Genomic DNA, 124672 nt, shown 5'->3' with positions numbered 1-124672 from the left:
GTGTGTTTGGGGGAAGGGGCGGTGCTTAAAAATGAAATTAGGAGGGAAACAAGGGACCACAAAATATCTTTGGCATTTGGGATAAAGGAAAACCCCAGGATTTTTATAAGTACATTAAGAGTAAGAGAATTACCAGGGAAAGAGTGGGATCTATTAGAGACCAATGGGGCAACCTCTGCATGGAGTCAGAGGACATCAATGAGATCTTAAATACTTCTGATCTATAGTCACAAAGGAGAAAGACATTATAGCAGGGATTTCAGTTTGGATGGTGAGGTTCTCAAACACATTAACATTAATAAGCAGGAGTATTAGAAATTTTGGTGGACATAAAGTTGCATATATCCTCAGGGCTTGATGTGATGTATGCCAGGCTATTATGGGAGGCAAGGGTGGAGAGCTGGTGCCCTGGCAAGAGATATTTAATATCTCACTGATCACAGGTGAAGTGCCAGATAACTGGAGGATAGTTGGTGTGATTCCTTTATTCAAGAAGGGAGCAGGGATAGGCCAGAGCACATAATCTGATGTCAGTGGGAGGGAAATTATTGTAAGATATTTTGAAGGACAGGATTAATCAATACTTGAAAAGCAGCATTGATTTGTTAGAGGGAGATCCTGTCTGGCTAATTGAGTTCTTTGAAAAGGTGACTAAATATATTGATGATCGTTTTGCAGTCAATGTGGTGTACATGGAATTCAATAAGGCTTTTGACAAGGTCCCACATGGAAGCTGGTCCAAAAGGTAAGGGCCCATGGAATCCAAGGCAAGTTTGCAAACTGGATCCAAAACTGCTTTACAAATAGGAGACAGAGTGATGTTGGGGAGTTGTTTTTGTAATTGGAAGCCTGTGACCAGTGGTGTTCCACAGGGATTGGTGCTGGGCCCTTTGCTGTTTTTCATATGTATTAACTACTTCAGTGTGCATGTAGAAGATATTAGTAAGCTTGCAGATGACATGAAAATTGGGGGCATTGTTGATCATGAAAAAAATGTTCTCAGGCTATAGTCTAATATTGACCACCTGGTAAATTGGGCAGAGCAATGGCAGTTGGAATTGAATCCTGCAAAGTGGGAGGTGATGCATTTTGGGAGATGTAATAAGGGAATGATGTACATATGAATGGTAGGTCCCTAGACAGTACTGAGGCAAAAAATGGGCCTTGTTGTACAAATCTGGAGATCCTTGAAGGTGTCAGCACAGGTAGACAGGGTGGTGAAGAAGACATACAGGATGCTTGCCTTCATTAGCCGGGACGTAGAATATAGAAGCAAGCAAGTGTTGATCAATACAACATTGACTAGGCCACACCTGGAGTACTGTATGCAGTTCTGGTCACCACGCTATCGGGAGGACATGACTGCACTGGAGAGAATGCAGAGGTCATTCACCAGGACGTTGACTGGGATGGAATGTCTCAGTGATGAGGAGAGACTGGATAGGCTGGTTTTGGTTTTCCCTGGAGCAGAAGAGGCGAAGGGGGTTCTGATTGAGGGATACAAAATTATGAGAGGCATAGGCAAAGTAAATCATGAGAACCTCCTCCCTGTGGCAGATGCATCTAAGACCAAATACCATGTCTCTAAGGTGAGAAGCAAATGGTTTAGCAAAGATCTGAGAAAAACATTTTTCACCCAGAGGTGGTAGAAACATGAGACACATTGCCTGAGAGGATGGTGGAAACATGGGACACACTGCCCGAGAGGATGTTGGAAGTGCTTCCTTTCACAATATGGCTGTGAATGCCATGACACAGTGGGCTATGGATCAAGTGTAGGTAAATGTGTTTAGTGTAGTTTGGTGTTTGTTGGTTGGCATAGACATGTTGGCTGAAGGACCTGCTTCAATGCTGTATGACTCTATAACATAGGCTCTCAGCAGACAGTGGATAGATAGAACTCAGTTCCAGATTGCTCAACTAATACATTGAGGAAAGCGAGCCCATTTGATTGCTCCATCTCAGTTGGAAATTTGAGCACATGGAGTTTGTAAAGGTAAAAAAATTATTTGATGCAGCTACAGATTCTTCAAGTATTGCCAATGATTAAATCAGAAATATGTAAGCGTTAAGGGATCATTCACCACAGCTTTGCTTGATTTGGTAACCAATAAAATTGTTAGCAAGTGCTGGGCCCAAAGGGCCCAGCTACTTAGGTGCATGGTATTATTGAAACTAATACAGTTGCATTCAGTTTTGAAGTTCATGATTTTGATGAACACAGAATTGCACACCAGTCCACATGTTTGTTGTATAGTGTCATAGTTCAAATGTCAATGGCTTCTATGAGGAATATATTGGAAAAAGATAGTGATTTTGAAAGAGCTCGTGGCCATGCTGTGGGTTTGCGTGTCTGGATGTTGTATGTAGGTCTTGATGAATGTATAGAATATGATAAAAGCTTCAACATTTTGTCTCCTTTTAGCAATTTTTAAGTATTCCTTTTTTATTTAGTGATGTATTTTATCTTGTAAGTTATTTCAGTTGAGAATGCACAGCACTGTACACGTATAGTATTTCAAGTTTTACATTCTTATCTCCAGGTGAGAAATATCTGAAGGAACCCAACGCTGGCTTTAACACAGATGTCATTGGGAACCTCTGATTTTTTTTTCATGTTAAGGTCTCAGTTTCACAAACACAACCAAAACTTTGTGAGGATTTACTATATACCAAAGGAAGGATTGGTAGATACTATCTGAACACTCTGCGTTAGTCTCCTCAAATGGTTTTGCTTGAAGGAGAACAATTTCAGCTTTTCTGGTCTTTCCACGTAACTGAAGTCTCAATTCCTGCTATTGAGGGCCTGAACATCCTGCCTGAAGTGCAGTGCCAGAAGTGGACATAATACTCCAGCTAGGGCCTAATACTGTTTGAAAAAGATTTAGCATATTCTCCTTGCTTTTTGTACTCCAGTATTCATTTAATAAAGTCAAGGAACCAGTCTACTTTTTCAAACAGCCTTCTCAACTTTTGTTATCATCTTTAACAATTTGAGTACATACACTCTTTAAAATTGTACCATTGAGTTCTTATTGCCTGTCCTTATTCTGCATGGTTTGTTTGTATACATTGTGGAGAGCCTGCAGTCAGTCTGTTTTCATATCAGTAAAAATGTAAATCCTGAAACAGAGTGAACCAGTACTGACTTTAATCTCCTTAATCCAAGCACTTTCAGAGCAAGTAACAGTTTGCCAGGCTCAAAGTGAAAGAAAGAACTCAGTTTGACACTGAAAACTGCATCTCGCCAAACAACATTTACAGAGAAAATGAAAGGATATTGAGACCAGAAACTGGAGGAGCCGATCCTTACACCAAAATGGAAAAGGGAATTTCATTTCATTTTTAAACTTGTTCAGATAATGGCATGAATATGGTTATTACCTCTGAATATGGTTATGTCCTATTATACAAGTTCTGCCACAGGTTTATTAGTGGGTTCTAGGAATGTAACAGCTTTTGAATCAAGCTGAGCCACTATCCACAGTCTCTGTGTTCCATTCGACCCTGAGCTGATCTTCTAACTCCATATCTCCTACATTCGGACCGTACGCTTTATTTTCCCTTCTGTCAAGGCATCTATCTTCCCCCTGCCATCTCCCTCTGTTGCTGAAATCCTCATGCTTTGTGAACTACAATTTTAAAATTCCCCTCAATTGTTTGCAGTCCCTTCCAGGTCCCACACTCTTCTGCAATCTAAATAGTTCTCCAGTTTTATTCTCTGGAGTAATCCTAATCTGTAAAACTCCAAATAGTGGCCATACCTTCAGTTACCCACAACCCTAAATTCAAGCATTTCTCCCATAAATCTCTCTCCTTTACCCAAGTCGTTAGTTGACTGTACGTTTTTCTCTGCTATGTCTTTGAAATGCCATGAGGAGGTGGTTTCCTATATTAGAAGGTGCTACATAAATGAAGTCATTAATGTTTCTGTGGCAGCTATTAGAAAGTGCTATTCAATGAATCGCACTCAGCGCTGTTTTTTCCCAGTGTGTCTGAAATGTTTCCTAATCCAGTATGTATCCAATTTCCCTTTTGAAAGTTCTGATTGAATCTGTTACCATTATCCTTTCCGGCATTATATTCCAGATCACAGCATCTAGCCTCGTAAAGTAAGTTATCCTTTTGTCTCCTCTGGTGTTTCTCAATCAATGTCAATCTTTGTTCCTCTGGTTACCTATTCTCCTGATTTATTATCTCAAAACCATTTGAACAAAAAATAAAGTCAATCATTCTTAAATTATCTTTATTCTGTGGAGATCAGTTCCAGCCTCTCTAGTCTCATCTCATTAACTGAAGTTCCTCATTCAAATGTCCAAGACCTTTTCACCTTCCCAAAAGTGTAGTGTCTACAATTAGAATTATATCTAATTTTCCAACTGGGGCCTAACTAGAGGTTTATAAAAGTTTAGTATAACTCCCTTGCTTTTGTACTGTATTAATAAATAAATGCAAGGATTTAATTTGATTTAACAACCTCTCAACTGGTCCTGTTACTGAGACAAAGTTCTTAAAAGGTGTTGCTTTTGGAGTAGTAGGTTCCTGAGTTTTATTTGACAGTGTGGGGAGTGGATTTAGCCAGGACTCTTGTTGGGTACAAACAAGAGGTCTTGGGCTCAGCTGAGATTCTCCTCCATTGAGTAATTTCTTTTGCCAAATAACACAATAAATAAACCCCAAAATATCAAGTTTTTCATTTCCTCTCAAAGGAAACTTTGCATAACTATTTAACATTCTCCTTACATGATAATAACAACTGGAAAGTTGAGGGAATAAAAACCTGACAATCTTAAGTGAAACTTTCCATGATTTTTGTTAAACTTTGCAAAGAATTCCTACATCATCTTTTACATCTGTGTAAGCCTCAGGCTCAGCTCAATGTTTCCACTGGAGCACAAAACATTAGATTGCATTGAACATTAATTACCGATTAATCAGATTCTTTCAATACAAAACAAACTTTAGGCCAACCACCATATTGATTGATCAGCAGCTTTGGCAGCCATGTTGAGTGTGAAAGTGGCTGCTACAGAGAGTGGAATGTTTAAAACAGAAACTGTACCACAAATGAACATGAATGGATTTAACAAATAAGCACTTAAAAATTGAACAATCTGAAACTTAAAATTCAGTTACAGCTGATAACCAGCTGGATATATTGTGTAACACCTGAAGGCTGGTCTGTGTAAACAAACAGGGGAAGTATCTAAATCAGTGTCATTGGATCGCTCAAAACCAATACAAAAATCAGTTGATGCAAAAATAAATCTTAAATTAATTGAGAAGTTACAGAAATATTGACTTGTTCCTCTTGACCATCAGGACAGCAACAATTGAAATAGTCCTTTGTCTAGCTGCTAAAGTATTTACTGATACAGTACAGTCTCCAGAGGAAGACAAAAAGGTCGGAGAAATGGGAGAACATTTACAAAATAAATGACAATTGGTTATTATTTAAACCTTCTAAATGCTTATCGATGATTGCAGCTTCAATGCAGCAAGACTCTCTCTAATCCAGTTACTGTCAAGTATACTTGACCGCGGTACCAATATATTTGTACAATTAGATGTCATTGTAGACAATTATCTTAAACACTTTCATAAGAAGATCCATAATTTCATCCCAAAAACTTACAAAAATCAATGGATGCCTTTGATCCATGGTTTTGAATGTGTTTCTATCAGTTTTGTAGGGAGATATTTAAAAACTCAATTAAACAATCAATACAGATTTTAAAAGCATTGGACAATATTGTCAGGAGACATGAAGTGATGGTTTAATAATCTTGGCCACCTCTGACAAAATAGCTGGCACCTTTCATTCTGTAGCTCCTATAAACCCAATAAAAGACCATTGTTGCAGTTGGAGTCTGTGGGGACAGTAAATTTTAAATGGAGCCAGATAACACTGACTACTATGATTAATCAGCAATGGTTTAATGGCCAGCCATTTTACTCCATTAAGCACGTTACTATTGTTGGGTGAGAACAGTCAGTCACAATCCATTTTTATCACTTGACACTGAACCTTCCGAGTCTCAAAGAAACACTGTCTAAACTGCATGACCAAGTTCAGATGGGCCAATTGGAATTTTGGTCACAAAAACAAACTTTAAAATGTCTGATGTAAAACGTCATTTTCTTGCTTTCCCAAATATTGTTTGACTAGATAAAAAAAGCTTTCTATGAAATGGCAAACCTGTTTAGTAAAAGATTAACTGTACATCAGAACTTTTTACTATGCTTTCAATTAATGTCCTATTGCAAACCTCTTTCAAAGCATTTACATTTACCAGACTCAGTGCAATGGAGCAGCATTGTGACTGACAGTCAACAGCAACAGCAGCTCAACTACACAAACTTTTAACAACTGGCAAATCAGCTTCCTCTGAAATGCTGTTTAAAAGCTCTATCTATATTAAGTCATTAACTGACTATCAGTCACTCAGTCAATTTTCACAAAGACTAAGTGGTAACTGTATAATAATACTGTGATTTAGATCAGCCATCAAATCCTGGTCATTTCCAAGTCATTGTTCTTTCTTTCAGATAGTAACTCCTCCAGCTTCCTTCTGGGACCATCAAATGGCACTTCTGTTTGTTCAATGACTTGAGGACACTGGATATGTGGCACCATCTGGATCTGGATCTACCAGTACACAAGACAGGTATTGCTAACACTGACTGCTTTGCATGCTCGGCCTAGTCCTGAATGTAATCAGGCCTCTTGTTGCCATAGTCACAGTTTCATAATGACATACTGATGAAGGTTCACAAGGACTCGTTAATGTTGACATTCAAAGACTTGACCAAACAACTAACAAAAAGAAAATGTTTTAAGGCTGTTTAACTATTGTAGATATTTTGGCCCCCACTTATTTCAAAATACATTGAAATTTTTAAAATCCCCTGCGGATTCATGAATCCACATTTTCGCTTATTCCGATTGTTCCAGTTAATGTGTAATATAATTACACTCTTGTTTAAGACTCAAAATCTCTGTTCAAGTAACGTTATACGGTCTCTCATCATGACCAGCAAAATCCTTTCTTATTCAACATTTCTTCTTTTGATGGTATTAGTTTTCCAGGAATATTTTGTGGTGTAGCTCTATCCCAAACAAGAAAACTTTCAACTCCACTGAAGATGTTGATTTGTAGAATGAAGAATTAAAAATATGGAGTTTGTCCTCATTTCTCCTGTGCGGTTTTCCTTCTTCATGACAGAAGGTCTATCCATGTGTTAAAGCACACACACAGACTGGGCCTACACAGAATGGCACACTGAAAACATGAATGAGGCATTGTAGTAAAGACGTGATGTGTGTGTTGCAGGAGGCTCCCAGTTCCCTGTCGGTTCCCTTGTTCAGTCGGTAGAAACACCACAAATACCCCAAGGTTCAGAGATTCTAGGCTCTCAAGTCATCTTTCCCACGGTTGGAAGATTCCTGCCTCATTCACAAATAGCCCTCATTTGAACCAATGACATTTTTAAAATGCCTGTCCTGTTGTGCTCAGATCTTCAAACCCACTCTTGCACTGAGCGTTTGCAGGACACCAGGTTCTGCTGTGACCCTTTCTGCTTGAACTGGAAGATGGTGTAAACCAATACCAGGATACAGAGGGACAGGATACAAGGGATGACTACAGCGATGGCATTTACTGTGCTGGGCACATCATTGATCTGGACCATGATGTCCACATCGTCATTAGGTCGACGACGGTCTTTGCTCGTGTTGACATCTTTGTGATTGCATCCCATCCAGTCCTTGACAATAGAACGGGGATAGCCAGGCTCCACCAGCAACTTCTGATTGTCAAATTTCCAGTACTGCTTCCCTTTGTAAAAATATGTATAAGCTAATTGAAAAGGAAAGAAAGAAAAAGTTAAACCAATAGGATGATCTTTGCATCTGCAGCTTCAAATTTTTAATGGTGTTTGGAATATAGAAGTTTTGCTACTGGGACTGGTTGAGGTAAAGAGGAGATTAAGGTACAAGGCTGAATGGAATGGATAGCACAGTAGGATTAGCCCAGGATTGCTTGAGCCAGGTAGTTGCACAGGCACATTGAGCTAAAACAGCCACAGTTACTGGATATTTCTCTGGATCATTGTCATGAATGTCGCTTCTTATTACCATAGAACCGCATTATACTGCAGAAGAAAGCCATTCAGCCTGCTGAATTCACGCTGGCTCACTGACAAGCAGCTCAGACAGTGTCACCGACTCGTCAGTTCCCTATCCCCAAAGGAACTTTCCTTCCAAGAGTTCATTATTAAGTAACCTTTTGAAAGCTGTAATTGAATCTGCCTTCAGCACACTCTCAGGCAGCACAGAGAGATCCTAAAGAAAATGTTACACCTTCAGCCAATGAATCAGTGCTCTCTTGACTTCAATTCTTTCACCAATGAGAACAACTTTCCCTATCTACTCTGTCATGCCCCTAATGATTTTGAAACACTCCACTAAATCTCCTCTTAAACTTCACTAAGGGCAACATGAGACCATGGTGTAGGAGCAGTAATAGGCTATCCAGCCCATCGAGTCTGCTCCACCATTCAATGATATCATGGCCCAACATGAGGGGCATGAATAGGGTAAACAAACAAGGTCTTTTCCCCGGGGTGGAGGAGTCCAGAACTAGAGGGCATAGGTTTAGGGTGAGAGGGGAAAGATATAAAAGAGACCTAAGGGGCAACATTTTCACACAGAGGGTAATGAGTGTATGGAATGAGCTGCCAGAGGAAGTGGAGGAGTTTGGTATAATTACAACATTTAAAAGACATTTGGATGGGTATATGAATAGAAAGGGTTTAGAGGGATACGGGCCAAGTGCTGGTAAATGAGACTAGATTAATTTAGGACATCTGGTCGGCATGGACAAGTTGGACCAAAGGGTCTGTTTCCGTGTTGTACATCTCAATGACACTATGACTCTATATAATAATTCTCAACTCCAGTTTCCTGCCTTTTCCCCATAGTTCTAGATTCCCTTATTGATTAAACATCTTGTCATAGCCTTGAACATACTTAATAGCTCAGCTTCAACATCCCTCTGTGGTAAAAAAAATTATACAGATTCAGTCCCTCTGAGAATAAATTCCTATTCATCTCGGTCTTAAATGGTCAACCCTTAATCTGAAATTGTGACCTGTGCTCCTAGCCTCGCAAAAACGGGAAATAATCTTTCAGCATTAGCCCTGCCAAATCCCATAAGAATCTTTTATGTTTCAATAAGGTTGGTTTTTATTCCCCTAAGATCCAATAAGTATAAGCCCAACCTACTCAACCTCCCCTCTTAAGACACTCCCTCCGTACCCAAGAACAGCATTGGACTGCCTCCAATGCCAGTATATATTTCCTTGGATGAAGGGTCCAAAACCGTTCCCATTATTCTAGCTGTGGTCTGCCTGTGCCTTGTATAATTTTTAGCAAAACCTCCCTACTTTCATATTCTATTCCCTTTGAAATAAAGGCAACATTCCATTTATCTCTGTAATTACCTTCTGAAATTAGATGCTAACGTTTTGTGATTTATACACAAGGACTCCCAAACTCTTTCGTGCGATAGCTTTCTTCAGTCTTTTTCTATTTAAATAATATTCAGCTCTTCTTTCTATCAAAATGCATGACCTCCCATTTTTCCCATACTATATTCCATCTGTCAAGTTTTCTCCCAGTCTTGTAATCTGTTGATATCCCTCTGCACAATCTTTGTGTCATCCTCACTACTTGCCTTCTCACCGATGTGTGTCAGCTGCAAACTTGGCGATTGTACATCCACTTCATTTATCCAAGTCATTAATATCTATTCTAAATAACTGTGGCCCCAGCACTGATTCCTGTGGCAGTCCACTAGTTACAGGTTGTAATCCTGAAAATGCTCCCCTTATCCCAATTATCTGTTAGTTACCAATCATTATCCATGCTAACATACTACATCCAGCACCATGGGCTCTTATTAAGTAGCTTAATATCTGGTACCTTATTGAACATTTGAAAATCCAAATATACTACATCCACTTTTTCCCCTTTATCCATCCTGCTCGTTACATCCTCAAGCAATTCTAATAAATTTGGCAGGGCAACTGCAGCTTCTCCAATCCCTGTAATGGAAGGATCTCTTCCCTGGAATGATTCTCAAATCTTTTCTGCACACTGTCTCCAAAGACATCACATTCTACCTAACATGCGGTGCCCAGAACTAAATGCAATACTCCAGCTGAGGCCAACTGTATTATGCAAGTTTTATATAACTTCCCTGTCTTTACACTCTGTACCTTTATTGCCAGGATGCTAGGTGTTTTATTGACTATACTCTGAACCTGACCCTCAATGATTTTGTACATTTAAGCCAAATCCCTCTCTCTCCTGCTATTGCAGTTCCCTTCTGAACCTTCTGTATTTAGCCCTGGTTTCACTTGGACTACTGTCTGACATCAGTCACAAACAACTTGCTCTTCTTCAGCTTCACCTCTATAATTCTCATCATTTTTCAGACTCAGGACTTGTTTGATCTAATTTTCCCCCTGGTGTGACAATACTATGGCTTTAAGAGTTGCATTTTGTCCTGCTTATTTTTTATGAAGAGTGGAGAGATAGAGGTACTGAGGGGTCTATTCCAAGCCAATAAAGTAAACAGCTTGTGAGGCCTTGTATTTTTTTTTAAAAGTTGGAACAATAGGAGCAGCCCGAATAGGTGGAATTAGTCTCCTCCAGAACCAGGGTTTTAGTTTAGCTTTCAGTAGCCTTTGCTGGGGTTTTGAAGCTGGATGTGGAAGCCCTTATTTCTCTCTCTGTGACAGCTAAAAGCTGGGGCTGTCTTCCTGTTGCCAGAATCATATGCGAGACAATCTGTTTTACTGAATTTACCTTCGCCAAAAGTGTGCTTATAGGATATTACTACACTGGAACAGTTGCTGTTTAGTAGTTAAATAATCTATTATTCAGTTAAGTTTCCAACACAGTTTAAGTTAGGCAATTCTTCTTTCTTTTGTTTGTATTTTAATTGTAGAGTAAGAATAAAGCGTGTTTTGCTTCAAGCAAAGTTGTGTAACCAATTGAATTACATCTGGAACACAGCATCTTACACTTGCCTTTAAATAAGATAAAAGTTAAAGTTTAGGCTATCTCCTTGATATATTGAAGGGGATTTGGTCTGGTCCATGACACTGGTGATAATATATCTTAACTGTAGGGAGGTATGGGAGGTTAGGAGGTTCTGGGATACAGGGAAATATGGCTGCCTTGATATGGAATTGGCTGGCCGAAAGACGACAGCAAGTGGCAGTGGATGGAAAGTATTCCACCTGGAGCTCGGTGACCAGTGGTGACCCACAGGGATCTGTACTTGGGCCTCTACTCTTTGAAGTTTTTATAAATAACTTGGATGAAGAAGTGGAAAGGTGGGTTAGTAAGTTTGTCGGAGACACAAAGGTGTAGATATGTCGAGGGCTGTTGCAGGCTACAACAAGACATAGACAGGATGCAGAGCTGGGCTGAGAAGTAGCAGATGGTGTTCAACCTGGATAAATGTGAAGTGATTCATTTTGGAAGGTCCAATTTGAATTCTGAATACAGGGTTAAAGACAGAATTCTTGGCAGTGTGGAGGAATAGTGGATTCTTGGGATCCACGTACATAGATCCCTCAGAGTTGCTATTCAAGTTGGTAGGGTTGTTAAGAAGGCGTATGGTGTTTTGGCTTTCATTAATGGGGGGATTGAGTTTAAGAGCCACAAGGTTTTGCTGCAGCTCTATAAAATTCTGGTTAGACCACACTTGGAATATTGTGTCCAGTTCTGGTCGCCTCATTATAGGAAAGATGGGAGATGCTTTAGAGAGGGTGCAGAGGAGATTTACCAGGATGCTGCCTGGATTGGAGAGCTTGTCTTATGACAGAGGTTGAGTGAGCTCGGTCTTTTCACACTGGAGAGAAGGAGGAAGAGAGTGACTTGATAGAGGTGTACAAGGTAATGAGCGGCATAGATAGAGTAGATAGCCAGAGACCTTTCCCCAGGGCAGAAATGGCTATCACGAAGGGTCATAATTTTAAGGTGACTGGAGGAAGGTTATAGGGGAGATGTCAGAAGTAGGTTCTTTACACAGAGTAGTGGGTGCATGGAATTCCTGAAGAAGGGCTCATGCCCAAAACATCGAATCTCCTGCTCCTTGGATGCTGCCTGACCTGCTGCGCTTTTCCAGCAACACATTTTCAGCTCTGATCTCCAGCATCTGCAGTCCTCACTTTCTCCCCGCATGGAATTCACTGCCAGTGGTGGTATAGAGTCAGAGACATTAAGGGCATTTAAGTGATTGCTGGACAAGTACATGGACGGCAGTAAATTGAGGGGTGTGTGGGTTTGGTTGATCTTGGATTAAGATAAATGCTCAGCACAGCATTGTGGGCCGAAGGGCCTGTCCTGTGCTGTACTGCTCTATGCTCTATGTACTCAAACTATCTCTTCTTTAAAGGCAGTGCATTGATCAGTTATAATTTTGTTACTGACCTTTGATTCCATTTCAGAGGAAGCGTCACAGGACCTGAAACATTAACTCTGCTTTCTCTGCACAGATGCTGTCAGACCTGCTGAGATTTTCCAGCAAGATCTGCTTTTGGTTCGGATTTCCAGCATCTGCAGTTCTTTGGGTTTTTAAAATTTTAGTTTAGTTGGATCAGATCCATTCTCACTCCCAATGAAGTTAGCATTCCTCCACTTCATTATTTTTACAGCAGATTGTTCCTTGTCCTTTTCCATAACTAACCCTGAACTTTATGATACAGTGATCACTGGCCCCCATACCCCAGCACTTTGACCCTCCAACCTCCAAAAAGACACTGATGCATCCAGAAACATCCACTTTCTCATTGGACTATAAATATTTTGATCTAGCAAATTCTCCTGAACAAACTTCAAAAGCCTTCTCCCTCTCTACCCTCTGCAATATTCCTGGACCAGTTTACACAAGTCCTCATTAACTTCTGTACAGTTTTTGTATCTCTCTGTAATTTCCCTGAAAATTGGTTCCTCTCTGCCTTTCCTCCTGTTTGAGCTGTGTAGGATACACTCAGTAGTGAACTGATATCTCTGTTGTTTATTCAACAGCAGAGACCCCAGTGTAACAATTAACGACAGACAGCATCTCTCTGCACAGCTCCTTTCTGCAGACTGCCTCAAGGTCTCACTTAGACACGGACAGATGTGACTGAATCAAATCCTGCTACTTGAGAGATTGACAATTGATCCAATGTTGGCCCTCAGTGGCATACCTGCCCTCTGTGTTTTCATTGCGTTCTGTTGCTTTTCTCCTGGTGCCAGTTTCTAGAATTCAATATCCTGGTGGAATTAGACCTTTGGATAATTGCCAAACAGATTCCAGTAACCAACTCACCGAATGGTAGAACCACTTCAGTTTCCCAGCTACATACTCACTTCCTTCTTTGCTCACAAAGGCACCCTGAGGTGCCTCTGGAATTCCCTTCCAGATGGTGATGGGTTTCGGGTAGCCAGGATCTGATGCTTGCTTCTCCTCGTTATACCTCCAGTATCTATGAAACAAACATCATCATTTCACTATCCCCTCACTGAATTCCCAGCATCCATCATCAGTCACACACACACACAGCAAACCCCGATGTTGACAGATTACGTTTTTTTTTTAAAAGTTCATTTACAGGATGAGGGCGTCACTAGTTAGGCCAAGGATTTATTGCCATTAAGTGTCAACCACGTTGCTGTAGGTCTGGAGATACATGTAGTCCAGACCCAGGTAAGGGTGGTAGATTTCTTCCCTAAATAGTTTGGGTGGGATGCTCTTCAGAGGGTCAGTGTCGAATCAATGGGCCGAATGGCCTCTTTCCGCACTGTAGGGAATCTGTGATTATATGAACTAGGGATGGGCAGTGAATGCTGGCCTGGCCTTGATGCCCATGTCCACTCAGACACCTGAAACCCTATGATCAGCTTCTAATGGGTTAAAGGCAAAGCTGCATTTACATAGCACCTTCTCAGGAATTTCAACAGTTTATCCCAGGAGGAAGTTAACAATAAGTGACTGTTCCCTGCTCAGCCACACTGCTTAATAAGACAGCAATGAGATGTGCTGTTGATGGTTTGGATTGGAGGTGGAGGATTGACCTCAATACTCAGGGCACTGTCTGTCCTGCAGTAATGGGACCGGCAGAATTCAGATTTGACATGAGGCACACAATCTGTCTGTCAATGCTGCATGGGAAGGAGTGTCAGTGGAGATGAGGAGCTCAGATCTCCAGTTAAACCTTCGATTTTAACCTTCTGGTTCAGTCAAGGTCGTGAACAGCTGAGTCCAGCTCAGACCAAAAATGAAACAGACATATGTATAATGCAAGGATTATTCTCCATGAAAATTAAACTCTAACCATTTTTACATGCTTATCATACTTTGGAACAGTATAGTCACAACATTATTGTTGTTACAGAACACAAACAAAATTAGATTACTTGTTTCCTTTGAAGAAATAGGTTTTTCCCACAGGTTCCCAGCGCAGGGCCATGTCAATTCCTTCTCGAGGGAGGCCTTTTCCTAATTGCACCAACCCATGAGGATATCCAGGTTCAGCTGTAACCTCCTTGAACACCCAATACTTATCTCCTGCAAACCAGGAACACTGAATATTAGATCATTCGTTTTAATGAAAGCCTAACAGAGCTGTTTCAATAATGATTAATCTTGTTTTTTAAAAAAATCTAACAAAAAGGAAAACTGGTGCAATGCCAATGTGATGAAATGCCCTTTCTCTCTGAGCTGGCTCAGGGAGATTCCACAGCTCAGTGAAACGGGAGAGAGGGTCCATGCAGCAGCTCAGCTACTGGACAAGGAATGACCATGAGGCAGTGTTCGTGACATGCTCCTTGAACTACACCCTCACAATGGGCTGTTCCTTTGGTGAGTTTTTCCTCTTTTCTCTACACTTTGCCCATGTTCTGTCAATGACCCTGGTCAAGTCCAGCCAATCCCATCCTATTCCCAACTGGATTTAGAGAATGGAGACAATTCCATCCCCATTATGGTCATCAATGTAAACTCTCTGCTCAGCTGAAGGACCCCAGATTCATGTGAGAATGGAGGGTCCTCAGCATCATGGTTCTTCATATTCAAGACTTGAGGGGTTTGGCCCAATGATGGTACATGCACCCATTCCCCCAACCTCCTAAAACACACACACGCTTACTCACATACACACACACAGACATGTACACACGCACTCACAGACACGTGCACGAGGATCGGAGAGGCTTTAATGGAACTGATCTTTGCAGAGACATTAAAAATCAGTGTCTCTATCTGAACTAGGAGATAGTGAGGACCACAGATGCTGGGAGAGTCAATGTCGATAAAACGTGGAGCTAAAAAAAGCACAGCAGGTCAGGCAACATCAGAAAAGCAGGAGAGCCAATGTTTCAGGCAGGATCCTCGAAGGGTCCACATTTTATTGACTCTCTGAACTACAAACATTTAAATGTCCAGGGAAGATTTGGAACCAAAACAGGATAAAGTGCACAACCAAGTTCAGTGGCATGAAAAGTTATGGAATAAGTTAAAGGGGAGAAGGACTGAGCAGCAATTATTAAAATTTCCAGAACAAGTAATAGGACAGAGAGTATGGGAAGCAGCAGGAATCTAACTTTCGGCACAGCAGATAAGGGGACAACTATGACAAGGGGTGTGGCAGTGTAGTCAACATAGGACTGAGGGTATTGTAATTAAATACACACAGTAAATGAAACAAGGTAAATGAGCTTGTAGCGCAGATTGAAATTGGCAGGTACGACGTTGTGAGTATCACAGAGACAAGGCTGCAAGGGGATCAAAGCTGGGAACAAGGGCACCACGGTAGCTCAGTCGTTAGTACCACTGTCTTACAGTGCCAGGGACCCAGGTTCAATTCCAGCCTCGGGAGACTGTCTGTGTGGAGTTTGCACATTCTCCCCGTGTCTGTGTGGGTTTCCTCCGGGTGCTCCGGTTTCCTCCAACAATCAAAAGATGTGCAGGTCAGGTGAATTGGCCATGCTAAATTGCCCGTAATGTTAGGTGCATTAGTCAGAGGGAAATGGGTCTGGATGGGTTACTCTCTAGAGGGTTGGTGTGGACTTGTTGGGCCAAAGGGCCTGCTTCCACACTGTAGGGAATCTAATCTCATCTAAATATCCAAAAATACACATCCTGTTGAGAGGACAGGCAGATGTGCAGAGGGTGAGAGAGGTTGCCTGGTTAGTAAGAAATGAAATTAGGTCAACAGGGAAATAGTAATTAGAGTCAAGGCATAGAATTGGTGTGGGTAAAGGTGAGGAAACACAAAGGGAAAAGACCCTAATGGAAACGATGTACAGGCCTCCTAGCAGTAGTCAGGATTTGGGAAGAAATTAAATTAGGAGATAGAAAAGGCATGTAATAAAGGCACTACAGTCTGTTCTGCTATAATGTGCGTTTCTTCAACACGAATTGGCTTTAACTCAATCGAAGAATTTAGACTATTATTTCTTGAACACGAACTTTCCGTACCTGTATTAGCTATAACGCAATTCTGGTCCCATCAGTTTAAATGGTGTGGCTATTGCGCGATTTTCTTATAACACAGGATTGTACAAGAACTGAACTACTGTGTTATTTCAGAACCAACTGAAGTACAATAATCATTGGGATTTCAATATGCAGGTGGACTGGGAAAATCAGGCTGAATCATTACGGCTTCGTCAAGAGGAGGTTGTGCCTGACAAATCTATTGGAATTCTTTGAGGAGATATTGAGCAGGTTAGACAAAGGAAAGCCACAGAATGTCTATTTGGATTTCCAGGTCTTTGTCAATATTCTATACAGAAAACTGTTAAGTAAGATAAGAACCCATGATGTTAGGGGCAAGGTACTGGCATGGACAGAGGATTGACTGACTGACTGACAGAAGGCAGGGGGCACGAATAAAGGGACCTTTTTCAGAATGGCAGCCGGTGTCTAGTGGAATTCTGCAAGCGTCCATGATGGGAACCACAACTATTCACTTTATACATTAACAATCTGGACAAAGGAACTGAGGGCACTGATGCAAGTTTGCAGATGATACAAAGATAGGTGGAGGGACAGTTAGTGTTACGGAAATGGGGAGGTTGCAGAAGAACTTAAACAGATTAGGAGAGTGGGCAAAGAAACGTCAGCTGGAATACAATGTGGGAAAGTGAGGTTATGCAGTTTGGTAAGAAGAATAGAGATGCAGAATTTGTTCTAAATGGAGAAAGGCTTCAAAAATCTGAAACGCAAAAGGACTTAGGACTTAGAATTTTCATAAGGTTCAGTTGGTAATTAGGAAGGTAAATGCAATGTTAGCATTCATTTCAAGAGTGCTAGAATACAAGAGCAGGGATATACTGCTGAGGCTGTATAAGGCTCAGGAAGAATGTGTTGGAGTTGGAGGGGGTCTAGAGGAGGTTTACAAGAATGATCCTGAGGATGAAGGGTTTGTCATACACGCAGCGATTGAGGACTCTGGGTCTGTATGCAATGGAGTTTAGAAGGATTGGGGGGGGCGGGATCTGATTGAAACTTACAGAATACAGAGAGGCCTGGATAGTCTGGACTCAGAGAAGATGTTTCTGAGTAGGAGAGACTAGGACCCGAGAGCACAGCCTCACAGTGAAGGAATGACCTTTTAGAATGGAGATGAGGAGGAATTTCTTCAGCTGGACGCTGGGGACTCTGCGGAACTCATTGCTGCAGAGACCAAGTCACTGAGTGTCTTTAAGACTGAGATGGATAGATTCTTGACTGGTAAAGGGATCAAGGAGAGAGCATTAGAATGAGAATAAGTGGCTTAGACTTGAAGGGCCAAATGGCCTAATTCTGCTCCTATGTATCTGATTTGACTCATTTTTAATTGGGAACACCAGGTTTGGACATCATTTCTCAAGTGAGTGCATAAGTCATTCATTGTCCCACTAGCCCAGGAATTCCTTGATCATTCCCCTTTCTCAAATCAATGGCCAACTCTTCCATCAAAATGCCTGTCCGCAAATATTGGACTTGTTATTTGTCCAGGCCTCATATTGCCTCAGCATCCACCGAGTCCTAGATCACTAACTCCATTACATTTGAGCTGGTGTCAATAAAAATAGATTTTGAAGTGAAGTGTAGTCCCTCTACAGACAAAGGTGACCCAGTCTCCAAGTGGCAGGCCGTAACTTGGCAGTGACTCTTACTGTAGTAAACCTCAACCAATCTGTTCTGAGGGATGAATGAGAAAATATGCTGCTCTTCTCCATTTCCCTCTGCTCCTATTTCATATTAATCATCTTACATTCACATTAATTTTCTTCACTTCTCAGTTAATACCATAGATCTTCAGAACCTTCACTATTTCTGTTTTCAATTACAATCGCTATGATTGAAGCAGATGAGCTAGTGCAGACCGATGGGTACATTGGGCCAATGTTATCATAAATCAATCTTACCTTTAAAGAAAACAAATTTTCCATCTGATCTTTCATACGCTGCATCGATACGGGTAGGGAGTCCTTTCCAAAATTGCTCGATCTGCATCGGGTAACCCTCCTGTACTCGGTTATTGCGAAGGCGCCAGAACCAACGATCCTGTGGAAAGAAAATTACAGTTACAACCCTGTGTTCAGAAAACCCCAATGAGTTCTTTTCTCAATGACCTTCGTCTTGGTTTGGAGACACTGTCAGATGGTAAACATAAGCCAAGTCACAAGTCTCCACACTGGGAACACCTCAGCTCAATCCCATTCCTACCCCAACAACATCAATAAAGCAATCCCTTTCCAACTCCAGCTCCTGTACAAGGTCCAACACTTCCATTCTTGCCCACACCAAACTCTTTATCCACACTTCAGCTGTTCAACATTTACTTCTTCACTCAGGAACTGTTCACATTTTCAATTCCATCTGAGATTGCAGCAAACTTGAGGCAGAAGGTGTGGTACTCTTCTTAAGAGGAACAGCCAGTGTCTGATGCTTCAGTTTTGTCTCATACATCCTGAATGTCTGCAGTTGATGTTGGGAATACATCTTTAAGGATTATGTGAAAAAAGAGAGAGCGAATTTTTAACTGTTTGGACATTTGTGGGATTGAAATTGGTTTTACCATATGATTTCATAGAATGAAGCCATCCTGTGCTTCCTGCTGTTTACTGAAAATCAAGTATCTTTGGAGAAACAGCTAAGCAAAGCTTTCAAGGTGATAAGAGATGGTTTATTGTGTCAATTACTGAAAAACTTCAAGTTGACGGTCCATATACTAATAGTTGTAAGTAACTCTCATTCTGTTACAGACCGGGGGTGGGGGTGTCATCAGAGTGAGGAGGATCCTCTGAATCTGCCAGACTCTCATGAAATCCTGTTCTCACTTGAAGTTTCAGGGAATCTAATAGAGTTTTCAAACACCGTTATTCTGTCTGTCTGGCAAAACCTGAAAAGTTGGACTGCAACCACATTTTAGAAACTCAAATCCAAGCTGATCAGAATCAGAACTGGGCATTCATCTCTAATTGACAGCAATCAGCCTCATCAGCAAGAAGACAGTGATGTGGGAGGTTGTCACATTTATTTCATCCTTTTGTTTCCGGACCCTTGGCCGAGAGAGCAGTTTGTTCCCTTTCGCCTCTTTTTCTAAAGCAAAAAATTGTCTCTGTGGAAACTTGTGTCTTTATGCTGTGAGAGTGTGTCTGTGTGTGACTAAATTGATACAGTTCTAATTCCAGGTTTTCAATGTCAACCAGAGTTAGCCACTTGTTTTAAGAATAAAACAAACCGATTATTCTAGGCTCATTAAAACAGTTAACTCGAGTTAAAGTCTCTTACCCTGGACTGTGCGACAGAGGACAAACCACTGGCCATTTTGGTGACTGAAGCCTCACTAATGATGGGGAAATGGGCTGTATTGTAAGCACATTCCTCCCTCACAGCTCAAACAATGACCTGAACAAAATTCCTACCTTTTTTAAACTCATGACTATTTCAGAGCACTCACCTTGAAGACAAACATTTCCCCTCGGAACAAAGCCACCGTGTTGAAATGTCCATCGCAGATGTTGGGTTTAGAGCCGGGGTAGGAAGGTCTCTCCCCAGAGGGGGGCCGCGGGGGCCGGGATTGTCGGTCATGTTTCCTTTCAGAGGTGGAGTGGATCCTGCGAGCGGAGATGGTCGGCAAGGGTCTTGTGGGTTCCAGGACCTCAGTTGGGGGACCTGATGGTCATGAGATGGAGAATCATTGCTGCAATTAAACTACATCGCTAATCGTCTGTCTGTGTCTGTACAAACTTGGAGCAAAGTCAAATCTAATTCCTGTAACTTCAGCCCAGTGACTGATGAAACTCAACTTCAAAGCTGGAGAGTGAAGTTGGAGTAGCTGTTGGGGGGTTTGTGGCTGAAGATGGGGCGCTGAATAGAAATTGAGGAGCTCAGGCACAGATTTTGTTTTCCAACCCCTCCCTCTTCAGAGCTTCCCCCCCCCACCACACACACACACACACACACACAACCTTCTCCCCTGCCTGGCCAGCAATGCCCTCCCCCCAGTTATAGATGGTTAGTTCTTCCTTCTTCTCTGATTGTAGCTATTCAGGAAGTTTGACCACAAATTAATCTGATCTCATTAAAATACAGAACAGGCTTAAGGACTGAATGGCCTCGTTATGTTCTTGTTTTTTTTTGGGAAGTCTGACACACGGTGTCACGGTGAAGGAGGAGATTTGGACAACAGGGCGACAGTGATTTACAAAGGGAAGGCATTCTCAGGTGGAGAGAAATTGTCAGAGCATCAAGTTCAGAAATAGATTGAGTCTCTGCAAAAACATCCTCACACAATCCAAGCCACAGACTAGATGTGTCAATGTAGAAGGAGAAAGTAAGGACTGCAGATGCTGGAGATCAGAGCTGAAAAATGTGTTGCTGGAAAAGCGCAGCAGGTCAGGCAACATCCAAGGAGCAGGAGAATCGACGTTTCGGGCATAAGCCCTTCTTCAGGAATGAGGAAAGTGTGCCAAGCAGGCTAAGATAAAAGGTAGGGAAGAGGGACTTGGGGGAGGGGCATTGGGAATGTGATAGGTGGAAGGAGGTTAAGGTGAGGGTGATAGGCCGGAGAGGGGGTGGGGGCGGAGAGGTCGGGAAGAAGATTGCAGGTCAAGAAGGCGGTGCTGAGTCTGAGGGTTGGGACTGAGATAAGGTGGGGGGAGGGGAAATGAGGAAGCTGGAGAAATCCGCATTCATCCCCTGTGGTTGCAGAAGATGACCATCGCCAGACCATGGCAACATGACGCCTGGAGGAAGAGTGCCTCATCTTCTGCCTAGAAACCCTCCAACCACAAGGGATGAATGCAGATTTCTCTAGCTTCCTCATTTCCCCTCCCCCCACCTTATCTCAGTCCCAACCCTCAGACTCAGCACCGCCTTCTTGACCTGCAATCTTCTTCCCAACCTCTCTGCCCCCACCCCCTCTCCGGCCTATCACCCTCACCCCCTTCCACCTATCGCATTCCCAACACCCCTCCCCCAAGTCTCTCCTCCCTACCTTTTATCTTAGCCTGCTTGGCACACCTTCCTCATTCCTAAAGAAGGGCTTCTACCCGAAACATCGATTCTCCTACTCCTTGGATGCTGCCTGACCTGCTGCGCTTTTCCAGCAACACATTTTCCAGTGTCAATGTAGAAACCAGTCACACAGGAGTACAGTGTGATGCCTCCCACAGTCAGCGGGATAGTGCCCTACACAGTTACAGGGTGGTACATGACACTATAGGTAGGTGCTTTAATGCAGACTGATGGAGAGAGATGGAAAGGTGAATGTTTAGAATACAAACCATAAATCTTCTGGATGCCCTGTAAATCATCCTGCGGTAGTTTGAAGTTTTCGGTATCCATGTACTGATAAAAGGGAGCCATGATAGCACTGGGATCATTGGAATGTTCTAGGCCTAGGGCGTGGCCTAATTCGTGCACAGCCACCAGGAACAGGTCATTTCCTGTCAAGAAAAGACAATCAGAATTGTTTGAGAATCCATCAGTTTCTAAACGTCTCCAACCCTCCAGAAGAATGGGCTTTGACAAACCTCCTGACTGACTGAGACCACAAACTCTCCTTCTGGGCTGAAAAATGATTTACAGCTACTTTCATTTGATTGGCTGCTCACTATCTGGTCTCCTCCATGTCATGGTGTTCCTCAAATGCAGACTGTCCTGGGGAACACTCCTACCCAGTCTCTAAAGATGACCATGGTCTTCTGGTGGTACCCCAGTTTAATTGACTTCACTCACATAGTGTCCTCGACCACCTTTTCACTGCAGGATCTGAGATACAGGTTCCCAGTTTGACTCCTCACATCACAGCCCTCTGCACCAACACCAACAATTTCAGGCCTTAAACTCGGACTCCTTCATTTTTAGGACTGCTTCTTTAGTTAATGATTCACCTTCTTTTTGGTTTTGACCAGTCTCCTCATCCACTTCTTTTCCTATGTGCCAACCCCCCCCTTTCAGTAATTTAATCTTCCTGGCATCCAGCCTATTACAGACCTTCCATCTCCATCTTCCATGTTCCCAGTTCTAGGCTTCTGAAAGTCTGTTTCATCTTTTTAACTTCCCCAATTTTGTTGAAACCTGAAGCTCTCTCCATTGACAAAGGGCAGTTGGAGTTAGAGAGGAACAAGATTAAATGATCAGTAGAAAACGAGCAAAGGATGTGAAGAATATTACATACATTTGCCAGGATTGGTTCAGGAAGAAATAGTTAAAACTAAAATCTCCTTGTGGTAATGAGGGTGGATTTGGACCAATGAGGGGTTTGCCGAGAGTGTCAGGAGGATTGGGGAAAATGGATTTGGCTCCAGTCTGTGTTCTGCTGTTTTTCAGACAAGGAGGTGGAGGTAAACAAACATCACAACAGAAATAAACCCTGACCTCACCTCCTTCCAACGAGGTGGCAGCATGCCAAGTCCCCAGGTATCTCCCAGTCAGAGACACACACCTGAGACTGTGTGTGACTCACTCTGCCTGGCAACATCACACAAACAAGACTGCAGCTCACTATCTCAGCCAGCACAGCCAGGCACAATGTGTGCAAATGAGGCACAACCTACCACTTGGTTAGAGAGGGGAGATGGGGCTCAGGCAGACAGGCAGACTCAGATCAAGAACAAGGACCTTTCCAGAAGCAGCTTCTCTCCACCCCACGTTCCTCAAGCCCAAACTCGATATGGAATGACCACAGCCCCATGTACACTAAGCCCCCGCCATCCCACACACACACACACACACACACACACACACACAGAGTGTACACCCTGCCCTTCAGGCCTATTGAATACACTGATTTGCTGGATCCAGTGCCAGCCTTGATCCTGATGGAACCCACTGGTTGCAGTGACCAACCTGAGAAAAAGCCCCTTCTCCCCACTCGCCACTCACTCCCAGAGGCGGCTTCTTGATCGGGAGACAGTCTCACGTTTCGGGGGGTTTTGGTCGTGATCAGAATTTTGCCGATTATCCACAAATCAAATGCGTTTCACTGATGTGGAGCTTGTGGAGTTGAAGATTTGTTTGGCTGTGGTTAGTGCAGGTGCCCACTCAGCTGATTTGATTACATTAGATTCCCTCGATAGGGAGCTGTCCTGTCCCAGAGTTACTCAGGGCCCAGTGCAGCCCCTCGATAGGGAGCTGTCCTGTCCCAGAGTTACCCAGAGCCCAGTGCAGCCCCTCGATAGGGAGCTGTCCTGTCCCAGAATTACCCAGGGCCCAGTGCAGCCATTTGCTCCAACAAGTCCACACTGACCCTCCAAAGAATAACCCACCCAGACCCACTCCCCGGCCCACATTTACCCCTGACTAATGCAATCAACACTATGACCTATTAACCTAACCTGCACATCTTTGGATTGAGAGAGGAAACCAGATCACCCAAAGGAATCCCACACAGATACAGGGAGAATGTGCAAACTCCACACAGACAGTTGCCCATGGCTGAAATTGAACCCAGGTCCCTGGTGCTGTGAGGCAGCAGCGCTAACCCTGAGCCACCGTGCCATCCATTTTGCTAAACTCAGTGGATAAAGCAGACACACCATGCCTGGAAAGTCAGTATTTGTTTCACTGTGATTGGTGAATCAGTAGTAGTGTGGGAGCTTTGTTTGGTGTGTGTATTACATGTATTGTTGTTGGTGTTGAGCTGCTGTCCTGTCCCAGAGTTACCCAGAGCCCAGTGCAGCCCCTCAATAGGGAGCTGTCCTGTCCCAGAGTTACCCAGGGCCCAGTGCAGCCCCTCGATAGGGAGCTGTCCTGTCCCAGAGTTACCCAGGGCCCAGTGCAGCCCCTCGATAGGGAGCTGTCCTGTCTCAGAGTTACCCAGGGCCCAGTGCAGCCCCTCGATAGGGAGCTGTCCTGTCCCAGAGTTACCCAGGGCCCAGTGCAGCCTCTCGATAGGGAGCTGTGTGTTTTTGCAGATTCCCAGCTGGTGCCCAGGCCACAGCTTTATTTTTAATGATGATATCACTCAGCATTATTCTCTCCATCTCTCTAAAAACAACACTGAATTACTGCTCTGAATTCTGGTCGAATTTCAGTCCCTATTTCTCTCTGTTGTTCTGTTAATGTGTTTATGGAATATTTTTTGTTTAAGCTATTAGCAGCAATGACATCATCGGTGGAGCAGCCGAAGTCAACAATTAAAGCAGCAAGATAGGAGAAACCTCACCTCCACACCTCCCACCCCCCAACACACACACGCAGCCCCACCCACACCAGACACACACACACACACACGTGGCCCCACCCCAACATACACACGCAGCCCCACACACACGCGGCCCCACACACACCCTGCCCCCACCGCCCAACCCCACACACGCACCCTGCGCCCACCCCCCAACCCCCCACCCCACACACACACCCTGCCCCCAGCCCACACACGCACCCTGCCCCCACCTCACACACGCACCCTGCCCCCAGCCCACACACGCACCCTGCCCCCACCTCACACACGCACCCTGCCCCCAGCCCCCACCCCCACACGCACCCTGCCTCCACCCCCACACACACACACGCACCCTGCCCCCACCCCCACACACACACACGCACCCTGCCCCCACCCCCCCCACACACACACACACACACCCTGCCCCCACCCCCCCCACACACACACACGCACCCTGCCCCCACCCCCCCCACACACACACACGCACCCTGCCCCCACCCCCCCCACACACACACACGCACCCTGCCCCCACCCCCCCCACACACACACACGCACCCTGCCCCCACCCCCCCCACACACACACGCACCCTGCCCCCACCCCCCCACACACACACACGCTGCCCCCACCCCCCCCGCACACACACGCACCCTGCCCCCACTCCCCCCACACACACACACGCACCCTGCCCCCACCCCCCCCACACACGCACACGCACCCTGCCCCCACCCCCCCACACACACACACGCACCCTGCCCCCACTCCCCCCACACACACACACGCACCCTGCCCCCACCGCCCCCCCACACACACACACGCACCCTGCCCCCACCCCCCCCGCACACACACGCTGCCCCCACCCCCCCCGCACACACACGCACCCTGCCCCCACCCCCCCCACACACACACGCACCCTGCCCCCACCCCCCCCACACACACACGCACCCTGCCCCCACCCCCCCCACACACACACGCACCCTGCCCCCACCCCCCCCACACACACACGCACCCTGCCCCCACTCCCCCCACACACACACACGCACCCTGCCCCCACTCCCCCCACACACACACACGCACCCTGCCCCCACCCCCCCCACACACACACACGCACCCTGCCCCCACCCCCCCCACACACACACACGCTGCCCCCACTCCCCCCACACACACACACACACCCTGCCCCCACCCCCCCCACACACACACACACACCCTGCCCCCACCCCCCCCACACACACACCCTGCCCCCACCCCCCCCCACACACACGCACCCTGCCCCCACTCCCCCCCCACACACACACGCACCCTGCCCCCACCCCCCCACACACACACACACGCACCCTGCCCCCACCCCCCCCACACACACACACGCACCCTGCCCCCACCCCCCCCACACACACACACGCACCCTGCCCCCACCCCCCCCACACACACACACGCTGCCCCCACTCCCCCCACACACACACACGCACCCTGCCCCCACCCCCCCCACACACACACACGCACCCTGCCCCCACCCCCCCCACACACACACGCACCCTGCCCCCACCCCCCCCACACACACACACACACGCTGCCCCCACCCCCCCCACACACACACACACACCCTGCCCCCACCCCCCCCACACACACACACACACCCTGCCCCCACCCCCCCACACACACACACCCTGCCCCCACCCCCCCCACACACACGCACCCTGCCCCCACCCCCCCCACACACACACACGCTGCCCCCACTCCCCCCCCACACACACACGCACCCTGCCCCCACTCCCCCCACACACACACACGCACCCTGCCCCCACCCCCCCCACACACACACACGCACCCTGCCCCCACACACACACACGCTGCCCCCACCCCCCCCGCACACACACGCACCCTGCCCCCACCCCCCCCCACACACACACGCACCCTGCCCCCACTCCCCCCACACACACACACGCACCCTGCCCCCACCCCCCCCACACACACACGCACCCTGCCCCCACCCCCCCCCACACACACACGCACCCTGCCCCCACCGCCCCCCCCACACACACACAGAGCCAATGCAGCTCCCAGGTCCATCCCCCGACCTGCACTAACCACGGCCAAACAAATCTTCATCTCCACAAACTCCACCTCAATGAAACAGATTACATTTGGAGTTTGTTAATAATCGGCAAAATCCTGATCATGACCAAAACCCCCCACAATGTGAGACTGTCTCCCGATCAAAACGAGCGGCGAGTGGGGTGACGGGGCTCTTTCTCAGGTTGATCACTATAAGCAGTGGGTTCTATCAGGATCAAGGATGGCACTGTAACTGTTTGCAATGTGTATATATTAATGACTTAGAGGAAGGAAGTGAATGTACTGTAGCCAAATTTACAAATGTCATGAAAACACAGGTTGTGGGAGAGACACTAGCAGTTTACAAAGAAATTAATAGTTTGAGAAAGTGGACAAAAGTTAGCAAATAGAATATAATTTGGGAAAATATGAAGTTGTTCATTTTGGAAGGGAAACAAAAAAAATACTGTATTATTTAAATAGAAAGAAATTGCAGAAAGCTGTAACACAAAGGGACTTCAGGGGACTTGTGCATGACAAAGGGAAAGCCACAGGGTGCAGCTAGTAGTCAGGAAGGCTCATGGAATGTTGGTCTTTATTTGAAGGTCAGGGTGGAGTATAAGAGTAGGAAAGTCTTACTGCAAGTGTACAAGATGCTGGTGAGACCGTATCTCAAGTACTGTGAGCAGCTTTGGTCTCCTTATTTGAGGAAAGGTATTGGTTCATTGGAGACAGTTCAGAGAAGGTTCATTAGGATGCTACCCGGTGTGGACAGATTGTCTTATGAGCAAAGGTTAAACAGGTTGGGATTTTACTCATTGGAGCTTAGAAGAATGAGAGGTGATTCATGCAGGATTCATTCATTGAAACATGCAGCACCCTTAAGGGGTTTGACAGGGTTAATGCTGAGGGGGTGTTTCCCCTCATGACAGAGTCTAGGACCAGAGGGCACAGTCTCAGAATAAAGGGGCATCAATTTAAGACTGAGATGAAGGGGAATTTCTTCCCTCAGAGGTTTGGGAGACTTTGGAATTCCTTACCAAAGACAGCTGTGGGGCCAGAGACTTTGCGTACATTTAAGGCTGAGAGAAAGATTGTTGATCAGTCGGGGAATCAAGGGTTATGGGAAAAGGGCAGGAAAGTGGACGTGAGGAGTGTTGGATCAGCCAATGATCCCATTGAATGGCAAAGCTGGCACGAGGGGCTGAAAGGCCTCCTCCTATTCCTTATGGTATTATGGTAATTAAAATTACAGAGGAGTTAGATATGGAAGATGGAAAGAAAATATTACTATCTGGAGTATTAAACTAGAACACATCACTACAAGGTGGTGATATATAAACTCAGTCAGGATTGTCTTTCTCCATAGAGTGGACAGAATTGGGACTGGGTCCCACAGGAAATCATTGAGGAGAATCAGATTGGCATACTTCAGGAGAAGCTAGAGATACAGGTTGGGAAGAGGGGAGGAACAGAAGGGGTTAGGCTGACAGAGAAAGAGGCGGCTGGAAGGGGACTGCTGCACAGCAGGACCTCAGTTCAACTGGCTCATTTGCTGCTGTCAACTTGTTGTAACTCAATCATAGGCTGTCTCTGAATCTGTCTTGACATTTTTAGAATCGAAATTTGAAATAAAGATTAAAACTATTGAGTTTGCAAGCGATGGGAGGCGGGAACATTTTCCCAAGTCTCTGAGACCTGTCATTCCTTTACTCCAGCTGCCAACAACATGGTGCTGGCTGGAATTAAAAGGAAGTTTGCATTTAATGAATGAAGCACATCTCATTGTCCTCTCCCTGCTCTGAAACATAGCATCAAGTTTGAGCTTTAGCTAATGTTGGACCAGCTCTCCGGTACACAATGGATCTGAGGATGTTCCTCAATCCGTTCTCTTATACTTGACTCAATCACTCATAATGAAGGAACACAGGTTCCTGTGTTTCCTATGAATGAAGACAAAGCCCAATGAATGTTGACGTGACATACAATGGGTTTATGTGTACAGCCTTTTGCATCAGTTGGTGCCCATCTTGTGATTTGTTCATCATTTGAATACAATCGCTCAGTGTAACAAGGAGTTAAATGAACGAGTACTCACCATCGTGATTGGAATTGCCCAACGTCCAGGGTTCGTCTGAGTCAAAATGAGTATCACCTCCAATTCCTGGCCCTGGGAAGTAAGCATGTGCCAAGAATCCACCTTCTCCATCAAACGGGGAGCTGTCGCCATGGAAACCAGAGGCAAAGAAAATCATAATGTCCGCTTCCTTTCTGTTACTCTTAATCTCATGATAAGGAATTTCCTCAAAAGTCAATGGGGTGACCTTCTGCCAGACATCAAATGCTCGGCGAATGGCTCTCCGAGTTTCGTACTCTCCCACCTTCGGGGTGTAGTTGTGAATGCTGTTCGAGAAAGGAACAAACGATTCATTGGAAGCAGATTTTTTTAAAACATTAACCCTTCACAAAACTGATTCCAGCATCGCTAACACAGTCCAGCAACTATCCCCTGACCATCCCACCCCACTCCACTGACAGGGACACAAACTGAGCCCAAAGATTCAGCTAAGAAATTACAACTCTGCTGACACTTTAAAGAATATTTTTGTAATATCCAACCAATCATTGGCTGTGACCAAGATTAAGTTAATCCGCTGTACGAACAGCTGACTCAGCAAAAGCTATCATTGGCCAATAGGCAGAGGGAGTTCTGGCCCTTACAGACAAAGGTTTCAGAGAGTTTGTCACAAACTGGGCACTGTATTAATTATAATATTTAATAACAAATGATAGGAACCAATTTCTTAGTCAACAGTTTCTACAAACACCATGAAAGAGTAACTGACATAACATCAGATGACCTGACCTAAATCAACACTTGATTTAAGAACACACCAAGCCCCAGTGAACACTGGAGACAGAGGGAAATAAACCTTCCAGTTCAGCGAGCAAACCTACATCCAGAACCTCAACCTGAGCTACAAATCTTCTCAAAACTCACTGACAGACAAAGCTCCATCAAACCCACTGTTGTTACTCATTTGATAAAGACAGAGAGTGGGAGACCTCGGGGGTGGGGGGAGTGAAAAGGACACACTGCAGTTTATGAGGGGCTATCAGCTGTACCCTGTTGGAATGGTCACCGTTATGGTGTGAGTCGTGGTGAGACACAGGATACGAAGGGAACTTTGACAAAATGGTGAAGATTCTGCTCAGGTTTTTCCTCAGTAGCAGGGGAAGTCATTGCCTGGGATATGTCAATGGGTTCCAATGAAAAGTCTCTGAAAATCACTGCAAACTTTCTTTCTGTCAGCTGTGACTCCAGCCAGAGGAATGTTTCTTCAGCTTCTTTGACCTCAACCTCCCTGGGCTTCAGTCTTTGCCACAAACTCCATTCCCTTACTCGTGACTCCCTCCCTATCCCTAATGACTACACCTGGACCAGACTATTCCCAATCAGGTCAGTGAAAAACAACAATCTCTCCCTCAATATCAGCAAAACGAAGGAGCTGGTCATCGACTTCAGGAAGTGTAGTGGACATGCCCCTGTCTGGATCAACGTTGCTGAGGTGGAGGTGGTTGAGACCTTCAAGCTCCTAGGAGTAAATATCCCCAACAATCTGTCCTGGTCCATCCACATCGATGCTCTGGTCAGGAAAACACACCAACGCCTCTACCTCTTCAGAAGGCTAAGGAAATTCAGAATGTCCACAAATACTCTTACCAATTTTTATAGATACACCATAGAAAGTATCCTATCCAAGTGCATCACAGCTTGGTTCGGCAACTGTTCTGCCCAAGAGTCTAGACATTACACAGCCCAGTCCATCAAACAAACCACCCTTCCATCCACTGACTCTGTTTACACTTCCCGCTGATCATATTGGCTGCCTTCCAGAGGCAAACACATGTCCCTTCCCGGTTCTTTTCCCTTTATTCCATTGGGCAGAAGATACAAAAGTTTGAAAACACGTACCAACATATTTAAGAATAGTTTCTTCCCTGCTGTTACCAGATTTATGAATGGACCTCTTGTATCTTTCTCTGCACGTTCTTTGTAGCTGTAACACTATATTCTGCATTCTGTTCTATTACCCTGAGGTATTTATATGAGGTATGGTTTGTCTGGTAACACACAAAACAATACTTTTCACTGTATCTCTGTACATGTGATAATAATAAATCAAATCATTTCAAATGCTGTTTGACTTGGAGATGAGAGCTACACTCTGCCACTAAGATCACTTTGTGGACCATTCAGCCCCTCAAATCTGCTCCACCAGTCAGTAAATTCTTAACCAATCTGATTATGGCCTCAACTCCTCTCCTGTCAGCCCCCATACGCCATGACTCCCCTCGATAGAGATTGAATATATTCAAGGCTAGAGTAGACAAAGACCCATTCTCTGTTGCTCTCTTGAAAAAAAATGAATTCCACACGACAACAGCTCCCAGAGGAGAATTTCCCTTTATTTCTGTCACATCTGGGAGACCATTATTTTTAATTTGTACCCCCTGGATCTGGATTCTCTGAAAAGGGAAATGTCCTCTCAGTAATCACCGAACCAAGCCCTAAACTTCTATAACATTGCTCAAGTGTGCTCCTCTCTCAGCCAATCTGCTCATCACTAACCTCTCGAACCTCACTATTTCATACACTTCCATATTCTACCACCATAAACCTGGGCCATTGCCCCCAGGTCCAACCTCACATCCATCATCCCAGCACCCACTGATCTGAGCTTCCTGTTGCACAATGCCGCAAATTTTATCTTTATTTTAAAAGCCTTCATCACCTCACCGTTCCCTCTCTCTGTAACCTCCCACAGCCCTTTAACCCTCTGAGATCTCAGCACTCATCTCATCTGGGCTATTGAGGCCCCATTGAACTGCTGGACCAGGTGGAGGCTGAGCCTGAGGCCTTGGAAGCTTCTTCCTAAATCTCTCAACTTCACTCCCCTCCTTCAGGATGCTCCTGCAAATCGCTTTGTTCAAGCAGTTGGACCTCTGTCCTAATGTCTCCTGAGCAGATGTGTTATTATGGTGGTGATGGGTTCTCATTTAAATAGAGCTGTTATTCCCATATTATAGCCCTATTGGAACACCGTGTCGGAATGCTATTCATCTCCTCTATCATTGACACTCAGTAGCAGAAGTGTGTACTATCAACAAGATGCACCGCAGAAATTCACCAATGATCCTCAGACAGCACCTTCCAAACCCACGACCACTTCCATCTAGAAGGACAAGGGCAGCAAATACATGGGAACACCACCCCCTGCAAGTTCCCCTCCAAGCCACTCACTATACCTGACTTGGAAATATATCGCTGTCCCTTCACTGTCACTGGGTCAAAATCCTGAATTCGCTCCCTAAGGGCATTGTGGGTCTACCTACAGCAAATGGACTGCAGTGGTTCAAGAAGGCAGTTCACCCCCACCTTCTCAAGGGGCAACTAGGGATGGGCAATAAATCTTAGGCCCAGCCAGTGATACCCAAATCCCATAAATGAATTCAAGAAAAAGAATGTAACATTACAACTAAAGGGTGTTATAATTACAAATGACTGACCAGATTTACCAACTTTCTCACAATTAAAATTCCATAATGGCCAATGAAAATGATTGCTTAAGTTAAACTTGATTTTCCTTTAATGGTTGACTTTTCCCAGAGGCTGGGTGGCTCTGTAGACTGACTCATGTTTAATGTCTCATTTTGAAATACTTGTTCTGTGTCACAGGAAACAATTTCCTTTTGGAAATCACTGTGTGGTGGAGCTAAGCCTGTGACCCAGAGAAGGAGCAGCAAACCTCAGATTGGCAGAGGGTGGAGGGGCTTGTACCTGTAGGTGATATGCTTCTGCCTCCATTTCTGGCCAGTGAGTGCATAGCGTTTACTCCTCTGTCTGCGAGTGACCCGAGGCTGATCGGGGACACCGCACCGAGGTTTCTTCATCCACCTAACAGTGAGAAAAGGAAGTTAGTACAGGAATACTCCCCTTCCAGCCAGGATCAACTCACTCACTGCTTTCCAAACCATCATCTCAAACAAATTCCTTTCTCAATTTTCCCGTGCATCTGGCATTGACAGAGGGCCTACCTGTAACGTGCACCCCACTTGGTCAACCCCTGGTGGGGCAGCACCATACTCACAGTGACCCCCCCGCCTCACCCTAAGGGGTACAGGACCCCATCCTCCCACTCACTAATTGTTGAAATGTGTGCATCTCTGGTTTAAGGGATGAAACTGGAGTTTAATCCTATGTCAATGTGGGGAGGCAACAATGTTTGAGAAATCTCCTGTAATTTAATATCAGACAAGTGCAATTTCTCATTTGCTGTTCAGGAGGCCATTCAGTCCACTGTGTCTGTCAGCGCTCCTATCCCAGTCATCATTCTGTATCTGCTTCCACTGCAAATATTAATTAAACTTTCACTCAAACAATGCAATTGTCTCTCCCTTGGGGGAGACAATACTTTGTGGTAATGTCACTGTTCCCAGTAATCCAGAATCCCAAGCCAATGAAGGTGGGCATCAAAACCCACCAAGAAAGATGGCATTATTTAAATTTAACAAAAATCAGGAATTAAAAGCTTTGTTCATGTAATCATTAAAATAAAGACTCTGATCTGGGCCACAAGTGTTCTTTAGGGAAGGACATCCTCTGCCCTTATCTACCCACATTGATAAGATCCCAGATAGGAGATCAGTGAGCAAAATTAGGGCACATGGTATTGACTTGGATTGAAATTGGCTGGCTGACAGGAAGCAAAGAGTAGTGATAAACAGATCCCTTTCAGATTGGCAGGTGGTGACCAGTGGGGTACCACAAGGTTCGGTGCTGGGACAGCAGCTGTTTACAATGTATATTAATGATATAGATGAAGGTATTAAAAGTAATATCAGCAAATTTGCTGATCACACAAAGCTGGGTGGCAGGGTGAAATGTGAGGAAGATGTTATGAGAATACAGAGGGACTTGGACAGACTAGGTGGGTGGACAGATGCATGGCAGATGCAGTTTAATGTGGATAAATGTGTGGTTGTCCACTTTGGTGGCAAGAACAGGAAGGCTGATTACTATCTAAATGGAGTCAAGTTAGGTAAAGGAGAAGTACAATGAGATCTAGGTGTTCTTATACATTAGTCAATGAAAGCAAGCATTCAGGTACAGCAGGTAGTGAAGAAAGCTAATGGCATGCTGGCCTTCGTAACAAGAGGAATTGAGTATAGAAGCAAAGAGGTCTCACCAGGGACCTGGAGTATTGTGTGCAGTTTTGGTCTTCAAATTTGAGGAAGGATATTCTGGCTATTGAGGGAGTGCAGCGTAGATTCACGAGGTCAATTCCCAGAATGGTGGGACTATCATATGTCGAAAGATTGGAGCGACTGGGCTTGTATACCTTTGAGTTTAGAAGACTGAGAGGGGATCTGATTGAGACATACAAGATTATTAAAGGATTGGATACACTGGAGGCAGGAAACATGTTTCCGCTGATGGGTGAGTCCCGAACCAGAGGACACAGCTTAAAAATACGGGGTAGACCATTTAGGACAGAGTAAAGGAGAAACTTCTTCACCCAGAGAGTGGTGGGTGTGTGGAATGCTCTGCCCCAGAGGGCAGTGGAGGCCAAGTCTCTGGACACTTTCAAGAAAGAGATGGGTAGAGCCTCTTAAAGATAGTGGAATCAAGGGTTATAGAGATAAGGCAGGAACAGGATACTGATTGTGGATGATCAGCCATGATCATAATGAATGGTTGTGCTGGCTTGAAGGGCCGAATGGTTGTGCTGGCTCGAAGGTCTACTCCTGCACCTATTGTCCATTGTCTATTGTCTACCTGTGACTCCAGACCCACAGCAATGGTACCAACTTTTAACAGTTAGGGATAACGGCAATAATTGCTGGCCCAGCCAGTGATGTCTGTATAGCAGGAATGCATTAAAAAGATTCTAAATACCCCTCCCCTTAACCATCCTTTCATTTTTGATGTGTATCAAACCTTACTCTATGACAATGTTAATATCCAGCACTAATCCTTTCCCATTTTCTCTCTAATTTTTCTATTTCTAGAAGAACCTCAAATGCAGAATGTTGCTGCAACAGAAGGGGAATGTGGAACAGGTGTTGTGGGCAAATAGTAGATCATAAGAAGAAAGTTTTTTAATTTTTAAAGGTTCCTACATCAGTGACTGTGTTTATTGGTTGTAACAGACTGTTATACATCCTGCAATCGTGGTCAGTGCGATTAACACAGAGCTTTCTTTAGTTTTGAATTTAATTCGAATCTAATGGTCCACAGAACTTTGCTCCTTTCATGTGCCACGTGTCCATCCAATGGGAATTCTGCCACCCATTTCATATTTGATTATTTATTTGCATTTGTTCTTGTGATATATCACTGACCAGGTTTTGAAGAGGTAAATGTTAAGACTTGGTCAAGAACAATTGGATAAAGAAGGAAAGTTTTCAGAATTGGGACCCACTGACTGCTTGGAAGTTATAGGTAAAAACAATGACTGCAGATGCTGGAAACCAGGTTTTGGATTAGTGGTGCTGGAAGAGCACAGCAGTTCAGGCAGCATCCGAGGAGCAGCAAAGTCGTTATGAGGCAGTTATTGAGAGTGAAGCCGGGGAGAAGAGGCTGCTGTCCCTTTGTTGGCTTTTACAATGCTGCAAAGGGGGATGGTGAGTTTGATGATCAAAATATGTTTGACAGTAGTATCACATCAGACTTGAGAGATGGTGCAGACACCATCTGGGGAGGCTATGGCCTAGTGGTATTATTGCCAGACTGTTAATTTAAAGTCTAGATCAGAGTGATGCTGGAAAGGCACAGCAGGTCAGGCAGCATCCGAGGAGCAGGAAAATCGACATTTCAGCAGGAGCCCTTCATCAGGAATGAGGTTGGGAGCCTCCAGAGTGGAGACATAAAGAGGAGGGTTTGGGGCTGAGGAGAAGGTAGCTAAGAGTGCAGTAGGTGGATGGAGGTGGAGATAAAGGTGATAGGTCCTGATTACATTCCAGGGACCCAGGTTCAAATCTTACCACAGCTGGTGGCAAATTTTGAATTCAATAAAAATCTGAAATTAAGAATCTAATGATGACCATGTATCCTTTGCTGATTGTTGGAAAAACTCATCTGGTTCACTAATGTCTTTTAGGGAAGGAAATCTGCCATCTTTACCTGGTCTGGTCTACATGTGACACCAGAACCACAGCAATGTGGCTGTCTCTTAACTGCCCTTTGGGCAATTAGGGATAGGCAATAAATGCTGCCTGGCCAGTGACGCCCTCATCCCCGTGAATGAATAGAGGAAAAAACACAATCGGTGGAAAGGGCTCCTAACCGCTTGAAGATTGTGATTAGTCTGATGAGCAAAACTGAAGCCTACGGGTGTAAAGAGAATAGAAACCTGAATATGGAGTTGGCAAAGGGACAGAAAGCAGAGATTTACAATGAATGGCTATTTCTCAGATTGGAGGGAAGTCTCAGAGGCTGCAGTTACATTGCTGCTTGTTTTGATATCTTTGCCTGGATTTGGATATATGGGGTATCGTTTCACAGTTTGTAGTTGATATACAAGTCTGAAATGTAGTAAACAGTGAGGGGAAGAGTAACAGATTCCAGGGAACACAAACAGGCTGGTGAAATGGACACACACAGCAGGTGGAATTAACAGTGAAGTGCAGACGGATTCATTTTGGTTGCAAGACCGAGACAATATAAACCAAACGTTACACTTGTAAAGATAGAGCAGAAACAAAGAGACCAGGAGGTGAACACACCCGAATGTCTGAGGACAGGTTGGGAAGGGGGTGAAAAATGATTATGGGATCCTTCCATTTTTAAAGTCAGGTACAGAGTAAAAAAAAATAATTTTAAACTGTTACAAACCCGGGAACAAAAACTGAAATTGCCAGAAAATCTCAGCTGGTCTGACAGCATCTCTGGACATAAAACAGAATTAATGTTTCAGGTCCAGCAACCATTCTTCATAACCAGTTCTGAGGAAGGGTCATTGCACCTGAAATGTTAACTCTGATTTCCCTCTACAGATGCTGCCAGACCAGCTGAGATTGTCCAGCAATTTCTGTTTTTGTTTCAGCTTTCCAGCATCTGCAGACCTTTCAGTTTATTTGTCTTGTGCTTTACAAACCCTGGTTAGGCCAGTGTTCAATTAGTAAAGGGGTCAGGCTCTCTAACAAGCTGCAGAGGGGGTTCTATTCAAATGGAAGCAGGAATGAGCTATTTTAATTACAGACAGAGACTGAGGAGGTTGGGATTGTACTCTGTAAAGCAGAGACAGTGAGTTGTGAGTTGACAGTTGACATAGGTTAAAGAGGAAATTACATAAATACCTGAAAGAGAAATGTTTTGTAGGAAAATATTGGGGTTTATTTATTATTATTTGTTCATAGGATGAGGGCAACACTGGTTAGGCAGCATTTATTGCCCATTCTTAATTACCCAGGGGGTAGTTAAGAGTCAACCACATTGCTGTGGGTCTGGAGCCATGTGTAGGCCAGACTAGGTAAAGATGGCAGATTTCCTTCCTAAAGGACATTAGTGAACCAGATGCGTTTTTCCAACAATCAGCAAAGGATATATGGTCATCATTAAATCCCGAATTCCAGGCTTTTAAAAAATTGAGTACAAATTCCTCCATTTGCCATGGTGGGATTTGAACCCAGATCCCTGAACATCACCTAGGTCTCTGGATTGACACTCCAGCAATAATACCTCTAGGCCATTGCCTCCCCTGTAATGGAGGGGTAGTGGAACTAATCAGAAAGCTCTTCCCAAAACCCAGCGCTGACAATGGGCTGAATAGCCTTTTTGTGTATTGGACCATACAATGGCTGACAGCACCTTGCCAATCCCAGAAGGCAGTTTTCTGTTCTGTTCATTCAGAACCACATCATGTCAGTTGGTGAATTAGGCTGCTTCTAGTTTGGTCCCTTCATCTTTCACTCTTTGTCCTCGAACTGAGCAAATGGCAGTAGATGCTAGCTCAGTTGTTAATTTTAAATCTGAGATAAATTTTTGTTTAGCAAAAGCCTTAAGGGATATGGAACAAAGGTAGGTCTATGGAGTTAGGCCACAGATCAGCCATGTGCTTATTGATCGGTCGGACAGGCTGGAGGGGCTGAATGTCCTACTCCTATCATAGGATAGAATTCCTTCAGTGTGGAAGCAGGCCATTTGGCCCATCAAGTCCATACCATCCATCTCATGAGCATCCCAACCAGACCCACCTCCTACCTGTAATCCTGCATTTCCCGTGGCTAATCTACCCTAACCTCCTTGTCTTTATATTGTGGGAGGGAACCGGATTACCCAAAGGAGACCCACGCAGAACGGAGAGAATGTGCAAACTTCACACAGACAGTCGCCTGATGCTGGAATTGAACCCTGGTCCCTGGCACAGTGAGCCACCGTGCTGCCTCCATTCCTGGAATTAAAGAGCTATCCGATGGGTGAATGCAGTTCAGAATCTTTCATGCAAGCAGTACATCAGGGCCAGTTGCCATGCTCCTATCTGTCATCTTCTGCTCCCTCTGTGCCTCAAGCAGCTGTGACAGATCCCAAACTCAGTGTTGCCCTTGTACAACAACTCGGTATGTATGAGTGAACATTGTCTCGGCTGGATAGGGAGGAGATCGGTCAGACTTACTCTACAGTGGTCTCATCCAGCACTCCTGTGACGGGGAGCCTGTAGAATCGCTGCATTGCTGCAATAGCAGCTTGCATAGAATGAGCAGAACGCACAGCTGAAGTACGGATGTCGCCGGGAAGGAAATAACCATAGGTCTTCAACCAATTCTGCAAAGACAGAACAAACATTACCTCAAATTTGTCTTTATAAAACTGGAGATAAGCAGCACAATATGAACCCTTCTTTGAGGCAGCTCCTGAACTGTATAGCACCCAATCCCAAAAGCTCAAGACAGTCTGGGTTCTGTGCAGGGATTCAGTGACAAGGTCAGACGTCACATGACACCAGGTTATAGTCCAACAGATTTATTTGAAATCACAAGCTTCCGGTGCGCTACCCCTTCGTCAGGTGAAGTGAAGAAAAGCACAGGCACAGAATTTACAGGCAAAGAGATGGTGTGAATGGATTGTTGAATACTATGTTTCTGCAGGTGATCAAAAGTGTCGGATGGTGTGAGTAAAGCATCAACAGCTGAATGGTAAGTGAAGGGGATGGCCTATAATCTGATTAATTGAGGCAGAGAGATAATTACAAAAACTTAAAATAAAGTGGTGCTGGAGACAAACCAAACAACTGGAATAACATGATAGATATAAGATTCGCATGTCGAGGATCTAACCAAAGTGACAAGTAATCCAAAAAACTGTACAAACTAATTAAGGTGGAGAGATCATAACAATTTATCAAGATGATGACATCATCTTGAAACCCATTGTACAGGGAACCCCCCCGAGCTTCTGTTATGACACTACAGAGTCCTTACAAAAAAAATCAGCATCCACAGACCAGGAAGATTAGATTAGATTAGATTCCCTAACAGTGTGGAAACAGGCCCTTCGGCCCAACAAGTCCACACCGACCCTCCAAAGAGCAACCCACCCAGATCATTCCTCTACATTCACTCCTGACTAATGCACCTACGGGCAATTTAGCATGGCCACTTCACCTGACCTGCACATCTTTGGACTGTGGGAGGAAACCGGAGCACACAGAGGAAACCCACGCAGACACGGGGAGAATGTGCCTAAGGCTGGAATTGAACCCAGGTCTCTGGCGCTGTGAGGTAGCAGTGCTAACCACTGAGCCACCATGCCGCCCCAAGCATTTCACATCAACCTACACCAGCATTCCCCACGACGACAGAATCACTGCAACAGCCACAGTATTCAATACCACCAACTGCCAATCTCTGAGCACCATCCTACAGCACATCCACTTCACCATCAACCACAACACCTTCACCTTTGACAACCAGTTCTTCATGAAGACACATGGAACCGCTATGGTGACCGAATTTGCAACCAATATAACGTTTTCATGCATAAGTTCAAGCAAGACTTCTTTGCTACACAGGACCTCTGACTAACACTATACACCAGATAAGTTGATAAAATTTTCTTCATCTTGATTCATGGCAAGGACTCACTGAAATGACTACACAATGATATCACAAGAAAGTGAGGGCTGCAGATGTTGGAGATCACTACAATGGATGTCAAAAAGTGTGGTGCTGGAAAAGCACAGCAGATCAGGCAGCATCAGAGCAGCAGGAGAATCGACATTTCGGGCATTAGCCCTTCATCAAGAATGTGGGCGGGGGGGGCAAGGGGGCTGAGAGATAAATGGGAGGGGGTGGGGATGGGGTGAAGGTAGATGAGAAGGCGATAGGTAGATGCAGGGTGTGATGGTGATAGGTCTGAGCAGAGGGTGGAGCGGATAGGTGGCAAGGAAGCTGGACAAGTAGGACAGTTCAAGTATCTTACTCCACCACTAACCCATGGATAACCTCACGATACTGCACTTCTCTAACTTCTACCCTAAATATGTTAAAGCAGCCACCCCAGGGACTGTGGATACACAGGATCTCCTCAGATGAAGAAGAACATGGATGTTGAAGGTGCTGAAAGATGTCCTCATAAGAATAGGGTACGATGCTCAACTCATCGATTGCTAGTTCCGACATGCCACAGCAAAAAACCGCAATGACCTCCTCAGAAGACAGACACAGGACATGATTGATAAGGCACCCTTCATCATCCAGTACTTCCCTGGAGTGGAGAAACTACACCACGCCTTCAACATGTCATTGATGATGACAAACATCTTGCCAAGATCATCTCTGCATCTCCACTTCTCACCTTCAAACAACCGCCAAACCTTAAACAGACCATTGTTTGCATCGTTTACCCAGCCTTCAGGACAACATCAACCACAACACCACACAACCCTGCCACAGCAACCTCTGCAAGACATGTCAGATCATCAACGCGGATATCACCATGACACGTGGGGACACCACCCACCATGTACTCCGCCAGTGTTTGTCTACCTCATACGCTGCAGGCAAGGATGCCCCGAGGTATGGTACGTTGGTGAGACCAAGCAGACACTATAATGGATGAATGGACACCATGCAACTACTGCAAGACAGGAACGTTCGCTCCCAGTTGGGGAACACTTTAGGGGCAGGGACATTCGGCCTCAGATCTTCGGGTAAGCATCCTCCAAGGCAGCCTTTGTGATACAGAACAACGCAGAATCGCCAAGTAGAAACTGATAGCCAAGTTCTATATCCATGAAAACAGCCTTAACTGTGATCTTGGGTTCATATTGTGTTACATGTGACCCCACCACACTTCTGTATCTGTAAAATCTTCCTCACTGTCTTGTTTTAACACCATCACCTTGATAAATTGTTATGATCTCTCTGCCTTAATTAGTTTGTACAGTTTTGGATTACTTGTCACTTTGGTTAGACCCTCGGCATGTGACTCTTATACCTAGTATATTATTCCAGCTGTTTGGTTTGTCTCCATCACCACTGTATTTTAAATTTTTTTGTAATTATCTCGCTGCCTCAATTTACTCAGATTATAGACCATCCCCTTCACTTACTATTCAGCTGTTGACACTTCACACACACTTTTGATCACCTGTAGAGACATATTGTTCAACACTCCACTCTCACCATTTGCACGATCTTTTGATCTCTCTGCCTGTAAATTCTGTGCCTGTGCTTTTCTTCACGTCACCTGATGAAAGGGCAACGCTTCGAAAGCTTGTGATTTCAAATAAACCTGTTGGACGATAACCTGTTGTTCTGGCCTTGCTCACTCCAGTCCAACACCAGCACCCCCACATCATGAGTCAGTGAGACTGGGAGAGGACCTCCTCAGCTCAGTCTCACCCTGTAGCTCACTTGCTCTCTTTCTGCAACAATTACAACAACTTGCAGCTGAAATGAGCTGAAGGCAAACTGGGAGGGTCAGAGGTTCACGGGAACTGGGGCTTACTATTTGGACCCTGTTTATCATAAACTAGTGATGGGAAAGCTTCAGTGGACCAAGTGACCAGGAAACAGAATGACTTGAAAAGGCTGAGAAGAATATAATATCGCTCCTTAGCTCCAGGTTCTCTCTATTTTTTGGTGTCTTGTAACTGAGTGATGGGAGTGTTCAGATTAAAGGTAGAGTTGTTGTGGTCAGTACTCTCTGTTGTCCAAGGCTGCAATGTGCAGTTCACACTCCAATTCTAACAATTATTATTAAGGTGCAATTGTGACAGTTCAGTGAGATTCGAGCAGGTAACAGAGTGCTCACATCCGGCTGACTCTCTGAAAGCTCAAAGATCGATCCTGCAGCAGTTACTGCCTGAGACTAAAGTAATGCAGGAGAAACACAACAGGAAAATAGTCCTTCAGCAACACCCACCAACATCCCCACACACATCACCACCTATTCACACCTCCCCACCTATACACCCTCACACACACTCACCCAGAATAGATACTTTGCTGATGCTATTAATCTAAAAGTCTCTCTGGCACTGGCTACATTTATACAGAGAGGATGATGTCACGCTGAGAGTTGGGTTAACTCAGCTGAGGACAGGTTTCAGGTTGGAGCTTGGTGCTGCTGAATAGCTGGTGATATTGTAGGTCACTACAAGATCGAGACTGGGTAACCTTCCCACTGAATCCATGATTTCCTGCTTGTTCCCTCACAGTCCTTTGATTTTTTTTTTCCCAGGAATTGGGCATGGACACCACACAATGTTCTGTGGAAATGTGGGGCTCAAAAGGGTTGTGTCAAAAGGGTAAAAAGGATTTAACAATTGATGAATTTTAAAAAAACTAATGAAACAGCATAAATTAATAAACCAATGCAAAGCAGCAAATATGAAGCATCATTGCTCCAGGAATAATCACAGCCAATGGTTATTCAGAGTAACTCTCTGAGACTGGGGTCCCAGCAAGTCCAGGATGGTCCTGAGTAATAAGGAGGGAAAGGAAACCAATTTCTCGAAGTCTCCATCCCCTGTTGCTGTGCATTCTCATGTTTAAAATCACAACTGGGCCCAGGAGGTGAATATTCCAGACCCTGTCCTCCCCATTCCACATTCCCAGGCACGTCTGTAAACATGGGAAACTGTGTCAGTGAGTTGAGTCTCACAGCAGCTACAGTCCCACAGTAACAGATGTTTCAATGTCAATGTTGGTATGAAGTTGACAGCTCCTGGATCTTTCCTGGGAAATTAATTTCCTGTTTCAAAGAGCACCGTCTCCCTGTCCCAAGCACAAATCAGCAGATTGCTAACTTTCTACAGTGTCCAGTCATTTGAATGAGGGACAGTATGGCAGACATACAGACCTTAACTCAGTGACAAAAACGGATCCTGCCAGATATGGTCTGTCACTCAGCAGAATGATAGTCCCCTCCTCCCCTCACCCAACAACCCTGCTAAATACTGACCCCATCCAAATACTGACCTCACCCAGCCAAATACCTCAAATACTAACCACACTCTTCCAAATACTGAGAATATTAAATAATGACCCCCACCTGTCAAATTACTGAGCACATCAAATCTTCAGCCAGAAGTGCCGAGTGGACGATCCATCTCGGCCTTCTCCAGTTGTCCCCAGCGTCACAGATACCAGCCTTCAGCCAGTTCGATTCACTCCACGTGATATCAAGATACAGATAGAGACACCGGTTACTGCAAATGCTATGGACCCAGACAACATTTCAGCAAGACTTGTTCTCCCCTAGTCAAGCTGTTCCAGTACAGTTACAACACTGGCATCTCCCTGACAATGTGGAAAATTGCCTAGGTATATCCTGTACATAAAAAGAGGACAAATCCAACCCGGTCAATTACTGCCCAATCAGTCTACTCTCAATCATCAGTAAAGTGATGGAAGGTGTTATCAACAGTGCTATCAAGCAGCACCAGCTCAGTAATAACCTGCTCAGTGACGCCCAGTTTGGGTTCTGCCAGGGCCACTCAGCTCCTGACCTCATTACAGCCTTGGGTCAAACATGGACAAAAGAGTTGAACTCCAGAGGGGAGGTGAGAGGGACAGCCCTAAACATCAAGGCTGCATTTCATCAAGTGGGACATCAAGGATCACTGACAAAACTGGAATCAGAGGGCATCAGGGCAAACTCTCTGCTGGTTGGAGTCATACCTGGTACACAGGAAGATGGTTGTGGTTGTTGGAGATCAGTCATCTCAGCTCCATGAGTCTGCAGGAGTTCCTCAGGGTAGTGATCTAGACCCAACCATCTTCAGCTACTTCATCAATGATCTTCCCTCCATCATAAGGTCAGAAGTGGGGATGTTCACTGATGATTGCACAATGTTTAGTGTCATTCAGACTCCTCAGATAATGAAGCAGTCCATGTTCAAATACAACAAGATCTGAACAATATCCAGGCTTGGGCTGACATGTGGTAAGTAACATTCACAACACACAAATGCCAGGCAATGAACATCTCCAATAAGGGATAATCTAACCATTGCCCCATAATATCAAATAGTGTTACCATCACTGAATTCCCCCTAGTGTCAAAAATCTGAGGTTACCATCGACTAGAAACTGAACTGGACTTGCCACATAAATACAGTGGCTACAAGAACAGGTCAGAGGCTGGGGTGTGTAACTCACCCCCTGACTGCCCAAAATCTATCCACCAACTACAAGGTACAAGTCAGGAGTGTGATGGAATACTCCCCACTTGTCTGGATGGGTACAGCTCCAACAACACTAAGAAGCTCAACACCATCCAGGACAAGGGAGCCTTCTTGATTGGCACCACACTCACAAACATCCACTCCCTCCACCACCAACACTCAGTAGCAGCAGTGTGTACCATCTACAAAATGCACTGCAGAAATTCACCAAAGATCCTCAGGCAGCACCTTCCAAACCCACAACCACTTCCATCTAGAAGGATGAGGGCAGCAGATAAGAAGGAACCTCCCCCACCACTGCAAGTTCCGCTCCAACCTACTCACCATCCTGACTTGGAAATATATCACCGTTCCTTCACTGTCACTGGGTCAAATTCCTAAGGGCATTGTGGGGAGACCTACAACACATGGACTGCAGCGGTTCAAGAAGGCAGCTCACCCCCACTTTCTCAAGTGACCATTAGGGATGAGCAATGAAATGCTGACCAGCCAGTGACACCCACATCCCCATGAGTGATAGAAAAAAACTAACCTCGCCCTGCCAAATACTGAGCATATTAAATACTAACCCCCAAACAAAAACAGAAGTTGCTGGAAAAGCTCAGCAGGTCTGGCAGCATCTGTGGAAAAAAAAGAGTTAATGTTTCAGGCCAGGTTCTGAGGAAGGATCACTTGACCTGAAACATTAACTCTGCTTTTTTTCCCACAGCTGCTGCCAGACCTGCTGAGCTTTTCCAGCAATTTCTATTTTTGTATCTGATTTCTAGCATCTGCTGTTCTTTCAGTTTTTAAATTCTGGAACCACCCTGAAAAATAATGAGAACCTCAGATATTGACACTACCACTCTGTTGTAAATGTCAATTGTTCTGAAAGAGTTAATGTTGAAGCGACATTAAGCTCCACCCAATCTGATGACGTCAGACCGTGGGTGGAGAAGGCTCCCTAATGGAGACAGGCAGACCATTCCCGGCTCCTGTCTGTAACAATGCTGAACGAGTCAGTGTAATCTGCCTTCCAGGAGAAAGTGAGGACTGCAGATGCTGGAGATCGGAGCTGAAAATGTGTTGCTGGAAAAGCGCAGGTCAGGCAGCATCCAAGGAGCAGGAGAATCGATGTTTCAGGTTTACCTTCCAGTAAACTACATCTTGTCATTGAGACAATTGCCTCTTCTCCCTCCCCACCCCTATCAGCGTTCCGGAGAGATCACTTCCTCCGCGACTCCGTCAGGTCCACATCCCCCACCAACCCAACCTCCACTCCCGGCACCTTCCCCTGCAACCGCAAGAAGTGCAAAACTTGCGCCCATACCTCCCCCCTCACTTCCCTCCAAGGCCCCAATGGATCATTCCATATCTGTCGCAAATTCACCTGCACCTCCACACACATCATTTACTGTATCCGCTGCACGCGATGTGGTCTCCTCTATGTTGGGGAGACAGGCCGCCTACTTGCAGAACGTTTCAGGGAACACCTCTGGGACACCCACACCAACCAACCCAACCGCCCCGTGCCTGAACACTTTAACTCCCCCTCCCACTCCACCAAGGACATGCATATCCTTGGCCTCCTCCATCGTCAGACCCTGACCACATGACACCTGGAGGAAGAGCGCCTCATCTTCCGCCTCAGAACCCTCCAACCACACGGGATGAATGTAGATTTCTCCAGCTTCCTCATTTCCCCTCCCCCCACCTTATCTCAGTCCCAACCCCTGGATTCAGCACCACCCTCTTGACCTGCAATCTTCTTCCCGACCTCTCTGCCCCCACTCCCTCTCCGGCCTATCACCCTGACCCTCATCTTCTTCCACCTATCGTATTCCCAGCGTTCCTTCCCCCTACCTTATATCTCAGCCCGCTTGGCACACCAGCCTCATTCCTGAAGAAGGGCTTGTGCCCAAAATGTCGATTCTCCTGCTCCTCGGATGCTGCCTGGCCTGCTGTTTTTCCAGCACCACACTTTTCAATTCTTCTCATTAAGACTCAATTATGCTGCTTTGTCTTCCGCACGAATAAACAGATCAATATAGATCTCCTCCTCTCTCTACAAGAATCTCAGTGAGTTTCTCTCTCACTGCAACCCCCAGGGTAATCTCCTCTGCCCTGAAGCTCTTCCTCATTTCCCCTCCCCCAACCTTACCGCAGTTCCAACCTTCCAGCTCAGTACCATCTTCATGACCTGTCCTACCTGGCAATCTTCCTTCCCACTTATCTGCTTCACCTCCATTCCCACCTCCTTCCACCTATTGTACTCATTGCTACCTTCCCCCCCAACCCCACCCCCACTTATCTTTCCACCCTGGAGGCTCACTGCCTCTATTCCTGATGAAGGGCTTTTGCCCGAAGCATCGATTTTCCTGCTCCTTGGATGCTGCCTGACCTGCTGTGCTTTACCAGCACCACTCTGATCTAGTCTCAGATCAGTATCAGAGTCAGCACTGAAGCTCAGCAATGTTTTACTCTATATCACGTACAAGAGAATCTTATAAGGTGCTGTCCCTATCTCTGGCCTAGAGGCTGCAGGTTCAAGTCCTACCTGCCCCAGCATGTGTCATAACATGCTTAAACACAATGATTAAAATATTGAAGATTTTAAAACTAAACCTTAAACAGATTAGACAGCACTGTAACAAGGACAAATATCAGGAGGCAGGAGCACGCTACTGCAGAAGCTGGAATCTGGACTGAAAACAAAAAATGCTGGGGATGACAGGCAGCATCTGTGGAGAGAGAGTAAGCTAATGTTTGGAGTCTAGATGATGGTTTGATCTCTCTCCATGGATGTTGCCTGACCAGCTGTGATCTTCAACGTTTGTTGTTTTCAGCAAGGACAAAACTCACATGGTCATCAGAAACCTGTCAAAATGGTACTATCAGCTGATGATGATGCACTCTCCCACGCAGCTTGCTCTCAGGATGATGATAGAGGGGTCTCTTCAAACCTCTGCTGTTTCAGTTTTAGTTTATTAGGGTAGGAAGCAGGATTATGGCAGCACTTACCCCAAACACGAGCTGTCGCTGACATTGTAATACAGAGGATTATCTGAAGGATACGGGCAGGCAGTATTTTGTTCGATGAATCGAATACCACATAACATTGTTTAGCCAAGCATCGGAATCTTGCGATCTTGCCAGATAATCCGATAATTAGATAACTGAATGTTGGATAATCAAGATTCCTCTGTTTACGTTGCATTTACTACAGGATGTAAAATGTGCTGAAGTTGTGCCGAGGCAGTGTGCCATGGGTGGGCAGAGGGTGGGCCAAGTGGGGAATTTGTTGAATGGCAGAAAGAAGGTACTTTTCTGTTCTTGTCTTTCATTAAATTCATTAGCTGGTCAGAAACTGATATTAGGGACTGTCTTTAAATTGGTGTGAACTAGAAAAGTGTATTTTTTAATGAAGTAGTTACACTTGGATTTAATTGAGAAGCACCAGGAATAAAGGGAAGTTAATACAATAAAGTAACATAAACAATCCAAAGCAGAATAAAGTTAATTAAGGGAAGTAAAGCAAAGACATGGTAGCACAGTTCAGTCAAGAGGAATGTGAGGCCTGTAATATGTGGGAAGGTATGTGCCTCTCAGTGTTCCAGATGACCACCAGCTGCAGAAACTTCATCTCTGGTTTTCAGAGCTTGAGCAGCAGCTGGGGTTACTGTGGTACATCTGTACGGCTGAGACGGGCCTGCTCAGAGAGCTGGTCATACCACAGCTCAAGGTCCATTAGCTAATGAAAATTGTACTGGCATTCAGGGAATTAGAAGATTTAGAGGAGGCCCTTTTGAAACACACAAGGTTCTGAGGCAACTTGACACAAGGTAGTTTCCCCCCTTGTGTGGGACAGTCTCAGACCAGACAGTATCATCTCAGAACAAGGACTCGCCCATTGAAGACAGAGGTGAGGAGAAATTTCTTCTCTCAGAGGGGAGTGAATCTATGGAATTCTTTACAACAGAGAAATGTTGAGGCTGATTCATTTTGTGTATTCAAAGCTGAGATAACCTGATATTTTAATCAAGGAGGAAATCGAGAGTTGAGGAAAAGATAAGAAAATGGAGTTAAGGATGGTCAGATCAGCCGTAATCTCAACGAATGGCAGAGCAGACTTGGTTGGCTGAACAGTCTGATTCTGCTGGTGTCTCATTGTGCTGGTAGAAAATGAGAAGCAGGACCTCAAAAAGTAGCAACCTCTGGAAAACTTTACCAAAGGTCAGGGAGTATGGAAATAAGCAGATCATCCTGATGAAGGTGTGGCTGGAAAGATGGTGCAATTGGAGACTGTAGATTCCTGGAACACCAAGCGTCCTCTGGGGAAGCTGGTTTCTCTCCAAGCCAGACAACCTATACCCATTTGGAGCTGGTACCGAGGTCCTTGTGGGCATTTTACTGGTGGCATTAGGAGGGCTTTAATCTAATCTGGCAGGGGGTGGGAACCAAGACAGAGTATTTGAGAAGAATACCAGGTATACAACATGTTTAGAAAGCAGACAGCAGCAGCACAGAACAGTAAATTAATATTGAATAATGGAGTGATGTGGGAGCAAGGGAGTAAGTAAAGAAATTGAATCCTAGTTACACTGTACAGAGTGAATGCGGAGAGTATGGATAACAACATCAAGGAGTCACAGAGTGTTGTGACAATAACAGAGAGCTGGCTGAACTAAGGACTGGATGCTGTCACTTTTCACACTGAAAATCAAACCTCGCTATTCCCAGAGTTAAAAAAAGTTAAAGATTTTACAAAAATACACAAAATTCCTCAATTTACCTCATTTGCAAACAAAAAGCACAGACCAAGTTTCTGTATTTAAGAATTATTATTCATTAGAAATAATTAGAGTGTAGCCAGAGGTAAAGATTTGTAAAACGGTTAATCCCTTTAGAAATTCTGCTTTACACAGACAGACACACACAGGGGGTAAAAAACATAGGTGTTATGTATGGAGGGAAACTGGAAAAGCAGTCGAGTGGTCCACATTCCAGAGTCTGAGGAGCTGGTTCCTGTGCGGATCAGAATGCTATTTCTGATTACAGAAGCCACATGGCTGGCTCGCATTTAGGAATAGGAGGTGGCCATTCAGCGCCTCACACCTGTTCTATCATTCATTGAGATCATGGCTAACCTGTGGTTTAACTCCATATCCCTGAATATATTTGCTTAACAAAAATGCATCTATCTCAAATTTAAAGTTAACAACTGATCCAGCATTCACTGCTGTTTGTGGGAGAGAGTTCCAAACATCTACCACCCTTTGTGGGGAAAAGTGCTTACTAATTTCTCTCCTGAAATGGTCTGATCCTAATTCTTAGGTAATCCCCTCCTGGTTCTAGAATGTCCAACCAGTGAAAGTAGTTTCTCTAACTACTCTGTCTTTTCCTATTGATATTTTGAAGACTTCAGTCAGATCACCCTTTAGCCTTCCAAATTCTAGACAAAACAGGCCTAATTTGAATAATCCCATCTCATAGCTTAATACCTGAAGTCCAAGTATCATTCTTGTAAACCTATGTTGTATTTTCTCTGAGGCCAATCTACCCTGCCCAGATCTGTTCATTGTACTCCTAGTAGGGTCTAACCAGGCTTTGGTATAACTGCAGCATAACATCTGCATCTTTATACTCCTGCATTCCATTAGCTTTCTTGATTATTTTCTGCACCTGTTTGTAAAGATTTTAAAGATCTATGCACCTGAATTCTCAAGTCTCTTTGCATATCCATTGTATTTAACTTCATACCATCTAGAAACTCCCCTGATCTACCCTTTTTTCACCCAAAATGGATAACCTCCTACATAATTAAACTCCATCTGCCACAGCTTTGTTCATTCACCTAATCTGTCAATATTTCTTTATAATTTTATGCTATCATCCACACTGTATGTTTTGCTGCCTAACTTTGTGTCATCAGCAAGCTTGGATAAATGACATCACAATGCCATTATTGAAGTCAATAGTAAATCATTGAAATAATTGAAGTCCTAAGAGATCCCGGTGGGACACCACTGGTCCCAACCTGCCAATTTGAGTATAGTCATAGAGTCGTACAGCACGGAAACAGACCCTTCAGTCCAACTCGTCAATGCCGACCAGACATCCTAAATAAATCTAGTCCCATTTGCTAGCATTTGGCCCATATCCCTCCAAACCCTTCCTAATTAGATACCCATCCAGTTGCCTTTTAAATGTTGCAATCATACCAGTCTCTACCACTTTCTCTGTCAGCTCATTCCATATACGTACCACCTTCTGCATGAAAATGTTGCCCCTTAGATCCCTTTTATATCTTTCCCCTCTCTCCCTAAATCAATGCCCTCTAGCTTAGGACTTGCCCGCCCCAGAAAATACCTTATCTATTTACCCTATGCATGCCCGTCATGATTTTATAAACCTCTGTAGTTTTTTAAAACCCCTTAGCATCCAACACTCCAGAGAAAATAGTCCCAGACTACTCAGCCTCTCCCTGTAGCTCAAATCCTCCAACCCTGGCAACATCCGTGTAAATCTTTTCTGAACCCTTTCAAGTTTCACAACATCCTTCCTATAGCAGGCCAGAATTGCATGCAGTATTACAAAAGTGGCCTAACCAATATCCTGTACAGCTGTAACATGACCTCCCAATCCTATACTCAATGCACTGACCAATACAGGAAAGCATACAAACGCCTTCTTCACTATCCTATCTACTTGCGAGTCCACTTTCAAGGAGCTATAAACCTGCACTCCAAGGTCTCTTTGCTCAGCAACACTCCCTAGGACCTTACCATTAAGTATATAAGTCCTGCTAAGATTTGCTTTCCCAAAATGCAGCACCTCGCATTTATCTGAATTAAACTCCATCTGCCACTTTACATCCCATTGGCCCATCTGATCAAGATCCCGTTGTAATATGAGGTAACCTTCTTTGCTGTCAACTACACCTCCAATTTTGGTGTCATCTGCAAACTTACTAATTATACCTCTTATGTTCACATCCAAATCATTTTTATGAATGATGAAAAGTAGAGGGCCCAGCACCAATCCGTGAGGCACACCCCTGGTCACAGGCCTCCAGTCTGAAAAACAACCCTTCACCACCACCCTCTGTCTTCTATCTTAAAGCCAGTTCTGTATCCAAATGGCTAGCTCTCCCTGTATTCCACGTGATCTAACCTTGATAACCAGCCCACCATGAGGACCTTACTGAGGACCGTGGAGTTCACATCCACTGCTCTGCCCTCATCAATCCTCTTTGTAACTTCTTCAAAAAACTCAATCAAGTTAGTGAGACATAATTTCCCACACACAGAGTCATGTAGATTTGAATGAAAATCTGATGAGTAAATTTGCAGATGATATGTAAATTGGTGGAGTTGTGGATAGTTTGGAAGGTTGTCAAAAATGCAGCAGGATGAAGATCAGTTGAAAAGTTGGGCAGAGAACCTTAAGTACATTTAAGTCATCATTGGACAAGCATATGGACGTACATGGAATAGTGTAGGTTAGATGGGCTTCAGATTGGTATGATAGGTCGGCGCAACATCGAGGGCCGAAGGGCCTGTACTGCACTTTAATGTTCTATGTTCTATAGAAATAGCAGATGGAGTTTAATCCAGGCAAAACGTGAGATGATGCATTTCAGGAAGTCAAATGCAAAGAGGAAAATATACAGTAAATGGCAGGACCCTTAGGAACATTGATATACAGTGGGATCTTGGTGACCAAGTCCATAGCTCCCTGAAAAAGGCAACACAAGGGGATGAGGTGGTAAAGAAGGCAAATAGCATGCTTACCTTCATCGGTCGGAGCATTGAGTATAAAAGTTGGCAAGTCATGTTGCAGCTGTGTCAGGCCATATTTGGAGTATTGTGTGCAGTTCTGGTCACTACACTATCGGAAGGATGTGGAGGTTTTGGAGAGGCAACACAAGAGGTTTACCAGGATGTTGCTTGGATTAGAGGGTAATAGCTATAAGAAGAAGTTGGACAAACTTGGATTGTTCTCACGAGAGCATCATAGGCTGAGGGGTGAGCTGATTGAATATAAAATTGAGAGGCATGGATAGAATAGAAAGTGGGAGTCTTTTCCCCAGGGTGAAAATGTCAAACACTAGGGGTCATAGGTTTAAGGGGAGGAGAGGGCAATTTAAAAGGAAAAGTGGGAGGAAAACTTTTTTTTTAAAGCAAGGGTGACTGGTGCCTGGACCAGGTGCCAGGGGAGGTGATAGAAGCAGATACAGTAGCAGCATTTAAGAGACATTTAGACAGACAAATGTACAGGCAGGGAACAGAGGGATTTGGACCATGCATAGGCAGATGGGAATAGTTTAGAATGGCATCATGGTTAGCACAGACATGATGGGCTGAAGGGCCTGTTGCTGTGTTGTACTGATCTGGGTTCTATATTCTAAAGTCACAAGGCAGACACCAATCTGGAGTTCACAAAGAAGGTACAGTCTTGACAGAGAATTCCAAATCAAGACCAGATTCCCAAAACCATATTTAACTTTAACAAAACCCCAAAATGTGGTGTAAGTGAGAATCTTGAACTAATAGCAAAATCCAACAATGTATCAGATCCCAGTGCCACAACTGTGACTCTCCAAAAAAAAAAGAGTAATTCCACTCAATCCCAGACAACATCATGGTGGCAAACTGTGTCCTAAAATATCTTACTTAAATATTCCTGAAACACACTCACTAATCATAAATAAGAAGCCACAACTGTCAAACTATATCCAAGATCCCAAAAGCAGTGCTGAAATACAACAACCAGCGAGCTCAGTGATGTTGACTCAAGGATAACAACTGATCCCTGTATGCCAGGAAGAAGCTCTCTCAGAACTGACCCTCTGACAGTTTGACACTCCTTCAGCACTGATCCTCCGAGTGTGCCCACTCCCTCAGTACTGACCCTCCGACAACACAGCACTCCTTCAATACTGACCCTCCAACATTGTGATGTTCCCTCAGCACTGACCCTCCGACAGTGCCCACTCCTTCAGCACTGACCCTCCGACAGCACGACACTCCCTCAGCACTGACCCTCCGACAGCGCGACACTCCCTCAGCACTGGCCCTCCGACAGTGCGGCACTCCCTCAGCACTGACCCTCCGACAGTGCCCACTCCCTCAGCACTGACCCTCCGACAGTGCCCACTCCCTCAGCACTGACCCTCCGACAGTGCCCACTCCCTCAGCACTGACCCTCCGACAGTGCCCACTCCCTCAGCACTGACCCTCCGACAGTGCCCACTCCCTCAGCACTGACCCTCTGACAGTGCCCACTCCCTCAGCACTGACCCTCCGACAGTGCCCACTCCCTCAGCACTGACCCTCCGACAGTGCCCACTCCCTTACATTGACCCTCCGACAGTGCGGCACTCCCTCAGCACTGACCCTCCGACAGTGCGGCACTCCCTCAGCACTGACCCTCCGACAGTGCCCACTCCCTCAGCACTGACCCTCCGACAGTGCCCACTCCCTCAACACTGACCCTCCGACAGTGCGGCGCTCCCTCAGCACTGACCCTCCGACAGTGCGGCGCTCCCTCAGCACTGACCCTCCGACAGTGCGGCGCTCCCTCAGCACTGACCCTCCGACAGTGCGGCGCTCCCTCAGCACTGACCCTCCGACAGTACCCACTCCCTCAGCACTGACCCTCCGACAGTGCCCACTCCCTCAGCACTGACCCTCCGACAGTGCCCACTCCCTCAGCACTGACCCTCCGACAGTGCCCACTCCCTCAGCACTGACCCTCCGACAGTGCCCACTCCCTTACATTGACCCTCCAACAGTGCGGCACTCCCTCAGCACTGACCCTCCGACAGTGCGGCACTCCCTCAGCACTGACCCTCCGACAGTGCCCACTCCCTCAGCACTGACCCTCCGACAGTGCCCACTCCCTCAGCACTGACCCTCCGACAGTGCGGTACTCCTTCTGTATTTACTGGATCACAAACACTAACCAATGGAAAGATCTCATGAGGAGAAAGCCCCTGGTGATATTATGAATACTTAATAGAATGGATTTAACTTTGACCTAGGCAGTGAGCTGTTTAAAAAGTAGGGATAAGCACTGTGTGACTCCAGCTCCAAGCACCAAGTGATCCGTCTCTGAATTCTAAACTGGGACAGGCTCCCCACTGAAACTGAGTCAGGACCTACTCTGGATTACAGTTATTTATTCATTCATTCATCCATCAGTGGTCCCTCACAGACGAGGATGACTCTCTCCCACCCTCAGGGCGAGTCTGTAAGTCCAAAGACAGACTGATGGGATTACCACAGGCTGTTACACTTGGTGCAGAAGGTGGTCGTAGGAAGGGGGTGGTTGGGGCATTGGTGAGGCAGTGCGTTCCTTTTCCTGTTCCCTTTGGCTTCCACTTTTTCCCAACAGCAAGTCTCGATGTGCTCAGCGCCTCCCCAATGCTCCTCCATTTGGACGGTCTGCGGCCAGTGATTCCCAGGTGTCTGTGGGAATGCTGCACTTCCCCAGTGAGGTCCTGAGGGTATCCCTGAAGCACTTCCTGTGTCCCACCTGGGGCTGGCCTGCTGTTTCGAAGCTGGGAAGAAAGCACCTGGTCGGGGGAGTTTCGTGGCAGTGATTGAACCCCCCCCCCCCCATCGGAATCAATGTGTTGGATTAAAATTGAAGCAGGGGAGGACATTCACCTTTCAATGAGACCCCAGCTGATCCTCCCCAGCCGACACTATCCCTGGATCCCTCAATTCTCCAGAAACCTAAATATCCAACAGCCTAATGTTAAGCTCAGAGTCTCCGCGGGTCTCTGGGGGACACAATCCTGAAGATTCATCACCCACATGTTCCTCCTTGTCTCCATCTGAAATGACTGACCTCTTCATTCGGAATCTGGGACTCTGCTCTGGAATCTTCAGCAGCAGTCTCTCCTGGTCTTTGAGAATACGACCAGATTATAAATCTGTTTCACTGAGATCATCCACTGGTCCTCTCAATTTCAGAGAGCACCGCACATTCTATCTACTTCATTTCCGTTCATAAAAGCTTCTCATTGCAGGAATCCATCTGGAACGTCATGACTAAAGAACTTTCAAAGCAAATAAATCCTCCTTTCAGGAGGCAATCAAGACAATACTGAAACAGTCTGTGTCCAAGTGCAACAAGATCTGCACAATATCCAGGTTTGGGCTGACAAGTTTCATTCATGCTATTTCAATGCCAGGTAATGTCCATTAGGAAGGTCAGTGTGGACTTGTTTCCATACTGTAGAGAATCTCATCAATTAGAGAGCATCTAACCATCGCCCTATGATATTCAATGGTGTTACCATCACCGAATCTTTCACAATCCCGTGGTATGGTCTCTTCACTACATCCTGTCTCCACCTTGCAATCCTCACTAACCTGTTTTTGCTTCCTTATTGCTTGCTATGCCTACGTTAAGTTTCTGTGGTGTGTGCACAATGACCAAATCTTTATAAGCCCTGACATTTTATGGTTTATAGTTTCACATTCTTTCGGAAGGTTCTGCTTTTCCATTCTCCCTCCTGAAGTAAATAACCTCCCTCTTGTTGATATTGCAGTCCAGGTACAACCTTCTTGATCTGACCACATCCCTCCTCCCAGCTTCCTTCCCCTCTAACTCAGTCAGTCAACTCACGGTCAAGTGGTGGAGGGGATAAAGGATCGATTTAATGACAAAAAAAACGTTTAGGTATCAGTAGCTCGTTTCCAGCCTGGTAAGTTGTAACCTGTGGTGTGCCTCAGCGATCCCTCAACTACCTGCATTTAGATTCTATGTCACTCACTCACTGTGGAGCACTGATCATTCCTGCGCTCCAACCTTCACAATCCGACAACTTGAAGAATAGTCTGCACACTCCAAATGTGAACTGTTTCTCTCTGCACAGACACTGCCAGAACCTGCTGAGTTTCTCCATCATTCTCTGTGTTTGGTTTGGATCTGGAGGATATTCGCTTCCTCTGCTCTGTTGGTGCACATTAACCAATCCTCTCTCTACACCCATCTCTCTCCCCCAGTGCCACGCCCTCTGATGTTGTGTCAAATTCTCTTATGTGTCAGATTTTCCGATGCTTTTTGAAAACCTAAATCCTATGCCCCGCCCCCGTCATCCATCCTGCTGCTAGTTACAACCTTAAAAATATTCAGTGGATTTCACAAACACTAATTCTCTTTCATTCATTAATGTCAACTTTGGCTAATCCTGTTGTGATTTTCCAAGTGTCCTGTCACCATAATCGATAATAATCGAATGTAGTATTTGTGTTACAGGAGAAGCGATAGTAACTGGCCTGGAGCTTACTGTCCCACTCCTTATAGAACAGAGTTTCTGAGCTGTGAACACTGGGTTTCCTGAATCACTGAGGCACCGACAAGCGCCAGTGATAGTGCAACCTAGTATTGAAGCTGCAGGCCGATAGAACACACCTACCAACATTCAGCCCTTTGTGTGAGAACTGCCTGCATTTAGTAACCTGCCTTCCGATCTGTTGCTATGGAAACACAGATCAATTTATTGCATCACATTTGCATTAATTTTCAGTTCAACCTCTCTCCAGATGGTATTACATGACTGACTGCAACAGAGAGAGACACGGCAGCGTATGTGTATCAGAGAGTTGGCAGGGCTGCTGCTTTTCTCCTGAAGGTACACACTCTGTCTCTATTTGGAGATGCCGGTGTTGGACTGGGGTGTACAAAGTTACAAAGTCAGACAGCTTAGAGACAGTGAAGTTACAACTCACACAACACCAGGTTATAGTCCAACAGGTTTAATTGGAAGCACACAATCACCTGATGAAGGAGCGTCGCTCCGAAAGCTAGTGCTTCCAATTAAACCTGTTGGACTATAACCTGGTGTTGTGTGAGTTGTAACTTCACTGTCTCTAAGCTGTCTGACTGTAACTCCAGTCAATCGGTCTTGTGCTCCGTACGGTAGGTAGTCTCTATGAGTGCATGGTGCTGATGGGGACCATTGCAATTATCGCTCTCTCTCTCTCTTTCTCTCTCCCTGATATCTACTGTCCCTCTGTTGACCCACAGTGATCCCACTCTCCGGGCCGGCTGCGGGGAGAGGGGTGTGCGCATCTCAACTTTCTCAAATATCTCAGTGATATCAGATTTCACTCTTTCTGCTCCCTTCAATTCACACCAACATCAGCACATTCAGGTCATCCTAATATCAATGGAGATTCGGAATTCCTCCACTTATCGCCTTTCATCACATTGTATTTTTACTGAAGTTATCACTTCTTTCTACATCTGCAACTTATGACTCACAAATTAATCTTCTCAATTGGGTGCTGCATTCAGACACAGTCTTCAGCAAAGACTCCTTCATCAGAGAGAATGTGAACCTGACTCCACTAAAAACCCATTTTAATAAAAATCACACAAGGACAAAGACAAACGGCTGTCAGAGAGATAAAGCAGCCAGATAGTGTTAGCTTTGCCTCCTGTCTCTCGTCCAGAAAGACACTCCAGCAGGCTGGAGCTCCTTCAAACTCTGCTTTCCTTGAGGAGCTAACCAGTAGGACAGAGAAAGGGGAAACAGTGGTTGTAAGGTATTAGGATTTGCAGAAAATGTTTGATAAGGTACCACACATCAGGCTGCTTAATAAGCCTGTGGTGTGAAGTATATTAGCAAGGATAGAGGATTAGCTAATCAATAAAAGACAGAGCTGGGATAAAGAGGGTCATTTTCAGGATGACTACCTGTAACTAATGGTGTGGGCGCAGGGATCAGTGCTGGGGCCACAATGATTTAAAATTTATATCATTGACGGATGATGAAGCTGAATATGCTATCATCAAGTTTGTGGATGACACAAAAATAAGTGGGATAACACAGAGGGATATCAACTGGTTTAAGTGAAAATAAGAACATAGGAACCAGGGTCAGGAGAAGGCCGTCTGGCTCTTTGAGCCTGCTCCACCATTCAATAAGATCATGGCTGATCTTTTTGTGGGCTTAGCTCCCCTTACCCATCCTCTCGCCGTATCCCTTCATTGTTCCAAAAAAAAATCTTTGCCTTAAAAACTGCTTCACTGGCCAGGGAATTCCACAGATTCATAACCCTTTGGGTGAAATTCCTCCTCAACTCAGTCCCAGCCACAGTCTCTGTGAGAACTTGACAATAAAAAAAAACACAAAGAACTGCACATGCTGGAAATCAGAAACAAAATCAGAAACAGCTGGAAAAAAACTCAGCAGGTCTGGCAGCATCTGTGGAGAGAAAGCAGAGTCAACATTTAGAGTCTAGTAATTATTCTTCAGAACTGAAGACCCAAAGCATTAACCTTGCTTTTTTCTCCAAAGATGCTGCCAGACCTGCTGACATTTTCCAGCACTTTGTCTTTCTGTGTGAACTTGTTTGTGTGTGTTTGTGACTGCATGTATATGTGGACATGAGAGAGACAGCGTCTGTGTGAGTGTCTGCATTTATGTGTGTGCATATGTGTGAGAGACAGGGTGTCTGCTTGTGTGCATGAGAGAGAGCGAGAGAAAGAGAGAGCCTGTGTTTTTGTGTGAGAGAGTGTCTAACTGGCGGAACCTATGTGTCAACTGTATCCCTCCCGCCGCAGCAGAATGAACCAAAGCAGATCTCAGCAATTCTTCCCAACATCCCTCGCCTCTGAGAGGGAATGACCTTGAGAAAGGACATCTCCAGAGGGGCATGGATCGATGCTGCGTTTACAGCAGATATCTTTACAATCAGATTATTTTTAGTTGTTTGGTTGTGCAGGACACGAGCATTTACTGAAAATAAAAACACTTTCTTGAAGCTCTTTGTCATTCACTCTTCAGGAGATTTGCAAGAAACACCAATGGAAAAGGGATGAAGAAATATTCAGGATTATTTTTACATCAGTCTTGAGAAGAGAAACAAATTCTCTCATAGAATTCTGACGACATCAAATTTGTTTCTTACTCTTTCTGTTTTGAAAATTCAAGTGGTAATGAATTGAGAAATTAGTTTTTGATTTTATTTCAACATCCAATTGTAAATTAAAACCCCAGAAGGCTTTCCAAGTTGGGGTAATTATTTCCCTGGGTTTGGGTTGTGCTGTTCCAGAGATGATCCCATGATTCAATATAAAAAAGCAGGAGTGCTCTCCTCAGTCAATATTCATCCCCAAACAAACATCTCAGTGTGATCACTGGTTAATGTTCCAAACCCCTTGTAAACAGCCCTGACTGGGTTTCCCAACATCCCAAAGACAGCAGCAGCAGCTCACCCCCATCCTCTGCAGGATTGGCAAGAAATGCTCACCCCCAGCAATGCCCACACCCAGTGAAGGTCTTCAAACATTCAGCATCTAATGTGAACAATGTATACACTTCAAAACTACTTCACTGACAAGAAAGTGTTTGTTAATCTTTTGTAAATCTGCTAAGTCCTATGTCAGTCTATATCAGAAATATGTGTTTGGTTCATACTCCATTTCACTTCTATTTGTGGGATCTTACTGTGCATGCAAAAGCTGTTGGGTTCATCCAAGTCATGGCGCCCACTGCGGGGTTAGTGTCATTGTTCATGAAATACAATCAGGTTTTGGAGATAGACTGACTCATCATGCGTTTGCCCCCCCCACCTCTCCTCCTCTCCCTTTCCATCACCTCCCCTCCCCTCCCCTCCCCTCTCCCCCAGACCCCTTCACATGAACACACAGACTATCACTCAATAACTTGTCACAACTTTTTGAACTTCAGTGATGTGACCCCTTGCTCTAGCTGACTGAATGGCCTCTCAGTTACTTTGGCATTTGACATATTTTCTGTTGAAACCATGGATCCAGCAGCAGCGTTACTAACAACCACATTCATTCCAAATCTCGGAACAACAACTGTGCAACCTATTGCCTCAGGAGCTGTGACAGAGGATTGAGGGTAATGCTGATTAAATATTCAATCTCTCAGTAACTGGTGTCTTCTTCCTTCTCAGAACTTACTGCACTAAAAGCTGTGAAGCCTCATCACTCTGCTCCCTCCCCAATCCCCATACGAGGTGTAGACGCTGCAGGAAGTTTGAGAGTTTGTGAGGAAGCAAAGGGGACCCAGGGTGGTGTGAGGTGCCCTCGTGAAGTTTGGCAATCCACACACAACAGTCATTTCACAGACTCTAAAAAATCAAGTACAAAAGCTGCTCTGGTCCTAAGGGATGAAAACACAAAGGGCATGAGATTTTACTTCTTTTACAAACAGCTCTGGTTAGAGTCTATCAGGAGGAACTGGGCTCCTGAACCTCAGGAAAGAGGTACTGGTCCCTTGGAAACTCAGTGTGAGCACAAAAGGGGTGATGTGTCAGGAAGCAGCTGGGACTCTAGAGCTGCTTCCCTCTAGAATGCTCTGGGTACTGTGGGTCAACACCAGGCAGACCAGGCACGATGGGGTGTTTGTTCAATTAGGCAATAAATAACTTTCAGGAGAACAATACAAATAGAGATTTAGAAAGGGGTCATTGTGAGTCTGTAGTTTAGCATAAACACCAGTTTTAATCCTTCCCTTTTCAATGCTTTCCCTGTCCAGGAGCCAACCCACCTCTAGGGCCAAATCCCCAATCCCAGGGGCCATGCAAGAACCCAGCTCACTTCAAATTTCCAACTATTCACAGTCTGTATTACACACCCCTGCAAAACGCAAGCCTCCTGGCTCAGAAGTAGGGATACTACACCACAGAAACCCTGCAGAACCTAGCTGCTCTTTATATCCAGAAGTGCTCTTACACACAACTGAACAAATACAAAATTCAAGAGTGTCATCTGCGCCCACCCAAACCCACAACTGATCTGTTGATCCTGACAGATGAGGAAGACCACCACTTCGGCTGGGACAACACATCCATCTTAGGACGAATCAAATAGAGACACACACAGAAATTCCTAGAGGCCTGGCATTCAAACTGGAACTCCACAATGATTTGGACCCCATGTATCAACCTCTGAGAAAAGAACTGGAGAAAAATGGTGGCTCAGTGGTTAGCACTGCTGCCTCACAGCGCCAGGGACTTGGGTTCGATTCCAACCTCGGGTGACTGTATGGAGCTTGCACATTCACCCAGTGCCTGCGGGGGTTTCCTCTGGGTGCTCTGGTTTCCTCCCACAGTCCAAAGATGTGCTGGTTAGTTGAATTGGCCATGCTAAATTGCCCGTGATATTCAGGGATGTGTAGATTAACTGCATTAGTCAGGGGAAATGTTGAGTAATAGGGTAGGAGAATGGGTTTGGGTGGGTTACTCTTCAGAGGGTCAGTATGGACTTAGAGTCATAGAGATGTGCAGCACATTCCAACCTGTCCATGCCGACCAGATATCCCAACCCAATCTAGTCCCACCTGCCAGCACCCGGCCCATATCCCTCCAAACCCTTCCTATTCATATACCCATCCAAATGCCTCTTAAATGTTGCAATTGTACCAGCCTCCACCACATCCTCTGGCAGCTCATTCCATACACTTACCACCCTCTGTGTGAAAAGGTTGTCCCTTAGGTCTCTTTTATATCTTTCCCCTCTCACTCTAAACCTATGCCCTCTAGTTCTGGACTCTACCACTCCAGCGAAAAGACTTTGTCTATTTATCCTATCCATGCCCCTCATAATTTTGTAAATCTCTATTAGGTCACCCCTCAGCCTCTGATGCTCCAGGGAAAACAGCCCCAGCCTCTCCCTATAGCTCAAATCCTCCAACCCTGGCAAAATCCTTGTAAATCTTTTCTGAACCTTTTCAAGTTTCACAACATTTTTCCGATAGGAAGGAGACCAGAATTGCATGCAATATTCCAACAGTGGCCTAACCAATGTCCTGTACCAGCCACAACATGACCTCCCAACTCCTGTACTCAATACTCTGACCAATAAAGGAAAGCATACCAAATGCCTTCTTCACTATCCTATCTACCTGCGACTCCACTTTCAAGGAGCTATAAACCTGCACTCCAAGGTCTCTTTGTTCAGCAAAACTCCCTCGGACCTTACCATTAAGTATATAAGTCCTGCTAAGATTTGCTTTCCCAAAATACAGAACCTCGCATTTATCTGAATTAAACTCCATCTGCCACTTCTCAGCCCCTTGGCCCATCTGGTCAAAATCCCGTTGTAATTTGAGGTAACCTTCTTCACTGTCCACTACACCTCCAATTTTGTTGTCATCTACAAACTTACTAACTGTACCTCTTATGCTCACATCCATATCATTTATGTGGATGACAAAAAGTAGTGGACCCAGCCCGGATTCTTGTGGCACTCCACTTGTCACAGGCCTCCAGTCTGAAAAACAACTGGTTGGGCCGAAGGGCCTGTTGCCACACTGTAGAGCTTCTATGGATTCTAAATGATATTACCCACATTAACAGACCAAGGCACGCAAATAGAAAGTGGGACAGAACACCAGCGCTTCACTGGAGGCTCACTGATGATGTTACCTAGCATGGTGACGAAACATCTGAGAACAAAACTCCTAGCTCAGCGAGCAAACTTACAACCTGAACCTCAACCTGAGGTACAAATCTTCTCAAAGACTGCAGAGTTAAACATCTCAAAAGGATAAAAATAAAATGGGAAAGTTGGCCTAACCACATCTTACAAGGAAATTACAGATAATGTCACATCCAAAGATGAGGAACACAAATTGGCCAAAAAAAACCCAGCAGACCGGAGAAGTGGAAACAGTTTAGAATTCAACTTGAGAGTAAGTTTTTGTGGAACATACAACCTGACTGTAAAAGGTTTCTAAAGGTATGAGAGAAGAAAAGGTTTGTTGAAAACAAATGTAGGTCCCTTACAGTCAGAAACAGAAATGGGGACAAAGAAAAAGGGGGACCCACTGAATACAAACTTGCATTCTGTTTTCACAGTTTCAGGACAGCATCCACCACCGTACACCCCCCACCCCCCCGTCCCAAAATGGGTGACAACGGAGAGGGCAGTGTGAGGCAGCAATGCTAACTACTGAACCACCATGCTGGGCATGTTTTTTGTGACCTTGGTAACAGCTGTGACAGAGACAGCGAGGTGTCACTGTGGTTTGAGGTATTCCTGGAGACTTGATTGTGCTAAGTCGCCCAGTGTTGTATTTACACTAATCACACATTTACGTTAGAAAATGCCAAATAAAAAAGCCAGCTTTTTGCTTTGTATACACAGTGATTTCAGAATTGAAATTCTGGCCAGAAATGGTCAAAAGGTGCCTACCAACCCATTTCCTGAGCTCAAAAGAAATATTTAACAGTTCAAAACTGTTTTTAACTCAGCCAAGTTAGTAACCCCTGCCACCACCAACCAACCATCCCCTCCCTCCCCCCCCATGCCCCCTCACCTGACACACACACACACACACAAAGTGTGGGGTGAATTTGTAATTGCAGAGTTACATTTTATTTTGCTCACAAACTGCATGAATCCATGTAAAATTCTGTAAATCCATCTTTTAGATGAGAATCAGTCTGACCATTGGGGCACAGAGAGTCTCACACAGAGCAGCTCACACCTTCAATGCATTATCTGGGCCGACATGACACCAATTGTTAAATACTGGATTAGTGGTGCTGGAAAAGCACAGCAGTTCAGGCAGCATCCAACGAGCAGCGAAATCGACATTTCGGGCAAAAGCCCTTCATCAGGAAAGTTCACTTGAGAATCCAACTTTTAAAAAAAAGTTCTGGGATTTACATATGAAAGAACTGAAACCAACATGGTCATTCTAAAAGATGAGAGACTTAAACAATCCAGGTCTTTTTCAACATGTAATTTCAGTTACATCACACTGTAAACTTTTGTTATAAATTCCGTGTCTTACGATCTTATACTCCACAACTACCTGATGAAGGAGCAGCACTCCCAAAGTTAGTGCTTCAAAATAACCCAAATATAACCTGGTATTGTGTGATTTTTAACTTTGTACACTCTAGTCCAACACCAGCATCTCCAAATCTTAACTCAGCCAATCTGTCAATTTCACAGCTTTTGAAATGACCATTGTGCTGTCCCTTCAGTTTAGTTTGAAACTCCCAGCTTGCTCACCATAACCTGAAAAAAACCCAGACTTCCACGTATACCTCCTCCATCACTATGGCCCAGACATAACCACTCTCTGGGTCAAGAAAATTATTCTCCTCGTTCTCCCTTTCATTCTTTTTGTCAATATTTTAAACCCTGACCCTCTGGTTACTGATTTACTTGCCAGGGAAGGTTTCTCCCGATTGGTCTCAAACAGCAAATAATTTTGAGTTACTAAACCTCTGCTTAACTTCATTTTAATCTAAAGAAAACAATTCAAGTTTCTCTAAACTTGCTAAGCCGTGAAGCCCCTTAGTCCTGCTTTATTCTGAATATGATCCACATCTTCTCAGAGGCCTTGACATCTTTCCAAAAGTATGCAGCTGAGAAAAAGATACTGTGTTCCCTCTGAGAAATAGCCAGCGATTTGGAAAGGTTTACAGAACGTTTGTTCTTATATTCAGTGTTCTTTTTGCATATTACTTGGTTTCCAATCACCTCTTCAACCAGCCTGCTGTCTTCAGGGATCTGTCTGTGTGCTCCCTGTTACAATCACAGGAACATAGAAATTAGGAACAGGAGTAGGCAATTCAGCCCTTCGAGCCCATTCTACCAACAAACACACTGACTTGGATGCCATTTACAACCTTCTAGGAGAAAGTGAGGACTGCAGATGCTGGAGATCAGAGCTGAAAATGTGTTGCTGAAGAAGGGCTCATGCCCGAAACGTCAATTCTTCTGCTCCTTGGATGCTGCCTGATCTGCTGCGCTTTTCCAGCAACACATTTTCAGCTGCCATTTACAACCCCCTGAGACAAAAAACTGGAAATGACATCTTTATAGGAAATGACATCACCAACCCAAGGAAACCCAAACATATAAATACAAAGCAGGCTACACCACCAGTGCTTCATCTGGAGGCTCACTGAAGACATTACTTAGTATGGTGACAAAACATTTGAAAACAAAACTTCCAGCTCAGTGAGCAAACCTACATCCAGATGCTTCATCATCCTGTAATTGTGAACTTCAATATTATTACCCCATCCTACTGCTACCAGAAGTCATTTGTATGGTTTTCTATACTTTAGCCAACATAAATTATAGAAATACTTAGTTATTTTGAGTCAGATATCTTGACATTCATTTACCAAACTAACAATTAACAGATAGACACATCTAATCCAGGTTCTGTGCTTTCTGATGTTATTGTACATTCCACAGACAAAACTGACTGGCTGAACACAGTACACAGACCCGAGGGAGAGACAGAGAGAGAGGGAGAGAGAGAGAGCGAGAGAGAGCGAGAGAGAGCGAGAGAGAGAGAGCAAGAGACAGAGAAATTGAAAGTGAGGTGAATGCCTTTATGCTAGAACATCAAATGCTGTGATGTTACGTAGCTGCCTTAAAGGTACAGGCCTGCCTGTCTGGATTGGAGTCTAGGCCAGAGTGTAGCACTGTTCCCTCTCTTTGACTCCATTGTTAGTCAATACTATGTCAATCTTTGTTTTTATAATATTCAATTCCCTGCCTGCACCACTCTCCGGAGAAAAGAATTCCACAGACTAACAACCCTTAAAATACATCTCAATTTTGTCTTGATGGGGGTAATTGCTTATTTTTAAATGGTGTTCCCTAGTTCCCAGTCTCTCCCATGAGGGGGAATATCCACTTGGCATCCACTTTGTTCAGTACCCTCGGGAGCTGATAAGGTTTAATCAGATCACACTCATTTTTCTCAGCTCCAACCTATAGATTCAGTCTCTCTCACAGATAAACCCCTGGCCCACACACAAAACCAGCAATTAGTTGAGTTAACCTTCTCTATACTGCTTCTAATGCAATTCTGACCTTTATTAAATAAAGGAACTTAAACTGTCCCCTGGACTTCAAATGTAATCTCAATAGCACCTGTCCAGCTAAAGCAAAACATTCCAACTTTTATTTTTCATTCCCCTCTCAATTTTTAAAAATAATTCATTAACAGGATGTGGGAACTTCTGGCTAGGCCTGCATTTATTACTCATCCCTAACTGTTCAGGGGTTAGTTAAGAGTCAACAATGCTGCTGTGGGTCTGGAGTCACATGTAGGCCAGACCAGGTAAGGATGGCAGACTTTTTCCCTAAAGGACATAAGTGAAACAGGTGGGTTTTCTGCCAGTTGATTTATAGTCATCATTAGACTTGTCATTCCAGATATTTATTGAATTGAAATTCCACCATCTGCTGTGGCAGGATTTGAACCCAGGGTCTCTGGCTTAAGAGGTAACACCACAAGGCCATTGCCTATCCATAGTAAAGTTCCATTTGCCTTCCTAATCACTTCAGTTCTTTCATCACAGTTACTGACATCAAATACAAATAACTGAGGTTCCAGCTCTAATTGCTGTGGCACTCCAGTCATCACAACTCAACAACCCAATCACTCCCCATTTAACTTTCCTTTGTGTTTCCTGTTTGCTAACCAATTCTCTCCCCACCCAGTGGAGCTCATATCATCAGCACATTCTGTGCAGTCATCTTGGATGTGCAATTTTATCAAATACCTTCTAGAAATCCAAGTACACTATATCAATACGTTCCCAATTATCTACTTTGTTCATTACATGCTCCAATAACCCCAATAAATTAGTCCAAGACCATTCCCTTTTCAGCAAGGTCAGGAAGCACCTGTGGCTGAGGAATTGTGTGTGAGAGACAGAGAGCGCGCACATGAGAGGGGGAGAGAGACAGAGAGCGTGTGCAAGAAAGAGAGGGAGCGAGAAAGAGAGCGCAAGAGCGAGAGTGATGTTAACAAATAGCACATTTTCAGTTTGACAGTTTTGAATATAGCCTGGTCTTTAAACAGGTTACAGAATCATTCTGTATAGAAGAGGCCATTTAGTCCATCGAGTTGACACTGACAAAATCTGCTCTAAATCTGTACTAGTCCCACTTTCCTGCACTAGTCCCTAGCCTTGAATGTTACGACATTTCAAGTTCTGACCAAAACCCATTTTAAAGGTTGTGAGGTTCCCTGCCTCAACTACTATCCCAGGGAATGCAATCCAGATCCCACCACTCTCTGGGTAGAAATGTTTTTAATCAAATCCACACTAAACCTCCTGTCTTTCACCTTAAAATTATGCTCCTTTCTTACTAACACCCTTGACTAAGGGGGATATCCCAGGCAACATCTTGGTGAATCCACTCTGCAGCCAGTGTAGTGCAATCTGTCTCCTCCTACTAAGATAATTCTGGAATCCAACCTGCTAAGTTACCTGGATCTCATGAGCTTCTAACTTCTTTGTCAATCTCCCATGTGGGACTGTGTCAATGGCTTTACTGAAATCCCTATAAACTACAACTGCACTCCCCTCGTCTACACACCCCTAGTTACTTCCTTGAAATATTCAATTGAATTTCTTAGTCACAACCTCCCTCTGACAAAGCTATGCTGACTATCCCTGATCAAACCTTGCCTTTCTTTTAGAGTTTTCTTCAATAGCTTCCCTGCTCACTGGCCTGTAATTTCCTGGATTTCTCTTCTTGAAAAGTGGAACCACATTTGCATCCTCCAGTCCTCTTTCACATCCCATGGCCAGTCAGGATCCCGGTGACTTCCAGTTTCATCTTCAAAACAATCTGAGATATAACCCATCCAGACCTGGGCATTTGTCCAGTTTTAATTCTTGCCAAAACCTTCACACTCCTCTGTCAAGCTGCTCAAGAATCCCTCAGTCTCTCTTCCTGAATTCTGTTCCTACATCCTCCTTCTCCAAACTGAAGATAGATGGACTTCTTGTTTAACAGCTAATCAATATCATTCAGATACACATACACAGATTGTCTCCTTGGCCCTTATGGGCTCTTGTCCTGGTTTATCCTCTTCCCCTTGACAAATTTACAGAACATTTTCAAATTCTCCCTAATCCTACATATCAGTGTTTTACAAGTCAACCGTTTGCTCTCCTAATTCATTTCAGCTCCCACCCTGCACTCCCCACCTCCACCAGGATCCCTGTTGATTAGCTGCCCTTGTACCTGTTGTTATAAACCTCTCCTTTCCTACTTATCCAATCCTGAATATTCCTGGACATCCAGGATTTTCTGGACGTGTTGCTCTTACATTTCCCTCAAAAGGGGGCATGTTGAGCCCGTACTGACCCTGATTCCATTTTGAATGCCAGCCATAGAGCTGATGACAGGAAGTACAATGTTTTGTGGATCATTAATAGACATTGCTGCTGATCCTGTATGGTCAGAGCTGACTGGATCTATTTAAAGGGATGAGAAAAGGAAGCCTCTGGGGATTCTGTGCCATCAAGACTGTTGTGATTCAAGGAGAGGGGGTTACAGGCATAGGCCTTGTCAGTTTTAACAGTGTCTGGATCTTTGATTAGAATACAACTGCTTCTGAATGAGACTCAGGAACTGATACAATTCAGCAGCAAGTCAGGGACCCTGCACAGCAGCAGCTGAGTAGGAAATCTGAGAGATTCCTAAATTGCCACAGTCCCAGACTGGTCCAGAAAGTAATGAGTTCTCGTAACTATGTTAAAGCTTTGATTTATTAATTTTTTAAAATTAGCATTTTTTGCTTCAAATAATCTTCAACTGTTCAAAACTTTTGCTGATTTAATTCCTTTGTTCTAGTAAAGATGTATCAAGTAAAATCCCATCAAGCAATTTTCCTCCCATCGAATTTCTAGAACACCTTTGTTTTCCACAAGTTATCAGTCTCTGCATGGATCAGAGGAGGTGGAATTAAGGTCAGGGAGATTAAATAACGAAAGGAAAATTGATGCCTGGGAAAAGAGGAGGGTCAAGCAACAGGTTAAAAACAGAAGATTGGTTCAAGGAGGTGAATCATTAACAAAAGTTGTTGTCCTAAAAATGGAGGACTCTTGAGGTTAGAGCCTGGAATTGTTGATGTCGATGAGGAGGATGTGACATGAGGAGCACTGCATTGTGCCATTGACAAAGGACAGAGACATCAGGGTCAGAGGGACAGAGAATGAAAATAACTGGGACCTGATACTTGGAGTTGCAATGATTGGACAGAGTTGTTCACTAAGTGGTCACCCAATCAGGATTTAATCGCCCCAGTGAGAGTACCAACCCTGCTCTCACTCCATTATTCCCTAACCCATCCCCCCCAGTGTCATTGATGGCCATCACCCTCACAGTCTGCCCTTCTCTTCCCTTTCCCCAGTCCCGGTGAAAGCTCATAGCCCTAAACAGTTGTCTCTGTCTCTGTCAGTGCTGCTTGGTCTGCTGAATATTTCCAGCATTTTCAACTTTGTTTTCAGATTTCTGGCATCTACAGCATTTTGCTTTGGTGCTGTTATGGGTGAATGTTGTTGTTAAAAATGAATACAGCATTGTTATTGGTGAAATGGGTTTTACCTCCATGACATCAGCTGTTCAGGGAGACAGTGAGAATGTGACGTTATTGATGTTGACAGGTCTGTTAGTGACAAACTCACTTTAGTAAAAACACAGGGTCAGAGCCAGAGTTTCCAGACTCTCAGTCACTCCTGGTAACCTATTCTTCATGTGTTTGTACTAAGCTCACAGGCAGCAGCTGAGACAATGCTATATTTTTAGTGTGTTAAAAGTTTGTAAAGGTTACCTGAGGTCACCACCTCCGTCAAAATATTAAACACAATTTGTTGCACATATGTCAAATGTTGCTCCTCCTGTTTTGGGAAAGGCAGCTCCAAGATTCAGGAAGAAACATGGAGCATGCCATTCAGCCCCTTTAACCTGGTCTGAGATAAAACAAAGCTGCAGATGCTGGAATCCAAGATCAATAAGCAGGAGGCGAGAAGAACCATCAAGCCAGGCAGCATCAGGTGGTGGAGAAGTCGACATTTTGGGTATAAACCCTTCTTCAGGGTTGGGTGGGTGTGGGAGGAGCTGCAGATAAAGGGGGTGGCGGGGGCAGGGTAGTGAAGTGGGGATAGGTGAAGACAGGTAGAGGGTACAACCTGGTTGGTCAATGGGAGGAATGAATCCAGTTATTAGCTGGAAGGAGGGACCAGTGAAAGGAATGGAAAGGAGGGGCAAAGGCTGGGAAGGGAGTTGGGGGATGGGAAGGGAGGTTATTTGAAATTGGAGAACTGAATATTAATTCTTCTGGGCTGCAGGCCCAGGCAGAAGATGGGGTGTTGTTCCTCCAATTTGCGGTCTGATTCGCTGTGGCAATGGAGGAGGCCAAGGATGGTCATGTCAGAAAGGGGATTAAAATGGGCGGTAACTGGAGGTCAGGTCGGCCCCTGTGGGCCCGGCTGAGATGCTCAGCAATATGTGCCCTGAGTTTATGGTCGGTCTCCTGATGTAGAGAAGACCACATCGGGAGTACCAGGTTGGAGGAGAGGCAGGTGAACCTCTGTCTCACCTGGAAGGACTGTTTGGGGCCCTGGATGGTCGCGGTGAAGGTACTTAGGGGTTCGGGGGGGTTGGTGGGGAGAGTGGCACAAACCAAGGATTGTCAAAGGGAACAGTCCTTGTGGAAGGCAGAGAGGGGTGGGGAGGGGAAGATGTTCTTGGTGGTGGGGTCTAGTTGGAGTTGGTGGAAGTGTTTAAGGATGATGCATTGGATGTGGAGACTGGTGGGGTGGTAGGTCAGGATAAGGAGCACCCTGTCTCTGTTGTGTTTAAAAGGGGGGGGGGTTGGTTTGGAGCAGTGGAGCGGGGAATGGAGATGGTGTGGCAGAGGGTTCTCTGGATGACAGAAGAGGGAAAAAAACTCTGTTCAAAATAGGTGGACATCTGGGATGCTCGCAAGTGGAAAGTCTCCCCGTCTGAGCAGATGCAGAGGAATCGGGAGAATGGGATGGAGTTCTTGCAGTATACCAGGTAGGATGTGGTGTAGTCCAGGTAGTTATGCGAGTCTGTAGGTTTGAAGTAAACATCCGTCTGGAGACTGTCACCGGAGATAGAAATGGTGAGGTCAAGAAAGGGGAGGGAGGTATCCGAGATGGACCAAGTGAATTTGAGGGCAGGGTGGAAATTGTGGGTAAAGTCGATGAACTGCTCCAGTTCAGCCTGGGTCCAGGATGCTGCACCAATGCTGTCATCGATGTAATGGCAGAAGAGGTGGGGCACAATGGCTGTGTTGGTACTGAAGAGGGACTGTTTAACATAACTGACAAAGAGACAGGCGTAGCTGGGGCCCATCTGGGTGCCCATGGCCACACCCTTGATTTGGAGGAAATGGGAGGAGTTAAAGGGAAAGTTATTGAGGGTGAGGACCAGTTTGGTGAGGCAGAGGAGGATATTGGTGGAGGGAGACTGGATGGGTCTGTTGGAGAGGAAGAAGCATAGGGCCTGGAGGCCATCCTTGTGGGGTGTGGACATGTACAAGGACTGCACTTTTCCTTTACCTCCTCACATTTCCTCCAATTCCAGAGGGTGGCCACGGGTACCTGGGATGGGCAACAGCTTCACCTGCCTCTTTACTGGCTATGTTGCAAGGACCGTTCCCTTCGCCAATCCTTGATTCACACCACTCTCCCCACCGTGCCCCCAAACCTTCAGGTACCTTCCCCTGCAATTGGAAAAGATGCAAAACCTGCCAGTACACCACTCCCCCACCTCCACCCAGGGTTCCAAACAGTCCTTCCAGGTGAGACAGAGGTTCACCTGCCTCTCCTCCAACTGGATTCATTCCTCCCATCGACCAACCAGGTCGTACCCTCTACCTGTCTTCACCTATCCCCACTCCCCACCTGAAGAAGGGTTACACCCAAAACGTTGACTTTTCCACCTCCTGATGCTGCCTGGCCTGCTGTGTTCCCCCAGCCTCCTGCCTGTCCCTCCTGATGCTGCCTGCCTTGCTGTGTTCTCCTAGCCTCCTGCCTGTCCCTCCTGGAGCTGCCTGCCTTGCTGTGTTCTCCTAGCCTCCTGCCTGTCCCTCCTGATGCTGCCTGGCCTGCTGTGTTCCCCCAGCCTCCTGCCTGTCCCTCCTGATGCTGCCTGGCCTGCTGTGTTCCCCCAGCCTCCTGCCTGTCCCTCCTGATGCTGCCTGGCCTGCTGTGTTCCCCCAGCCTCCTGCCTGTCCCTCCTGATGCTGCCTGCCTTGCTGTGTTCTTCCAGCCTCCTGCCTGTCCCTCCTGATGCTGCCTGCCTTGCTATGTTCTCCCAGCCTCCTGCCTGTCTACCTTTCCTTTTCCAGCCTGGTCTGCCATTGTGAAAACCACAGCTGATTTGTTTGAGTTTTGATTTCGAGTCCCTGCCTAACAAGAATCTATCTGTCTCCATTTGAAAAATATTCAAGACCCACCTCCAAGGCAGAGAGTTCCCAAGTCGCATGCCCCTCAGAGAAACATTCTCCTTACCTCTCTCCTGAAAATGTGATTTAGTTTTAAAACAGCACCCCCTGGTTCTGGACTGACTGCCCAAGAGGAAACTTCCTTCCCACATCCACCTTGTCCAGACATTCAGAATCTTAGACACTTCAATCCAGTCTCCCCTCACTCTTTAGAACTCCAGGGGAAACAAGCCCAATCCACCCAACCTTTCCCCATCAGACAGCCCACTCACTCCAGGGACCAATCCCGTAAAGATCCTCTGAACCAGCTCCAAATCATTTACATCTTTCCTTAAACAAGGAGACCAACACTGCACACAGTATTCACAACGTGGTCTCACCAATGTCCTGTATAACGGAAGCATAACATCTGAACGTTTATGTTCAATTCCTCTCAGAATGAAGGATAGCATTGCATTAAACTTCTTGATTATTTGCTGTACTTCTGGACAACCCTTTTAGCAACCCATGCACTAGAACTTTTAGATGCTTTTGCACCTCAGAATTCTGTAGTCTTTCTCCATTTGAATATATTCGGTTTTTATGTTCTCTTGAAAAAATTCACGTTTTCCCACATTATACTCCATTAGTCAGAGTTTTGCCATTCACACAATCTCTTGAGATCCGTCTCTATGTTGCTCAGGGCCTCTTTACAACATACTTTCCAACCTACCATTGTGCCATCTGCAAACATGGCTACCAGGAGGGAGCCGAGAGAGCGCCGCACTGTCCAATGTGTTGCCTTTCAGTTGCGATATTAATCTGTGATGGGTGAATATATTCAGCCTCTTTGTAAAAGTTTAAAGAGGTGAGCTGTCTTCCCTTGTGACTATTTGTTGGTTACTTGGGGAAAATAAAGATTGATCTGGTCATCACATTGCTGTTATTGGGATCTTGCTGTGCACCACTAGCAGCCACATTTTATTCATTTACAGCAGTGACTACACATCAGCAAGGCTGTCATTGGCTATAATGGATTGGGTGTTTGAATTTTGATGGGGGGTGTGCCATGTAAAGGGCTCCCTGCTGCTTTCCTCCTCAATCTACAGGGCAGACCCCGCCTCTCACAAGAAGACTGTGGTGTCTCTCTCTCTCTCTCTCTCTCTCTCTCACACTCCAGCTGCCCGAATGCTACACACTTCACTTTGTTCCCCTCAGCCTTCTCTCTTCGAAGTGAAACAATTTCAGCTTCTCTAATCTTTCCTAATCAGTGGGATTCTCCAGTCCTGGGACATCTTCACAATCTCCTCCATCTTGTGTGTTACATCTATTCCCTCAGGAGTTGACCAGCCTTCAGCCATGATCGATTATTCATTTCCAGCATAATCTTCCTGCTCTTACATTCTATAGCTCAGCTAATAAAGGAAAGATTCCCTCAGCTAAGAAAGGAAAGATTCCCATATGCTGTCTTAACCATTTTGTCAACCTATTCAGCTGTCCTCCGGGACCTGTGAACATTCACTCCAAGTTTCATCACTTCCTGTGCATTTCACAGTATTCTCCCTTTTATTTTCTATAATCCATTGCACTGTTTGACCTCCCCAGATGCATCACGTCACACTTCTCCAGATTGAATTCCATTTGCTACTTTTCTGCCGATGTGACCAGTCACTGATATTTTCATCCAGTTAACCGTTAACCCAGCCCCACCAACCAGTCATGTTTTTGATTGTCCTGAAATGCGTTGCCTACGTTCAAGTCCAAATAACTGAAAGACTATAAGACCATGAGAAATAGGAGAAGAATTAGGCCATTCGGCCCACTGAGTCTGCTCTGCGATTTGATCATGGCTGATATGTTTCTCAACCCCATTCTCCTGTCTTCTCCCTATAAACCCTTGACCCCAGCTTACTAATCAACACATCTATCTCTGTCTTACAACACACTCAATGACTTGTCCAGCACAGCCCTCTGCAGCAATGAGTCCCACTGAGACCCCACCCTCTGGCTGAAGAGATTCGTCCTCATCCCCATCTTCTCCATGTCCACTCTATCCAGGCCTCTCCGTTTTCTGGAAGTTTCAATCAGACCCCCCTTCATCCTTCTAAACTCCATCGAGTACAGACCCAGAGTCCTCAACCACCCCTCACAGGACAAGCCCTTCACCTCCAGGATCATTCTTGTAAACCTCCTCTGGACCCTCCTCCAACACCAGCAGGTCCTTCCTTAGATACAGAGCCCATAACTGCTCACAATATTCCAAATGTGGTCTGACCAGAGCCTTATACAGCCTCAACAGCACATCTCTGCTCTTGTATTTTAGCCCACTTGAAACAAAACAAAAGGAACCCAGAACTCATTGTGACCCCAGTGTAACCCCTCACCAGGCCCTGACTGACCCTACTGGGAACAAGACCTTACATTTGACTCCAGATGGGGCCTAACCAAAGCCATTTGAGACTCTGGACATAACCAGAGAAGATGTGATTAATATTAGCAAATGGTCTACACTGCTCCTATGTCTTATAGTAGCACACTTCAACCTTCACATTTCTTTTATTTAGAGACAAATTTGTAAAAAGCCATAAGCAAAACTTTATAATTCCCCAGCAGTATTATTGCTGCCATGGTCCTAAAGGACCTAGCTGCTCAACTGGGTCCGCAACAGGTGGTGAGGGAACCAACAAGAGGAAAAAACATACCTGACCCCCATCCTTACCAATCTGTTGACTGCAGATGTATCTGTCCATGACAGTATTGGTAAGAGTAACCACTGCATAGTCCCTGTGGAGACCAAGTCCCACCTTCACACTGAGAATACCCTCCATCGTGTTGTGTGGCACTGTGCCCGTGATAAATGAGACAGACTTCAAACAGACCTAGCAACTACAGACTGGGCATCTATGAGGCGCTGCGGGCCATCAACAGCAGCAGGGCTGTACTCCAGCACAATCTGTAACCTCATGGCCCGGCATATCCCCCACTCACCCATTACCATCAAACCAGAGGATTGACCCTGGGTCAATGGAGAGTGTAGGAGGGGGTATCAGGAACAGCACCAGCAACAGAAGATGAGGTGTCAACCTGGTGAAGCCACCAAACAGGACTACTTGCATATAAAATAGCATAAGAAACAAGTAATAGACAGAGCTAAGCGATCCCACAACAAATGGATCAGATCTGAATTAAGCGGTCCTGCCCCATCCAGTCGCTAATGTTGGTGGATGATTAAGCAATTCACTGCAGGAGGAGGCCCCACAAACATTCCCATCCTCAATGATGGAAGACCCAGCACATCAGGGCAAAACATAACGCTAAAGCATTCATAGTAATCTTTAGCCAGAACTTTATTCACAACTCCTCAGATACAGAAGCAGCCCATGTTCAAATGCAACAATAGCTGGACAATATCCAGGCTTGAGTTGATAAGAAGCAAGAAACATTTGCATTGACATCATCTCAGACAAAGCAGCCCACTAGATTGGCACCACATCCACATTCATCCACTCCCTCCACCACCGACACCCAGTAGCAGCAGTGTGGATTATCTACAAGATGCACTGCAGAAATACTCAAGATCATCAGACAACACCTTCCAAACCCACGACCACTTCCATCTAGAAGGACAAGGGCAGCAGATACATGGGAACACCATCCTCTGCAAGTTCCCCTTCACGCCATTCACCATTTTGATTTGGAAATATATCACACTGCTCCTTCACTGTTGCTGAGTATTTATCCTGGAATTCCCTACCTAATGGCATTATGGATCCAAATCTGAACCTGGTGGCTTCCTGCATCTTCAGTGTTTTGCTTTTGTGTTGTTGTACCTGATGTCTGTGGTGGGTAAATGTCTGAGAGACTTTAATCTGAGGGAAATATCATTGATGTTTGGAGAAATGTGTTAATAAATGAAAGCCAGCACGTTTACTGATATTTCACAAGTAAGGTGCAACACTATGCTGAAGGAATGGAGATGATCAGTCAGGTGACTGTGCTCAATGTTGTGTTTATAGACTTCTAAACTGACAAAGAACCACAAATCAGATTCATTTTTAAAACTGAAAGATTGTAGATGCATAGAAACCTGCAGAAGGCAGCTGCAAGCAGTGAACGGCTATTCTTCAGACAGGAGGAATGCTAACAGTAACGTTCCCTGGGTTCTGTTTTGGATTCATTTTTCTTTTTGATGTACATCAATGACCTGGCATTAGTTATACCCTAGATAAGGAGCCCAGGCTGAGGGAGTTCAGCCATATTGGATTTCAAAGGGAGTAAGGTCAGGCTGGATGGTCCTACTTTATTGTGAGGAATATTAAAAGTAAGACAGAGGCGTTAAAGATTTGGATTAACACACACACAATAGAGATTTTGTTGGGATCACAGAGACATGGTTGAAGGAGAGCGAGGACCAGAAACTCAACTTTCCAGGGTACAGCATCATCAGGGGAGGGTGTAAAAGAGGTGGCAATGTCACAATATTAATTGAGGAGTTAATTACTGCATTAAAGAGCAAAGATATTTCGAAAGGGTCATCAAGTGAGGCTTTGTGGGATAATTTAGGAATGAAAGGGGGCAGTCACACTGTTAGGGGTGTTTATAGCCCAAGATTAGAGAGTGATGCTAGAAAAGCATAGCAGGTCAGGCAGCATCCAAGGAGCAGGAAAATTGACGTTTTGGGCAAAAGCTCTTCCTGATGAAGGGCTTTTGCCCGAAACGTCAATTTCCTGCTCCTCAGATGCTGCCTGACCTGCTGTGCTTTTCCAGCACCACTCTGATCTTGAGTCTAATCTCCAGCATCCGCAGTACCCACTTCTGCCTAGTGTATTATAGCCCACCCCAAAACAGTCAGTGGGCAGTGGAGGAGCAGATATGCAGTCAATTGACTGAGGTGTGGAAACACTATAATATATAATTACATAAAGTGCTATCAACTTCCCCAACATTAACTGGCGTTGTCATAGTGTAAAGGATTTACAGCCCCTGAATGATTTCTTGAAATGTATTCAGGACAGCGTTTCCTATCAACATGTAGATGGTCCAACATGGGACAGTGCAGTGCAGGACCTCATTCTGGGGAGTGAAGCCCGACTTGAGGAGTTTGAGGTGACAAGGATGGAGCATTTTAGTGAGAGCGATCACAACAATGTGTGTTATAGATCATTACAGAAAAGGAGAAAGAGGTTCTGCAAGAAAAGGGTTTTGGATTGGGGAAAGGCAGATTTTATTAATATAAGGCAGGGTCTGCACAGAGTAGACTGGGAACAGCAACCGGAGGGGGAAAGCACAACAGAATAGAGAGGGGCATTCAAAAAGGAATTGGGGAGAGGACGCATCCAATATGTTCCCCTTAGGGTGAAATGCAGGAACAACAAGCTCAGAGAGCTGTGGATGTCCAGGAATATTCAGGATTAGATAAGAAGGTAAAGAGAGACAGGTATAACAGGTACAAGGGGAGCAAATGCACAGAAGTCTGACAGGAAGTACAGCGGGGATCTTCAGACAGTAATTAGGGAAACAAAGAGGAGGCATGAGAAAACACTGGTGTGAAAGATTAGGGAGAATTTGTAAATGTTCTGTAAGTATGTCGAGGGGAAGAGGATAACCAGGAAGAGAGCCCATTGGAGATGAAGAGGGCAATGTGGGTGTGGATCCAGAGAACATTGGTCGGAGTTAAACAAGTACTTCCCATCTGTCTTCACTTTGGAGGAGGAGGATGATGTAGGGACAGAATTCAAGAAGATGGACTGAAAGGTTCTTGAGCAGATTGATATCAGAAGTGAGAAGGAGTTGGAGATTTTGGCAGATTTACAAGTGGACAGATCCCCAAGTCAGGAGGAGTTGCATCACAGACTGTAGTGGGAGACAAGACAGGAAATTACAGAGGCCCTGACCCAAAGTTTCAAATGATTTCTGGCCACAGGGGAGGAGCCAGAGGACTGGAGGACAGCAAATGTGAAAGGTCTTAGGTTACAGAAAGATATAGATGGCTTGGTCAGATAGGCTGATTAGTGGCAGATTGAATTTAACTGTGATAAATGTGAGATGATGCACTTTGGAACCATTCCCACAACCACGGCAACTTTGTAAGAAGGAATATGACAAGGGAGTACTCCATTTATTCAGTTGGCTGGATAGCTGGTTTGTGACACAGAGTGATGCCAACAGTCTGAGTTGAATCCTTGCACTCTCTCTCTAATGAGAGAGCATCCCTATGATCTGGTAAGGCTATGGTGACACAACAACTCAACATGATCACAAGAAGTAGGAAGAGGAGGAGGCCTCTCAGCCCCTCCAGCCTACTCTGCCATTCAATAGGACCGTGGCTGATCCAACATTTCTCACATCCATTTTCTTGCCCCTTTCCCAATAAGCCTGCCTGACCAACAATCTATCTTAGGCTTAAAAATACACAAGGACTATGCCCCCACAGCTCTCTGTGGCAAGGATTTGTAAAGACTCTCAAACTTCAGAGAAGAAATTCCTCTTCATCTCAATTTTAAATGGGTGCCCCGTTATTCTGAGACTGTGCCCTCAGTTCCTAGACTCTCTCATGTCCTCTCAGCATTGACCCTGTCAAGCCCCTGAATGTTCCAATGAGATCACCTCTTATTATTCTAAACTCCAGGGATTGGAGTTCCAACCTGTTTAACCTCTGCTCATAAGACAAGCCCTCCATCCAGGGCATCATCCCTCATGAACCTTCTCTGAACTGCCTCCAATGAATTGATATCTTTCTCTTAAAATAAGGGACCAAATCTGCTCACAGTCCTCCGGATGCAGTCTCACCAGCACCTTGGTCTACTCGTATACTACAACCCCCTTGAAATAAAGGGCCAACATTCCACAACCCTTCCAGATTCCCTGCTGCCCCAGGTGCTAGCTTTCTGTGTTGAATGCACAATTCCGCTTCTCCCACCCCACCCCACCCCAAGTCTCTGTGTTGCAGCTCCCTGTAGTTTCTCTCCATTTAATGGCTCAGTGAATGGCAGGACATTAGGAAGCTCAGAGAAACAGAAGAATATGAGATTGAGGTGTATAAAATCACAAGGGGCACAGATAAGTGAATAACAAGGGTCTTTTCCCTAGGGTAGGAGAGTTCAAAACTCGGAGGCATATTTTTAAGGTAAGAGGAAAAAGATTTAAAAAGCACATGAAGAGCAACTTTTTTTTTCACTGTGTGTGTGGTTGGTGCATGGAATGAGCTGCCAAAGGAAGTGGTGGATATGGGTACACTTACAATGTTCAAAAGACATTTGGATAGGAAATGTTTGAGGGGATATGGGCCAAGTGCAGGCAGGTGGCACTAGTTTAGTTTGGGAAGATTGTTGGCATTGACTAGTTGACTACAGCACTATTTCCGTGCTGTAAGGCTCTTTGAATCTTGGATGCTTGTCCACAGATCTCTGAAAGTGAAAGATAGATTAATAGGGTGATTAAGTAGTCTTACAGGACACTTACTTTTATCAGTGAAGGCACAGATAAGAGCAGAGGGGGTTTTGTTGGAGCTGTACAGAACTTTGATTAGGCCTCAGCTGGAGTACTGTGCGCAGTTCTGGTCCCCACACTGTAGGAAGCATGCGATTGCACTTGAGGGTATGCAGAGGAGATTCACCAGGATGTTGTCTGGAATGGAGCATTTCGGCAATGAAGGGAGGCTGGAGAACCTTGGGTTATGTTCTTTTGAACAGAGAGAAGACCTGAGAGAGGTGTATAAGGTTATGAGGTGCATGGACAGGGTGGATAGGGAGCAGATAATTCTTTAAGTTGAAGGGTCAATAACGAGGAGGCTTAATTTTAAGGTGAAAGGAGGTTTAGAGTGGATTTAAAGAATTTGTTTTTCACTCAGAGGGTGGTGGGGGTCTGGAATGCGCTCCCTGAGAGGGTAGCTGAGGCTGGAAATTTCACAACCTTTAAAAAGTACCTGGAAATGTCACTTGAAATGTCACAACATTCAAGACTTTGGACCTAGTGTGGGAAGGTGAGACTCGTCAGAACAAATTACTACAGAAGCTGGAATCTGGACTTAAAACAACAAATGCTGGTGATCACAATGGGTCAGATAGCATCCATGGAGACACAGAGCAAGCTAACGTTCTAGATGACTCTTCATCAGAGTTGACATGAAGCGTAGAAAGGACAGCATTTCTGCTAAAGTAGTTTGGGGATGGGTGGGTGGGGGAGGGGGACGTGGGAGTAGAATTCTGATACAGTTTCCAATTGGCTGTGTTCCCACAGGCTCCTGGCAGTCTCTAAATTCCATTCCTCATGTCCAGACCTAGGCTCAGATTCCCAACTGCTTGCTGGATCCTATTCAAATCCAATAGGAACAAACATTCAATCACTTGTTCCCCATCAGGAGTTAGGAAAAATATATGATTTCTGTTTTGTTAATGGGATCATTGTGGCTGGCTATTGTAACTGACAGGCTTCACTATGACGGAGACTGCTACCCACTATAACCCACAATTGTAACATGTAGCTAGACTGTCTCACATGTAAAGGAACATCAGACTCAGGAGCAAGAGGTAGCCATTCAGCTCTCTGGGCCTGCTCTGCTATTTATTAAGATCACAGCTGATGTGGTTGTGGTGTCAGCTCCACTTTCCTGCCTGGCCCCCATTAACCCTGGACTCTCATGTCGATCATGAATCTAATCAACTTGATCTTGACTGAATTTAAAAGGCCAGCCTCCAGCACCTTCTGAGTCAATGAATTCCACAGAATAACAATGCTTCCAAACAAAAACTAACACTCTCACCTCAGCCTTAAGAGGGGATCTCTTATTCTTAAACTGTGTCCCCTGGTTTTAGTCTACCCCCCGGTTCCTGTCCCCTCAGCACTTTACATGTTATAATAAGATCCACTCCTTGTCTTTCTAAACTCCAGGAGATACTGGCCTACGACATGTTCAAATATTCTTCACAAGAAAAGTCCTTCATCCCAGGAATGAGTCAAGTGAACCTTTTCTGAACTGCATCAAAAGTAATTATATTGATTTTCAAATGAAACCATAACTGTACATGGTACACCAGATGTAGTCTCACCAAGTGTTCTGCTTTTATATTCCACTCTCTTTGCAATAATTGACAATATTCTATTTGTCTTCCTAATCATCTGCTACATCTGCATACTAATTTCCTGTGATACCCAGATCCCTCTGTACCACCAAGACTAGAACTGTACTCATCCTATTTAAATAGTCTGTGTATCTATTTGTCCTGCCAAAGTGGGGATATTCATATTAACCCATGTTACACACCATCCACTACAATTGCTTAACCTGTCTATATCTCTTTGTAAACTCCTTGTGTCCACCTCAAAACTGATTTTCCTGCCAATCTGTGTCATTGATGAATAAATTTGTCCAAATTACTGGGGGAGATTATAAATATGTGAGGTCCCAAAATGACCACTGAAGCATTCCACAATTTCACTGTAAAGGAAGCCACTTTGTTTCTTGTTATTAAACCAATCCTTTTAGAATCATAGAATTTTACAGTAAAAAAGGAGGCCATTCTATACTGGCTCCCAAAAGAGCTACCCAGCTAGACCCATTCTCCAGCCCTATCTCCATATGTCTAACTTCATCACTTTCTAATATATCTCCAGCTCTCTTTGAAACTTCCTATGGAATCTTCCTCCATTATTCTCCCAGGCAGCACATTCCAAATTCAAACAACTCTCTGAGTAAAGAAGTTTCTCTCATCTCACACCTGGTTCTCTTGTTGACAATCTTGAAATTGTGATCCCAAATACTGACAAACCAACCAGTGGAAACAGAATATCTTTCTTTACTCTGTCAAAATTGTTCATAATTTTGAACCCCTCATAAGGTCACCTCTTAATCTTCTCTGCTCCAAGGAGAACAAACTCAATCTCTCTAACCTTTCCTTGTATCTAAAATTCCCCATTCCTGGCATCACCTTTGAACTCTCCCCAGTGCTTTAACATCCTCCCTTAAATAAGGTGCCTAGACTGAACACAATGCTCCAAACATGGTCTGACCATTGATTTGTAGAGGCCTAGCATCACTTCCTTGCTTTTATACTTTATGCCTCTATTTATAAACCCAAAGATCCTACAAGCCTTCTTAATAGCTGTTCCAACTTCCTGGTCACCTTCAGAGAATCATGCATGTGAACCCCAAGATCCCCCTGCTCCTGTACTCCCTTCAGAGTTGTATCATTGAAACTCCTCAAAGAATTTTAACAGGTCTGTCAGGTGTGACCTCCCCTTGACGAAGCCGTGCTGACCCAGCCTTATTTTACTATGCACTTCCAAATCCTCCACAATCTCACCCTTAATAACGGACTCGAAAATCTTACTAAGGTCAGGCTAACTGGCCTAAAACTTGCTGCCTTCCCTACTTAAACTGGGGTGGGGTGGGGAGGGTTACATTAGCCATTTTCCAGTACTTCTTCACTCCAAAGATCACCAATGTGTCTACAATCTCCTCAGCTCTCTCCTTTAGAACTCTGGGGTGTAATCCATCCAGTCTGGGTGATGTATCTGCCTTCAGATCTTTCAGCTTCCCCAGCACCTTCTCCTTAATGATGGCCACTACACTCACTTCTAAACCCAACTCTCTTGAAGTTCTAGTATACTGCTGGTTAAAACAGGGTAAAAACAATGACTACAGATGCTGGAAACCAGAGTCTAGATTAGAGTGGTGCTGGAAAAGCACAGCAGTTCAGGCAGCATCCGAGGAGCAGTAAAATCGACGTTTCAGGCAAAAGCCCTTCATCAGGAATACAGGATTCGATTTTACTGCTCCTTGGATGCTGCCTGAACTGCTGTGCTTTTCCAGCACCACTCTAATCTAGTATACTGCTGGGGTCTTCCATTGTGAAGACTGATGCAATGAAGTCTTGCTTCAGTTGTATGGAACACTAGTTAGAAGGCACCCAGAGCAATCTGTCTAGCCTGGTCCCTTACCTAATGAAAGATGGACTTGCCACAGAGGGAATGCAGTGGAGGTTCACCTGAATGGTTCCTGGGACGGTGGGACTGTCCTACGAGAAGTCATTGATTCTCTGGAGTTTAGAAAACTGAGATGATCTCATAGAAACTTGCAAAATTCTTGAAAAGGTAGGGTAGATATGAAAAGGATATTTCTCTCAGCTGTGGCTTGTAGAATACAAGCACATTATTTAGGGCTCAGATGAAGAGGAACATCTTCACTCAGAGGTTGGTGAATCCATGGAGGTCCTGGGCCTCCTTCACCGCCGCTCCCTCACCACCAGACGCCTGGAGAAAGAACGCCTCATCTTCTGCCTCGGAACACTTCAACCCCAGGGCATCAATGTGGACTTCAACAGCTTCCTCATTTCCCCTTCCCCCACCTCATCCTAGTTTCAAACTTCCAGCTCAGCACTGTCTCCTTGACTTGTCCGGACTTGTCCGACCTGCCTATCTCCTTTTCCACCTATCCACTCCACCCTCTCCTCCCTGACCTATCACCTTCATCTCCTCCCCCACTCACCATTGTACTCTATGCTACTCTCTCCCCACCCCCACCCTCCTCTAGCTTATCTCTCCATGCTTCAGGCTCACTGCCTTTATTCCTGATGAAGGGCTTTTGCCCGAAACGTCGATTTCGCTGCTCGTTGGATGCTGCCTGAACTGCTGTGCTCTTCCAGCACCATTAATCCAGTATTTGCTTTCCAGCATCTGCAGTCATTATTTTTACCTACCTGAATGCTTGGAATTCTCTACCCAGAGGATGTGGAGGGTCTACCAGTGAGTACATTCTGGATTGAGAGCAAGAGGTTTCTGGTTACTAATGGCTAAGGGATATGGGGACAGATGTGGTGTTCAGGCAAATGATCAGCCATGATCTCGAAAGATAGAACAGGCTCAAAGGGCTGAATAGAATTCCTCCTGCTCCTATGTTCCTATGTGATGCCTTTAAACATAACACAATGTCCTAAGGTGCTTTAAAGGAGCAGAAATGGAGAATAAATCAGAAATTATTTAATGAAACTAGACCAGATAACTGAAGGCTTAGTCAAAAGTGCAAGCTTTTAGGATCATCTTACATAAGGAAGGAGAGTCTGAATGACTGGGATTTGAGAGTTGAGCACTCAGGTAACTGAAGGAATGGCAGCTCAGTTAAAATCAGGAAGGGTGAGGCCAGGCCCTAAAGAGACTGGAAGAAATTGAACTTTGTAATTGAATCTATGTTTAACTGGTGTGAATGTGGGTCAGTAAACGGAAGGGCTATAGGGAAATGGCATTGAGTTAAAGCACAGTAAAGAGATTTGGATAACAGATAGAAACCAGCTAGATTGTAGACATATCCAGAGGAGATCAAGGTATCAAGAGGACTTTAACAGCAGATGACATGAGACTGGATGGAGTGGTGGTGTTGGTGAGGGGGTGGGGGGGGGGCAGCGGGGGGTGGACTTAGTGGTCTTAGATGTGAATATCTGATAGGAAGCTCACCAAGTCAAAAATGTGAAGGATTTGAACAATTCTGTTCCAGCCTAAACCATCGCCAGGGAGAGGAATGGAGTCTGTCATTAAGGGACAGAGTTTGTGATGGAGACCAAAACCAATGGTTTCAGTTTTCCGAATACTTAATTTCAAAAAATATTTGCTCAAACAGCAAATATTTATCTGAAAGCTAACCAGCGTGATAGTTCCCAGACAGTGGAGGAATGAGGGAGAACTGGAGAGTGTCAGTGTACCTGTGGAAACTAACACTGAGTTTGGATGATGTCACAGGGTTCGGATGTGAGTGAGAAATTGGAGGGATCAAGGATAAATCCTTGGGGAACATCAGAGGTAACGGTGTGGGAACAGGAAAAGAAATCATCACAAATGATTCTCTGGCTACATTGGACAGATAAGAATGGAACTGGGTGACAGCACACACACACACACACACACACAACCCCTGGATGACCGTGGATAGTGTCAGTCTTGTCAAAGGCTGCAGACAAGTCAGGAGGACATGGAGGAAAAGTGGTCCTGTTGCCACAGTCAGACAGGAGCTGATTTTGAGAAGAGTACTGGGGTACAGCAGAGACTTGTTGGAAGGATTCAAACATGGAGTTCAGGAAAGAGGGGAATAGATTTGGGAGGCAACAACACATTGAAGGATTTTAGAGGAGGAAGAGGCGTTGAGATGGGACCGCACTGTGTGAATTACAGATTTAAAGAGAAGACCAATAGCTGGAGAGAGAAAACCATTAATTACATCAGCTCTAATTAGCTACAGGAAGGGTAGATAGTTAGCAGCAGATTCATGGAAGATCAAAGGAATAAGATTAGATTTGGACAGCAGTGATCTGGTGAAGTAAATAGGAATGGTCTAGTAAAATTGGAAGAATTGAGATCTGTAGATATTCAAAGCTTCAACAATAGGAAGGCTGTAACAGTACCAGCTCTCCCTGAGACAGTGGCCAAGGGATTTGTGTTACTGACACTGAGTTTGTGGCTGGAGAGACCATGGTATTCAATATATTCAAAGCCAGGTTCATTAAAGACAACAGAGAAATTGCTAATGAACAAAAAGAACCGTGTTTTGTCAGTAAATAGGTGGAGTGTGTCTCAATGTCTAAAGCTGTTCTTGTTGACAACTTTGTCATTAGGAAGATGGAATTCACAGTAATCTTTGAGGAATCACCAGGTGAGAGTGCAGGAACCTAAGCCATATGTGGAGACGCCTTTGATGTAAATGGATAGCTGAGATAGAAAGCACATGAAAGCAGTCCAAGTCAGAAAGACAAAAGGATGGTGTGGGTGACAAGATGAAAGACTACAGACAGTTTTGAGGAAAGGTAACAATCGATTCTAGTATCGTCAGGGCATAGTGTTTTCTTCAGTCATTCATAGACTGTGGGTATCACTGGCTGGGCCAGTGTTTATTACCCGTCCCTAGTTGCCCCTTGAGAAGGTGGGGGTGAGCTGCCTTCTTGAACCACTGTAGCCCATGTGCTGTAGGTAAAAACAATGACTGCAGATGCTGGAAACCAGATTTTGGATTAGTGGTGCTGGAAGAGCACAGCAGTTCAGGCAGCATCCGAGGAGCAGCAGAATCAGACTCTCAATGCCCCTAGGGAGGGAATTCCAGGAATTTGACCCAGTGACACTGATGGAACAGAGATATATTTCCAAGTCAGGGTTCTTGGTGGCTTGGAGGGGAACTTGCAGGTGGTGGTGTTCCCATGTAGCTGCTGCCCTTGTCCTTCTAGCTGGAAGCGGTCTGGTGGGTTTGGAAGTTTATCAAAGTATCAAGGTCAAATGTGGTTCAAGTGTAGAGGCCAGCCTGTAAATGCTCTAGCATCCCCCCCTGCCCCCACACCCACTAAGACACTCCCATCAATTAGTCACCGGGACAACGTTCATCGTCATTGGACCTGAGCGGGTCAGCGCTGAAGTGGGTGTACACACAGCCATCATTACAGGCTCAGCGTCACTATAAACACCAACATGCGGCTATTGTCCAACATGGGGAGACTAAAACATTCTCTCGCTGAGGATCTCACAGCCCGCTATTGTAGAACTGTATTGAACACAGGGATCCATTGCAATGAGTCGGGATCAGGTTGGGATCTGCGATCAGCTGGATCCAGTTTCAGCACCGGATGGCAAACAGGAATCTGAGGCTGGTGTTTTTGTAATCAGCTCACACACTCCCACCTTTCATTCACAGAATCGCCACATTGAACACATCCCTGTGTAAAAGAGCATCACATTGTGCAGCATCAACTGCAGACACAACCCCCCTGCCCGCCCGGCCCATCACTGCTCCTGCTATTTATAGCTGCCTGCTGAATGGATTCGATCAAAAGCAGGGAATCAGCAGCAATTTCCGGGGGGGGGGGGAGATTGGCGGATATGATGGGGGGAGATAATGGGGTGGGGGTCCAAAATCCACATCATCCCTCACTGCCAACCCACACCGCCCCCCCCCCCCGTCTCTAAGAGCATCCTGTGAACCAGACAGAGCCCACCGTGAGGCAGGACATCACAGTCCCCACCGGGGGGGGGGGGGAATCGGGGTCAGGTGGGATGTTGAGGGTAGGGGGTCGAGGATATGCAGTAAGGATGGAGAGAGTGGTGAGGGGTGAGGTTGAGGGTTGAGGGTAGGGGGTGGGGGTGGGTGAGGGTGGGGATTGGTGGGTGAGGGTGGGGATGGGGGTGAAGATGGGGGGTGAGGGTAGGGATGGGGGGTGTGAGGGTGGGGATGGGGGGTGTGAGGGTGGGGATGGCGGTGTGTGGGGGTGGGGGTGGGGATGGCGGGGGGTGGGGATGGCGGGGTGTGGGGGTGGGGGTGTGGGGGTGGGGGTGTGGGGGTGTGGGGATGGGGATGTGGGGATGGGGGGGTGGGGATGAGGATGGGGTGTCGGGATGGGGGGTGTGGGGGTGAGGATGGGGGGGTGGGGATGGGGGTGGGGTGTGGGGGTGGGGATGGAGGGTGGTGGGGGTGAGGGTGGGGATGGGGGTGAGGGTGGGGATGGGGGGGTGGGGGTGAGGGTGGGGATGGGGGGGTGGGGGTGAGGGTGTGGTGTGGGGGTGGAGGGTGGTGGGGGTGGGGGTGAGGGTGGGGTGTGGGGGTGGGGGTGAGGGTGGGGTGTGGGGGTGGGGGTGAGGGTGGGGGGTGGGGTGGGGGGTGGGGGTGGGGGTGAGGGGGGGTGTGGGGGTGGGGTGTTTGTGATCGAGGGGAGCACGGTACCTCCACGATGAAGGTTCTCTCCTCCCCGCAGACAGACAGCAGCCAGAGCAGCGCCTGCAGGTAGCAGGTTCTCCAGGAGAGCAGCGGGCCCCCTCGACCCCGGCACCGGCTTCTCCTTCTCGGATCCCCGGCCCCTGCCATCACCCCGGGCTCCGATCCCCGATCCCCGATCCCCGATCCCGGCTCCAGCTCCGTTCCTGATCCGCAGAATCTGACTCCGCCGCTCGGGCTCGGGCTCTGCGCAAACTCGCTCCCTCCGTCTTAAAGCGACACCGTCCCCGAGTCTGGGCTCGAACAGACCGTCCCCAGAGAGACCCAGAGGCGGCAACACCCCCCTCCACCCCCCACACTCCCTCACTCCCTCTGACACACTCCCTCACTCCCTCTGACACACTCCCTCACTCCCTCTCACTGACACACTCCCTCTGACACACTCCCTCACTCCCTCTCACTGACACACTCCCTCACTCCCTCTGACACACTCCCTCACTCCCTCTCACTGACACACTCCCTCACTCCCTCTGACACACTCCCTCTCCCCCTCACTGACACACTCCCTCACTCCCTCTCACTGACACACTCCCTCACTCCCTCTCACTGACACACTCCCTCACTCCCTCACTCTCTCTCACTGACACACTCCCTCACTCCCTCTCACTGACACACTCCCTCTCACTGACACACTCCCTCACTCTCTCTCACTGACACACTCCCTCACTCTCTCTCACTGACACACTCCCTCACTCCCTCACTCTCTCTCACTGACACACTCCCTCACTCCCTCTCACTGACACACTCCCTCTCACTGACACACTCCCTCACTCTCTCTCACTGACACACTCCCTCACTCCCTCACACTGACACACTCCCTCACTCTCTCTCACTGACACACTCCCTCACTCTCTCTCTTTCACTGACACATTCCCTCACTCCCTCTCACTGACACACTCCCTCACTCTCTCTCACTGACACACTCCCTCACTCCCTCTCACTGACACGCTTCCTCACTCCCTCTCCCTCTCACTGACACACTCCCTCACTCCCTCTCACTGACACACTCCCTCACTCTCTCTCACTGACACACTCCCTCACTCTCTCTCTTTCACTGACACATTCCCTCACTCCCTCTCACTGACACACTCCCTCACTCTCTCTCACTGACACACTCCCTCACTCCCTCTCTCTCACTGACACACTCCCTCACTCTCTCTCACTGACACACTTCCTCACTCCCTCTCACTGACACACTCCCTCACTCCCTCACTCTCTCTCACTGACACACTTCCTCACTCCCTCTCACTGACACACTCCCTCACTCCCTCACTCTCTCTCACTGACACACTCCCTCACTCTCTCTCACTGACACACTCCCACACTCCCTCTCTCTCTCACTGACACACTTCCTCACTCCCTCTCCCTCTCACTGACACACTCCCTCACTCCCTCTCACTGACACACTCCCTTTCTCTCTCACTGACACACTCCCTCACGCCCTCTCTCTCTCACTGACACACTCCCTCAATCTCTCTCACTGATCACTCCCTCACTCCCTCTCCCTGTCACTGACACACTCCCTCACTCCCTCTCACTGACACACTCCCTCACTCCCTCTCTCTCTCACTGACACACTCCCTCACTCCCTCTCCCTATCACTGACACACTCCCTCCCCCTCACTGACACACTCCCTCAATCCCTCTCACTGACACACTCCCTCACTCTCACTGACACACTCCCTCACTCCCTCTCTCTCACTGACACACTCCCTCACTCCCTCTCACTGACACACTCCCTCACTCCCTCTCCCTCTCACTGACACACTCCCTCACGCCCTATCTCTCTCACTGACAGACTCCCTCACTCCCTCTCTCTCTCACTGACACACTCCCTCTCTCTCTCACTGACACATTCCCTCACTCTCATTGGCACACTCCCTCACTCCCTCTCCCTCTCACTGACACACTCCCTCACTCCCTCTCACTGACACACTCCTCACTCTCTCTCACTGACACTCTCCCTCACTCCCTCTCCTTCTCACTGACTCACTCCTCACTCTCTCTCACTGACACACTTCCTCACTCCCTCTCCCTCTCACTGACACACTCCCTCACTCCCTCACTCTCTCTCACTGACAAACACCTTCTCTCTCTCACTGACACACTCCCTCACTCCCTCTCCCTCTCACTGACACACTCCCTCACTCTCACTGACACACTCCCTCACTCCCTCTCACTGACACACTCCCTCACTCCCTCTCACTGACACACTCCCCACTCTCTCTCACTGACATAATCCCTCACTCTCTCTCACTGACACACTCCCTCGCTCCCTCACTCCCTCTCACTGACACACTCTCTCACTCCCTCTCACTGACACACTCCCTCAGTCCCTCTCACTGACACACTCCCTCACACGCACTCTCTCACTGACACACCTCCTCACTCCCTCTCACTGACACACTCACTCACTCCCTCACTCTTTCTCACTGACACTCTCCGTCACTCCCTCTCTCTCTCACTGACACACTCCCTCACTCTCTCTCACTGACACACTTCCTCACTCCCTCTCCCTCTCACTGACACACTCCCTCACTCCCTCTCACTGACACACTCCCTCACTCTCTCTCACTGACACACTCCCTCACTCCCTCTCTTTCACTGACACACTCCCTCACTCCCTCTCTCTCACTGACACACTCCCTCACTCCCTATCTCTCTCACTGACACACTCCCTCACTCCCTCTCACTGACACACTCCCTCACTCCCTCTCCCTCTCACTGACACACTCCCTCACTCCCTATCTCTCTCACTGACACACTCCCTCATTCCCTCTCCCTCTCACTGACACACTCCCTCACCCTCTCACTGACAGACTCCCTCACTCCCTCTCTCTCTCACTGACACACTCCCTCTCTCTCTCACTGACACATTCCCTCACTCTCATTGGCACACTCCCTCACTCCCTCTCCCTCTCACTGACACACTCCCTCATTCCCTCTCACTGACACACTCCCTCATTCCCTCTCACTGACACATTCCCTCACTCCCTCTCCCTCTCACTGACACACTCCTCACTCCCTCTCACTGACACACTCCCTCATTCCCTCTCACTGACACTCTCCGTCACTCCCTCTCCCTCTCACTGACACACTCCCTCACTCCCTCTCACTGACACACTCCCTCACTCTCTCTCACTGACACAGCCCCTCACTCCCTCTCACTGACACACTCCCTCACTCCCTCTCTCTCACTGACACACTCCCTCACTCCCTCTCTCTCACTGACACACTCCCTCACTCCCTCTCTCTCACTGACACACTCCCTCACTCCCTCTCCCTCTCACTGACACACTCCCTCACTCCCTATCTCTCTCACTGACACACTCCCTCATTCCCTCTCCCTCTCACTGACACACTCCCTCACCCTCTCACTGACAGACTCCCTCACTCCCTCTCTCTCTCACTGACACACTCCCTCACTCCCTCTCTCTCTCACTGACACATTCCCTCACTCTCATTGGCACACTCCCTCACTCCCTCTCCCTCTCACTGACACACTCCCTCATTCCCTCTCACTGACACACTCCCTCACTCTCTCTCACTGACACACTCTCTCACTCCCTCTCTCACTGACACACTCCCTCACTGTCTCTCACTGACACACTCCTTCACTCCCTCTCCCTCTCACTGACACACTCCTCACTCTCTCTCACTGACACACTCTCTCACTCCCTCTCTCACTGACACACTCCCTCACTGTCTCTCACTGACACACTCCTTCACTCCCTCTCCTTCTCACTGACTCACTCCTCACTCTCTCTCACTGACACACTTCCTCATTCCCTCTCCCTCTCACTGACACACTCCCTCACTCCCTCTCACTGACACACTCCCTCACTCCCTCTCACTGACACACTTCCTCACTCCCTCTCACTGACACACTCCCTCACTCCCTCTCCCTCTCATTGACACACTCCCTCAATCTCGCTTACGGACACACTCCCTCACTTCCTCTCACTGACACACTCCCTCACTCCCCCTCTCTCACTGACACACTCCCTCACTCCCTCTCTCTCTCACTGACACACTCCCTCACCCCCTCTCTCTCACTGACACACTCCCTTAATCTCGCTCACAGACACACTCCGTCACTCCCTCTCACTGAACACTCCCTCACTCCCCCTGTCTCACTGACACACTCCTTCACTCCCTCTCTCTCTTACTGACACACACCCTCACTCCCTCTCTCTCACTGACACACTCCCTCAATCTCGCTCACAGACACACTCCCTCACTCCCTCTCACTGACACACTGCCTCACTCTCTCACTGACACACTCACTCTCTGTCTCACTGACACACTCCCTCACTCTGTCTCTCACTGACCATCTCCCTCTCTCTCTCTCTCACTGACACAGTCCCTCACTCTCTTATCTCTCCCAACCACATTCTCTCCCTCTCTGTCTCACTGCAACACTGTCTCCGTCTGCCTCTCTCTCTGTGTCTCACTGCCACACTCTCTCCCTCTCTGTCTCTCTCTCTCTGTCTCTCTCACTACTACTCTCTCTGTCACTGCCACTCTCTATCTCTGTCTCTCTCACTGCCAGACATTCTCTCTCTCTGTCACTGCCACATTCCCTCTCTCTATCTCACTGCCACTCTCTCTCTCTGTCTCTCTGTCACTGCCCCACTCCCCCTCCCCCTCTCTCTCTCTATCTCACTGCCACTCTCTCTCTCTCTCTGTCACTGCCACTCTCTCTCTCTGTCACTGCCACTCTCTCTCTCTGTCACTGCCACACTCCCCCTCTCCACTCTCTCTCTCTGTCACTGGCACACTCCCCCTCTCTATCTCACTGCCACTCTCTCTCTCTCTGTCACTGCCACTCTCTCTCTCTGTCACTGCCACTCTCTCTCTCTGTCACTGCCACTCTCTCTCTCTGTCACTGCCACACTCCGCCTCTCCCCTCTCTCTCTACCTCACTGCCACACTCCCCCTCTCTCTCCCTGTCTCTGAGCCTTTCTTCCACTCTCTCGCTTTCTCTGTCACTCCCCCACCTGCCTATGTTTAGCTGCCTCCTGGTGTTGTTGTTGTAGCTGAGACTGTCCCTCCTCAGGCCTGGGAAGCTGTTGTGTCCACCCCAGCTCCTCCCAGGGGCTCAGGTCAAGGAGGGGAGGTAGAGTAGGGGGAGGTGGGGGTAATAGTCCATCCTCATCCACAGCTCCAGTCCTCACTCTGAATTTCCTCCAAAGTTAATGCCAACCCCCCCCCCCCCCCCCCCAAACTCGGAGATTTCATTCAAACGGATCCACAAAGGAGCCACTGGAGGAGGAGTTCGGTGAATGATCCAGTTATTCACCAAGACTCAGGGACCTGATGAAATTGGGTTTCTGTTATGATTCCCTACATCTTTCAGACAGCACTCAGCAAAGGTCATCTAGAGTTCACAGAACAAAAACAGAAAGTGCTGGAGAAACTCAGCAGGTCCTGGCAGACTCTGGGGAGAAAGAAACAGTTAATATTTCAAACCGTAACCCTCTCTCTCCAACATCTGCAGTTCTTTGGGTTTTTGAATTGTTTAGAATTCCCAGGATTCTGGTGGAGTAGATTCGATGGAGTGAATGGCCAACTTCTGCTCCTGTATTTTCTCTCTAGACTGAGCCCAACCAAAATTTGGAGATTGAGATTATCTACATTCTTGGTGAGATCTGTGTACCCTCATCATGTTTCTATGAATTAAATAAATCCCAAACTCCCCAAACCATAATCCCAGGCACCCCAGTCCTTTCAAAACGGTTCTGAGGCAAAGTCACTGGACTCAAGACATTAGCTTTGCTTACTCTCCATAGATGCTGCCAGACCTCTGAATTGCTCTAGCAATTTCTGTTTTTCTACCTATCTCTGTAATAAATGGGGTTCAATTCCTGCATGGGGTGACTCTCTGTGTGGAGTTTGCACATTGTCCCTGTGTCTGTGTGGGTATCCTCCGGGTTTCCTCCCACAATCCAAAAATGTGCAGGTTAGGGTGAATTGGCCATGCTAAATTGCCCATAGTGTTAGGTGTATTAGTTAGGGGTAAATATGGGGAATGGGTCTGGATGGGTTACTATTCGGTGGGTCGGTGTGGACTTGTTGGGCCAAAGGGCCTGTTTCCATACTGTAGGGAATCTAACCTAATCTAATCTAAATACACTCAATGACTTGGCCTCCACAGCCCTCCATAGCACTGAGTTCCACAGAGTCACCACCTGAAGATACTCCTTCTTATCTCACTTCTAAAGGGTCATCCCTTCACTCTGAGGCTGTACCCTCAGTATTTTCCACATTGTATTCCAGCTGCCACTTCTTTGCCAACTCTCCCAGTCTGTCCAAGTGTTTCTACAGCCTCCCAACTTCCTCAACACTACCTTTCCCTCCACCTATCTTTGTGACACCTGCAAGCCAAGCAACAATGCCCTCAGTTCCATCATCCAGACTGTTAATGTATCATGTGAATAGTTGTGGTCCCAACACTGACCCCTACAGAACTCCACTGGTCCCCAGGTGCCATCCTGAAAAAGGCCTATTTATTCCCACTCTCTGCCTTCTGCCAGTCAGCCAATCCTCTATCCTTGCTAATACCTTGTCCCTAAGACCATGGGCTCTTATCTGAACAACTTCATGTGTGGCAGCTTGTCAAAGACCTTCTGGAAATCCAAATAGATCACATTCACTGGCTCTCCTTTGTCTAACCTGCTCATTATTTCCTCAAAGAATTCTAATACATGTGTCAGGCATGAACTCCCCTTGTCAAAGTTGTGCTGTCTCAGCCCTATTTTATCAAGCATTTCTAAACATTCTGCAATCTCACCCTTAATAATGGGACTCTCAAATCTGACCAACAACTTGAAGTCAGGCCAACCAACCAACTCTTTCCTGTTTTCTGCCTTTCTTCCTTCTTAAACAGGAGAGTGACATTATCCATTTTCCAGTCCTCTGGCACAAATCTGACTCCAGTGACCCCTGAAAGGTTACCACCAAAACCTCTACAATCTCCTCAGTTATCTCTTTTAGAACTCTCGGACAGTGGGTGCTGGGATATTGGGTGGTGGGATATTGGGTGGTGGGATATTGGGTGGTGGGACTTTGGGTGGTGGGATATTGGGTGGTGGGATATTGGGTGGTGGGATATTGGGTGGTGGGACTTTGGGTGGTGGGACTTTGGGTGGTGGGATATTGGGTGGTGGGATATTGGGTGGTGGGATATTGGGTGCTGGGATATTGGGTGGTGGGACATTGGGTGGTGGGATATTGGGTGCTGGGATATTGGGTGGTGGGACTTTGGGTGGTGGGATATTGGGTGGTGGGATATTGGGTGGTGGGATATTGGGTGGTGGGACTTTGGGTGGTGGGACATTGGGTGGTGGGATATTGGGTGGTGGGATATTGGGTGGTGGGATATTGGGTGCTGGGATATTGGGTGGTGGGACTTTGGGTGGTGGGATATTGGGTGGTGGGATATTGGGTGGTGGGACTTTGGGTGGTGGGACATTGGGTGGTGGGATATTGGGTGGTGGGATATTGGGTGGTGGGATATTGGGTGGTGGGATATTGGGTGTAGGATGTTGTGGTACATTCAGTGTGGAACATAGAGACATTGAAGATGGGAGCAGGACTAAGTTATTTGACCCCTTGTGTAGCTCTGCCATTCAATATGATCTTGGCTGATTACCCAACTCAGTCCCCTGATCCTGCTCTGCCTCATATCCTTTGATACCTTTAGACTGGGACCCAAAGGCTCAGCCTCGGAGTGAAGGGATGACCCTATAGAATGGAGATTAGGAGAAATGTCTTCAGCCAGAGAGTGGTGACTCTGTGGAACTCATTGCCACAGAAGGCTGTGGAGGCCAAGTCATTGCATGTATTTAAGACAGAGATGGATGGGTTCATGATTGGTAAGTGAATCAAGGGTTATGTTGAGAAGGCAGGATAATGTGTTGAGGAACATGACCAAATGTTAGAGTAGACTTGCTGAACTGAAAGACCTAATTCTGCTCTGATATCTTATGGTCATATGGCCACAAGAGCTATAGCTAACTTCTTCTTGAAAACACACGATGTTTTGGCCTCAACCACCTGCTGAAGAAGAATTATGTCATATTTTGGGTTACTTATCCCCAAAGGCCTTGCACAACTGGATTGTCAATTATTCATTTCTCATTAACCAATATGCATCCTAGAATGGCCTGTCCTCCAGTTGGTTCCTCAATGTGTTGATCCAGACTAGTATCCGTAAGCTCTTCAGGAATTCCTCCTCTATGGTGTTGTGACTGATTTGCTTTGCCCAATCCATGTGGGAGATCGTGTCTCACAAACATTATTAAGTTCTTTGAGGACATAGCCAAAAAAAAAGTTGAGGGCAGAGTCATAGTTATTGTCTGCTTGGAGTCAAAATTAGAGTGGTGCTGGAAATGCATAGCAGGTCAGGCAACATCCAAGGAGCAGGAAAATCGAAATGTCGAGCAGGAACCCTTCAGGTTCCTGATGACAGGCTCCTGCTCAAAACGTTGAATCCCCTGCTCCTCAGATGCTGCCTGACCTGCTGTGCTTTTCCAGCACCACTCTAATCTTGACTCTAATCTCTAGTATCTGCAGTCCTCATTTTCACCCATTGTCTACTTGGACTTTAGTAAGGCCTTTGACAAGGTTTTAGACTAATTAGTAAAATTAGATTACATGGGATTTAGGGAGAGCTTGCCATATGGAGACAAAATTAGCTTAATGGTAGAGAGTGATGGTGGAGGGGCTTTTTTTGGACTAGAGGCCTGTGACTAGTGGTATTTCACAGGGATCGGTACTGGGTCCAGTCTTGTTTGTCATTTATATAAACAATCTGGATGAGAACATAGGAGGCATGGTTAGTAAGTATGTGGATGAACCAAACTTGGTAGTGTAGTGGATAATGAAGACTGTCATATAAGATTACATAGAGATCTTAATGTTGGCGAGTCTACTACTTTTGCAGGCAGGCCATTCCACGCCCCCTACTACTCTCTGACTAAAAAACTACCCGATATCTGTCCTAAATCTATCACCCCTCAATTTAAAGCTATGTTGCCTCATGTTAGCCTTCACCATCCGAGGAAAAAGGCTCTCCCTGTCCACCCTATCTAACCCTCTGATGATCTTATACATCTTGATTAAATCACCTCTCAACCTTCTTCTCTCCAATGAAAACAGCCTCAGTTGTCGCAGTCTTTCCTCATAAGACCTTCCTTCCATACCAGGCAACATCCAAGTAAATGGAAAGGTGTAAGGTTAGATGGGCATCAGATTAATTTCACAGATCGGCACAACATTGAGGGCCAAAGGGCGTGTACTGCGCTGTAACTTTCTATGTTCTATGGTCAATCTAAAACGAGGAATTACGAGGGCTAAAAGAGGTCATGAAGTATCTTTAGCAAACAGGGTTAAGGAAAATCTCAAAGCCTTTTATTCATATATAAGTAGGAAGAGGGTAACTAGGGAAAGGGTTGGCCCACTCAAGGACAAAGGAGGAAAGTTATGCGTGAAGTCAGAGAAAATGGGTAAGATTCTTTTTTTTAAGATATTTTTATTGAAAGTTTTAACATGTGTTAACAAGTTTACAAAAGAAAACTGAAAAAAAGACCCAAGTATAAACATTGATATACAGTTAAATCTTAAATAAATGATCACCAAAATCTATCAGACAAGAAAACAAAAATACCAGGAGAAAAAAAAAGACAAAACTCAACTAACTACTTGTCTAACTTACAACTAACCAGAGTGTATCATTAAAATTCTTACATTATTCAAGAGAAAAAAAATTCCAGCGGATAACACATAAATTGAGCAGTGATATACATGCTCGGAATGTGTTAATATCAGATCACAACAAAACCCATATTTATCCAAAACATCCCGAGCATAGAGCATATAAAATTCACAAAAATAAAAGCTATTTAGTACATTCAGATCAATATAATAAAAAAACTATTTCTAAATAGTAAAAAAAAGTATAAAACGTATTTAAACAGAGATCTTCCCCCTTATTCCCGGGGGCATCACTTCCTTTCCAAAAAACCATCATAACCCCTCCAAACCAGTGCCCCACCCTTGACCCAGGCACCCCACGATAGGATAAAGACAATTCAAGTATACTGCTGAACTAGAACTAACAGTGAGCACCCTATCCCCCACCCACACCAACACCTGGATATATTTGGTAATGATAATAGCATATATGAACATATATGACTATAAAATTACAGTCTCAGCAAATAATAATTAAATATATTAATACAAAATAACAGGGGAAAACAAGCCACCTTCCCCCCATCTACATTAACTAGACCCCCTGGCCATAAAGGGGGAAAGGAAATTGCTAAGTAAAGGATGAATAAATAAACCCTTTTTCCCACCCCCCCCGGCGATAATATTAAACAGTAAGATAATGAAAGGAAAAAAAGGGGGTGTAAACCAGGGTGGGGGTAGGGCAAAACAACATCAATTATCTCTTATAATTTGTCTAAGAGAGTCCAAAAGTTCCTTGGCCTTCTCCGGTGATCTGAAGTTATACACGGACCCTTCATGGCTACAGCGTAGTATAGCTGGGTAGCGCAAGGAGTATTGAATGTTTAAATCCCTTAAACACTTCTTTGCTTCATCAAACACCTTCCTCTTTTAGACAAAGCTGGGGAAAAGTCCTGAAATAAAATAATCTTGGATCCTTTATGAGTCATGGCTTGTGGATCTTTCCCAAGATTTCTGGAGGCTTCCAAGAGCATCTGCCTCACCTTATAGCTCTGCAGCCGGAACAGGACCGTGCGGGGGAGCTGGTTCGAGCCGGGCCTGTGTATTGTGACCCGGTAGGCCCATTCCACCCTTACCTGGTCTGATACAGCCTCCAGATTCAATAACTGCAGAAACCACTGTTCAAGGAACCTTGAAAGCTGGCCACCTTCTTCTTCCCGTTTGGGAAGGCCCAGCAAATGAATATTTATTCGACAACCTTGAGAATTGAGGTCGTCAATGTGATTCTCTAAGGTCTGGACTTGCTGCTCGAGAGTTTGGACCTGATCCACGGCCGATTCTGCAATGGCCTCGGAGGTTGCGGCCTTTAGCTCTGCTCCTCCGACTCGGCATTCAATTTCTTCGATGTCTCGGCCATGCTTTTGTAGTGCGGCCAAGAATCAATTCCACCGACTTCGGGACTCTTCCATGAAGGCGTCGATCTTCGCAATGAGTTTGGAGATTATTTCCACGAGGCTCGCCATCGTAGGTAAGTCCCCCGGGGCAGCTGCGGACCCCTCTGCTGCAGCTGGGGAGGGTGGGGGAGGGGCTCCTGCCTGCTGAGAACTGCGGGTTCCTTTCCCCAGTCATTTTTACCGGAGACTGAACTGTATAAATTTAGTACTAAACCACTTATTACATTAAATAAAAACTATTTTTAATTGATTTGGTGAGTGTGGTGGAGGAGGGTGGCCCACTTTGCCTAGGTCTTGGGAGGAGCACTATAGACTCAGACTTGCTGAGTCGCCACCATCTTGGATCCCCAGTAAGATTCTTAATGAGTACTTTCAACCGAGGAGAGGGACATGATGGGTGTTGAGGTTGGGGATAGATGTTTGATTACTCTAGGTCAAGTTAACATAATGAGGGAGGAAGTGTTCGGTATTCTAAAAGGCATTGAGGTAGACAAGTCCCCAGGTCCAGATGGCATCTATCCCATGTTACTGAGTGAAGCAAGAGAGGAAATAGCTGGAGCTTTAACAGATATCCTTGCAGCATCCTTGAACACGGGTGAGGACCTGGAGGACAGGAGAATTGTTAATGTTGTCCCCTTGTTTAAGAAGGGGAGCAGGGATAATCCAGGTAATTATAGAGTGGTGAGCCTGACGTCAGTGGTCGGGAAGCTGTTGGAGAAGATACTGAGGGCTTGGATCTATTCCCATTGGAAGAAAAAATGAGCTTATCAGTGGTAGGCAACATGGTTTAGCGCAGGGAAGGTCATGTCCTGCCAATGTAATAGAATTCTTTGAGGAAGTGACAAAGTTGATTGATGAGGGAAGGGCTCTACATGTCATATATATGGACTTCAGGTAGGCGTTTGATAAGGTTCCCCACGGTAGTCTGGTGGAGAAGGTGAAGTTGCATGGGGTCCAAGGAGTACGAGCAAGATGGATAGAGAACTGGCTGGGCAGTAGGAAACAGGGATTAGTAGTGGAAGTGAGTTTCTCAAAATGGAGACCTGTGACCAGTGATGTCTCACAGGGATCCGTGCTGGGACCACTGTTGTTTGTGATATAAATAAATGATCTGGAGGAAGGTATAGGCGGTCTGATTAGCAAGTTTGCAGATGACACCAAGATTGGTGGAGTAGCAGATAGTGAAGGAGACTGTCAGAGAATTCAGCAGAATATAGATAGATTGGAGATTTTGGCGGAGAAATGGCAGATGGAGTTCAATCCAGGCAAATGTGAGGTAATGCATTTTGGAAGATCCAATTCAAGAGCAAACTATACATGATATAGAAAAATCCTGGGAAAAATTGATATACGGAGAGATTTGGGTGGTCTATTAACCCTGAAGGTTAATAGACAGGTCTCTGGCAAAGAGTCTGTCCCTGTTGCTCAGAAGAGAAGGGGAGAGAGGGGCAGAGCAATAGTCATTGGAGACTCCACAGTTAAGGGGGACAGATCGGAGCTTTTGTGGGAACGAGAGAGACTCACAGTTAATGTGTTGCCTCCCAGATGCCAGGATCTGTGATGTCTCGGATCATATTTTTGAGATTATTAAGGGGGAGGGGGAGCAGCCCAAAGTCGTGGTCCACATAAGCATCAATGACATAGGTAGGGAAATGGATGGGGATGTAACATAGAAATTCTGGGAGCTAGGGTGGAAAATTAGAGCTAGAACAAACAGAGTTGTTATCTATGGTTTGTTACCTGTGCCACGTGCTAGTGAGGTGAGGAATAGGGAGAGAGAGCAGTTGAACATGTGGCTAAGGGATGGTGCAGGAGGGAGGGATTCAGAAACCTGGAAGAGTCATCTAGGGTAGGTGGGACCTCTACAATGGGATGGTCTGTATCTGAACCAGAGGGTTACCAATATCCTGGGGGAGAAATGTTATGAAGATGTGGGTGTACTGTACCTTTAAGAGAGTTAAAAGCTAGCAGAACTACCTGACACAGCACCAAGTGTTCTGAATAAGATGACAATGTAAACTTGGTCAAAAGCTAGATCAGAGCTGAAAAATGTGTTGCTGGAAAAGCACAGCAGGTCAGGCAGCATCCAAGGAGCAGGAGAATCGACGATTCGGGCATAAGCCCTTCTTCAGGAATGCTGATTCCTGAAGAAGGGCTTATGCCCGGAACATCAATTCTCCTCTTCCTTGGATGCTGCCTGACCTGCTGTACTTTTCCAGCAACACATTTTTCAGCTCTGATCTCCAGCATCTGCAGTCCTCACTTTCTCCCCGAAAGCTAGATTAGCTGGGTTGCCTGGAAACAACAAAACCGATTCAAATTAGGCCAATCAGTTTGAATTATACCCCAAAAATACCAAACACCAATCAAGTTTGAACTGAGTATATTGACAATCTTAAAAGCCAATGACACAATTCGATGCTTGGAGGTATAAGATTAGGAACAATTTAACAGTTTGGAGGAGAACTGCCAAACCACCAACATCTACTGACTACCCAGACAATAGCTCTCTTAAAATTACTTTTATTGATTAGTGATCTGTGAAACAGAAATCCCTAAGAAGAAGAAAAGAAGACTAAGGGAGAGAAGATTTGACACTGGCTGGTTTTGAAATCTTGATTTTTTTTTGGTAAATCTCAATTGGGGGGTTTTATTGGACTAATATTGTAGAAGGGGAAGGTAAAAGGTTAGAGGAAGGAATTGTATATAGTTGTTAATTAATTATTCTCTGTTATACTTTAAGAAATAAAGTTGCTAATTTGTACTTTAAATAGTTCTTGGCTTCTCGAACTTTCACAGATTACTGCACAGGATAGATCTTTTCTTTGTCGCTGGTTTAAATGAAGCAGGAGGGTTTACTGTGTTGGAACAGTTTGGGGGCTCATCATTGGGATTTGAACTGGTTTAGACAGATTTGAATAGATTTGGGGGTACGAAAAGTTCCAGCAGATTTAAACACCTGTAGGTTAGTGTCCTAGATCTTTAAATAAAATGTAGGTGAGACAATTTGTTTAATTTTGGTGACTTGTGGTTGACTAAAGTAAAAGTGAGAGAAATGGCTCTTAAAATTGCTAAAGAGGTTCTGGGATTTGAAGACGATTCTCAAATTTGCCAAGAAAGTTTAGAAGGAAAGAAAAAGGCCATACTTTTAGAATTAGCAAAGAAATTAGATTTGGGTTTAACCGAGGACAAAAGTAAAGCTGAAATTGTAAATGAATTACTCCTCAAACACTTAGGTGTGTCAGAGAAACAGACAAGTGCAGTAGAGGTAGAAAAACTTAAATTACAACTGAGGAAAATGGAGCTAGAAGATAAAGAGAAAGAGAAAGAAGGCTCTTAGCTGAACAAATAGAGAGAGAGAGAAAGAGAGAGTGAGTTTGAACTTGACAAGTTGCGATTTAGTCAGCAAAGTCAAGTTAACAGGATGGAGATTAAAAAAGAATGTAGTGATATATATAAATATGTCAAAACTCTGCCACATTTTGATGAGAGAGAATTTTTAAAAAAAATTTTCTTTAAATTCGTGAGGCAGATGGAGTGGTCCGAAGATTTATGGGTAATGCTAGTTCAGACTAAACTGGTAAGCAGAATTAGTGATGTATTTGCCGCGCTGTCAGATGAGGGGTCAGGAGATTATGAAGAGGTTAAACAGGCTATTTGAAGTGCTTTTGAATTGGTACTAGAAGCATATAGACAGACATGAAGTAGATATAGGGAATACTGCTCTGATAAAACAACACCCCTATCGGCCTAATCCGTTCAAAGCTAGACAGGTCCAGATGGAGGTGGAGGACATGCTTGATAAGGACATCATTGAACCAAGCCAGAGTGAGTGGAGTTCGCCAATCGTCTTAGTTCCCAAACTGGATGGGATTCAATGATTTTGCGTGGATTATTGGAAGGTCGATGCTGTTACAAAATTGGACTCCTAGCCAATTCCTAGATTGGAAGGCTGTATCAAGAAAGTCAGACCAGCCAGTTACATCACCAAGTTGGACTTACTGTGTGGTTATTGGCAGGTACCTTTATCAGAGACTGCAAAAGAAATTTCTGCATTTATAACCCCAAATAGAATCATAGAATCCCTACAGTGTTGAAACAGAACCCTTGGCCCAACAGGCCCACACTGACCCTCTGAAGAGTATCCCACCCAGACCCATCCCCCTACCCTATTGCTCTACATTTCCCCCTGACTAATGCACCTAACCAACACGTCCATGAATGCTATGGGACAATTTAGCATGGTCAATTCATCCTAACCTGCATATCTTTGGAGGAAACCCACACAGACATGGGGAGAATGTGCAAACTCCACACAGCCAGTTGCCCGAGGATGGAATCAAACTCGGGTCCTTGGCGCTGTGAAGGCAGCAGTGCTAACCACTGAGACACCGTGTCACCCCACTTGTGGGCTTGACTTCAGTTTGTTTGCAGTGGAGGGACAGGGTTTTAGGGAAGGGTATTGAATGTAGGTGCCTCACATCGAGCAGAACACAGAAACCATAATCTGGCACTGGAAATGTGAAACTAAATTCCCCTCTAACAACATTGTGGATCAACCTACAACACACATGGACAGCAGCAATTCAAGAAGATACCTTCTCAAGGGCAACTAGGGATGGGTAATACCTGCTGGCCCAACGTCAGCAATGCCCATACTCTGAGTGAGTAACAAGAAACTCCACCCCACCGCTGCAGAAAACGCTGATATACCCGGGAATCTGTCAGTGTTTGTGCAGCGAGAAACAAGAGTTAACGTTTCAGGTCCGGATGGCCTCTCCGCTGACCTGCTGAGGCTCTCCAATGCTCTGTGCTTTACAATGTGAACAGCCCATGGTGGCTCAAACACAGCCAGGAACTGGTGTCCTTGTCAACATGCTCAATGAGCTGTGGGTCCCTCTGGGCTATATCAGTTTAAAGTGATGCCCTTTGGAATGAAGAACGTACCTGCAACATTCTAAAGACTCATGAACAGAGTTGTGACTTGGTTAACAAACTCTGCAGTCTATTTGGATGATGTCATGATCTTTAGTAAGTCCTGGAAAGATCACATGGTACAGCAATAGAGCTCTTTGAATGACTACGAGAAGCAAAATTGGTGATAAACTTAAATAAAACTGAATTCGCGAAAACAAAGGTGACATTCTTGGGACATAAAATCAGTCTTGAACACAAAGACGAAGGCCATTGAGGAATTTCCATGACCAATGTCAAAGAAAGAGGTGCTTCGATTCTTAGGATTCAGCGGATTATATCGGAAATTTGTTCCAAACTTCAGCAGTTAACCGATTTGCTGAAGAAGAACACAAAGTTTTGATGGACAGAAGTATACCAGGAGGCATTTGACCATTTGAAATTAATATTAACCACCAAACCAGTTTTGGCTACACCAAACTTTTCAAAACCTTTTAAAGTCACCATCGATGCTAGTGATATAGGAGTTGGAGCTGTACTACAGGAAGATGGGGACGGGACTGAACTGCCAGTTGGTTACTTTTCGAAGAAGATCAGCATCCAAAGGAAGTACTCCAGGATTGAAAAGGAACTATTGAGTTTGGTACTAGCCTTACACATTTTAATGTGTATGGCACAAACAATGTGTCAGAGATGGTTGTGTACACGGATTGCAATCCCCTCACATTCTTAGAACACTTTAAAGACAAGAATATGAGACTATTTCATTGAAGTCTTACGTTACAGACTTTTTAATTTAAAAATCGTACATGTTGCGGGTCGTAAGAATGTAATCGTAAATGCATTATTGTGGATTTAACTGAAAGTTTAGATGAGATTTGTCTTTATTTAATATTATATATACAGTTATATGGGAAGAAGTTAAGATGAATTTAGATTAAAGTTATCTGTATTTAGGGTAATGTGTTTAAAAAATAGAGAAAAAAATGAAGGCATCTTTTCATTATGATGTTTCATCTTTTCTTAAGGAGGGAGGTGTTATGAAGATGTGGGTGTACTGTACCTTTAAGAGAGTTAAAAGCTAGCAGAACTACCTGACACAGCACCAAGTGTTCTGAATAAGGTAACAACATAACACTTGGTCGAAAGCTAAATTAACTGGGTTGCCTGGAAACAACAAAACAGATTCAAATTAGGCCAATCAGTTTAAATTATACCCCCAAAATACCAACCACCAATCAAGTTTGAATTGAGTATATTGACAACCTTTAAAACCAATGACACAATCCGATCAGGGTATAAGACTGGGGAAAATTTAACAGTTGGGAGGAGAACTGCCAAACCACCAGCATCTGCTGACTACCCAGAGAATAGCTCTCTTAAAGATAGCTTTATCAATTAGAAGAAAAGAAGACACAGGAAGATCCAATAGAAGATTCAATGTCTGGCTGGTTTTGAAAACTTGAATTTTTGATAAATCTTAATCGGGGGTGGGGGGAGGGGATTTATCAGACTAGTATTGTAGAAGGGGAAAGTAAAAGGTTAGAGGAAGGAATTGTAAATAGTTGTTAGTTAACTATTGTCTATTATACATTAAGAAATAAAGTTGTTAATTTGTACTCTAAATAGTTCTTGGGCTCTCGAATTTTCACAGATTACTGCACAGGATAAATCTTTTCTGTGTTGCTGGTTTAAATTAAGTAGGAGGGTTTACCCTGTGTTGGAACAGAAAATTGCTAATGCTCTTTGGGAGGATTTAAATTAATTCAGCAGTGGGATGGGAGCCTGAATTGTAGCTCCAGTGTACAGGGGGTTGAGAGTAGTGAGGTCATGAATAAGGTTACAAGGCAGGAGTGTACCGGCAAGCAGGAAGGTGATTTGAAGTGTGTCTACATCAACGCCACGAACATCTGGAATAAGATGGGTGAACTTGCAGCATGGGTTGGTACTTGGGACTTTGATGTTGTGGCCATTTTGGAGACATGGATAGAGCAGGGACAGGAATGGATTTTGCAGGTTCTGGGGTTTAGATGTTTCAATAAGATAAGGGAAGGTGGTAAAAGAGGAGGAGGTGTGGCATTGTGAGTCAAGAAGAGTATTATGATGGCAGAAAGGACGTTTGATGAGAATTCGTCTATGGTGGTAGTATGGGCTAAGGTTAGAGACAGGAAAGGAAAGATCACCCTGTTGGGAGTTTTCTATAGACTTCTGAAAAATTCCAGAGATGTAGGAAAAAGCTTGGCAAAGATGATTTTCAATAGGAGCGAAAGCAGGGACTTTAACTTTCCAAATACTGACTGGAAATACCAAAGGTCGAGTACTTTAGATGGGTCAGTTTTTGTCCAATGTGTGCAGGAGGGTTTCCTGACATTGTATGTAGACAGGCCAACAAAGGGTGAGGCCACATTGGATTTGATACTGGATAATGAACCAGGTGTTATATTTGGAGATAGGTGAGTACTTTGGTGATAGTAACCACAATTTGGTTATGTTTACTTTAACGATGGAAAGGGATAGGTATATACCACGGCAAGAGTTATAGTTGGGGGAAAGGCAATTATGATGCGATTAGGCAAGATTTAGGATGCATGGGATGGGAAGGAAACTGCAAGAGATGGACACAATTGAAATGTGGAGCTTGTATGTACCCGTCAGGCAGGAAGTAGTCGAGAGAGGGAGCCGTGGTTTACTAAAGGGGTTGAGTCTCTTGTCCAGCGGTAGAAGAAGGCATGATGAGACATGAAAGCTCAGTTAGGGCGCTTGAGAATTACAAGTTAAACAGAAAAGACCTAAAGAGAGAGCTAAGAAGAACCAGTAGGGGACAAGATAAGTTTTTGGCAGGTAGGATCAAAGACAACCCTAAAGCTTTCTATAGGTATATCAGGAATAAAAGAATGACTGGAGTAAGATTAGAACCAATTAAGGACAGTAGTGGGAAGTTGTGCATGGAGTCCATGGTGATGGGGGAAGTGCTAAATGAATATTTTTCGTCAGTATTCACACAGGAAAAAGACAACGTTGTCGAGGAGAATATTGAGATACAGGCTATTAGACTGGACAGGATTGAGGTTCATAACGAGGAGGAGTTAGCAATTCTGGAAAGTGTGAAAATAGATGAGTCCCCAGGGCTGAATGGGATTTATCCTAGGATTCTCTGGTAAACCAGGGAGGAGATTTCAGAGCCTTTGGCTTTGATCTTTATGTCATTATTGTTTACAGGAATAGTGCCAGAAGGCTGGAGGACAGCAAATGTTGTTCCCTTGTTCAAGACAACCCTGATAATTATAGACCAGTGAGCCTTATTTCTGTTGTGGGCAAAGTGTTGGAAAGGGTTATAAGAGACAGGATTTATAATCATCTTAGAGAGGAATAGGTTGATTAGGGATAGTCAACATGGTCTTGTGAAGGGTAGGTCATGCCTCACAAACCTTATTGAGTTCTTTGAGAAGGTGACCAAACAGGTGGATGAGGGTAAAGCAGTTGATGTGGTGTATATAGATTTCAGTAAAGCATTTGATAAGGTTCCCCAGGGTAGGCTATTGCACAAAATACAGAGGCATAGGATTAAGGGTGATTGAGCAGTTTGGATCAGAAATTGGCTGGCTGTGAGAAGACAGAGGGTGGTGATTAATGGGAAATGTTCATGCTGAAATTCAGTTACAAGTGGGGTACCGCAAGGACCTGTTTTGGGGCCACTGTTGTTTATCATTTTTATAAATGACCCAGATGAGGATGTAGAAGGATGGGTTGGTAAGGTCAGTGGAGTTGTGGACAGTGCCAAATGATGTTGCAGGTTACAGAGGGACATGGATAAGCTACAGAGTTGGGCTGAGAGGTGACAAATGGAGTTTAATGTGGAAAAGTGTGAGGTGATTCACTTTGGAAGGAGTAACACGAATGCAGAGTACTGGGCTAATGGTAAGATTCTTGGTAGTGTAGATGAGCAGAGAGATCTCAGTGTCCATATACATAGATCCCTGAACATTGCCACCCAGGCTGATAAGGTTGTTAAGAAGCATATGGTGCGTTAGCTTTTATTGGTAGCAGGATTGAGTTTCGGAGCCACGAGGTCATGTCGCAGCTGTACAAAACTCTGGTGCAGCTGCACTTGGAGTAATGCGTACAGTTCTGGTCGTCATGTTCAAGGCGAGTGGGGAAACATTTAAGGGAGATATGAGTGGAAAGTTCTTTACACTGAGGGTGGTGGGTGCCCAGAATGCTTTGTCAGCAGAGGTGGTACAGGCAGGCACGACAGTGTCATTTAAGGTGTAGCTGGACAGATACATGAATGAGCAGGGAGGAGATGGATACAGATCCTTAGAAAATAGGCGACAGGTTTAGGTCGAGGATCTGGATCACCGCTGGCTTGGAGAGCCGAAGGCCCTGTTCCCATGCTGTAAGATTCTTTGTTCTTTAGGTCGTGTATTCGCTGCTCAGAATGTGGTCTCATCCCATCATGTATCCCACCAGGATACATGAACATCAACTAGCCACCAAAAGTCATGACCCACTCTCACGAGTATCTTTCATATGGATGAGGAGGGACACCACTTCAACTGGGACAACACAACTATCCTAGGACAAGCCAAACAGAGACACGCACAAGAATTCCTAGAAGCATGGCATTCCAACTGGAACACTATCAACAAACACATTGACTTGGATCCCCTTTGAGAATCTCCCTCTGAGAAAAAGAACAGGAAATAACATTGCATCAGGAAATGACATCACCAACCCAAGGAAACCCAAACACATAAATAGAAAAGCGGCTACACCACCAGTGCTTCATCCAGAAACTCACTGAAGATGTTACCTAGTATGGTGACGAAATGTCTGAAAATGAACCTTCCAGCTCAGAGAGCAAACCTACATTCAGAACCTCAACCTGAGCTCCAAATCTTTTCAAAACTCGTTGTGGTCTCATCTACACTGGAGAGACAAAATGCAAACTGGGTGACCACTTTGAGAACAGCTATGTTCTGATTGCCTGTCTGCAAAAAAGACCCTGAGCTTCCAGTTGCCTGCCACTTCAACACCCCATCCTGTTCCCTGGCCAACATCTCTGTCTCAGGCTCACTGCAGTGCTCCAGCGAAGCTGGAAGAACAGCACCTCACTTTCCGCTTGGGAAACCTTTAGGACCCAATGTCAAATTCAACAATTTTAGGTACTGATCACCTTCACATGTGTCTTTCACCCAACCCTCACACACCAAGCTTTGTAATCACATGGGTTGCTGACTCAACCAATCCACTGTCAGCTACTGATGCTTCCCACTAGCAGCTGTTGACTCTCCCATGTTAACTATTATCCATTCCTTTATCTGCCTAACCATTGTTTTCTGTCTCTCTCTGTGTCTCTCTGGGGTCCCACCACCCACACCCTGCTCTCCACCACAATCTCAACATAAATGCTCATCTTTTTCTAGCTATAATCAGTCCTGAAGAAAGGTCATCGGACTTGAAACCTTAACTCTGCTTTCTCTCCACAAATACCAGAGTTTTTGCAGCAATCTCTGTTTTTACAGCAAAATCCACACTTCTTTGGGGTTTTTATGCCACTTCCAAGTGTTTTAATCTGTGAAACGTCTCTGGACTGCTTCCAGTATACTTACACCTACTTAAATCAATCTACTCTGATTTGTCAGGAGACACGTCCAGGGTAACTGGGACATGAATCCAGACGTTCTGATCCACAGGCAGGGACACTGCCACTGCATCACACGACTCTTTCAATACATGTATATTTTAGCTTGAGTGAGGTGCCCAGATATCACCCCTAGAGTATTCTGTGTTGTATCACTGGTGTGCTGTACAGCTGAAGCATAACCTTTGCATTCAATTTACCCCACAATAAACAATAACATTCTATTACCTTCCCAAGTTAACTGCTATATCTTCATCCAAACCTTTTACAACTAAAACTCTAAGACATCCTGCCACATCCTCTGTGCAACCTCTCACCATTTAGATAGTATGCTGCTTTTTAAATTCTATTTGTTAAGATGGGAAATTTCACATTTTCCCACATTTCCATTTACCAGGACTTTAGAATCTCACTTGACCTATCCATATCTTTTTGAACATCCTTATGTTCTCTTCACAACTTGTTTTCTTTCCAATCTTTGTGTTATCAGCAAATTTGGCAACCTTGTCTTCCATCTCTTCAGCCAGTTAATTTATATAAATTATAACCTGATGGGATCTCTATGACATACGACTTGTGACAGCTTCCAAAAGGAAAATGCCCAATTTATGTCTTCTCTGCTTTTCCTGTTATCCAGCCAATCTTCTATCCATGCCATAAGCTCTGTTTTCTACACATTATCAATTTCTTCTGGAAACCTAAGAACAGAACATCCTTCAATTCATCTTATCCACAATATCTTACTTCCTCAAAGAACTCCATTCAATTGATTAAACATGATTTGCCTTTCACAAAGCTATGTTGACTCTCCTTGATACCTTTGAACTTATCTAAGTCCACTGCTAAAACTTCCTTAACAGTAGCTTCAGTACTTTAGCCTATGTCAGATGTAATGCTAAGTGAGCTGCAGTATCCTGCTTTTTGTTGCCTTTGAAATGATTGACTTGCCAGTTCAATTCAGAGGGTTGGCAAGAGTTGACCACGTGAAGACTGCATTTTGATTGTAGTCCATATTCAAATTCCATGGAAACATTGTGCTCAAGAGGCACCTGTGAGGAAATAGCAACCACGTTGCAAATCTACCAGGAATCTCTAAATCCATAGTTCAATCTTCTGATGAGTGTCTAAAGACATCATTTTACAACAAATGGAATATAGGTGAATGATGAACAGAGGAAACTTACTCAACTGTAATAGGAGTGGTGACATGGATGCTATTTATAAACAAACTGTTTTCAGAATGTTTGGAGAATAGACAATATCCAAAGTAATGGGCAGAGAAGAAGATAGTTTATGGATAGATAAATCTGAAACTGAAAGCATCATAATCTCATTGATAGTGATGCCGTAGCCACGTGAATTAATAAAGTAGACACTATATTGGATGCCAAAGGCAATCAATTTGACAGATTTTTCAACAGTACCTATGTGCAATTAATTTATGCCATGAACCATGCCATATTAATCCTATATGAATCATCAATATTGTTTTTTGTAGACATTAGGAAATGTCAAAAAGCCACACCCATAACAGTAGTTCATGTTTTATCTTCAGCATATTAGTTGATCGACCTTTTGTTTTTAGAAGCATCAAAGGTCCACTTACACACCAACACCACCTGATGTGTCGAGACTAGATACACTGGAGCTATTGTCCTTTGAACAGAGATGATTAAGAGGAGAATTGACATATAGACAGATCAAAAATAAAAGTAGACCATTTGATTCATCAAGTTCAATCTGCCATTCAACATGATTATGACTGAACTTCTATTTAAACACTGTACGCCTGCCATTTTCTCATACCTCATGACACCTTTAGCCTCTGGAAATACATCTATTTCTAAAATATGTTCACTGATACCTCTGATAGAAAGTTCCACAGGTTTACCATCCCTGAGTGAAAACTTTCCTCTGCTTCACAGTTCAAAATGGCTTACTCATGTCTTGAGATGGCAAGCCCAGCCAACAAAAATGTCTCTGTATCCAGTTTGTCCAGCCCTGTTAAAAGTTTGCATATTTGCATTGCAGCCTCACAGTGCCAGGGACCTGGGTTCGATTCCATCCTCAGATGACTGAATGTGTGGAGTTTACATATTCTCCCTGTGTCCGTGTGGGTTTTCTTCGGGTGCTCCAGTTTCCTCCCACAGTCCAAAGATGTGCAGGTCAGGTGAACTGGCCATGCTAAATTGCCCATAGTGTTCAGGAATGTGTAGTTTAGGTGCACTAGTCAGGGGTAAATGTAGAGTAATAGGGTTGGGGAATGGGTCCGGGTGGGTTACTCGTCAGAGGGGTTGGTGTGGCCAAATTACCTGTTTCCACACTGTAGGGATTCTATGGTCCATGCTGACCAAAATGCCCATCCACGCTAACCCCAATTCCCTGCGCTTGGCCCATATCCTTCTAATCCTTTCCTATCCACCTATTTGTCCAAATGCCTTTTAAATGTTGTCAATGTACCCACCTCAACCACTTCCACCGGCAGCTCATTCCATATGTGTACTACCCTCTGTGTAAAAACGTTGCCTCTCAGGTTCCCTTTTATTCTTTCCCCTCTAACCTTAAACTGGTGCCCTCTAGTCCTCTCGTCCCCAATCCTGGGAAAAAGATTGTGTGCATTAATCCTATCCATGCCTCTCATTATCTTACATACTTCCATAAGATCCCATTCGGTCTCCTAGGCTTGTCAAATCTTTCCCTATAACTCAGTCCCTTGAGTCCTGGCAACATCCTTGTAAATTGATTAGTGACTGGGATATGGAGATTGCAGCAGGGACTGAAAATGATAAACTTGGATCCTTCATAGGGCTCTTTCTCATAAAAAGCAGCCCGCTAGATTGGCATCACATTCACAAGCATCCATTCCCTGCACCACCGATGCTCAGTAGCAGAAGTGTGTACTATTGACAAGACACATTGCAGAAATTCACCAAAGATCCTTAGACAGTACCTTTCAAACCCACGACCACTTCCATCGAGAAGGACAAGGGCAGCAGCTACATGGGAACACCACCACCTGCAAGTTCCCCTCCAAGCCACTCACCACCCGGACTTAGAATATACCACTGTTCCTTCATGGCTATTAGGTCAAATTCCTGGAATTCCCTCCCTATTGGCATTGTGGGTCAACCCACAGCAAGTGGACTGCAGCGATTCAAGAAGGCAGCTCACCACCACCTTCTCAAGGGCAAATAGGGATGGGCTATCAATGCTGGCCAGCCAGTGACACCCAAGTTCCACAAATGAATTTAAAAAGAAATAGGCAGAATGAGGAATGAGGTCTTTACATTGAGAATTCCGAGAGTGGGGCAGTAGACTAAAGAGCAGGACCTCAAAGGTTGCAATCTCTGGATTACTTCCAGTGTCACAGGCGAGCAGATACTGAAATAATTCGGCAGATGAACACGTGCAAATAAAGAAGGGAGGATTTTAGATTCCTGGATCACTGGGACTGTTCAGTGGGAAGGTGGCACCTGAACCAGAATGGGACCAACATCCTTTCAGGTGGGATTGCTGCTGCTATTGGGAGGAATTTAACATAGTTCAGGAGGTGGAGGTGACACAGAGTATTAGCACAATAGAAACACAATTTGAAAAGTAATGGTTTTGATACATGGCTTTTTGTCCAATGTTTGGAATTGTCTGGATTCGGAGAGCTGAAGGAATGGCATTGTAACCTCCTGAACCATTTGACCCTCCAATCCCCCAGCAATGCATTATATTTCCCGAATTTCTGGTAGAAGCTGTTTTTGATGATGAGACTTCCTCCAGAATCCAATCTGTACATAACACGTTTGATTAAGCAGCACTCAGGATAAGAATATTGTAGGATATTGCTGGATAAGAAAAACGTCTCAATCAAAGACTGTTATCTAGAAAATAGAATGGAATTATGTCTGATATTACCAACTAAATAACTTATACCTTTGACATCTCTGTGGGCTGGAGAATTAATATTTGAAATGCTAGTTCATTCCGGGTTATCAAAGAGACACTGTGATCTTTAGCCAGTTCCATTAAATCTTTTCCAATGAATGAAGGAAATGACGTGGAGCTGCAGCTTGCTGTAATTTGGTTGAAGTAAGTGGTTAAAAGTTTCAGACTTCGACATCTCAACAAACTCCTACTTCCATAAATTTCCTGAAGGCAGCATGCAGTCAGTGGTGGGTGAGTCATTGGGAGATAGTGTCTGACCTCTTTCAATGTACAACCTCCTTATCCGTTAATTACTGTCTGATTGCACATTTTACGTTCTGTCACTTTAAACAGCCACAAAAGAAATTAACTTGGATTAAAAAAAACTGCAAAATATTCATTTATTACAATGACATTCCCTTTTAAACCTTTAATACTCTTCAGACAATGTAGAAATCTATGGTGGGGAAATCATTGGAATTTATAATCAAGGATGGGGTAACAGATCACCTCATCATTTTAGTTAATTGAGAAGAGTCAGCATGGATTCAGGAAGAGTAAGTGATGCCTTATAAACCTCATAAAGTTTTTTGAAGAGATAACATAGGTAAGTCGATGGATTTTGTTTATATGCACTTTGAGTAATACAGCTGTACAGAGTGGAAACAGACCCTTCAGTCCAACTCATCCATGCCAACCAGATACCCTAAATAAATCTAGTTCCATGTGCCAGCATTTGATCGGGTGGGGAGGTATAAGTCTCTCACAGACATTCATACCCCCACCCCCTGCACACACGCAGACCCACATGCACACACACACATAAGTTAAAAATCACACAACACCAGGTTATTGTCCAACAGGTTTAATTGGAAGCACACAATCACCTGATGAAGGAGCGTCGCTCCGAAAGCTAGTGTGCTTCCAATTAAACCTGTTGGACTATAACCTGGTGTTGTGTGATTTTTAACTTTGTACACCCCAGTCCAACACCGGCATCTCCGAATTATGACACATAAGTTTGTGGGGTGAATTTGTACTTGCAGAATTACTTTATTTTTCTGAAAAACTGCATGAATCCATGTAAAGGTATAGCTTTTTTAGATTAGAATTAGTCTGAACATTGGGTACAGACAGCCTCACAGGGCACCTCCCACCTTCAATGCATTATCTGGGCTAACATGGCACCTGTTGTTAAAGTTCACTTGAGAATGTAACTTTAAGAAAGTTCTGGAACTTACATATGAAAGACCTGAAAACCAACATGGTCATTTTAAAATATGAGAGACTTAACAAACAATCCAGGTCTTTTACAATATATAATTTCAGTTACATCACACTGTAAACTTTTGCTATAAATTCTGTGTCCTATGATCTTATACTCCACAACCACCTGATGAAGGAGAGTGCTCTGAAAGCTAGTGCTTCCCAATAAACCTGTTGGATTATAAGCTGACACAGGTCTTTTCCTTTTAGTGAGGGAGTTCAAAATTAAGGGACATATTTTTAAGGTGAGAGGAGAAAGTTTTAAAAAGAACATGAGGGGCAATTTTTTTACACAGGGTGGTCCATGGGTGGAATTAATTGCCAGAGGAGGTGGTAGATGCAGTTATAGTTACAGCGCTTAAAAGATTTTTGGATAAGCACATGAATAGGAAAGGTTTAGAAGGACATGGGCCAAGCATAGGCAGGTGGGACTAGTTTAGTTTGTGATTATGGTCAGCATGTTCTGCTTGGACTGAAGAGTCTGTTTCCATGCTGTATGGCTCTTTGACTCTCCCTGCCTCTCCTCCCCTTCCTCCAGTTTTCCAACAAACATTTCCATGACTGAGATTTAAATGCAATCATGAGGCACGTACCTTTAAAGCCGAGAATGTTTAGAATGTTCTGGCAAGACAGGAAGCACTCTTGGATAAATCATTGAGAATCTCAGTGAATCTGGAAGTGACAAAGAGAATACAAAAGATCAAATAGAAATGGGACAAAGAAAGGCCAGAGGGATAAACACAGAATGGAAAGGTCAGCACTGAGTAGAAGGCAAATGTTAAAGAGAAAATCAGAATAAAACATCAAGGAAAACAGAATTTTCATCTCATAATGGTCCAAACTAACAAATATTTACAGCAGTGCAAAAACAAACTGAAGGAACAGACACTGCCAATTTCATTCAACAAATTTAAACACAATTCATCATAAAGTCTGAACTATCAGGGAAAGGAAAAAAACAACTGGGTTTAAAGGATAATTAGATATATTGTGATACATTAAGTTCATTGAGAGAGGAAGGGACTGAATACAATTTTAACACTGCACTAGTGAATAAGGCCAGAGAATACAAAAACGGGAAAAAGACAGAGTTAAAGGATTTGAATGCAGACGCATTCATAACAAAAGGGATGAATTGTTAGCGCTGATAGAAATAACAAGGTACACCTGATAGGCATTGCAGCGACATGGTTTCAAGGTTAGTAAGGTTTGAACTTGAATATTGAAAGGTATCTGTCATTCCCAAAGGACAAGAATCCCGGAAAAGGTGGTGTGATAGTTCTGTTAGTTAAGGAATCATGAGTACAGTAGCATGAGATGACCTTAAATCAAAGAAACAAGATGTAGAATCAATTTGGGTAAAGGTAAGAAATAGGAAAGAAAGAGCTTAAATGCGTTAATTGTTAATAGGCCCCAGACAGAAGTTATATTGTTAACAGGGAATACTTCACCTAACAAAGGAGCAGCTCTCTGAAAACTTGTGATTTCAAATAAACATGTTGGACTCTAACCTGGTGCCATATTGGAGTATTGCATACAGTTCTGGTTACCGCATTATTGGAAGAATGTGGAAGCTTTGGAGATTTACTAGGATGTTGCCTAGTCTAGAGGGAAGATCTTACAAGGAAAGGCTGAGGGACTTGAAGCTGTTTTCGTTAGAGAAGAAGGTTGGGAGGTGACTTAATTGAGACATATGAGATAATCAGAGGGTTAGTTAAGGTGGACAATGAGAGCCTTTTTCCTCCGATGGAGATGGCTAGCACAAGGGTCATAGGTTTACATTGAGGGGTGATAGATATAGGACAGATGTCAGAGGTAGTTTCTTTACTCAGAGAGTAGTAGGGGTGTGGAATGTACTGCCTGCAACAGTTGTAGACTCACCAACTTTACGGGCATTTAAATGGTCATTGGATAAACATATGGATGAGAATGGAACAGTGTAGGTTAGATGGGCTTCAGATTGGTTCCACAGGTTGGTGCAACATTGAGGGCTGAAGGACCTGGACTGCACTGTAATGTTCTATGTTCTATAAGATAGGAAGCAGAGATAGCTAAAGTGAATTGGGAAACTAGATTAAAAAGTGAAGTAGTGGAGATATAGTGGAAGACTTTAAATGAGATATTTAATAAATCTAAGAAAAGGTTTCTTTCAAAGGGAATGAACTATAAAAATGGGGAGATCATGCTAAAGCTTTGCCAGGCACTAATCAGACTACAATTGCAATGCCGTGAACAGTTTTGGTCCCTTTATCTAAGAAAGGATGTATTGGCATTGGAGGTAGTCCAATGCTATTTCATGCACTGTTTATTTTCTACAATTTCTTTTCTAAGTTCCCCTTTTGCACTTTTTACACTCCTATAGGGACTCTGAGGCATTGAGCTCACAGTACCTACCATAAGCTTCTCTTTCTTTCTTAGTCATAACTTTTATGCCTTTTAGGTAAAAACAATGACTGCAGATGCTGGAAACCAGATTTTAGGTTAGAGTGATGCCGGAAAAGCACAGCAGTTCAGGCAGCATCCGAGGAGCAGGAAAATCTGACCTGGGAGTTGCAGTGGGAGAGGGACTCCCTGAGATTCTTGTAGAGAGAGGAGGAAAACTTCTTCAAGGCAGGCATCCTTGCAAGAGGATTCGCAGTAGGGTTAAAATCAACAAGGTAAAAACAAGGACTGCAGATGCTGGAAACCAAATTCTGGATTAGAGTGGTGCTGGAAAAGGATTATTGCTCCCTGTCTATTATTCCTGCATCTTTTACTAAAAGTCTTCTGCTTTTAGACAAAAGGTAGGCAAATTGCTTATGTTATTTTAATACAATTGACATTTTGTCTTCTAAATTACTACCTGCTGATGTCAATAACATTTCTTTAATTTCTTTAGTGGGAATCTTATGTCCCATTAAAGAAATGCAATAGTTTCCTGCTTGTGTAAATTGCAAATTCACAGATTTTTCCAAAATACAATACGTTTATGGTTTTCCATATCCAGCTTCATTTGCATTTTCTTCAACGATGGTCTGCTCCATTACAAGGGTACCCTGAACACCACATTTCATCTTCATAAAATGATTGATTCTGTCTACTTTACAATGAATAACAACTCTTTTAGAAGTTTTCAGTGCGTTATCATCCCAGATCAGAAAAGTGGTGAAACTCCCAAATTCCTTAACTTTGTTCGGATGCTTTTTCCTTGGAGGGACTAGCTAGCACGTTCATCAGTCCACATCGCACACAGTCAATGTGTGCACATTCATCAATAGCCTGAAACAACAAAGCCTTCTCTTTGACCTTTACCTCCATCTTCTTCCTCTCAATCCTCCAATTCATGTTTGGTTTTAAATATTTTATTATAGCATTTGGGATTGTCCATGCTATAATGGTACTTTGTGACTCACATTTGAAACATCAACTGATCGCATCTTAGTATTTCTGGAATTCACTTGCTTTTTGTAAAATTCGCTTTGCTTCTCATAATGGAATTCCCTGGAATTTTTTAGAAGTTCTCTCATTTATTCCAGTATGTGTTTATTTGCAGTGTACTTCCTGTCAAAACTAGTCTGTCCATATATGATATTTTTGCAGAGTTAAATATATTAAACTGTCAGCACAGATAGAGGAATTTCCAAAATGAAATTTCTGCAATCTTGAATAAAATCTACTGAACTTTGTAACATACTCTTCCCTAATACTGTCTTCAGTCTTTCCAAATTTTTAAAAATTTGACCACACCTGAAAAATGGTCAATCAACCATAAGACCATAAGACATAGGAGCAGAAATTAGGCCATTCAGCCCATCAGGTCTGCTCTGCCATTAAATCATGGCTGATAACTTTCTCAACCCCATTCTCCCACTTTCTCCCCATAATCCTTGATCCCCTTTACACTCAAGAACCTATCTATCTCTGTCTTAAATACACTCAATGACCTGGCCTGCACAGCCTTCTGTGGCAGTGAATTATAGATCATATTTTTGATAAAACTGTCCAAACCTGCATCCATTTCAAATCACCAGGCTCCAATTCCAAACAAGTTTTACGTCTTTTCCCAATTCCATTTGGTAACAGAAGTATTAAGGCCATACTTTGTTTCTTCCTTGGTAACAAAGGAACCCATGTCTACATTATAACTTCAAGCTTTCACTGGACATAAAGTTCACTAGTGGGGCACAAAATTATGAGAGGCATAGACAGGATAGAAAAGGAAAATAAGCAGGTGGCACGTTTTAAGGTAAGGAGTGGAGGTTTAGAGGTAACTTAAGCAAGTATTTTTTCTTCCAGAGAGTGGTGGATATCTGGAACTGATTGGAGGTGGGAACCCTCAAGACAGTGAAGTATTTAGGACATGTGAAATGTCACAGAAATAAGGGAATGGGCCGAGGACTGGGAAGTGATAGGTGTTTGATGACTATTGTGAACATGATGGGCTGAAGAGTCTTTATCTTATCTGTGCTTAAAAGCTCTTCGACATGGTTTCTATGGTTTCTATGGACATGATGAAGGCTGTTTTCAAGGAAATTTATTCCTTGTTCTGATCTGAGGAAGCAGACAGGCAATGTGCAAAATCTGATAAAAGTTCTGAAACTCTTAATAAACTCAGCTCGTTAAAATGGTGAACTCAATGCTGTACTTTTGGTGGTGTTTGGGATGTGGCAGAAATCTCTTCAATGTGCAAGTCCTGAAAACAGAAGCTGCATTTATCAACAATCACAGGTCTGTGTGGAAGTGGCATGCAAAGTTAATGTTCATTAGGAAAACATTTTTTTAAATCAATAACTTGGCTTAATTTTCTCCGTGAAGGAATGTGTAAAAGCAACAGTTTCTTTCCTGTCACGAGGCAGTGTTGCTGGAATCCTGCATAAATCACACTCAAAGGACAGCCAATGAATGCAGTCATTTTCCAGATGGAGGAAATTCTCGCTGGAGGAATAGCCACTGGGACCAAAATAATTTCAGACAAACTGTAAGCTACAGCATCTGAACAAGAAGACTTATTCACCACATTCAAAACATGTCAAAACCTCATGAAAATGAATAGATTAAGTGACAGTGAAATTATAAAGAATTTCAACATAAGAAAGAACACTGTCCATTCCTTGCAATTACACAGGTCTCCATTGCAGATTGTGGGCCAAATCCCGCTGTGTAGTATCCCAAATAGTTCAAGCACCATCTTTAATGTCAGTTTCTCACCTACAAGGTGGAGGCAGCTTGAAGGTAGAAGCTAGTCTTTGCTCCTCCATTACTGAGTTCACTTAGCTCCACTTCACTGTTGCTCTGATCAATGGGATTTAGGAACAGTACAGTTTCACATCCATTTCTTAAATAATTCCATGATTTTGTAACCAGAAAGTCTGGTCCATGTGGTATGAAGACTAATTTCCATAACGAATCATTTTCTGCTTTCAGTTACCTCTTGCTATCCTGTGATGAACTGCCCTCTCAGCGGCTCCAAAGATCAATCCCCTCTCCTCAGGCCAAGACTGTGGCTGAGAGTGAGGTCATCACTGTAGTGACTGTAGTGGGGTCAGATAGGTGGACCTAACACAATATGAATTCAGTTGTTAACCTGATCCAATCAGGGAGCCCTGGCTGACAAATAAAGACATCCTGCTCACTCTGAAAGTAGCTGTGAAGGAGCTGGTTCAATGTCAAGGACTCTCCATGTGTAAAAAAAGGGGGACTTGGTGATGGGCTACTGGCCTCTGTGGAGTTACTTCAGTGGCAACAAGAGAAAAGCACGATCCTGAAGAGATTTGCTCGCAACAGTCATCTTTGAGTGTGGGTAAGCATTTCTAGAATCATGCAGTTATTTGAAAAGCTTGATATGTCCAATCCTGTCATTGAAGACTGGTCCCAGTATGTGGAAAGAATACACTATTTGCTCCAGACAATGACATTGGGGCAGATGAAAAGCAACGAGTAATTCTCCTGACAGATTGTAGACCTGCAGATCTTTCAGGTATTAGAAGCCTAACCATTTCCTGAAGCACTAGATACTAAAACTTTTCGAGAGTTGACACATTTAGTAAAGAAATATTATGAATCCAAGCCTCCTCTAATTCTGAGATGCTATTGGTTTCACTCAGCAATTCGAGAACCAGGAGAATCTGTATTGGGATTTTTGACCAGGTTACGTCAACTGGCAAAGGCATGTGACTTTGGTTTAACTTTAATGAGATTTTGAGAGACTATTAGGTATGTGGGATTAATGATATAACCATGCAAAAGCACCTACTAGCTGAAGCCCAAATTGACTTCAAGCAAGCATAACAATTGGCTTCATCATTGGAAAATATGGCAAGTGGAGCTTATGAACTACAGGATATTCCAATGGAACTGGACACCTTCACCAACTGAGCTTGGGGAACACCAGCTGAATGAAGGCAATTGCATAGCCTCACTCAGGACATATCCTGAACAGAGGGACTCTCCGTTAGCCCACAGCAAAACCCCCAATCAAAGCCAAGTCTCAACCAAATAGATAGAATTTTCTTCAGGATCCAGGCAGGCAAGTTACTGTGAGTGTGAGACTTGAGACAGAAAAAGAGTCTTATTAGGTTGAAATTGAGTAAGGGAACTGATAGGCCAGTATCCAGATTTCACACCCTGGAAAGTCCACCTACATCTGGTTTGGAACAGTTAAATTGCTTAGCAACATCCAAATTAGAACCAATCAAAATAAGTGTTTGGTTCAAAATGATTGTCACCCAGTTCTCATGAAGGTTGGTACCTGTGCGGCCATTTCAGTGATCGCAGAACGAGTCTTCAACAGAATTCACTCTGGATTCCAACCTTTAAGCTTGTGCAAGACCTCAGCTAGACTGAGAACCTATACTGGGAACCTTTACAGATTACATGTACAACTTCAGTTCCAGTGTCTAATGAGAAGCAGCAATCTAATGAGAATATAGTAAAAGGCTTGAGCCCAAGCATGAAAAGGCAAAATTAATTGACAAAGATTCACCTTGATTGGTTCAACATTTTCTGATTAAAAAAAGGCTGCCTGAGTAAAGTCCTAATTAAATACCCAGAAGTTTTTCAGAAATGTTGAGGGACTATCGGAGGAGGCAAGGCCACCTTGCATGTTGACCAGGAAGCAATTCCGTGATTCTGCAAGGCCCGTCCAGAGTCATTTGCCTTACGGGCAAAAATGGTGGCAGAAAGCAGAAGGCTGGAAAGTGAAGAACTCATCAAACCAGTCCAGTCCCCGGATTGGGCAGCACCGGCCGTATCGATTATGAAGCCCAATGGGTCAGTTCACCTTTGTGGGAATTTCAAACAAACGGTAAACCACTTTTCACAGCTGGATGAATACCCAATCCCCGAGCATAGAGGACTTATACGCAAATCTGGTGGAGGTGCTGTCCTTCAGGAAGCTGGACATGAGCTGTGTGTAACTGCAATTGGAGTTAGATGAGGATTCCCAGAAGTATACAACTAGGAGTTGGAACCAAGATACAAGAGTGCCATTTGGGATATTATCAGCCTGTGACATTTTCCAGTGGATAATAGAGAACATTTTACAGGGGCAACCCCAGGTCACTATTTATCTAGATGACATGCTAATAACAGGAAAAACCAATAAGGAACACTTAGAGGACCTGGACATAATCCTTAGATATTTTCCCCAAATGTACACCTTAGAAGGGAAACAGTTATGTTCCAGACACTCTAAGTGGCCTACTTGGGTTACTATATCGACAAGACTGGGTTACATCTAGTGGAAAATAAAGTGCGGGTGATCAAATGTGCCCTGGTTCCCATGTCTGTAGCAGAGCTTAGGGCTCTCCTTGGGCTGGTGAATCATTATGGAAGATTCAGACATAACCTGGCCTCCATCCTGGCACTTTTACATCAACTCCTTAAAAAGGGTCAGCCTTGGAAATGTTTGCGTAGTCAAAACCCAGCTTTCAGGGAAATAAAGAAACAGCTATCATCCTCTAAGGTGTTGGCACACTATGATTACAAGCGAGATGTGGTATTGACGTGCCATGCCTCCCCACATGGCTTCAGGATAGTATTAGCTTGTAGGTGGCTAAATGGAGAGGAACACTCAATAGCACATGCATCCAGGACTTTGGCTAATGCAGAGCGTAAATATGCCAGATAGAGAAGGAATGTTTGGTAATTTTGTTTGGAGTCAGGAAGTTCCACCAATACCTTTAAGGACATAGATTTGTAATAATAACCCTAACCCTAATCCTAACCCTAACCCTGCTCGGTCTACTTAAAGAGAACACGGCATTGCCATCCATGTCTTCAGGCTGAATTCAATGGTGGGCTCTAATACTAAGTGTGTATAATAGCAAATTGGCACATGGTCTGGGAGGTCAAGTAGTGAATGTGGGTGCATTGAGCCACCTCTCACTGGCAGAGTACTGCCACAGGAAGAGATTGCAATGGGTTTAAATTTTCTGGATGCACTTCCAGACACAGCTGACAATACCAGACTTTTGATGCAGAAACATCCAATCCTGGCAAACTGAAACAGCTGGTGGTGATGGGGGAAACCAAAGAGCCATCACAACCAGAATTGAAACCTTTCTGGACCCGGAGAAATCAGAACATAGTAGAGGATGGCATATTGTTATAGAACATAGAACATAGAAGAATACAGCGCAGTACAGGCCCTTCGGCCCTCGATGTTGCGCCGATCAAAGCACACCTAACCTACACTAACCCACTATCCTCCATATACCTATCCAATGCCCGCTTAAATACCCATAAAGAGGGAGAGTCCACTACTGCTACTGGCAGGGCATTCCATGAACTTACGACTCGCTGAGTGAAGAACCTACCCCTAACATCAGTCCTATATCTACCCCCCCTTAATTTAAACCTATGCCCCCTTGTAATAGCTGACTCCATACGTGGAAAAAGGTTCTCACTGTCAACCCTATCTAACCCCCTAATCATCTTGTACACCTCTATCAAGTCACCCCTAAACCTTCTTTTCTCCAATGAAAACAACCCCAAGTGCCTCAGCCTTTCCTCATAGGATCTTCCTACCATACCAGGCAACATCCTGGTAAACTTCCTCTGCACCCGTTCCAGTGCCTCCACATCCTTCCTATAGTATGGCGACCAAAACTGCACACAATATTCCAGATGCGGCCGCACCAGAGTCTTATACAACTGCAGCATGATGGGGAGCAAGAGTGATTGTCCCAAGCAAAGGTTACTGTCAGACACTGGCTGAACTTCACCAGGGTCATCCTGGGATTTCCAAAATGAAAATGTTAGTGAGAAGTTATGTCTGATAGCCAGATTGGATGCAGACATAGCTGCGTTGGTGGGACAGTGCCCAGAATGTCAACAGGGACAAACATTACCACAAGCAGCTTCCCCACATTCATGGGAAT

General features: G+C 44.9%; 1 protein-coding gene across 1 annotated transcript; it reads right to left on the bottom strand.

Moving 5' to 3' along the window:
• Positions 1-3134: 3134 nt before the first annotated feature.
• On the bottom strand, positions 3135-88660 carry mmp24 (matrix metallopeptidase 24). Its single transcript, XM_072556071.1, has 10 exons — positions 88374-88660; positions 38461-38609; positions 32625-32741; positions 28881-29185; positions 21845-22006; positions 20017-20231; positions 18479-18617; positions 14480-14630; positions 13433-13548; positions 3135-7859 (listed from the first exon to the last, which is right to left on the bottom strand). The coding sequence occupies exons 1-10, from the start codon at positions 88512-88514 to the stop codon at positions 7522-7524; spliced, it is 1833 nt and encodes a 610-aa protein (XP_072412172.1). The 5' UTR covers positions 88515-88660; the 3' UTR covers positions 3135-7521.
• Between the last annotated feature and the right edge of the window lie 36012 nt (positions 88661-124672).

The sequence above is a fragment of the Chiloscyllium punctatum genome, chromosome 37 (assembly GCF_047496795.1).
Source record: "Chiloscyllium punctatum isolate Juve2018m chromosome 37, sChiPun1.3, whole genome shotgun sequence".
In the NCBI taxonomy this organism is placed as follows: Eukaryota; Metazoa; Chordata; class Chondrichthyes; order Orectolobiformes; family Hemiscylliidae; genus Chiloscyllium; species Chiloscyllium punctatum.
This window is presented reverse-complemented; position numbering and strand designations above follow the sequence as displayed.

What these genes read in the sequence shown, in the direction of transcription:
- mmp24 (XM_072556071.1), bottom strand. Translation starts at nt 88,514, where the DNA reads ATGGCAGGGGCCGGGGATCCGAGAAGGAGAAGCCGGTGCCGGGGTCGA. An exon ending in GGGCAATTCCAATCACGATG is followed by an intron (nt 22,007 to 28,880) that starts GTGAGTACTCGT and finishes TTTTCTTGACAG; the next exon opens with GAAATGACCTGTTCCTGGTG. An exon ending in TATTTCTTCAAAGGAAACAA is followed by an intron (nt 13,549 to 14,479) that starts GTAATCTAATTT and finishes TTTGTTTCATAG; the next exon opens with ATACTGGAGGTATAACGAGG.